General features: G+C 45.2%; 1 protein-coding gene across 1 annotated transcript; it reads left to right on the top strand.

Annotated features, from left to right (window-relative positions):
• Positions 1-34,673: 34,673 nt before the first annotated feature.
• On the top strand, positions 34,674-122,309 carry rerea (arginine-glutamic acid dipeptide (RE) repeats a). The gene is made up of 22 exons (XM_069659684.1): positions 34,674-35,166; positions 51,622-52,120; positions 60,204-60,274; positions 84,293-84,398; positions 85,962-86,058; positions 88,675-88,779; positions 93,330-93,378; positions 94,259-94,383; positions 95,602-95,701; positions 96,412-96,510; positions 104,247-104,327; positions 113,631-113,793; positions 113,907-113,999; positions 114,499-114,698; positions 114,956-115,117; positions 115,211-115,324; positions 115,416-116,794; positions 117,462-117,684; positions 117,780-118,500; positions 119,627-119,767; positions 119,880-120,060; positions 120,174-122,309. The coding sequence occupies exons 2-22, from the start codon at positions 51,766-51,768 to the stop codon at positions 120,205-120,207; spliced, it is 4,599 nt and encodes a 1,532-aa protein (XP_069515785.1). The 5' UTR covers positions 34,674-35,166; positions 51,622-51,765; the 3' UTR covers positions 120,208-122,309.
• The last annotated feature ends 445 nt before the right edge of the window (positions 122,310-122,754 follow it).

The raw sequence follows: 122,754 nt of genomic DNA, 5'->3' as shown, positions 1-122,754 counted from the left end.
TCAGTGCTCTGGGACGCCATTTCTGTCCCCCCTGGGTAAAAGAATCCAGGGTCTCTTTGCAGACTCTTTTTGTACGGAGCCTTGCCAAGATAAATGAGGGTCTATTCACCAGTGGTATGGTACCGAGGGGGGATTGCCAGCTGGGTCTGTGCCACACCAATTCACTTTGTGTGAGGCCTGTCTGAACCTGCCTCCATTGTTCAAGCGTCACCAAGGAGATGTATTACAAATCACCAGGACAAAGAAACATGCAAGCGTATATTTCAGAATCTATAAACATCCGGTGGCTATCAGCTGCTGCAGGTTTCATTCAGCAGCACATGTTCCTCACATGTAACAGCACTAACAATAATGTTTTTACGGGACGTTCGAAACAGGAAGAGATATCACAGCATGGATTATAGCCTTAAATACAGGCTGTGTGTGTCTGGGATATTACATACTTATTTTCTTTACCTATATAAGGGCGCCATCTAGTTGTCAAAATTATGCAGTACACTTTCATGACATGATCCAGAGGCCAAAACCAACAACAGGGAGTGTGAACGTTTATTTTACTGGGTTTGTTAAAAATGTATCCACTTATTTTCATTGATTCTATGAAGATATTATAATGAGTGGCACCAGTTTAAACTACTGAATTGGCCATACTTGGTTCCTGCGCTGAAATGAGGCCTTAACTTGTCAGACACATTAAAAGTAAAAAATATCAAATTTAATAATTACACAACACAGATTGTATATATTATATTGTCGAAATATGTAATTGAAGAACTTAATCCTGAAAAATAACAAAAGGAAGACATAGACTGTCTGTTTAATTTAGAATAGGAGGGCTGCTAGCTTTAACTGCACCTTAGATTTCCAGATGAACTAGCATAATTAATCATTTAACAGACGTTGTCAGATCCCTATGATTTTGTCAGATGTAAACAAATAAACAGGTGGAAACGATTAATAAATTCAAAACATCCCAACAAGTGTTTATACTTCATCTGTAAATTCCTACCCAGTCAACAGTGCTAAAAAGATGGTGAGGACCAACCGCTGATCTTTGTTACCCCAAATACATGCCAGAACAGCACCCACATGGCAGTAAAGGAGATTACTGTTTCTACAGCTATAAAACACTTGTTTTGAAGGCCAGTGATGAGCGTAGGTTGCTGCTGCTCTATCATATATCTTTTTTTCTTTTCAAATACATCTTTTTACTATTCTGTGATTTCATTTACATGTAAAACTACTTTACAAAATTTCTGGACCCCTGTGCATATTCAATAGAATTAACTTTCATCCTATCGTCATATTTTTCCCTTTCTTATAATTGTATTCTTAGTAGGTATGCTTTGTTGTAGGCCTATACCTTTTTCCATTTTGCTGTGTTCTGTTGCGTCAGGTGTTAAAATCTTTTATTCTACTTTATCAGGTGTGGAGGTGTATGTCATTTGCAATTAATAAATTCTTTTCACTTCTGTGATCAAATATTGTTGGATTTTGTGTTATTTTCCTTTCTAATTATGGTATTAACTAACACTATACCTTATAATTTGGATTACATTTATGCTTTTTGTATATTACGGCAATTTCTAATGTTTAATTTCTAATAATATTCTTGTGCAGTAACCTAACCTTTTTTAATACTCTGCTGTATTGTAGTCAATTCAATTCAATTCCAAACTATCCTATTCTTTTCATATTTATTGTATATTGAAAGATTTTGTCACATTGTTCTTCCTGTTCTGTTATTCGTTAACACTATGACTCACAATATATATATATATATATATATTATATGTATTTACTCCAAACAGTAGTTCAGTCAAACCTCTGAGTGTAATTCTCTTGTGTTTAATTCCATCCTATTTCTCTGGGCTCACTGACAGCCTAAATATAGTCTGGCAGTATCACAGGTTTATAAGAATGAAGATAGACCCAGTGTTTCTACTCAACAGACACCCCGAGGACTGTATCACTGCCACTTTCTGTGTGGATGTTCCCACTTTCGGCCAGTGGGTGACGATATTTTACCGGTTGAACTTTGAGAACCCCCCAACTGTTCTCACCCCAAGATGAAGAAGGATGCTGTCATGCTGAGTGCCCCTCACACACACTAGTCTGAGCATTCCGGCAACGATTACTCCCTCTTTATTCTCAAGTCCATCATTTATGACAGCATTATATCAAACGTGCTTCGTACCGTTATAGCTACCTAAGAGAAGACATACAGGTGGCACTGCAGCTGTTGTGCTGCTCTGTGTAGTGGCGACACTTGGCTAACTAACGTTGGCTAATTGCCCCTCTGCTGCTGCTGCTGCTATTGTTTGTTGTTGCAGTCTCTCATCAAACAAATCACTGATGTTGTAGATCAAGCCCTTTAAGGTAAGTGCATTGAGCTTCAACCCTTCTTTGCCTTTGACTTTTGTCAGTAAACTAGAAAGAAATGACAAACACGAAGGAGTAGTTTGTAAACGTTGGGCTGTTAACGGTCATCCTTGCTTGCTAGCTATTTGGCTAATTTGCCTATTAGCATCAGCTAGCTAGTTAGCTGATAGACTTGTTTGCTGGTAACCATGGACGAACGTTAGCGGCTAGCGCAAGTGACTAGCACTGATTGGGAGAGCCAGCTAGGAGGGGGTGTAATGTCTGGATACAAACAGCTCGTTGACACCGGTTTACCCGAGCACCTGCAACACACACAACATGGCTCCATGTTATAAAACGCTTTATGATTTTGACGTGCTCCTAACCTTGCAATACGTCTTAGCAAGCGTTTTCTCATTTTGAATTAGCCTGTGTAGTGTCTCTGTTCCAGGGAGTAGCCTTAGCCCATTCGGCTATTGTCATTAGCTCATGGAGACGTTAGCTGGCGAAGCTAACTTGCTGTCTTTGTCTTGCTTGACTTTTACTCAATTATTGTTATATTGCTTTCAGTTTATGAGTATTTATGAGTTTGCTCTGAGCTGGTTTTGAATAAATATGATGGTGGATAACCGCACACACACATTGGCTTTTGCACACAAAGCTGTTAGGCTTGTAAAATCTTCATTCAAGAAATCTGTCAACAAATAGAATTGGCATTAACTCTTGTCACCTCTGGCAGGCTGAGTAGTTCAAATCATCTGAGCAGTAGTGGCAATGTAATGGACAAGGACAACATATGCTGGGTTTATTCTTTTATCTGTGTTGTGACATTTATGCACTAGTTTAGTCAAAGATGTTATAAATTGAAAGTTGTAAAATAGCAAACAAAAGTAGATTCACTAACTTTCTGCGGCTGTAGAAATCATACATAACCTGTCCTTTAATCGAGACTTCAATGAAGGTTGCTGTTCAGTTTAATATCTTAATCTTACAAAGCTAGGGCATTTTAAAGCTAGTAATGTCTTTTATTGAGTGCCTATGACTCACTCCTGACTCCTTCACTTTCTTGTGCCTCACAGGCTACACAGCCCTGAACAGTCACGGACATCATAACTAATGAAAACGATCAAAGCCGTGTGAAACATTTGTTTTGCTCCATAAATGCCAAGTTATTCTTAGCACACTGGGAGAATGTAATTTAATGTCAAAAACAAAGCGTTTACTTAGTTGTCAAACTGCCACAGCATTATGCCGTGTATAATGACATCTTTAATAAATAATCTGATATTTTGCCAGTGTGGGATTTGTAGTACATACACTCACAAACTACAGTATGTTTAATGATTGTAAACAAGCCAACATGGGCAGTCACCACCACTCTCTAACAACCTGTTCAGTCATTGCCTCCTGCTCAGACATGACTCTGTAGGGAGAGGTCACTGAGCAGAAAAACAAAGTTCATATACACATCATCACTTGTGTCTGTAATGTGTGACACACACTATGGTTTGTGACAAAGAGGTAGGCAAGAAAACACACCCAAAACGGTGAGAAACGCAGTACTCTTTTTTTACACTGCGACTTTAAAAACAATTTGAAGATCAACAAAAGTCTTTCCGTGAAAAAAAGATATACATGAAACCAAAACACATTAAATCAGCTTTAAATTTAACTGCGCATGATATTCTGTATCATGTGTTTAAAGCTCCGGCATCTTGATGGTACTTTTTTACATCTTTTTAGCTTCATACATTTGCATATAGCACATGATATGCTTTAGCTGCTTTTCCTTTCGCCAGTAGCTCAGGGTTGTGACTTTAAACTACCACTTAGACTGTAAACATGCCAGTCTGGGTTGTCGAAGTCTGCCATTACAGGCTATACGTTAATCACTACTTAAGCACAGCCCTGACAGAAAATCCCCTTAATGTTTGCTTTATGGTTTTTGTAGAAAGAGAATTCTTTAAGTTCAGAATTGTTTAACATTTGAGGTATTTTCTCCCCCTGATGTTCTTCTCTGTAAATGCACTACATCCTTTTAAATCCACATTATCTGCTTAGTTCAGGGGTCAGAGGAGGTCAGGTTGTTTTATAGTGTTTCAATTTGAATGAGATCTAGGGAGCAGCAGTGGGTAAAATTACTTTGAGTAACATATCCAATGACACACCCCGTCCATCGAGTGTTAACCTAGCTGGGTGGCTGCAGCGGCGGCGTCAGCAGAGTAATGATAAGAGAAGTGTAATAACCCTGCTATTTTCCTTTTAACGACTTATGCGTGTTTGAGTAATGGCAGCTCCCTGTGAGTAATGTGGAGCAAATGGAAGGCCAGACACTGTTCAGAAAAATCCTTTTTTCTCTCTCTGCCACCCTGACAACTCTTTGTTGGAAGATTTGTCAATACACATGCTCAGGAATTTAGTGTTTGCACGCTGCGCTCGAATGGCATCTTGCTGTTTTTCACCTCGCTGCCGTCACTACATCTTTCCTTCACCATGAATTGTCTTGAAAGATGATTCCCCATTATAATGCCTGACTCTTGTCTCACAGCCTCTTACTATTGTGGCATTGTGTTGCAGAATGAGATGGTGCTGTAACCTGTCATCGCTGTGGCTATAGCCAGTATTTTGAAAGAGGCATTTCACTTTCAGCGAGGCTATTGTGTTTCAGATAAGGGGGGTTTATTGCTTCGGTTGCGACTATTTTTTTCAGGGATTTCATACAGTATGAAATAAGGTAAGCAGTGACATTTTCTGCATTACATCTTAAGACATCAGGCTTGTAATTAAGAGTGTTCGTATTCTAATAACATAACATAGTAGCTGCAGAGACGAGCCAGAGGACAGAGAAGCAAATGGATAAACTGATTTCTTTCACAGTGCATGATAGTAACTTCACTGCAAGATATCTGGCTGTTACATAGAAAATTAATGCTCTGAACAAAGGAGCAATGTTCGCTCAAAGACCTCTTGATGGGCCATTCAAGTGCTGTATATTCATTAAAAATAACAATCTGTCAGCACTTACTGACAGCACGCACAACAAGCCAAGCTCTCTTTATTGTTCTCCGAAGATGTTTTTCAGTTCCTGTGCCAAGAGCCGGGTAATTGGCTGTAGCAAAGCCTTGCATGTGTTGTTTTAAGATATTGGACTGACACGCACAGGGCACACACTGGCAGAAATGAGGCAAGCACACTACCCCCCCTTCCTCCTCCTCCTCCTCTTCCTCCTCCTCCTGGCTTATCCCAGCAAGTCAGAGGAGGAGGCACGATGCTGGATGTGTTTTGTGTTCTTTGACAGCTTCCCTTCACCTCTCATAAGAGGAGATCCAAGCATGCTGCATCATATCTCATCTTTGTTTGATTCGGGCCTGGCTGTGCTGCTCCGCAATTGTGCCAAGGAGATAGCATCGGCAAACGCTATCCGTGTTAACAATTGTGAGCTGTCGTGCTGCATACTGCTGGTGGTATTTGATGTACTGGAAGTGATTGAATCTGCTTTTTTTTCCTGTGAGCATGAAGTCGGTCTAACTTCATTCTGCAAATGCCGCCTGTGTCTTATTGGGCTGGCTTGGCATGGATTAGCATCTAATCAGAAGCATTGTGTTTAGTGCTGTTGCCAGGTCCTATGTACAGGGAACAACTCTCAATATTTGCCTTGTTTAATTTGGATTGTGGCTATGAGAATGCAAAGTGTTGCAACTCGCCACATTTTAGTATCTTCTGTGATTTATGCACACGAGCGGTTGAACAATGGAGTGTGTGGAAACTGGAAATAGAGGCTTGGCTTGTTAAGAGTAGTACATGGAAGACATGAAGTACTTTTGTCTGCCATTTTTCTTCTTGTATCTCTTACACTTTATTAATTTCCCCATGCGGCTCACATATTACCAGATAAAACACACTACAGCATGCAGATGACACTGCCTTATTTCTCAGTATTCCGGATCGATCAGCTAATAATAGCACTTAGTCAATTAAACGGTGACAAAAGGCGTGAATTGAGCGTGTTCAAAAATAACAGTCAGCCATTTGCCATCACAGTAAAAGAGGAAAATGAAATGGTGTAGGATCAGCTGGCTGGCCCCTGAGGAGAGGGAGAGAAAGGGGGGCGAGCGATGATGAGGAGGAGGAGTGCATTGCCGTTGTGTGTGTGTGTCAGTGCTGATTAGGTAAGAGATTGCCTCATGTAATGACACGGCATGGCGCTAGTGGTGCAGAAACACAAACAATGCATACCAGTGTTTTACTGCGCACACCCCCTGCAGCTGCCTGCCTCAAGATGTTTATATAGACGTATATGCGCTCCCTAGAATATTTCAACATCTCTAGATAGTGCGGCACACATTTACTCCATCCGGAAGCCAATGGCACTTTTCTCTGTGCGCTCTTTTTCTCTTCTGTAGCACAAACAAAAAGATGGAGGTGATTAAAGGAAAAGAGCACAATAGAGTCAGTGCCGTTTTCTTATTGTTGCTATTGACAGCGGTGATTTTTCAGCACAGATGTATGTTGGGAAATACGCTACATAACCTGCCAAACTGCCTGCTGTGCTTCCTGAACCTTAGGCATTAAGGAGAATGTCATTTTGTTATCGCACTGTTAAGGTTTCCATTGATGTAATGGACCCATTATACACAGCTACGTCCGCTCTGTTTTCCTGCATCCGATAGGCTAATAATAGACCAGTTTCACTCTCACTTCTGCATGTTTTATGTTAGAAAAAATGTGTGTAAACTGAAGATCTACCGTTTGTATATGATAGAGCCACCTTGATTAGCAAGTCTAAAGATCAGTCGATTTAATTGACTGTTTTATAGAAAGATGTGTCAATAGCAACTGTGTTTTCGTGAGCAAACATAAGTCTTTGTCATCTATCCAAGTGGCTATAAATGCTGGTTGTGTTTCTGAGTGCAGTCTTTGGTATGCAGGACATTGATTTCCAACACTGTAGATGAGACAAATCATACATACATCTTCTAACAGTGCTCCGCCTGTGCTCTGTGGCCTCTGTGTCTGATCCGGTTATTGCTCTGATGTTGTGACCGTGCAGTTTGTTTGCAGAGCCGCACAGCCCAGACCTGTGACTGATGTTTTAATGGAGCCGGCTCACAAGCCAGTGGCGAGCTCAGGGTTCATGCAGCCGTAAGGAAATGACCCCCGTGACATTGTGGCGCTCTGCGCTCTCCTGTCCGCGAGGTGCCTCCGGTAAACTGCGTCCTTGCTCGCCCTTGCAGGTGAGGCGCACCTACTGAGCCTGCTGAGCCTCCAGTTTAGGTGCTGGGACTTAGGGCCGGATCGACTATAGGTTTAAGGATGGACATCTTGTCTCTGTAACGCAGTTCCAGCAGGCGGCACAGAGAAAATGAGTTCTGAGGATTGGGTTTAGATTTGCCACTGTAGCACTTCAACTCTGATACACTCTGGCTACCATCAGGGGAAGGCTGTCAGAGAGAGAGAGAGAGAGAGAGACAGAGGGAGGGAGAGAAAACGGCGAAGCACAGCAGAGCTATCTAATAGATCAATTTGTAATAAATCTGTTGCCTCAAGCTGTTGTTGTTCGCTTCTACTCAGTAAAAGGTGTCTGCGTTTCTCAGGCAAGAAAATGCTTGTCAGGCAGGGCATACAGAGCTATCAGTGAATGAGACGCGCCTAAAGCGCAGTAAATCATTTTCTCTGTGCTCAGTTTACATAGGTCGAACACGTTGCTCTCTTATCAGCGCATTCCATTGGTTGAAAAAAAGGAGGGCTATGACCAATCGATAGGGCTGAGCGCAGAAATGAGGAAGTAACGCTCCCCTCACATTAAATTCCCCCCATTATCCCATATGAGCCATTAATCACGATGAAGGAGCTATTGATTAGGCTATCAGCCAAGGTTGGCCAATTTATTTGCCAGGAGTCATTCCACAATGTGAGGATCTGTTGAAGAAGCGCCGCTTTATAAAACCCGAGCAGCAGAATTAAAATGGCCCCATTATTATGACAACAGTTTGATCTTTAAGGTAACAAAAGAGCGCGCCTCCATAAGGACCACAGGGGAGCTCTCCTGCTCCTCCTCCACTAGCAGCCATATGGACCGTACTAATTGTGTTTTACGCCAACCATTTTCACCGATCCATCGGGGACTTGTGGAAGTGCTGTAGCTATAATGTCACCAGCAGTGGGCCGGCTCATGAAAGAAACATTAGCGAGCGAGATGAGAAGACAGGAAGGCAATACACTGCGAGTCAACACAATTATTGATTTTATTCAAATGGAATCTGTGCTCCTCCGCTCCGAATCTGACGCTGGTTGCTTTCAAAGTATGATTTCTATTATTTCTTTTTCCCCAATTGGAGCTGTTCTGTGAGAGCAGTCGCTGCAGTCTCACACATGCACTTTGTCAATTGGTAATGTAATTCCAGGCATGAAGCCAGTTTGTAAAGACATAGCTTAAAAAGGGCCTTTTTTCTTTTAATCCCATATATCTCTTTAGATGTTTGAACCTATTAACTCACTCCTCATTCTGACCAGCAGCGCATTCAGCCGGCTGTAAATGCTCCTCCGCAGAGAAATCGTCTTTCATTCACTTTGTTTAGTGACAACACAAACGCTGAGGTCTGAATGTTGAATGTAAATGTGACATTCACAGTATTTGCTTTGCCCTTCAGGCCAGGGACTGCTTGTAAAGCGTTTGAAGTGCTAAGTGTGACTGAGGCAAATCAGTGTGTGTTTTAACGTGTTTGTAATATGCAATCATGAAAAGGGCACATCTATGGAAATGAGATCCTGTGAAGGAGAGGAGGGGCGATGGAGGGAGGACGGCGTAGAAGAGGGGAAAGACGGTGTATGTGTGTGTGTGTTTCACTGTGTCCCCGCTAACAGTTTTCTTGTAATTATTGAAATTGATGTTTGCTGCAGAGCTGTAAATCTGCGAGATCTCTTGTTAATAAAGCGGCAGAGGCAGGCGAGCCGTTAGGATGGGAAATAAAAGGCAATCAAGCCTCCAACATCCTGCACCTCGCCCCAAAACGAAGCAGCAGAAATCCTAATTAACTGAGAGGACGAGCATCTCTTACTACAGCCGCTCGCTTCTAGAGCTAGCTGCTAATGAAGACGCTCTGCTAGCCGCCTGCATCCTCTCTCTCTCTCTCTGTTCCTTCCTTCCAGCTTTCTCTTTCTGGCTCTGGCTTGCCTGAGGTATTTTCTCCACCCCCTCCTCCTCCTCCTCCTCCTCCTCCTCCTCCATTGTGATGTGACTGTTGCCCTGATGGAGTGAGAGGAGCTTTGTTGCCTGAAGGTGTCCGGGAGTCCAGCACAGGAAAATCGGTGAGCTAGATGATGGCCTCTGTGATGGTTATTGCTGCTTATGTAAAGTGCTGTGACAGACAGAGAGAGAGAGAGACGGCCATTGATCTCCTCCCATTGATTTCATAGATCCTCTTTAAGATGACAATAAAGTTGTCTTTGTGTGTCATCCTCAAGTGCTCCTTTTTAAATCAGCGATGTGGCAAATTGCTCCTGTCATCAGCCGCCCATATTCAAACAGCATTGTGTGATCATGTGCGCAGCTGAAAGTCAGGTTAAATCTCGCTTTGCACACTTGATATTTGTTTGTGCATGTGTCTGTGCAGCAACACCGCCCGGCTTTGAACATGACATTCAGTAATTTGTTGGTTATGTATCACTGCCAAAGCTCTTTGAATTTATATGCCTTCAAAATAGCTTTAATACAAAATAAGATGTAGTCAAGTGGAAGCAGAGCTATAAGCCGCATCTTTGTTGTTGTGTAGGAGTGAGTGATGATTGATTGTTTGAAACCTGAGCTCGCCTCAGCTCTCAGCCAGCTGCTTCTCACTATTTACCTGTAAACTTGTCCTCTCTGCTTTCTGCTTTGTCTGCGGATGGCCGCAGAGCTCCTTCTCTGTCACCCCCCCCCACACACCCCCCTCCCCGCCTCCTTTGTTGTACCAAGCAGCCCCCTCAAAGCCTCCGGGGATGAACGGACAAATAGAAAAGACAGCGAGAGGTGAGGCTCTGTCCCCCTCCTTCATTCTCCCATCTATCTCTCTCCCTGGCGAGCACTCTGCCAGACAAGTTTCCAGGCACTCAAAAGCAGCAAATCGACTCACTGTTGGATTCGCTGTCACTTAGCCGAGCTGGGGCACAGCCGCGCACTAGGAGGCCGAATCCTCCTCCTCCTCCTCCTCCTCCTCTCCCCATTTCACCGCCTTCTCAAATGAAGAAAATGCTATTTGGCATGGCATTCCCGAGGCCTGGTACTCTGTATGGATTGGCTTATCCCAGTGTAGCCCCCAAGAACTCAGTTTTTTTTTGCCTCTTCAGATACATTTAGGTGCTACTGATGATGCCTTGATTAAGCACTTGTCACATTTAGAATAACTCACACTGGAAGGATCTAAACGCTCCACTTTCATTTGTTCTGGTTAATTTTAAACATTAGATTGGCAGGCGAGATGGTGCGCCACCAAATCATAAATCTCCCTTTGAGCTTGTTTTGTTTTTCAGATTCCATGATTGTGATCGAGCGCTGTCACAGTTTCACTCTCGTCCTTTAATTCCTGGCACAAAGCGAGCGATCCGCTCGGCACGCAGCCAACGCTCGCTGCAAACAACCGGCGTAGTAACTACACGAAGGTGTAGTCTGGCGCTCGAACGCATGCACAAGTGCGTGGTAGACGCATGCACTCGGTGTAATAAAAGCCCTAAAATTCTCCTGACGGCGGGAGTTTAAATTTCACTCCTCAGTGTGACAGCTTTGTCACAGGCAGGAGATTCACCAGCACCTCTGGCAGCCCTCAGAGACCCTTCCTCTGAGACGCAGCAGTCCTCCCTTTCTTCTCCCTGTTTCCCTCTGTATTTAGCACTCAGCCTTTTCCTCTAATCAGCGACAGCCTTGTGAAAATCTCTACATGAAACAATACACAATGCTGCTTTATGTCTTCTTCCTCTTCCCCTCCGCCTGACTCTTCCCTAGAGTTTTTTTTTTGTGTCTTGCCGGTGCAGCTGCTGCTGTGAAGAGGATGACAACAGGCATAGAAAACTAAAAGGACACGTCGTCTTTACCCCCTCCTTCTCTTCTATCCTTTTCACTTCTTTCTATCTCTTCTTGCTTCTCTGTAAGCAGCTACCTTGCTAATGTAGCCGCTTACATTACACAGGGCTCGTCCACCTTGTATTTGCTGCTGCAGAGAGATAAAGACGATGAAAGTGGGAAATACGTGTGATGTTCTCGGGGAATTTAGCTTAGGAATTTGGTAGTGCATATAGGTGTAAAGGGGGGGGAGGGGGTTGGTTATTATTATTCCAGTGTATTTTGCACATTGGTGTGTGTGTATGCGAGCAAATGGAGGATGAGGGAGCTCATTGGGCGCAGGAATCGACAGGCGCGTTTTAATTGTTTGTGACACGTAAAATGAGAAACAATAATGTGTGACTAGTGGGCTCAGGAGATTACAATCTGCACGGCCGCTTAGAGGAGTGTCGGAGAGATGCATTACCACGTCTTTGTCTCCCTCTCTGCCCCTCTGAGCCGTGAACCACTCACAAGCATTTAGCCAGCAGTGATTTCTCCTCTGTTCACCTCCGCGCCCTGTTTGTGATCCTGTGGAGCTGCTGGTGGAAAACCTCCCAGGCTTCTTCAATGAATCTGTGTGTGTGTGTGTGTGTGTGTGTGTGTGTCCTCTTGCAGCCCTGCTTCTCGACAAATCTCTGCAGCACCACCTGATTTGACTTGGTAATGGGGCGTTGATGAGCCTTCGGGGAAATCGGGAAAAGGAGCACAAAACCGTACAGCAAAAACCCACTGCTGTGAGGCGACGGTAAAGACACCGTCAGGTTCCTCTATTTCAATTGACAAAAGACGCAGAGTGTGAGGTAAAAAAATTGAGGAGTGTGGAGATATAGCTGTCATCTGTTGATGCCCATGGCCGCCTGTTATTCCTGCAGGGAGAGAAAGAAGCTCAGAGGTGGCGATTGGCTTCAACACCCAGGTTTCAATTCGATTTGTATTTTTACTCCTCTGTGCTGAAAAAAGCTGCTTCTCTCCCCGGGACAGCAGATTATTTACATCTTTAGCAGAGCTCATTGCTCACAGAATATCGAGTTCAGTGTGGAGGACATAAAAGGTAGCCGAGCCAGGAGTAGTAGGGGAGATAAAAGCAGCATCGCTTAAGCACTCTGTGTTATTTGAAGCACATTTCTACTGCTGTTGATGTAGCCACTAGCCTAATAATTCATCTTGCCTAGTTTTTATCACTCGGCGCACGCCCACGCTCATGCACGCACACACACGCCCACACACATCTCGCAAACACAAATTCCCCCTCGCCGGCGAGGACAGGCCCCCTCTAATATAAAACAAGTGATTCAAAGATGAAATGCTCATCATTCTGCCGTCTCACCACGGCCATCCAACAGACGAGTAGTGCTGCTACAAAAAGCAGGGGCTGCCTGCGCCCGGCTCTCTCACAGGGGCATCTTGTCTGTGTTATCACTCCAGCTAGTGCTGCAATTAATATTAATGTGCTTTAAAGCACGCTCCAGCAGCCCCGCTTCCCTCTCTCTCTCTCTCTCTCTAGCTTTGTGTGTATGTGTGCGTGTGTGTGTGTGTGTGTGTGTGTGTGTGACTCAGGAGGAAGAGAGCAATAAAGCCAGCGGGGGATAAGAATCTAGGCAGGATATGACAGTCCTCATGTCAGCTGTCTTAGAGCTGGAGGGATATGTGGATAAAGACAAGGGATGAAACTGAATCCGAGCCAGACAGGCAGGTAGCGGCGCGGCGCGCAGGTAGAGACTCCCAGCATCCTCAGCGGTCGGGGCTGGGGGCGGGGGGTGGCTGTGCGCAGGCTGTTTATTTAGTCATGTTGTAATAATGCTTGACCTTTTCTTTCAAGTCCGCGGCCTGACCTTTAGCACCTTACTCCCCTACAAATCAGTGAGTGTGTGTGTGTGTGTGTCACACAAACGCACACATGCAGAGAGGGAAACGAGCACCTCCTTTGCAGGGAGCTTCATGGTCTGCCAACTCCAGGAGTGGATTGTTCCAAATTAGTATGCATTAGGTGGTTAGTGCAAAGCATTTAATTATGCGAGATGGCACTAAACTGTCTATGTTATGATTAGCCCAACACGTTACAACCTTAATTTCTTCATTTTTTCCCTCTCTTTTCCGTGGCTGAGGAGCAGAAAGAGGGGGAGTGTGATAGGCTGGTGAAATAGGATGATGGGTGGGGGGGGTTTATATAGAAATGTTCCCATATTTCCATTAGATGTTACAAGTATCCCCCAGTATCTCTGCAGCCAGTGTTTCTCCCTCGAAGGATATTTTCTCCCCCCTCTGCCAGTCCCCAGATACTTTGTCCGCCGATATTGAATCAAGTCGCTTCCTTTTATGTGTGTATGTGCACGTTTCCCGCCCCCCCCGCTCTCTGTTTTCACTGAGCCGCTTTTCATGGCAGGCGAGGCTTTTTAATCTTGGGCAGCAGGCAGCGGTGGCAGAAGCAGCCGGGGCAGAGACGGAGCGAGCCAGTCAGTCAGTCAGTCGCTGCAGTGGAGCCCCAGCAGCTCCCCGGAGGAGCCCATTATACAGGAGAGATATCAAACCATGAATCATTTACGCCGGTCCCCCCCCCCCTTCCTCTACCTTCTCCTACCTTTCCATGCAGCCTTGATGCCTGGCCGGCCGCCCTCTTGCATCTGTCTGCATCTTTAATGAATGATTATTGCAGTTTATAAACATGCGATACAGTAATTAAAGTATTGATCCTTTCAAGGTGGACACGAACGTTCTTCCGCCCTCCTCTTTAGCGCTCTTTGAGTACGCCCTCTAAGAACAGCAGTTATTCAGCCTGACGGTGTGATTTTGGTCCCCTTCTGTTTAGGCATTTAAGAATAACCTCCATCCAGGGAGGAAGGGGATAAGACTACAACAGGGGTGGGGTTTCGGGGTCGTTCCCATTGTGCACTGTGTCGTGAGCATCGTGCAGGAGTGTTTCCTTATGCTGGTGTTTTGTGTTTTGTGTAAAAGGTGCAGGGACACAGAGGTTAATATGCTGGAAAAGAGTGATTTAGGTCAGTGGTCGCGTCTGCATCTGTCACCGTGACAAGCTGCTGCTTTAGGAGGCCGAGCGGCGTTGAATAAAAGAGATGGGAGCGAGCGAGACAAGTGAGGACAGAGCCGGCTCTTTCAAATGGAAAAAACCTGACTCGACTGTGATTTGTTCTCTCAGCGACAGGCTCCGTGTTACAAGCAGCACCGTCTGATATGAACCTAATCAGTTTCACCTCTTTATTGAGGATCAAGACAGTTAAAGCCTCTGCAAATAAGTGCACGTCTCCCCGCCCTCCCTCTATCTGTTTTTTTTCTCCCCTCCTTCTCTCCTACCCTCCGCTGCCCTCCCTGCTGTCATTTCTCCTGGTCATCTCTTCTCACTTTCACTTTGTCTTTCTCTCAACATCTCTCCTGTGTTTCCCCCCCAGCAGCCCTCTCCCCCTTGTTTCAATCACGAGTGCTCTCTGGTTTCTGTGTAAATATCACAATCAGTGATGAGGAAAAAGTGCTGGCATCTCCACAAGGGGATTACAGGAGCCATTTTGTGTATCACTTATTAATGGGTCTATCTTTTTCTTTGCTGTATCTCTGTATGAGCTGTATGGATTGCTTTCCTGTCACACAGACACACCTATAAATAAATTCTCAGTAAGTTTTTACCTCCATAAATTTCTTCACTGCGATGATTTATGTCTTTCCTGTCAGGATTTTTCAGAAGGTTCGGTTTTGATCGGATACCTGTAACACCTCATTATCTTTATTCCCAGCTGTTATTTCCCCCCCTCAATAACATCATCATAAAACAATGTTGCTAAACAGAATAAAAACCTGACCCTCAGATTGAGCCTGCTCTAAAGGTAGCCGTTTCTCCCTGCCCTCTGCCTCATCCCTTTTGTTAGCGAGCCACATGGCTCTCTACAGGGCTTAGTCTAATCAGTGCTAAATATTCAGCCGTATCCCGTAGCCTAATCAGCCAGAGCATAATCATTGTCAACCAATTGCATTCCTCTTGACCTCCCAGATGGAGGTATACTGCACAGCCTCTCCATAGCGCCGCCTCAATTACTGCAGCAGTAATGGTGATAAAGAAGAGCACGGGCTCAAATGAAAATGGCTGATTGATGTGGACACACATGGCTTATAATTGGATTATAAGGAAGGACGTTAATGGTGTTAGGGGCGCCGTGGAGCGGCAGGATTCTAAACACTGACCAGGTATTTAGAGATTTCCCCGGCCCGCCTCCTCTTCTAACGCAGTTGTGCATCATAACAGTATCCTCAGGGGGGGCTTAGTACCTACCCTCTTGTCAGAGCCCTGCTGCACTGTTAAGTGTGTGTGTATAAGTAACATGCTTATGTGAGCCACCAGTGACTGGCTCTCTTATGCGAGGGTGACAGCTGTGGGGTCAGAACAAAAAGCTGTCTATGTCCAAAGCAGCAGCCCTCCTCGTCCCCCTGTCCAACACACACGCACGCACGCACAGAATGACTCAGAGGCAGAATTTAGGGAGATAAGATGCGCCTGTCCTGCAGGAGTTGCAGCACCAAACAAGTTTAAGATTAAATGAAATAGAGAAAAGCAGCAAATCGTCACATTTGAGAAGCTGTTGTTGGAAAATGTTCCGTTTTTTCATTGAATCAGGATCTTTAATGAGCTAATTTCTGCAGATTAACCAATTGTTTTATGAGCAGATACTGGACAGTCCTGCTGCTGCAGGAGGAGGTTCTGCGCTCCCCTTGTTCTCAGCCTGCTCCTCATTTATTTCTGTTTATCCTAATGGCGAGCGTTAAGAGAGGGATGTAATTAATTGACCCTGGCAGCTCAGAGGGGCTGTGGTCGTGGTCGAGTCTCGGAAGCAGCTGCAGCCGACTGCGCTGCCCACCGTCTCCAACACCAGCAGCCCTCCTCTCTCTCAGTGTGCATATCTCTGCCGAGCGCCCGAGACTCCCCGCTGACCGATTGGCTCTGGGTAAGTGCAATGATGCCGGATGCCTGAGCCTGCGTGAGCGGCATAATACCAACTAATGCCTGAAGGAGTGCTCTCCCCGTTTCTATCTCGCTGCCGCTTAGCCGAGCCCGGCCGGCTGCAGAGCAGAGCCGAGTGCCTCCTCTTTTTATTTTTTCCTCCTCTGACTCTGCTCTGCCTGGCAGTTTATTAAAGGGAATACTAGCCTTTTCCTCGCGCCCGGGCGTTTGATTTCGACAGTAGCAGAAGCTGTCATGGCAGATAAAAGGGAAGCGGGCCCCTCAGAATTACGGTGCACGCAGCATCTGTATTTACTGCGTCATTCTCCCTGCCTCTGACAAGGGAGGAGGAGGAGGAGGAGAGGAGGAGAAAATGGAGGACAGGCTGCTGCATTCATGTGTCTTTACATTGACATGTCTCATCAGGGAGAGAGGTGGACAGACAGTCTGCAGTGGAGCCATCAATCAGCCCTTTTCAATACGCCTGTCCAGCACACTGTAATACTCGCACATAAAGACTGACAAAGGAAGGCATTATTGCTGCTGTTGACATGTTTTTATAAACCTCTTCTTCAGCTGCCTTTTGTCAGACGGAGTAAAACTGTGAGGTTATTGTGGTGTGGAGGCTAAAAGTGTCAAGGAAGACACTTTATTTTCTGACTGAGACGTTATGATTGTTGGTGTCGATTCAATTTTTCTATATCATTTGAATATTCCTTAAAAAAGCAGGCGGTGCTTTGTTCTCTCCGCGGCTGTAATTGATTCCTCTGATGTTTGCCACTTTAAGTTAATCAGATAATTTGTTAAAATTACTTATTTTTATTTCTGTTTTCTCTCCTCGCCTTAAAAAGCGGCTTCACAGAGAGTTTAATTTCCCTGGCAGTCTCCCTCTCCGAGGCTGTGGGTCATGCTAATTTTTCATCGGGATCATTTCATTGAGCTTTAATTAACACAACAAGGATTCAGTGTCCTCCAGTGTCATCCACTCAAGACGGCTAATACAAACTCATTAGCTCAGCTCCCGCTAACTCCGAAACAAAATGTTATTACGCTGTTTGCTGTTTTGGTTTATATTAGGATTGATTATGTTGATGTATTCATCGGCATAAATGAGGTTTTCAGTTCATATCCTGAAGGCCGTGTCTAATACAATCCTTTATTTAACACAATACAACACAATCTTTTCTGCTTTACCTGCTCCAGCAGCTTTTGAAGAAAGCAGCTGTCTGTCTTTGTCGTGCGTCTCCGTGCTCCGGCCCGTGGTGACAGCAAGACTAATGTATTCATGGCGCCGCCACGGTGAGAGGCATTACTTTACCTTTGCTTAATTGAGGGGAAACTCCCCTGACACCCGCTTAGCACGGCGCTATGCTAGCAGAGCGGCCAAACTCAACCCTAGGAGCCGAGGCCGCTGAACCCTGACTGAGAAATAACACAACCCGAGACCACCCAGGGACCGCCGAGGGGAGGAATGATTTAATAATGTTGATGAGATATTACACCAACCCTTCCTCCGCTCCCTCTCTCTCACTCACTCATTACTTCTTACCTGGGGAGGGAGACAGCTCTGACTTGGTGCCTGAAGGTGTATTTAGATGGGGCTGCTAAATATTTCACACCCTAAAGACGAGCTGAAGAAGGAGAAGCAAAAAGGGGAGCAAGAGGGGCGGAAAAGTCAGTGCAGAGGGTTTTGACATGGACTGTGGAGGGAGGGTTTGGGAGTGTAGTCAAGGGCAGGCAGGGCAGGCTTGTAATTGGCTGACACCAGAATGTAGCAGTGGATGTGTGTGTGTGTGTGTGTGTGTGTGTGTGTGTGTGTGTGTGTGTGTGCAGCCAGACTATATCTGAATACTGTAAAGCCAAATATATCGCCCCAGCCAGACTGCATAGCTCTCAGGGTGTTGATACGCTGCCATCACCTCGCTCTACACCGAGTGTTGATCTCAAGTACAACAGACATAGTTTATTATTTTCTTTGGGCTCCAACACCAAACCCCCCCCCCCCCCCCCCCCCTCTGCAGAGATCCCGTCCCAGACTCTGCAGCATGACAGCTCCACTGAGCCCCTGCCTCGTTTTTTAATTGAACCATGCCCCAGGGGCTGCTGGGAGCTAGCTGGGGCGGGGTTGAACACTTTCTCCAAGGGTGTGTGTGTGTGGAGAAGTGGGTGACAGAACACTCGCCGTGTCAGGTGCAGGTGCGGAGAAGAGAGATGGATGGGTGGAGGGTGCTGACAAGCCAAGCGTGGGGAGCGTTCACTCAGACGGGAGAGGAGAGAGGTTTTATATGAGAGGGGAGAGCGCACGGGAGGCAGAGACGTTGTGGATAGTGTTAGATGTTTTTTTTCCAGTGTAAGATTTTGCTGAATCCTTTCAAAATAAAATGCATTAAAATCATCATATTGATGATGGAATAATAGTAGAAGTCGCAGCCGTAGATTCGATTGTGTTGCCTTTAATGGACTGCAGCAGTTTCACACACGACCTTATTCCGCATATGTATTTTTATTAGCTGTTTATGTGGGCTGCTAATTCCCCTTTATATGCTTCCTATCATAGCCTCATTAATATCTTTCGTCGCCTCCTCCACATTACAACAGTTCCCTCTCGGTGTTCACCCTCACTCTGTACCCCTCTGTCACCTCGCTGCCGTGTTACAGCCTTTGCACAGATTCTGCAGTAATACTTTGCTTTGTACTATTCGTCTTGCAGCTACATGAAAGCTGAGTCAGATGGTCGAGCCTGTTTGCCGAAGCGTCTGGATCGCTGCGAAACACTGTGGAAGCTGTGATTGTGATTCATCATTGCTTTGAGGTGAACAACCGCTGTTGAATAAGGAAATTGTGTGGAATGTGTTTCTTAATGTTATTATGTTTTCCCTGACGATGACTGCATTCAGGGTAGAGTAATTGGAAAAAAAAAGTATGTTTATACGGCAATTCATCATTGTCTCAATGGGGTAAATAATTGAAAAATTGCCGCGGCTGTAAACATTCGGCCTTTGAGTCTTTTTAAAGAGAAAAATCAGAACAATAGGCGAGCTGTTGAGCGCTGCTGGAATGAGATGTTGTGCAGCCGAGAGGAAGCGGCGGCGTGGTTTTTGGGTCTTGCTCTTCCTGTGTTGCTCGCTCAGAGACGTCATCCAGCCAGTCACGCCGGGGTCAGAGGCTCTGAAAATAGCCCCGAAGGGAATTCGGGCTGCGCTGATAGCATACCTGCTGCTGTTACACTGTTATCCGACTGCTGCGCTCGGCTCCGGATTGTTCTGCAATACCTCACACAAAGATGGAGTGTGGCCATTACACCTCTGGCTCTGTAACGCTCCCCGCAGACACACTTACACCTGCTAAAGCTTGCACCTACCTGCAGCGATGCACGTATTTCCTGCATCTCGGGCTGAACGTGTTTGCGTTCACAGATCATCACACACACATCAGTCAACAGTGTTACCCCAAAAGCCTCACAGTAGCAGCACATTAAGGCTGGCTTTTTGCAAGGGGTCAGAGTTTAGCGCAAATTACAGCTGGTGGCCGGTGACGGATCTCAATGCACTCTGTGTTTACCCACAAACCTGCCCCCTCCCCTCCCCTGCCTCCCTCCTCTCACGGATGAGAGCGACGGCAGCACAGCTGAGAGCACACAGCCATTTTGTAACACCTCAAGGAACCTTCCCTCCTCTCCTCTGTATGAGGAATAGATGAGGTGGTGCCATTAAGTGAATTTGCTGTTATTTCCCCGGGCTCTTAGCTGAAGATGTCAAACCTCAGCCGCTGAGGCAGCCAAGGATGACTGCCGACTCAGGCAGAGGCAAACACACACAGACAGACACACACAGCCGCTCTCTCTCTCTCTCTCTCTGCCACGCACATGATCAGCTTTCATGCTTCTGTGTAATTTATCAAATTGCTTGGGCGTGTGATGAATGGGCGCAGATCTCAGAGGGAAAAAAGGCGTTTATTTTGCATTAGGTCGCTGTTCTGTCCGTGTAACCGCTTATGATTTAATCGCTGTATAAAAAGGTAAACATTCATACTCGCATCTCCTGAAACAATAATCCAGTAGGCCTAATTGCTTTGTAGTTTTACAGACTACACTTGAGCGCTTTCACAAGTAGAATCAGCTTGTTAAACAAAAACTGTTCAATCCCATTACTTAAACTACACACTACTATATTCTGTGTGTGTGTGTGAAATGAGCAAGTAGGCTTAATGCTCTCGACATTTTCTCACAAATGCCCGCACTCACACGTCCGTACTGTAGAAGAGGCTGCTTCTCTCCTGGTGATTTGTCACAGTTCCCCATTATATTACACACCAACCTCTCCTTCACACTCCAACCCCCCCTCCTTTTCTGTCTCTCCCTCCTTCTCCCTCGCTCCCTAAATCATTTCTTTACATGTGTGTGGGTGCCCCCTCTCGCTGTGATTCTGATACTTCATAACAGCAGGAGGAAATTGAGCTGACCTTGAGGCGGCCAGGCTCCTTTATAATGCTGATGTATGGGTCTGTGGGCGCAGGCAGCCAGTAAGTGAGAGGCATGTTTTTATTTGCCGGGGAGCAGGGCCCGGTGTCAGGACGCATAACAAGGTTCATTTCTCGCCCACTCGAGCTAGCTAGTGCGCCGGGAAGCTTAGTGTCAAGTATTCAAGTCCACTAGGTGTGATTTACCTGCATTAGCCTTTGTGTTACTCCAATGAGTTGCATCACGCTGCCTAAAGGGTGTCGAAAGCCTCGCGTAGAGTTAACCCTGAGATAGATTTGCCTCGCTGGAGTGTTGCTGTCGGCCTTATCTCAAGGTTGAACTGAAGACGAGCTCATACAGGATTGTCCCGTTAGCATTTGGTCAAGCAGTTGACAGGCTAATCATTTTAAAAACAATACAGTGCCTTTGACAGGCTGCCACTGATGTCTTTATTTGTTCAGAGTACATGTCCCACTTTCTCCCGCTCAGCAAGACCATCAGTTTCCTCCCGACACAATCACGCTGCTCTCAAATTACAGCCATGATTGGGACCAAGGTGGAGGCAGGAAATGACAAGAGGGCTTATGATTCAAGAATAAAAGCTGTATTCAGGAGGTGCATATAATATATATTAATATCTGTTAAATATAATGCAATCCAGTGCAATGTCCCCGCATTGAAGAGCAAGCTTTGAGATGCTTGGATAATGAATTTTATGAGTATGATGATCAAATCTGAGTTTCTTGATTGATTAATTAATTTTAATATCTACAGATTATCACTTAATCATAAAACCCTTTTTACACTGCCAGTTCAAGATGGGATTATTACGCCCCTCGTGCACATTTTGCTTCCGTAACGCCGTAACGCTGTGTGAAAACACACTGGGATGGGTTTACGTTGCTTGGTCCAATGTAAAATGACAAAGGCTGCATGACGGCGGAGCTTCGTTACAGCGCGAGGCACAACCGCAGTGTAAAATGAGCCAGAGTCAGCAGCTATTAACAGATTCCCAGAGCCTAATAGGACATCTGTTATTGTCCATTTTTGTCCAACATACCATCAAATATCTTAAAATGTTCACTTAACTAGCAGAGCTAGGAACACTCCTCGTGAAGAGGCCAGTGATTTAATCTGTTTTTACTCTAATAAGCTGTAACTGATAATAAAGATTGTTGTAGATGAACATTCTCTTTAAAAACTAATGATATAATTTGCTGATTGTAGGTCTGAATTAAGCAAACTGATTAACATTAAGCCTCACAAAGTTCACGCCTTACTTATCAGATTGAAGTTGCTCATAGGGATGTTCAAAAAGTGTCAACGTTTTTATAATGATAATGATGATAATATTCCTGATCAAGGCTTTTTTTTAAAAAGTATTCAAACCTTTATACGTATATAAATGCCAACATTGATTTTTCACTGATTGCATTATTCAGAACATAATTATTCAGAATCAAATTCCCCCTCGTTATGCCGAAGACAGAAGGATTGTTTGAAATTGTTACTATGCAAATCCCCACTGATGCAAACACTGTCACTTTGTTCCTTTAGATATCACTGTAGGTGTGTAGCAGCAATTCTCAAGTCCACAACCTCACTCATATGCTTCAAGACTGTTTTAGATGTTAGGATGTAAAAAACATTTACTAAAAAAATAGATCCCATTATATTCTCCAGTCTTAATGCAGCACCAAGAGTCTCAAACTCTGCTGTTTTCTCTTGAGGTGTTTAAGCATGCAGCAAAGCGAATCCATCGTTGCACAGTGTTAGTTAGAACACGTTTCCCCTTTTTGTAGAGGCATTGCTGATTTCATGCTTTTCAAAATAAAACCTCCTTGACACATTACTGGTGTACGTTTTCACAGCGACAAAGGCACAATAGAAATAATATAAGCATTCATTGCTTTTGACTTTGTCTGGGCTCTTGAACAGTGATTTTAGCCTTCATTTTGAGCTTTGTGAGTAATAGTAGTGGCTGCGGTTGACATTAAGATGAGCGGAGGAAGCTCATCAGCCCTGCCAATTCGGCTCACTTCTCATATGGCAGCGATCCACTCGCCTAACCCCGCGTCTGGATGCTGCTCTCTGAAAACAGGCAGGGACCCAATTCATTCACCGCCCATCCGACAACACATCGACTGTGCTCGAAATATGTTTTAGCAGCTTAACAGCGGCAGACTAATCAATTGATCCAGATTTTGCCGTCCATTGATCTTGGCACACCCTGGGTCCAGAGATAATTATAGAGCATGTATGATAATGATATCATTAGCAGCCCACGGCTAATCTATTAGGGCTAGTAGGGAAAAGGCTAGTTAAGACCACACGAACCATGCATAGAAACATTTGCTCTGCCAAATGAGGAGGATAGTGGTCCAAATCTGCTTTGCAAATGCCTCCCCGTCACCCTCCCCCACCTCACATCACCTCTCCACAGTAACAGTATTGGGTGGAGAGGCGGGCGAGCCCTGCTGGTGCTGCTGACTGGCATTCTGTGTGTTGATGAATGTTGCGGCCTGACGGCTCAATGTGCTTACCTAATAGGAGCTGCTCTACTGTCACGCCGACTTTCTCTCCGTCTCTCTCTCCTCGCTTGTGTCGGAGGTAGTAAGGAGGAGAGCGTTCCACTCGGCTACACACTGCAGCCTCCACACTCTCAAAGGTTAATGGAGCTGCCTCTCGGCGCTCACTAATCAACAGGTAATTGCTTTAGTTTGGTTTGATAGGTGGCTAAGGTCAGCCATGAAGACCAGTGCGGCCATTTTGGACAAGGAAGTCCAGTCGCTGCTGTTAGCCAAATATGGTTGCCATGCTGACTTCAGAAGAAATCGGCTTCGTGTTCCATCATCTTAAAAGCTTTACCCAGTTCTAGCTACAGCTACAGGTATAATGTAGGCCTACTTGATGTGAGAAAAATCTTTGTTTGCTTACTAGCTATCTAGCTAGCTACATACTAGCCCCTTTTTGAATCTTCTATTTACCCACGTGCCACCCTCCTCCTAAGAGTTTGGGAATGCTAAAGATGCAGCACATGCAGTCTTCATGTTGTCTTGTGGAGGTGTTCGAAGCCGTTAGCCTGCTGTTAAAACAGTGGCTTTCCATACTAACATGTGGCAGACAAAGACAGACACACTGACAGCCGGAGAGGTGGACTAAAGTCATGAAAGCCCAGCGCTTGTCTTTGATGTCCACCAGCTTCCAAAGGGTCACGGTGGTCAGAGGGGATCAGGGTTTTAGCGCTGGATTTTAGGATCATCAAGTCACACTGAGACCTCAGCGTATATTAGCATGTGTGTGTTTGTGTGACCAGGCAGGCAAAGAAGGAAAGGCCAGTTTGTCTTTGTCATCATCCACATCACCCCACCGTGCTCACATACAATAACACTCAACTGGCAGAGCATGGAAGTGATCTTTCACATGAGCACACAGGCTGGAAGATAGGAATGGACGTTTCTAGGCCTGTTGAGCTTGTTTTAGTTGCTCTGTTGTGACTAGTGGGAGAGGCTAGATGGGATGGACAGTTTGTTAAGGGATGATGTTGCATGCTTTGTGCTATTTGGAAACCGCCTGTAGGCCAGCATATGAGCAGATATATTGAAAAAAAACTGAGATACATTAGTCACAGTCTGATTTCAAAAGCTACATTGTCTGCCATGGTGGGAATCCCAGAGTTACCGAAGGGATCAGAAAATCAATGTGAGCTATTCATACGTGGATCTAATCCTCAGATTTACTGCCATTTAATCTGTGGTTATGGCACCGCTCTGATGGCTCTAATGCCATCAAGCAGATGTCTCTGCTCAGCCACCCAGGTTAGACTGCACCTGGTCACACTATTGAGCCCTGGCACTGGTTCACCAACCGCACATTTCATCTCCTGCTCAGGTGGCAGCTTGTGTATGACAACATGATGTCACGGTGCATCTTATAGGAAAATCAAGCCAAATGTTTACATCAAACATCCGTGATCCCAAAATCTCCTTTGGTGATTTTGATCACGGCATGACTATAAACACTATCTGCTTATCTGGATGGTTGTGTGTTTGTGTTCTTTATGCCAACACTTATGCTGAGATTGCAATGATGGAAATGCTTGGATTTCATTCACGGCACACCCGGTGTGATTTTTAGATTCAAAGAGGGAATATTTCTCTTTAAAATGCAGGCTGAGTACAAGAGGCGTGTTGCATCAGAAACAGGGAATGAATAATAACAAACAGGACCTTCTTTTTTTCTTTAAACCTAGTAAATATGTTTTGTACAAGCTTTGCTGTCAATAACTAATTGGTTCCAGACACGCCCTCCTTTGAGGAAAAATAGCTCAGACAAAACCCTACTCATATTCACTCAGCAGTGACCTACATATTCACTAGTTGCTTGTCATTTTCTCTTGCTTGTAAGGAGTCAGACTAAACAGATAATGACACACAGCGAGCACAAAAGCATTAGTCTGTTTCAGTTTAAACCCTGTAGAGACGCTCTTAAATTATTCTCATCATTTGTTTGGTTTAAAGTGGCAAACCATCCAGTCACATGAATTAAATGAAGTCATTTATTGATAATAATTGAGTGCAATTAACAGATTTAATTAAAAGTGATGCAATTGTGAAAGAATCACTATCTTTTTAATTAGTGAGTTGTTGTAAAAAGGGGTGTTTGTTAAAATCAAGATGTGTACCCGGCAATTAATTTGGGTTGTTACACCCCCTGCACATGACTGCAGGCACACATGCAGGATAGTCAGAAATGCACACATGCACACATCCCCAATATGCGCACTATTATAATGCCTTGAATTGAAGCCTAGCAGATTGAGAGTATCTGTGCGTGTGTGTGTGTGTGTGTGCTGTGTTTCCCCGTGTTAAAGAGAGTAAATGCAGGGAATCTCTGTGTGCAGATGCTGAATGTGAAATGTCAATGTTATTGAACAGGTGCTGCGAGGCAGAGCTGTGATGTTTTTATTTCCAAGCTCTTGTCAAGCAAGGCAGAGAAGAGAGGGCTCATGGGATAATGGAGGAGGTTCAGGGGTGGGGGACTGTGTGTGTGTGTATTTTATAGTGTGTGTGTGTAGCAGGAATGAGTGCCGAGATCTGCGTGCATCCAGAAAGGTTTATTGAGAGGAGGGAAATGAATACCGGCTTAGAATAAATGCTCACAATCTCCTCATAGAAAATGTTAACTGCTCTGTGTATAGTGTTATTTTTCTGTGTGCGTGCACCTGAATGTTTCTCAGTGCCTATATTCACCGTGTGTTCAACATGATGCCAAATATTGCAGCCGTCTTCACCCATGCATACACCTCTACTGTCAAGCTGTTATCACCTCGTTTGTTCCATTTACACGCCATTCATGTTTTTTTCCCCTGTCTTCTGTGTGTGTCTGTTTTTTCCCCTCAGTTTCTCTCTTGCAGACTGTCGTTGTGTCAATACTTGTTGAGAGGAAATGTGGCAGTGAGCTAGGAGGTGAATGCAGTCAAGGTTAGTCAACAATGTTTCGTGACACTGGAGCGCTGACTAACAGCGTTTTTTTGTGTTTTTTTATCTCTGCACTAACCCCCCTCTCCTTTCCCCAAAATGTTTCTATTCTTGCCCCCCCCCCCACCCCCAGTGGACCTTGATCATGCTCTCTACCTGCCCTTGGTGCTCTCTCAGCCACCATCCTCATCCCTTCATTGTGCTTTATCCTCCTTGAAGACATATTTCCTGCTACTTTCTGTCCCAGTGGAGAGACCAGCTCAAGCCTGTTAATTCTCATTTATTCCCCACCTGCTTGCTCATGCTGACCCACTTCTGCGTCTGATTCGAGAAGACCCCTAGCAGACTCGCAGTTGAATCTCTGCACTTGAATTTTTTAGCTGCTTCATTGTACGCAGAGCACTACAGGAGCACGGCAGGCTGCAAACTCCACCGTCTCAAAATGATCTTGTAAGGTTTGTTCCAAAACCGAATCATCCACAGAGGTCTCTTCCTCTTCAAAACAAACAGACAGGTACAAACACAGATTGAAACAGTTTCATGCTAAAAATCTTTGTTTTTCTATTGCATCTGGTTGGGCACAGAGAATAAAGAGGGGCTGCAGGCTGAGCTGCTAGTAGCTTGTTTGCATTCCTTCATTGTTCATCATTAAAGTAATAATCTCGAGATAAAGATTTTCATGTAATTAAATGTCTGTTAAGTCATTTCTAAATGAGCCTATCATGAAAGCCTTTGCATTTGCAGTGTATAGTATTATTATGGACTGGGTGTCCGTGGTGACATTCGTGGAAATAAATCACAAGCGGCGTCCAGTTAGTGACGCGTTTTCCATCACCCAGCAGTGGTTGGTCTGCCAGAGAGGGTAGGCGGAGCTAAGTAGATGCATTTCAGGTTTCAGTAAATGTTGCGAGTAAACAGTAATCCACTATGGCTGAACAAACAAAGAAAAAATCGATGACTACAGATACAACTTACAAAAATAAGTGAAAACCTAAAGAAAATTCGACGCTCAGATGAAGGCAAACAGTCTAAAAAGGAAAGCAACCGTCAGCGGGAAAATCAAGAGTTACAACCGTGACAAAGGGAGCCAGCCGTAGACGTTAAATTGGGAAGTGTCCTCCTGCAATCACCGTATATAGCCATTAGGGGGCGCCTAAAAGAACGAAACGGAAATCTTCGAGATTGTCAGTTTAACAAGGTTTTTAGCAGGCTGAATTATCTGCAGAGCTCTCCTGCTTTCTACACCAAACACATCTGGATATTAACATTAATAAAAACACTAAATGAAAATAAAAACATAACGCAGGTGTACATTAATTGATGCTGCTGGTTCAGCTGCCATTGACTCTCTAGCTGACTAAAGTAGGTTAAATGAGCTTGAGAAAAACGACGTGACTTGAAACGTTTAGAAAGGGGAAACGTTTTAATGTCAGTCTAGCATGCGTCTTTAATGTTTGTGACTTATGCTGGGCTTATGCAGGATTTTGTTGTGGCGCTGACAGATAGTCATGGCCTCGTACTTAATAGCCAAATCCGTTTAAACTAACAAAATTCTATTACAGCCCTAATTATTTCCTATTTTTTAGCATTACCAATACATGGGCCTTTCTGTTTACATTGCAGCCAGTGTAATGCTGTCTTTGGCGACTTCACGCCTCTAAGTCGCTGAGCTGACAATTTTTTCCATCGACGTTTCACTTGTGATTATGCGCTGCACTTTTAATTCCAATGAAAGTGTGTGAAAATGTGATTACCGTCCTGCCATTTCCACTCCCCTCTTCAGCCATTTTTTTAAAAAGAGGTGCGAGAGTAAGCGTAGCGCCTATCTGACCGTCCACAACAGTCACGATATGGAGGGGGCTGCAGTTCAAAGCCGACTAGCAGGTTACTTAATGAGTTTGGTAATTGGCTTGCTGTGGCCTCCGCGCATCCCTGCCCTCCTGCTGCTGATGTGTGCAGGAACAGAGAGAGCTACGGCTTGCACTCTCTCTCCTGCTCCGTCTTCCCTTCCCCTCACACCACCCATCCATCTTTCCCTCCATCCCTCTTCCAAGAGCTGACTTAAAGAGCTAACACTGCACCGAGCTTCCTCTGTCTTTTCCCTGCTAGCAGTTAGCATGCCGCATGTTAGCTGATATATCGAATATCAACAGTGTTACTCTATCTCCCATTCCTCCGGTCTCTCCTATCTTTTACACGCACACTCTTTTACCATCACACACATGCACTGTATCACATGCATTTCTATTATATGTTAGCTGCTCCATGCATTATGCAGAATATGTGCATCCAAACAAGCAATTTGCAGAATTTCCAGCTCACCACTTCTGAGCGGTAATTCTCTGTGTGTCCACAGCAGCATAATGAGAAACACACTGCCATGCTCAGTTAATTCATAAGTCCAAACAATAAAGACAAAGCGTAGCAGGCGTGCTATGTAATCATAAATGACACCTAACATATTATTCTCAGATTTCAGCACATTATCTCCTTGCCATCGACATCAAAGGGACAGCTATTCTTCTCATCTCACTGCTATAATAATGTGTTATGTGGAAAAAAGCATCACATCTGGTTTACATTTCATTACACACTACTCATTACTTACACATATTAAATTATAGAGACAAAAGTTGGGTGAGAAATCTACATGACCTTCACGGTTTAAGTGTAATAGGGAGAGGTCTGTTTTGTGTTTTGGGTTGTTTATTGCTTTGTTTGTTTACAACACTGCCTTTTGGGATCTGCTCCAGTGAGGCTAAGCTAATATATATTCTAGCTAATGAGCGAGCTTCCCACCTTCCTACCTTTTCCCATTAATTCCCATTTTGTACCTTTAAAAAGCCATAAATAAAGCCTGCATGCATTAGTAAATGTAGCCGTCTCGGGTTGCAAGACTGCTGCCAAGCTTTTTATCTACTCCCACAGTGGAACGGTGGATTCAGAGCGCTGCAGGGGTTGGAAGGCCAAAGCACAGCTAAGTGGCTCCTCTTGACCTCGGCACTGATCTCCAAACTGTCTCCTCTGACTGCACACAGACACATTTTACCCATTCCTTCCCACAAAAACACTCTAAATCTCCTAACACAGCCTCGACACCCTGTGTGTGTGCTGCCTCTTTGAATAACACATCCTTTTCTCACTGCTGACACGCTGACCGAACATTCGCCTGTGAGATTTCTCCTCTTTGCTATTATGCGTGCCAAATTGGAGGGAAAAAAAGGGAACGTGAGGAGAGTGAATTGGAAAAATTCAAGATGTGAGAATGACTAGAGAATCTTGTTCCTCTGACCTATAATGGATGTGCTTATTCTAGTTATCACTATGTATCTGTAAACTAGATAGCTGAATCATTAGCTTACACACTGAGAGCAGCCGAGTGTGACCGGAGGAGAATAATTGATTTCTGAATAAGCATTGGAGGGAAAAAAAGACGCAGCTTTGTGGGCCATTGCGCCATATTGAGCGTCTTAATACCCGTGCAATGAATTATAGTGTAGCGAGTTATTTTTTTTGTTTTACACATCATGAGCTTCTGTTCCCCCTCCTCCTCTTTTAGCACAGCAACAGCGTGAAGCTGCACCTCCCCTCTCTGTCCATAGGGTGGCAGTGCATGGAGGTGAGACAGCCATGTGCTCTGAGTGAAATGGAGCAGTCACTGGCTATTTGTGCAGATTAGCTGTGAGACAGTAACCACACAGGAATCACACACTCCAACCGCCACTCTCTCTCTCTTGCTCTCACGAACGTAGACTCCATTTGATTGTGCAGACGTTTAAACCCAGTCTCACCCTGCCGGATTTCCCTAACTGCATCCTGAGCTAAGCATTAAACACATGTTTGTTTATCTCGCCGTGTCTTTGTTCACTGAAGGATTTGCCTGAAATGTAAACTTCCTCTTTTCACCACGGCACTGTGCGTGCATTCTGTCTCTCTGAGGCCCTCGTGGAAATACAGTCTCATTCCTCAGAGTCTGTTGTCGGTGAAGCCGCGGTGACTGAACTGCTCTTTTATTCAGATGAATGAGGCCCTGTTTGGCTTGAAGAATCAGACCGACACAGACAGTCCATGTGAGAGCTTGAAGAATGTGGAAAATCAGGGACTTGGTGAAATAGCGTTGCAGGTACTACACGTGTGTGTTTGTTTGTGCCTGTTTTCACTTCCTCTATATACGGGTTTATGGCCAGCAAGAGTGTTTTTATCATTTTACATTTCACACTCTTATTTTCTTTTTACCTTAGCTTCTTTCTTTATTTCAACAAGCTGTGATCTCATAGAAACTGTCGACCTCTCTGAGAGAACACAGACGCAGTGAGAGCTTCTGTTCAAAGCTGTTTGTTTCCTCCTCTCTATATATCAATGAGCAATCAGGTTCTGCTTTGTTTTCTAAAGAGAAAAATGCTGCTCTTCCCTCTCCCTAACACTTGATCACATTGTGTGCCAGGTGGCAGCTACCTCCATCTGGAATAAGGTTTACTTACTTTCTTTTAAAAAAAAATATGCAATAGTTTTACCAAATGGCTGCTGCGAGCAAGTTCCACTCTCCTGAGTAGCTTGTGTAGCTTGGCAGAGAGATTAGACATATGTAGCCTACAAGTGTCTTGGTTTTCAGAGTGTTGCAAGGCTGCCAAATGTGACTGTGAATAGCTATGTAAACAAGATAGCTATGTGAGGCTAGACCTTGCACTGATCGCCTAAAGTGAAATACCATTCCTCGGCTTCTCTCACATTTTTACAACTGTGTTAATGACGGCAAATAAAGGGCTTGCTAGGTAGCAGCTTAATTACTTGTTGTCTGTTTGGATTGTCTCCAAAGGACATCTTAGCCGGGCTGTTTGCCTGTGTAGAGAAAAGTGCATCCGCTATTCTTCTAAGTCTGTGCAGTAGTCCTCGAAATCCATGAATCTTATCCACAAGCGTGTAGTTAACTGTATTTAGTTGAGTAATTTCCTTGAGTAACTTTGTTGGGAGATTTGAGAGGATTGTTTTATTGCTTCCCCTTCTCTCAGCCCCCCTCCGGGCAAACTCTGCGTTTTAATTAGTCGTGTTAGACCCTATTTTCCCTTTGGATTCCCCCAACTTGTAAAGTGCTCTCTTAAGAACCCATGAAGGCTAAAAGGGGCAATGAATGATTTGAAGTTTTTTTTTTTTTGCTTGCCTGCCAGCAGAGAAGGGTGGGGTAGAGAGGGGGGGGCTATCAGCACTTGCCGTCAGCATGAGGAGCAGTAACTTGAAGCAGCAGTCACACAGAGTCTTTGTTCTTTATGGATTTAGTACGTGTCGCTGCTTTAAAGCCCCATCTGGAAAAGCGCTGATCAAGTTTCTAATATGAGAAGAAGGGATCCTGCAGATAAAACCTGCCTGAGAATGGTATAAAGATGGTCTCAAAGTTCAATCCAGCACATCCGTTTTTCCTCCTTATATTATGTTTTGGCAGCAGGAAAGTTAGCTTGTTACACAGCAGAGATTTAGTCATGTGTTAAAGTCGAGCTTCTGAAGTACACCCCCGCCGCTGCCGCCACAACCTAACCCTCCTCATGGTTTACAAGTCTGTTTTCTTCTCTCAATCCCTTTTTTTTCTTCCTTCAACTTGTCTGCTCATCCCTGGTGAATGTATTAAATGAAGTTACTAGATATGAGTGCTTAAGAGGCCAGGGCCTCTGAGGCTTGCCAAGTCTCTCACAGGCTTGGCTCAGTCATCCATGTCACTTTTTTTCTGTTGTTTCAGCTACTGGCTGACTTTACTCGTATTGCCAAGCACTTTCTCTCTGTGTGGCTCTCGCGCTCGCTTTCTCTCTCTCTCTCCGTGTTTGCTGCCTCTGAGTGGCTTGTTTTTCTCCAGTGTGGAGAAATCAGGCTAAAGCAAACAGTGTGTGTCAGCCACAGCTTTTGTTAAGTATTCATTTTTAATGAGCGTAAGTGGCTACAGAATCCTATAAACCATAAATGGAGTAGTCAGACAGGGAGGGAGAAAGAAGGGGTGGGGTGGGGTGGGGTGGGGGGGGCATGTTGGCCTTGGATTCAGAGGCAGTCTTTCAGGCTTTTTGTTTGGTAACACTTGTACTAATTATGTTTGATGTGGATGAAGAAAACATATTTCAGAATGGTAGTTTGTGTTGCTTCCCCCCCCCTCACACTCCCCCTGTGGCTTTGTTATCTCTTACAAGGAATTCTTCTGCTTTAACATCTTAAGGAAAAAGAGAGTCACTGAAAAAAGTGTCATTTTTCTCTTTCGAGCAGCGCGCAGCTCTGTTAGATTTAATTTCCTCTGAATTGAGCAAAAGACGCACCAAGTATCCAGTTTTTGTTCTGCCGGGATCGAAGGCATGTGTAGCTGTAGAAAGGGGGGGGAGGTGAGGGGGGTGCTCGGGGAAAAGGTATTGTGATGGGCCGTTTGAATACCGAACTCAATTGAATAGACACAGTCAGCTTCCCAGATACATGCTTAGGCCTGTAGAATGTGGAGTGCTTTGCTTGTAACTGCACCGGTTGTCTCCTTTCATTATCGGTTAATGGTGCCCAACTTGACAGAGCCATGTGATAAACAGTGGAGCTGTGAAATCCTGGAGGTGGAGTTCTCGTCTGCCTGATAATGGGATCTCATCTGCCGGGGAGGGGAGCCTGCCCCGCCAGCCAATCCAGCTTTGCTCTGCACTGCCTTCACAGAGGATTCACTGCACTCACCCTTCAGTGCTGTCTCGGCCTCGACTTAAGCCTCACAAACGTACAGAATATGTTGGCATTTGACTGGTTTCTCCTCGCAACGCAAGCTAGAATAATTTTCGGAGCTTGAAATGTCATTGTATACCTTTTACAGTGCACACCAAACCTAGAGACTCACATTTCCGCCTGCTTATCAATCTTAAGATCATTTGTAATGTTTGTGTAACTCAGGAATGGAGGCAGACTGTCTGTGTGTGTGTCTGAGTGTGTGTGTAAATATCATAAACATTGACCTTGTGAAATGTATACATACTGTGATAAGGGAGGAGCGGTGGTGTTAGGTTCCCTTGTGGTGGGGAGGGAGTACGACTTCTTAGGACGGCCACATCAGGAGCTGGGAAAAGGATTTTACCAGCACTTTGTTGCGCAGCAGAGACCCTTCCTCCCCCTTCCTCCTCCATCCCCTCCCTCCTGCTATTGAAACGAAGACGACCAACATGGTTTGCAGCACAATGAAGGACCCCCTGCACACCACCCTCAACTCAATTGCTATTGATCCTCACCGCCTGTCTCTCCTGCTGCCCGTGTTGGGCTTCAGTGCAAAAAAAAAAGAGCCCAACGTGCAAACTATTTGCTAAGTTAATTGGATTTTGACAGTGATCCAATATCATGTTTAAGACAATGAAAATGTGTCAAGCCGGCTCAGTGGAATGGAAATTATCCTATTAATTTAAAACTTAATGCAGTCCATCTTTGTTTTCCTGCTCCTCTAATGTGTGTGGGGCAGTGGGAGCATTAAGATAAAGAGAAATCAGACTGTAATGTATATTTTTCAATCATTTAATGACACAGAATTAGCTCTGAGAACATGGAAAATAACCAGGATCACATTGGATGTGATGTGCAGGCTAGCCCCCTCCCTCCCAAATATTGCTAATGGACTATTCACATTATCATCCCTGCTTGTTTCTGCCTTTTTAATGGGTGGGGTGACTAATTAATTCATTATCCAAAAATGCAAATGAGATCCACCAGCCTGAGCAGCAGTCAGTCGCTTCCCCCTGTCTATTTTCCAGCAGATGCATACGCTGCTAATGTTTTCAGAGCGGTATTTATGACCTTCTTTATCCATTAAGACGTGTCATGGTTGTGTTGCATTGTGCACAGAAAAAATGTAGCATATCCAGCCATTATTTACAAGGCAATGCTACTACTACTACTACAAGCTTTCATTGCTTTCATTGTCTCGCTTTTGTGTTTCACTCACATTCCCATAAGCGTTACCATTGATCGGTTGCTGCTGATGGTCGGTCGGGCCACTTTGGCTGCTGTCGTGCATTTCCCTTCCTGATGCAGTTCCAAGCACACACACACATACACACACACTATGCACGCAGCGTTGTCCCTACGGGGCTGCCATCAATCAACAGCCCCAATGGCGTCCCCCACCACCACCTCCACCCTTTTGTCCCTGACGATTATTTGAATCCAGTCCATGTTTTTGTGTCGCTCGTTTTTTTTCCTTTTTTTTTTTGGAGTGTGGTCGGGGTAATTCTCCTTCACTAGTGTCTGGATAAAGAAAGACTAGGTCAGCCATGTGGATGCGTCTGTTGAACAGCTGAAGAGGAGGAGGAGGAGGGAGAGGGGGGTTTACAGAGACGGAGGGAGCGATAGGGGGAGCGTGGAGAGTGTGTGTGCATAGGAAAAGAGAGAGAGAGAGAGAGGGAGGAGGGGGAGAGAGAGCGCGCGTGTGTGTGTGTGTGGAAAAAGGAAGCGGAGCCTGTAAACGGCGAACTCGCTGGTTTCCTACCCCTCGAAACAACTACCAGCGCTGTGTTACTTTTCATGTGGACACTTATCATCGACGGTAACAACAACACGGCCAAAAGGGGACTAAAGGAGCCGTTTCGAGGGGACGTTATAGTGGCTTTTTTTCCTCGACGTGAACAGTCCATCAGTAAAGTGAAACCGTCTTTTGTTGAAGCAAGTGCTCGCCTGAGCCCCTCCGTGCGGGCAGCGGGTTTAAAAAAAACGGGGGGTGTAGTGGAAAAAAAAGTGTTCGTGTTCGCGTCGTTTTGTCCCGGTTCTTGGATTTGGCCCAGCTGGAGGGTCAACTCGGGCAAGAATCGCGTTTTCAACTTGTTCGCAGCGGTCTCTGGGACTCCAAGAATCACCAGACTGGCGGGTGAGTTGTTGAATACAAAAAAAAAAGATTGCAGGACGGTTGTGGTTGGAGGGGAGGAGGAGGGGGGAGCAGACAGGGGGAGCAATGTGTTAAACACTGAATTTTGGCAATATTGTTGCATTAAGCCGGCTGGCACGTAGACTTTGACCTAAAAGTGTCCACATTTTGTTTATACCAGAAGTAGGGAGCGTGCGTGACCTCGAGTCAAATGTTTGTGAGTGCTCCCGCGAGCTCAAAGTTGGCTGCATTGTTAAAAAACTTGGCTCTGTGTGGACGGTGCAGCAGACCCTCAAGCAACCTCCATGACCTGGCCACCCTGGGACAGGGTTTCAGCTAGCTAATGGTTTTAAGGTGGCAATAATAGAGTAACCTCAAGGAGGGCTTAAAAGGCAACTTGCTGTCCAGGAAAAAAAACACTTGTGTGTAAATGTGTGTTTTTAAGCATTTAAAAGCAAGAACAGTTGCATATTGACAGTAAAACATGCCCAAATGGATCAATAGCACGGAAATCTGATGCGTGGGATTTCCCCTAAGTTTAACAAAGTATTTGCTGTTGGATTTACAGCTCTGCTCTTGTCATAAATTAATTAATGGACTGTTATAACGAAAAGCACTTTAAAACAGAGGCTTTTTTTCTGGAGACCAGGCTGAACTAGTTGCAAACTGTTGAAGGGCCACCAAATTAACTTGACTTCCCCCTTCAGCACCCCAGAGGCTATGAACTCTGGCCCATGCACATGCAGCTCTCACTGTGGGGGGGTGAGGAGGGGGAGATCTGTGCCTGTTGTTGAAAAGAGCAAGGGGGGCTGGCTGGTGGGATATGTGTGTGTTTAGGAGGGAGGGGGGCAGATTAGGATTTGAAAGCAGACTACAGTTATTTGTCTGAAGGGCAGCTTATCTAATGTTTTCAGTTATAGTAGAAGGGGGGAGGAGGTCTTGTTTACTTAAATGACTGTAAAATTGCTCCTAGTAAGTAAGTCTTCATGTGACTCCAGTCAGAAGCTGAGTCCGCAGGGGATGTGGTCACATCAGCACAAAGAAGCTTCAGCCCTCAGACAAGATTCAAATCAAGGGAAGGGGGGGAAACACTGATTGCCTTCAAATCTGTGCCACATAAAAACAATCCCCTTCCTGAAATCCTCCCTCTGCTGCTGCTTTCCTCACTCAGCTATTACATGGAGTCAGATGTTGCATTGCTAATTGTTAGACGCTAATCTCCACCATTCCCAGCTTCCTGTAGCATTTTCTTTTCATCCCCCTGCTAGCTGAGAAGTGACCTCTAGCTTAATGATTCAGATGTGATTAATCCACTCGCTGCATGGGCTAATGTATAGCACCAGCGCTGTAAGATAATGGATGATTGTCAGAACGTGAAGGACATTTACGCCATGTAAATAAAGCCTGAACACTTGAGACTCGTTGTGTTTTAAAAGGCATGTAAATGGGGATATGGTACTCTGTAGCAGTCATGACAGTTATGTTTACAAAGGTTGTTTTATAGTGTTCCTTTAATTCAACTCTGAACTGCCAGTGTTCTCTAATAATAAAAGGGAGCGTTGTTTGATGTAGATATCATAAACAGATGTAGTGTGACAATTACACAACAAGCCTTGCTTCCTTTTTATTAATGGTTATCATGGGATGTTACAGTCATTAGGGATGTGAGGAAAATATTGATACGCACAAGCATGTTTGTTACACTGTAATGATTCCCTACACTATTGATTTTTAATTAATAGTTTACATGCCAAGTGTTTTAGTGTAATACAGGCAACTGTTTATATCTTAGCACTGCAAAAAGTAGTGCATTGATATTACATGTTAACAGAACAGGGATGAATACAAACACTGATGCCACTGTTCTGACTGCATAAAAAGATGGATTTCATGCATGTGGTGCAACAATGCTTTCTTACAGTATCACAGTATAATGCGATACATTGAATTGTAACCCATATTACCGCCAGATCCTTGCCAAACACAGCCGTGGAAAGTGTCACATGAGTGTACACCGTACTGTTCTTTGGTGGTCCATGAGTCAGGGCAGGATTAGTCCTTTTATTTATGTAATAGGTCTGTCTCTTATATGGTAATCAGTAATGTGACAGAAACACTTTGGTCTTCTGTCTAACATGCAGTCTCAGCCTTTGCTGTCATGTGGGGAAAAAAATAGCCTCGCTCTTCTTTCTGAACACATTTTGAACTGGCCTCTTCCTCACCTCCCCAGAGGTTAGAATATCCATTTAGTTTCACTACTTGTGGATTGAATGGAAGAGGAAGTGGTCAGCCCTCCTAATGGAGTTGTACACAAGAGCATGAGTTGCTCTGCAGTGTGGGATTTGTATGGGAAGAGAGCACCGAGCATCCAAATCTTAATTATGTACATACTGCTGCCTGTATCACTTCACATCATCTCTATTTGCAGTGCTTCATACCAGTGTTTGCAGGAAATTCAATCTGATATGCAATTTGATCCAGGCCCGAGTCCGCAGTCGGTGTTGTTGATTCATGTAAACCAAAAGAAGCATAGTATCTGTGTGAGTCACAAACACAAGTCTCACCGCTGACAAGGTAGAGAGGTCTAGTAAACATTCAGCTCACATACGGGCGCGTGTATGAGTGTCACCTCTGAGGAATCTGAGGGGCGATATCCGGATCAAAGAGGCTGTTTCCGACCATACAGAGGGAGCGATGCTTCATAGAGTGAGCCTGTAACGGCTGTCTTGCTGCTCAGAGGCGGCTCAATGTTTGACAGGGCATTGGAAAAACGTTATTTAATCTGCTCGCATGATGGTCCTCAGTGGGATTGCACCACGCTGTGTCTCTGCCCCCTCTTTCCCCCTCCCTGTGTCAGGATGATGGCAGGACTGTCTGCTAGGAAAACAGTCAGAGGTAGCCTGTAGGGTCGTTTCTTTAACGGCATGATGTAATGCAGAAAGAATCATAGAAACTGTAATTCATGTAATGTTGGCAGCGCCTCTAATTTTCAGTCTAATGAGCAAGTCTGCTGGGGTCTTGATATCTTTTCCGTTTGTGTAACAGGCTGACTCAACTGTATTCCATTGTAATTACACAGAAATGACCTGCTTGTACTTAAAATAAGCCACAAAGAAGAAAACAGATGGTACATTTGACCCATTTAAAAACAAACTGTTTATAAGAAGCAGAATGGATAAACGTTGGTAATTTACACCTCTAGCTTCTTGGCTTTGTGACTGTGTCTTAACTGCCAAATAAAATGTATCGCTCTCACTTTTCCTCCCACATCTGACCCCAGCTACACAAAAATGCTGGAGCCGTCTGGTCATAAAGCCGGGCGGAAAATCAATGAGAAGTCATGGCTGTCCATACCATTGTTGGTGTCGTTTCCATCCCCCTGCACAGAAACAGACTCTCTGCGTTGAGGAGTGATGATAAATCTCTGTTGATTCTTTAGACGGGTTTCATTTCTAAATGGAGCGCCACTTCCTGACCTATTGTCCTCACAGATAGTGGTTTACCAGTGACACATTTAGAATACATTAACCCCCTGATTGACATAAACATGAAACCGGTAGCACTGCTAAGGAGGCAGTACCCTCTGGTGGGTGACTGCTGAAATAGAGAGTGATGAAGAAGTGTTCACAGAAAATTCCATCTAATTTGTTATGTGCGCAGAGGAAGGGCCGATATCTTTAATTAACATAAACCTCAGGAGCCACCGATGAGTGAGAAATTGGGATAATTGAAAATAGGCCCTGTGTTCTTTTCCCCCTCTATGTCTGAACATCCTTAAAGCAGCTGAGCCCATCGGAGGGCACTTTCACACATGTTAAGTGGGGGGACATCTGGCCTTGTTAATTCAGTGCATGGTCATAAAGTGGAATGGCGGTCCCCACAGGCCCGCCCCGCTCTGAACACAGTCAGATGGAGCCTGTGCATCCACGCTGCACCCTCGTCCTCCCTGTTGACTGTCCCTTTGACACCAGCTCTGACACTTCAGGAGGAACGTCCTCGCAGTCCTGCTCTGACGCTTTAACACAGATGCTAATGTCCGAGGGAGATAAAGTGACAGGTTTTACTGTGCGCTTTGGTTGACTTACTTAATATAACAAAGAAACAAGACGCTCTTTGGACCACCTTAAATTTGATTTTAGTAGCTTTAGTTCATTAGCTGTATGTATAATGATGAGTGGGCTGTCAGAGTCATATCCTTATATTTACGTCAACCCTGCATCCTCAGCAATGGCGGCAGATAATCAAGTGACAGTTCCCCGGCAAAGCGATCATGCGACGCCTTCACTTCCCATTTTAGCAAGTAAACATTTAATGCGTTTAAATGTATCACAGCTTTATTTATGCATAGAATCTGCTGTTAAGTCTGAATTATACATTACCTAATGAATAATGCATCAGTGCCATTCCTTAATGATTACTTGCCAGGCAGCGAATGGTAATATTTGCTGATAAATTTACCCATTGATCTTGCGTGTGTTTAACCAGGCTTGTAGAGATGATGTTCGCTCCATTTTGTGTTTAGGGAGGGTTATTTTGTAAAGGAGGAAATCAAAAGCAAGATAATTGGCGCTTTTTTTTAGGAGGATGTCCTTTTAAATAATGACAACTAAGCCCAGAGGAACCAGAGCACATACTACATGGACCTCGTAGTTCTCCATTCTGCCATATTGTCTAACATCACAATAAGGTTTGTGTGTTTACATACTGCTCCCCTTTAGGATGAGTTATTCATCCTCAGAGCTCGACAGATCAATGTCCAATTACAGTTTTGTCTTTGTTGGCTTGTCGCCATCACACGACAGAGTATGTTTGTTTGAAGAGTCTAGACGCTGTCTGCTGCGTCGGTAATTCAGCCCATTCTTGCTAAAGGTTGCCTTTTGATACCGTGTCTTTATTGGCACAGCTTTTAACAGCCGCACCGAGCCAGATTATTGGCACATTATCCGTATAATGCTGCGAGTGTAGCATCAGCTAAGCCCTTGAAGCACAGCCCGTTACTGTGTAGATGTATTGCTTGTCCACACAATGAGAAAATATTGACTTGTTGTCACTCACTCATTTGATTAGTTGTGCGGCCGATTCTGCTTTTCATTTGTCACCCTGGCAACGTAGATGGGAAAACACAGCAGCAGCCCCTTTTCTCTCCAGTAATGAAGCAGCGGAGCGTTGCAGACTATCACATCTGGAAAACCTCTCTCTAAGCAGGAATGAATGTCTTTATCACTCATGGTGTATCATTGGCACTTGTCAGCTCAGCTAGTATCCGTAAAAAGCCAACATTTGACAGCTTTTTTTTTCCCACCGCAGAATGTGCAGCTGCGTGGGAGTTATGTTCTCCAACAATCCCACTTTGATTTTACGGCTTAGCAGAAAGAGATTTAGCCCTATATTTACAGTGTTGGCGAGTTACTGCCTTTTCTTTTCTCTGTAATAAGAGCGGCTTAAAGCAGTCTGCCGCTGCTGTGCGTAAGCCAGGTCATAACGAGAGCACCTTACATTTAACCCAACAGGATTCATCAGCCGCCTTGTTCTTCCAAAAATAATGAGGTAGACAGTAAGGGCTGCCCCGGGCTGCATGTAGGGAGATGATCTCTCTGAACCGGCAAATCAGTCCTGTTTTTTATGCTAAAAAGACAGGCTAATGACTATTCTTGATGTGTGTCAGCGCTTTAAGTTAACTAGCTTTAATTCACAGAAAGATCTAATGGGCCTGATTGTCAAGCTGAGTCGAGGCAGTCGGAGGGAGGCTCGCGCTCGGTCGGGAGGGGGGTGTAATTGTTTTTGCTGGCGGTGATTCTCTCTGGAAGGGATGACTGCACAATCCAGATATGTAAACTAGAAGAACTAAAGGGCAATATTCTGATACCTCTGTCTGCTTCCTCTTGATCAACGGGGCTTTTAAAAATTTAATTTCAAGGCTCTTTGGATTAAAGTCTCTTTGCAAACCTGCGTCTGCTCAGCTAAGCATTCGAAACATGTAAATCTTACGTGGGAAATGGTGATCCTGAGGAAATCATCAGCTGTGACGGCGCACCAAACAAAGAGAGCGAGAGTTAAAGACAACAGATGCTCCAAGGGTTTGATTCTGCTTATTGGAGCATGACACTTATTTAGTGCAGCGGTAGACAATGATGCTGTGTCTTGGCAGTGCCCAGCCAGTCATCTGTTCTCCAGAGGCATCCGCAGCATTCAGTTAATGCTTTCTTCCTTCATCCAAACCTCACATTTCTTTGTTTGCTCCAGCCTGGTGTCACTTTTTTTTTTTTGCTCACTCAGAACGCTTGTTTGCCTGCACGAGACAACTCGTAATGTTTATCAGGCTGCAGCAGAGTCGACTTCCACCTCTTATGTTACATAAATAACAAATCTGCTCAGCCCTGCGCCAGCGAAAGAGGAACGCTGCCATGATAAAGTGAGCTGACTCGATTGCTCTGATAAAGATCAACTTAAGACCCACCAGGAAGCCGTCCAGTTTGCAAACACGAGCTTTTCGGGGTTAGCATTTGAGTCAGCGTCAGGGCAAGACCGGACATCTGTCTCCTAGTGATCCATAACGCCCACAATCCCTCCCACAGACTGTCAGCTTTGGCACTCGAGCTGTACACCGGTTGCTGTAGTGCAACCCAGCCACCCACAACAGTGGCTTATCTTGCTAGCATAACAAACAGCGAGGCTAACAAAGAGGATAAGAAGCAATAGGACACACAACAACAGAGGACCTTAAGAGCAACGTGCCTTCATAACTCCACTTCAAAATGGAGGCCTTTGTTCTGAGATTGTTGGAGAGCACATCATAGCAAGGTAGCAGCACAGCTTTTCATCCTCAAACACGCTCACTCCCACTCATTCAGTCTGCTGTCGGAGAAGGAGATCCTCTGCCTGATAGGGCTTCAGAGAAAGGTATTCCTCTGGGACCGTTGTTGAGGGATTTCTGCAGTTCTGCCACGCGCTGATTAAAGGAACACTTGTAGATAATCCTTTTAAAAATAGGCCTTTGTTGTGGCAGCGGTGGATGGAGGTGGGCAGGGAAAAAAAAGGCCCTAAGATTTGGATTTTTAAACGGTTATCACCTTGGTACGATCGGCAACTCTGCTAAGATAAATATTTAATGACAGGGCGTCTGAAATAGAGCTGTTACTGACTGCTGGTGAGAAATGGAGCTTCTATTTAGAGCCCATACAGTTCCATAAAGCCGTGGCATTGGTAGACAGCCCAAGGTTATTAGTGTGGTATGAGAGGAGTGTGTGTGTGTTTGCGGTGTGTCTGTGGGCTGCTGAAGAGTTCTCACTCTTTTCTCACTGCACTGATATGAAGGAGAGAAATGCACTCAGTCTTGTTATTGAGCATTCACTCATGAATCCTTGATGGATTACGTGTGTGTGTGTATGTGTGCGCCGCTGTTGTGGCAGCACTACGCTTAATGCACGACAGCGATACCGTTCAGGCGCACTTCACCGGAACTATTTCCACGAGGGGAACAGCTGTGTGTTTTTGCCCTTTACTACCTTAGTTTTGCTCTGTTTCATTTCACATGCTCCCTGCCCTCTGGGTTCTTGTTTGATGTCATTCATGTCATGCAAAATTGATCAGGAAGCCTTGCATCGACGCTTCGCTGCGATGAAGTTATCACAGTGTAAAGGCAGATTTCCCCGACATTGATTCTCTTAACCTTACACGTTCACACTCAAGTGAATAAAACCTTTAAATTGATATCAGCTTTGCTTTTAGCTTCTTGGCTCCGATAATGAAGCGAAGCATGTATTAGGACTTGAGTGTTAGCACACAGCTCATTTAAACACTGATCTAGGCTCTGCTTGATTCATCTTGTTTACTCATTACATGATAGATATGGCCAAAGCAATTACTTCCAGCTTCCAAGTACCGTGCTTTGGGTCACACTGCGGCTCTTATTCATTTCATCCCAAGGCCCCGTGGCTTCCAATCAGTCCGGTGAGTGCTGTGCGCTAACATCTTGCCTCTTTGTGTAGGAAATAGGTGGGCAAACACAGCAGCAGAGTCCTTGAAGCACTTCCCATCTCTGCTATTGGATTACCAGCTGCCTTTCCTGGTCTCATCTGCACAGATGAGTGCCAAGATCAATGGAGCTCTTAGTGCAAAGCTAATTCGATCAGGACTGGCTTTGCTACTGCTGATCAGAGATTATTTCTTTTTTCTTATGTGAAACAAAAAACTTAATCAAGTCAAGCCCGTGTCCAATAGCCTCGTATTTTCAGCCGCTCCAACTCCCAAAGACATCAATTAGGAGGCATTTCATATTCATTATTGAATTGTTGGGTTGGCCTGCTGAGAAGAGGTGTAGAGATGGAAGCGGCGAACTGCTGCGCAAAGTGATCCGGCCAGTTTTTGCTGAGTGTAGCAGGAATGCGGCGTTTTTCTCCAGCAGAGCAACTGGCATCATAAATAAGCTAAGAGCGTGTTTTTAGAGGAATGAGGTGTCTCCCGCTTTGACGGCGAGCAGAGAGAAAAGGGGTTGAAGGGCATATTGACCCTCTTGTTCTGGAAAGCGAAAAGCAGACTCCTCAGTGCCCCTTGTTCCCCATTAATTATTGTTTGATGCTAATAAAGGAGGGGGGGGATGGGGCGTGTTATGAAACATAATTATTCATCGCAGCATTTCCCCCTCGACGAGCCTTGTTGCCCCCCCCCCTCCTCTTGTGCTCGGTGAGGAAGCTGCCAGCGCTGTCAGTTGAGTACAGCAGGCAAAGATGTCCCCTCAGCCTTTTAAGGAGGGGACAGGAGGGAGCAGGGTGAAGGACGCCATTTGCTCGAGTGATATATGAGGAGAGACAGCAATATATGTAAGGAGCTGCTGAAAGAAAGATAGAAGGTCAAGGCACATTACACTCCAGCCATTTATTGGCTGAGCGCACAGTCTGACCTGGACTGCAAATACAGTTGCTCAGCAGCAGAAGATTTTTTTTTTGTTTATGTATGTGTGTCCTTGTAAGTGTGTGTGTGTCAATGGCCTACACATTTTAGATTGACACGTGTATACACAAAGATGAATGCTGCAGTGTAGTGAATAAGCTCTCAGTGGCTTTTTATAAGCTTGCAGATGCAGTGGGAAGCTATTTTAACAGGACTGTGGCTCCACAAGCCTGTCCTCCTAGACTCCCACTAAGGGACTGCAATGCAAGGAGGCTGATTTCCTATGCATGAGGACAACATATGGCGTGCTTAAACACAATGCAAGCATGGGATGAGTTAACAATTGTGTCTCATTACGCTTTCACTGTGTTTATGTTTCCTCCTGCTCGGCTTGTGATTTGATATCGCATGCATCGACAACTGAAGGGATGATTGACAGCTCCTACACTGATACAAGACGATTTTAACTAGCTTAGCATCAGAATTAGATGTTGCATAAATAATCTCCAGAATCTGTGCCCTACTGTGCACTTAAAGATGTTTCCGGAAAGTCTTCCCGCTGAGCCTTGTTAATCAGCACGAGTGATGAGGAAATCCTTAATTACAAATCAGTTTGCCGCCTCTTTTTCCGATGATCTGACACCATGCAACTCCACTTTCCATAAGAGTCATTTACATTATTGATATGATTCATTCCTCCTCACTTGTAAAAGGCTTAAAGGCTTTATTATTTTAAGGCTCCGTCAGACGCTTAAAAGAAAATCCATTCCATACCGGCATTTCCCTGCCTCGCTGTGACGCAATCCCACCCCGTTACCCAACCTTGACTGTTACTCTACTAAACATTAAGAAAGAAAACGATTGAGCTGCTTTTCCTCGACACTTTAAAAGACTGAGTTATTGGCACAGGCAGGGCCGAGTAGTATTTTCATTGTCATTAATGGCCCCGGCGACGAGAGGGAGAAGTCTGTGAGGCTGCCACGGTCAAAAGCCTAACATTAACATTCCAAGAATATCTGAGGCTTATTCGCAGCAACTCAGCCGCACAGCCGGCTGCGTTCACCTTTTGCTTTTAAAAAAAGACACCAGGCCCCGTAGACAGACTGAGCTATGTCGTGTCAGGCTGTATTTTTAATGTGCTAATGTTGCCGCACAGTGAAGGGTGCTGTATGTAACGCAATATATGGCTGTTGTTAGGTGTTCGGGAAAGATGAGAAATATGCAGCTTGTGTTTGCTGGAGGCATAGCACACTATCAGTCAGGGATCAAGTCTCCATTTCACACATGAACAGGCAGAGTTAATCTGTGGATCACTACTGTACACTGAGTAATATCCACACTCTGCTCCATATTTTCCTGAGAGCCCATTGTTCTAGCCCCCTGCTGTGTGTGTTTCTGCAAAAATGGTTACCTTATGTCGCTGATGTGTATTTTTAGTGTAACATTCTGCTTGTTGTAACCCGTGCAGGTCTCGCTCTTTAAAATGAATTGTGTATATTTGTAGCCTACCTGTGTGTGTGTGTGGCCTGTGTGTTTGTAACAGGGTCCACTGAAATGCCACTGCTGTAAGAGGCCCAGTCTCAGCCCCTGCATGTTTTATGAGCTGTCCTCAGAGGATATGGGAGCTCTGCGCTCAGATCCTGCTTGTTCCAGCGGAGCTATCAACACTCCTGGACACAAACCCCTTTCTTTCTTTCTTTTTTTTTTACGGTGTAAAGAAAGCCCATGCAGAATCAGGGAATATCTCCAGCAAAGCCCCTGTCTGTGGCTGTAGTTTAAAAAAAGCATGTCTGGCTGCACGGAGCACTGATTCATATTATTCTGCAGGGCGCTCTACCCTTCTGCCTAGGATCACCGGCCTGCACAGCTGAGATGGTGGATGACAAGGCTGAACGCTACATTGAATATTCCACTCCCCCATAGTCACCTCCTCCCGCCCCCCCCTGCTGCTTCCTAAAGCCGTCCTTTTCCTTAAGCAAACACATCTCCAACTGGAGAACGCTCACTGATGCCGTGTATTTGCAGAGCTCGCACGCTGGCTTGTGAGGAGTTGCAGCTTTGGTTTTTGGGAGTTCTGAAATTAGCATGGAGGCTAGTAAACAAAAGGGGGATGTTGTGCATAGAAGGCGGGTCCTTTGTATAATTTATTTTGTAACGCAGTCAGACGTGATGGTTGGTTGGTTTTGTGGTGGTTAGAGGGGAAGCGTTTGCATATGAAATAATAGCCCCTCCTAATTAGCGGTAATACCATCCTGTGGTATCTAGAGGTGGAGGTGTTTTTTGGCTCGGATCATTATAAGACATTGAATGGAGGGATTGCCCCCCCCTTCCCTCCCCCTTCCTCCTCGACCATCTGTTCCAGGATAGGGCAGAGTTTGCCACCACATAGCTAAATAATTAAGGCGGAAAAATGGTCTTGTGTACTGACCTAATGGCTTTGTTTTTTGGAGCTGTTCTTGAAGACATCCTTCAGTGCCCCCGCCGGCCCGAGCTGTCAGTCTGAAACCTCCGAGCTGTCTTATCTGTCACTCTAATCTATTTATGTTAGTTTTTCCCTCTGTGTTGGCACGTCGCTCTGTGTGACACAGTGATTAGAGTAGCTGGAGGATGTAGGGCAGCTGTATGAATACATTTCCTCCTCTCCCACACTCGTTTAGACTACCAGTCGGAGTTGAACTGACGGATGGGATCGTTAAGCTGATAGGCAGATCTGTGAGGAGGAGGAGTGGGGATATTTGATTGCAGAATATCAGTTGAAGTGAGTGCTCGAATATTAAAATCTCAAGAGGCCTTTCAGTCTAACAGAACACGAAATCACTGTTTTTCTGCTCCCAGTAAATCTTCTCACTATATACATCTGATTGAGAAAATGTCATGTAACTCATTTCCTCCTCCCTCAGCTGCAGCTCTGTTCAATTTTATAGAGATAGATGTTTGAAGATTCACACGATAGTTATTTTTTTTAGTACAATTCGGGCTTGAACGTGTCCCCAGTGTGTATTCATATCCCATCTGACCCCTGCTTTACCTCTGGGTGCATTTCCATTACAACAGCATAATTCACCAAAAAATTGAATTGGCATTGCCTCTCCAGAGGTGAAACACACTAGAAACCCTTTCAAATCAGACACTTTATCCACACTGGGAGGAAAAAAACACAGGCCACAGCTATCCAGGGAAACTCAATTAGGAGCCATATACATGATAGCGCTGCGTTCCTCACATTCTCCTGCTTCTCTTATCAATGACACATTGGGAGAGGTCCTTTACTGGGCCGGCCTGCGATTACATTGCTCAAGAGTGCCTCATTTAGAGGAAAAGGGGAAGGGTGACGACGGACAGCCCTGACATTTCCCTCAGGAGCCGTGTCTAAACATGATGCCTCGTGGAGCAGTCGGAGCTGCTGAAATGGCCTTCAGCTTTTGCTCCAGCCACACAAACGTGGCCGGCTGACAGGCACTGTGTCTTGAAGTAGCTGGTATTAGGCTGCGAAATGAAGTCCTGCCCACAGACCCCTGTAGATAATGGACATCTCGGGTTGTGGAGCGGCCCCCTCAGGGCCGTGTGGAGCTCTCGCAGAGAGCACACAAACAGGGACTAGAGGAGGATTTAGCTTTCTTTTAGAGATGGAGTAGAGGCTTAGACCCCGTGGAGCACACAGTCTGATCCTTCTGTCTGAAAGTACCTGAGAACTGTTGGACAGGAAATATGTTTGACTTAGTGGGAGTCGGTTTATATTGCGAAAAGAGAGGAACGGATGCTAAAGTTAGCCCGGGGAGATTTAGTAAATTGTCTTAATCTTTTTAGGCAGTGATAGTTTATTGTTGCACACAGTGTCACTGTGCATGAGAATCTGTTCCTGCAGCACTGCGTTGCCTTATATCATGGGAGTCTCTAGGCAGGTTTAAATGTTGATGTTGGAAAGCCCCAAGCTATCTTTTCTCGAGCAACGGCTTTTACCTTGTAAACTAACCCCGGATGCCGGCTAAAAATAGAGCCTTTGCAAGCACAGCTTTAGCAGAGGGAGAAAAAAAAAGATGTGGTTACTCATCAGTGAATTGAAAAACAAGTGGAGCAGACAAGTGTCTTTGCCCCACCGATGTGAACTAAAACAGAGAGGGCCTCGGAGAATAAAGCGAGCTATGATTGCACCAGGTAAGACAAAGCAGGCGGGGTGCAGAGACCACAGAGAATCCCTTATGAAGTGGCCTACCCCTCGCCTCCAGCTGAGCCCCTTCATTGTGCTGTTGTTTCCAGGGGGCTTGGATGGCAGCTTAGATTAGATGGCACTGAGTAATGGATTGGAGCTGACGAAAACCTGCTGCAGCCCGACATCACCACAGCAAGGATCCGTGCACTGCTGAGGATCTGGCTGGTTTATTCGGATCAATTTGAGTTGCCCTCATTGTTAATAACCCTGTGTATATTCATGCTAACATTGTTCTCCTCTAATCTGTATTCATGCGAGTATTTCATTCAATCCCTCGGCAAAGCCGGCCCTAAATCCTTGCCAATCACATTTTTGCTACTTCATAATTCTCCAATTGAATATGCCATGAATGACTTTACAGGCGCTCTCCCAAAACTGAGTGGATCACTGCGCTGGTTATATTGTTGATAGATTTTATTTAGCATTTATATGCGGACTTTTCTAGTTTCATTATTATTCCTTCTGCAATTTACTGTGTGAATAAACGTCTTGAATTTGCAACTTTATATTCCAAAATAATCAATTACTTAAATATGGTGGCTTTAAAAGGAGAAACCCTACAGCGGTTTAGGCGTGATAATTTGGATGTTTATCCATAGACAGGTTTTAATTAAAACTACAGAGATGATCATGGATTTGGGTAAATGTGGGAGTGATTGTAATGAATAAAACATGGCTTTTAAAAAAAGGCTGTTCAGGAGAGAGAGAGTGAGTGAGAGAGAGAGAGCAAAAAAGGCTGTTTAGTAAGAGAAACCTGCTGTGTGGCCATTGTGGGGGATGATGTGTTAATCGAGCCACAAACTGTGTGGTTTTTCGGGCCAAAGGTCTCATTTAAACAGGCTTGGAAAAGAGAAATGTATTTGAGCGAGGCCCCGCTGGCTGCTAGCCCTTGACTCCGCTGCAGTAATGTAAATGGTGGATTAGGTGACGTTGGCTGGGACCCCCTTAAACCCCTCTCCAGCCAACTGCCCCCCTCCCTCTCTTTTCCATTAAGACAGCTGGTATCTTTCAAAGGGTCCTGGCCCAGTGATTGATGTGTAATAGCTGCAAGCCTCACCTGCCCCCTCACAGCGTTATTCATCGGCCAGGCAGCGAGCGCTGCTTTCCACTAAGCACTTTGTTTTCCCGGGTAGTGGGTGGAGAGCTTTCTCCCTCACTTTCTCTCTCGGCCTCTGCCTCATTCTCTTCCCTGTCAGCCGTCAATACATTATGACTCTTCATTGCCTCAGCGTTACTACCTCACTTCTCTGTGGCTTACTCCTCTTTACTCACTCAGTTGCTCTTTTGTGTGCGTCTGACGACAGCTGCTGATGTGCAACAAATTAACAACACGTGAACGTTTTGTTAATTGTTAAACATTTTACACATTTAAACATGCATTAAGGTAGTTTTTAAGCTAACATCAGCAAGGTAATTGTGGGTACAGATCTTGGAATGAGGCAGTTGTGTAAAGTGTATCCAGATGCTAACTAATAGCACCTCCATTGCAGCGATACTTATAGCCGCTTATAGCCGCCCACGACATCAAAGAGGAACGGACCAGCCCTCCATTTACAACAGTTCAGGGTCCTCGCTGGTTTCAGTGGAAGAGGCTTATGTTACTGATTAGAGGAGAGGAGAGGTGCTTAGCTCATACAGATTCTGGCGGCTCCCAGGATTAGAGCAGTGCTATCAAATGGTACCTTCATCAGTGTTTTCATGTTCCTCACACCTCCCAGACATGCTGCGGCACACGGACGCAGGAGGGGGGCGCAGTATGTAATTTAACACACCAAAGGAGGTGCGTGTGTGTCCTCGACTGCTCGCGCATGCGCGTTAAATCCCTCCTTTACGTCCTCCGTGTGCACTAATGTGTTCATGTGTGTATACGCCGGCAGCCCAGTGGTCGCCGTGGTAACTCATCATTAGGTGATTAATGGGGCTGTGACGAGGCTGCGGTTTAATCAGGCCTGGTGTTTGTGTTGAAGCCGACGACAAGAGCAGCTGCCCTGTCAGTTGGTGTCTGCTCACGAGATGACAGCACCCGCTGCTGAGGAGCGCTGTTGTCAAAAGTGCTCCATTGTATACGTGTGTGTGTGTGTGCACTCCACCTCCCTCTTTCCTTTTATCCTTCACCTTACATTCCTTTTAGCTCTCTCAATAAAGCCTTGTCCACTTCCCAGACAAGCCGTATGATTTTCACTCAGCTGGGTCTTCTTTACCTGCTTCAATCTCTACCCTGCCTCCTCTCTCCCACTCCCACCCTGCTATCACAGCCATGGTAACGCCGGTGCTGATTGCCTGGTCTGATCCCTCTGGGGGCTGTAATAACTATTTCTAGTTAATTTGTTGCGGTAGGTTGGAGGGGGCAAACACTGGCAGTAAATGAGAAGCCTCCTTTGCAGGCGCAGTGTGTAAGCCAGTATAGTGCAGACGGCGTGCTGTTACAGCTTTTGCCCACTTTACTGTTTATGGAGGATTTCATTATGGCATGAGAAAGTGGTAGCCGGGTTCTCTTTGAGTGTACGATGGTAGCTGAAAATGGCAGTGGACTGGGCACTGCAAAATGACTGGCTCAGCCTCTCTCTTTCCTTACCCAGTGGATTGCTGTGCTCTTCCCTCCAGAGCTGTCACTTCACATTAACACAGCGGCGACTGTCAGCCAGAGAGAGAGAGAGAGAGAGAGAGAGAGAGGGCTGGGGTGGGGTGGGTTGCAGTCCAGTAAGCCAGAGTACACACACACTTGTACACACATAACCTCACACAGATGAGTAAAATTGAGCCTGGTGTCATCACAGATTGTCTGAGGAGAAGCTAGCCAGTTAACTCCGTCATTGAGCTCAGCGCTGCGTCTCTCCCGTGGCAGTGCAACAGACAAGCAGCGTCTTGTGCCGAAAAAGCCTCTCGACACTTTATCTCTGAGGAATTCTATTGGCTGTATGCCTCATCCTAAATGCAGCAACTACCTTTTTGTGCCTATTCAGTTACCACTTCCCTTCAGCTTATTGTGTTACAAATACTACACATGCAGCGCTTGTCTTTGTAGTTTTCTCACTTGCCTTTTGTCCGTTCTTTTACCCTTTAATAACTCTGTTTTACTGCCTCTCTGATAGAAAGGAAATATGTTTGAGCTGGAAGGTTCTGTTCTTTGATAAAGCTGCTTAGTTTTCTCCAGAGTATACATTGTGGGAGTGCCAACAATTACTGTGAGGTTGAGAAGAGTCAGCTCAGCTGCCTGATCTCTAGAACTAATCTTGTATTTCTCACCCACAAAAGAGGTTCTTCTGCACAAAACGACTGTTTTAAAATGTATCTTTTGCACTGCTGGTAAAATAGTTATCGACAAAGAATTATGCTAATTGTTCTTCTCTCGTCCACAGCTTTTCTGAAACACTGGGGTTGTTGGTGTGGCCAAATTTTCCCTGGATTTGACTGGTAAATTCAGAAGACTGAAGCCCAGGCTCACAGTCTACCTTTCACGGAGGCCCAGCCGTGAGAGGACTGAGGAAGGCACGTGGCGGATCATGACGGCCGACAAAGAGAAGGAGAGGGAGAAAGAGCGGGACAGGGACAGAGACAGGGACCGAGACAAGAGAGAGGCGGGTAAGTCCCGACGACAGGACGGGGACCAGAGCGAGAGCTCCAGGCCCAGGCGCAGCTGTACGCTGGAGGGCGGGGCCAAGAACTATGCAGAGAGCGAGCACAGCGAAGACGAGGACAACGACAATGGCAGCACGGGCGGAGGCAGCGGCACGGCCGAGGACGCCGGCAAAAAGGGCAAGAAGAAGACGCCCAAGAAGAAGTCGCGCTATGAGCGCACAGAGAACGGAGAAATCACGTCCTTCATCACGGAAGACGATGTTGTTTACAGACCCGGAGGTAAGTCAACGTCATGTCTAAGCTTACTGTGTTCATCTCATTTATTAGTCTTTCCCAGTTCAGTGAAAACATCAGCTACAAAATGAGGTAAAACCTTACTTGCATAAAAAGTCATCTCTGTTTTCACATTCTCCAAAGAAGCAACTCTTTGAGAGCAGAAGTACTCCCTCAGGCCAAAGGCCGATGCATCATGCAATCAATTCCAAGTCGACCCACTCTGTGCTTTGTCTTTGGCATTGTCAATAAAGCAAAGTGGTGCTTCAGTAGATGATGTGATAGTGACGACAGCTGTGATAATGATTTCATCCCAACACCGTCCGACTCACTGAAAGTATGCTATCTGCCCGTGAGCCAAAAAGACGCTCTTCTTTCCTGGAGTGATGTTTGAGCTGCGTTACAATGTCTTAATACATCGGATGAATGGTTCTAAAAAGGGAGCCAACCTTTTCCACTGCTGTAAACATGGCCTCTCTTTCACCTACTGTTTATAAAGTGGTTGTGTTAGAGGAAGAATGTCAGCTCTCTGTGTCGGAAGGAAGCCAGGCTAGCTAGCCGTGTGTGTGTCTGCTCCCACTCAGTGCTATCCGCTGTGCAACTAAATCACTGCCGCCATGTCTTTGCGTTTATCTAGCTGCTAGCAAAAGGTCAAGTAGGTGGGGGGGGGGGGGGGCACATTGCTTGGGTGCTTAATAGAAAGAGGTGGGAAATTACAGCCAGTGCGTTAGGTTATCTTCTTCTTCAACTTCCTACCAAAACACACAAACACTCAACACTCCTTTTTCTTTTCCACTACTGCTAAGAGACACTTTCAAGTATCCGCAGTGAAGCAGCCTGACCTCCCCATCCTACACTCTCCGTCTAGCTGTGTAATCTTGTCGGCTAAATTATCTCTGCACTGGTATCAGTGGAGGTCCTCAAGAAAGCAGTCACACTGAACCCAATCCTTGCTGTTGTTCATTCTCTATTTCTGTCTCTGAAATGGACTCCATTCAAGCCCTTTTTGCTCCGCATTTCATGTTTAATAGAGAGAGCACCGGCGCTTTGTCTCTTAGTTAACTATGCAGAGAGGGGGGGGGGCAGAGAAGAGGAGAGGGGTCTGAAAAAAGGAAGCAGTCAGTCACATCAATGAAACATTCAAAAGGCATATAAACAAAGTCGACGGTCTCTGTGGATTAGCCCTGCCGCATATTTATATTTCCACATCTGAGCGAACAGCTCAGCCAGTGTCTCGTTGATGGGGAATATTTATGTTTCCTGTCTTCTCCCTCAATTAGTGTGACAGGTCTACAGCAGCCCGGGTGTCACAACCTGCTCCCACCACACAGACTGGAGCTGTTTAGATTAGGGATGAGCCTGGATTGGGTTAGAGGTGGCCCCACACTGGTACGCTAGTTTGTAATTTACCTCCTATTGTCAACATGGAAGATCCTCCACCTTAGCAACTGACCTCCTGCTGTCTCCTCTGCTTATTGTTCAAATGATAAGCCCTGTGTGTGCGCGCAGTGCGTGTTCTCCTCCTGCTTGGTCATTGGTAGCAGCCTTCTTGCAATCAGATTTGATGTGTGCAGCTTAGGCAGGCACAAAGCCTGCGATGGATTATGCTTTACTAAATGTTAAATCCCTTTATAGCCGTCTAGTGACACACAATATGTAAAACTGACCACCCTGGGAGAGGGATTTGCTCCGCCCCAGACATGACGAGAGGGAAGAGATCGGTGATTGGAAGCTGTGTGGACCAAATGACATAGTCAACCACAATTCTGTTGTAATTGCTTTTGTCACAGGGAGCTTTAGAAACATACAAACCCGTGCCATCATGTAAGAAATAACAGGTAATCTAGTATTAAAACATTCAACTCACTCCCGATCAACACCCTCCAATCTCTCTGCTTAGCCTTTCTATCCCTTGAAGATGGGTTCAGGCGGCTTAGCGCGCATCGATTGGCTGGAGAGGGGTGGAAGGAGCGGAGCAGCAGGCCAATAGGCGAGCCTGCAGCTAAATCTAGCTGTGCTGCTGTTTAAAAAGGATGGAGGAGTGTGTCTGTGGTGTCTAGGGAACTGTGTCCCGGGTCATTTGTATGGTCGGCTGCCGGGGTGAACAGCCCGATGGAGTGCGAGCAGACGTGCAGAATCGATCCCTGCCCTATGGCTGAGCTCTCGCCACCTCCCCAGGCCTGGCCAGACACCTCCAAAGCCTGTTCTCTACACCCCCACACCCACCCCAGATTATAGATCCTCTCACTGGAGATTATACACACTGCCATGGGGGGATCAATAGGAGACACCCTAGAAGCGCAGACACACAAAAACATGTCAGTGCACACACATGCATAGTACGCTGATAACTAATATTTTTGCACACTCACAAGTGTTCTGTAACACATATACATGCACACACTAACACTCATACAAGGTGTGCTTTTAACAGTCAGAGGCATGCCTCCTATCTCTGACAAGCACACTCCTGCAACACACACAAGCTCCGCCAAATACACACACACAGAGCTCTGTCCACGTTCTCTCCTCTGCAGCAGGACTCTGCTCGGCGCTGCAGCCCACTGGTTGCCATAGCATGTCTCCTTCCTTTCTGACTGACTGGCTGGCTAGTCTGTTTAAAATGGAGAGAGCTAATGGAAACCACCTCTCCCCCCCCCCCTCAGCACAGCCCGGTTTATGTCACACAACATGGCTGCCACAGCCACCCCAGGGTGTTTCAGGGCGATAAAGACAGGACTTGATTAAATGCAGTCATTTCTTCTTAAAGAGGCTTTGTATAGTGGGTGCAGTTTATAAGACACAGAAAAAAACACCTTGTGTGGTTGAGTGTTTGGGGAGTTGTTGATGTGGACAGCTGATGCTTCTTGCCGCAGCCACCACAGAACCCTGGGGAGTGTGTGTCACTGTATGTGTCATATGCAGTGTAAGCTGTGCAGCAGGAGTTGGTATGACACACAAAGAAAAACACACAAATAGATAGATAACCAGCCCCCTCGTCTTTTTCTTCAAACTCAGGATCATGTTCTTTGTGTTTGAGCTTTAGTTTCTGTTTTTGATATGAATCATGTGTAATTCTCCTCATGTTTTACATCATGTATGTCGTCATTATTGTTAATAATACGTAATATCTGTTAGGGATGCAGGATATTATCAACACGTTAGCGCTATCTGCAGATAATGGCTTTAAAATGACGATAAAATAGCGCTTTAATTATGCCTAAATGTTCAATGATTCCCTAAAAATCTTAATGCTACGACATTAACTCGGCACTGAAACTCTAGCCAATCAATAGAAGTTATTTCATAACTAGCTAACAGTTAGCTCACATTTTACCGGACTAAAAAACATCAAACAGGCCGAAAACACACCCGCGGCCAAAGCCGACGCTAACATAGTGTAACATAACAATAGTGCAAAACTAACTTAAATGTTTATGCACACACACTCGATAAAAAGAGTCCATCGGCGATCACTGACGGCTCCGTAGCAGGTGCCGTAAACAAGTCCGGGCAAGTCTCTCTCACTGCCATGTTTTTGGGGGATGCTGCATTCAGGTGCGCTCAGAAATGTGAGTGATCAGACACGTGAACGCCTCTTCTGTCAAGGGTGAAGAAGGGTGCAAGATGCCTGCTGTGCGGCAGTTTTTGGCCACGACAATAAGAGTAGGCATGATATCAATTCCACTTCTCGACTCGATGTTCTCTGCTTAGGTGGAAAAAAACGTGCCTAATATATCGGCATCAAAACCGGCAATCAGCAAAAACGGTTGGAAAATATCGGCATATCAGATACTGGCAAAAATGCAACGGATTCACACAATTTCTAAGTCATTTTCAATTTTATAAACTGAAAAATACAAGTGAACGTAACCCAAGTGCCCTTTTCTAAGTGCATTTTTTATTCAGAGTAAAGAGTAACATACTAACTGAATTATGTTTTCAGTATGGTTCCTCTTGAGAAACCAGTATGATGTGCTTCAGCAAGTGTTAAGATTGATTTTTCTAGAGCCAAGACACCGCAGGCTAGAGCTCTATTAGCATAGCATATCTCCCCTGCTATAAAGCCTAGCTGTCGATCAGGTTGCCGTCTCCAGTCAAGCTAACATGAGGGACAAGCCCTCGGAGTCATCTTATATTGAAACATAGCATGTGAATCTGTAGCCTGTCGCTAACTGAACAGATCTATTTTTAAAAAGCCCTCTCTTGCACTCCCATCCCTCCCAACGCTAGAGACTCTGGGAAAAGAGCTTTTTAGTGAAATCCAACCACCTGCCGACTGCTAAATGAGAAAGCGTGGGTTAGCCGAGAGGGAAAGGAGAGGAGGAGAGGAGAGGGAGGGAGGGGAGGGGTGTTGTCAAAGAGCCTCTGTTCTCCCCTAGGAGCTCAGTCAGCTGTAGGCCTGCCCTATTGTAGAGAGCTGATGGTATCGCTTGCCAGGTATTTCCCACTGCTTCCCCAGCTAGAAGAAGGGAGAGTTGTCGGGCTGGCGGTTGAGGAGAGAGGAAGGAAAGTTGGAAGAATCAAGTGTCCCGTGTGCCTCCGGACCTTCACTGCCTGTTACTCCGCCCCACTTGGACTGGCTCAGCAGGAAGTGGCACAAGGCAGCCGTGGTCATCGGCAGGTCCCTCTTGCAGTGGCAACCGCACTCGGTTGTGGATCAGTAATAACAGCGGTCTCCCCTGCTCGCTTTCTTTCTTGGCCCTCCAGTCCCCTCACACCCCTGTGGTTCCATTATTGCATTCCTTGTGCTATTTAATTTTAGGATCAGTACACTCAAGGGGGGTAGCTTTGCTAAAGCAACGCACTACTGCTCAGCTGTGTGTGCGCGTGTGTGCTCTGCCAGTTTGAGCCGAGCACGACTTTTAACAATGCAGGTGCGTCCTGCCTTAAGGCTAACGCTCAGCACCTGCGAGCGTGGCTTAAATAAACCTCCTCTTGATTTAATAAGCCTGCCTTGTCTCCTAAATTATGCTCATATTCTTGCTTTTCTTTGTTGATATCATTCCAACCGCCCTCACCTCATCACTGTTTACAAAACATTGGCGTATATGACTGTGTTTACAATGTGACTTCTCCATTGTTGGCGGCTTGTAAAAGAAAAGCCGAGCCGATAGAACTCCCCCTCCCCTCCGCTGAAACGCTGCAGCAAATTAAACAGCATCTTATTTGCTTGATACAAAGCGAGTAGGACACGGCTCTTTTGCTGAGGCTAGGTGTGTTTTAGATTAGACATGCTTGGCAGCCGTAAGAGAATGGATGGCTGAGCAATGAGCTACAGCTGAGAAAATTACTCTTTGTGTGTGTGTGTGTGTGTATGTGTGTGTGTGTGTGTGTGTGTGTGTGTGTGTGTGTGTGTGTGTGTCGGGAGGTTACAACAATGAATACGCCGTTGCTTGAACTCAGCAGTGACAAAGCTAAGGATCAGGTTTCAGTGAAGTGCTCGGGTGTGAGGAACTGTGCTCGGTAGCTTCATGATTATCTCCCCGCGTGTCGAAGTATTGAACTTTCTCTCTCTCCGTCTGGGTGGCGTGGCCGGCAGCAGGGCGGAGGCGAGCAGAAGAAGCTAAACTCGCGGGGCCGCTGAGAGACTGAGAGCACTCCTCTACAAAGGCCCTGCTGTGGCTCTCCCTCCTACGGCGAAAGGCTACATCCATCCGACGAGTACACACACACTTCAACCCCTTAAAAAACACCGCCCATCCCCCCACATGGACCCCCACCACCACCACCACCACAGCTAAACCTCTTGTCCCGCCCCTTTTCCACTTCTCCACTTGAGCGAGGAGACCCACTTCCAAATGCACAAAATGGCAGGAATGTTTAACAAGCCCGGCGGACCCTAGAGGAACCGTTTGACGAGCCCCTTCTACCCCCCCACCCAACCTCCCTGAGCTCCGTTGCCTCCTTTTCCCTCAAAAAGGCAGAGTCTGAAGCCTTAACTCAGTTTTAACTTCACATTCATTGGGATTCGTGTTAGAGTGGCTTTCAGAGGAATGCCCTTGAGGTAGTAGACTTTTAGTGCCCAGGATGAATTCAAAATGTGCTTTTGACGTTCGAAGAATAGACTCGCTTGCTGCCTGTGAATGATTAAACTAGATCCCTGTCTCTTTTTCTCCCCCTCCACCACCTATCTTTTCCACTCTCGCCGTCTGTTCTTTATGCCTGTTGATGTGCTCTGGGGTGTCGACACGGAGATCTGGCCCCTCTAAATGAATGTGCCGACGAGGTGAAGGGACACTAAACCCTAATTCCCCCGATTTGACTCCTCCGAAACATGTCATCTCATTCAGATTAGTCTCTTTTGTTCTCAGCCCTCCCCCCACTCCCTCCCTCATGCTCCCTCCTCCTCCTCTTCCCGCTCCTCTCGGTCTCTCTCAACACACACACACTGTGTTGCCCACGGATCACACAATAGCTCTGATGGATATTTTCATTCATGTTATCTTGTAAATGACTTCCAGGGATGGTGTAGAGGAGGGAGAGGGGACGAGCGAGAAGAGGGCAGTAGTGAGAGAGATATAATGCGTCACTCAGAGCCAGCGAGGGCGATAAACCCCCCCCCCTCTCCTGTTAGAACAGCTCATTCAGCCCACAGCAGATAACAAGCCCACCCTGGGGTTACACACACGCACATACACACACATAGAGCCTCTCAAAAAACAAAGACAATGATGTCACAGGCGCACTCGTACACACCAGCCCCTCTACAAATGGTATCTTGGGTGTCAGAGCCATTTAATATCTCCGCCGCCCCTCTTTTCCTCTGCAAGCGGTAAGATAAACCACAGCCGGATCGATAACTCTGTTGACACAAACAAATAAATAACAGATGATGGCACTGTCACTCAGTGGGAAAAAAAAAAAAGCAAACCACACATCTTTTGTTTGGGAAAATGTGGCTTTCTACGAGAAACAGATCAGCGTTTGTTTTGGTCAAATGAGCTCCAGCAGTTCGTGTTGTCAGTGTAAATCTTTCTTATGGTGCCTTTATTTTTTATTTTTTTAAATGAAAGCATGCAGCGCTGCAAAATATTGTCTGTCTGCATGGCCTTGTGCATGTGTTAATGTTAGCGTAAGTATGCTACGCTCCATTGCACCAAACAGTTGGCACAACCAGCCGTGGGAGCAGTCAGAAGGTCAATTTTCAGTGTGTGCGATCTGTTTCTCAGTCGATTAAATGTCAGCGGCTTTACATCGCTTTGCCTGTTGAGCAACTGTACTTTACAGGTTGTTATTTAAACCAAAGTACATTTAATTTTGCTTAGTTTAATCACGCTGAGGGTTCTGTGCTTCAGCCATATATACATCGATTTTTCTTTCATGAATTCAAATCTCCTTTCCTGTAATAATTCAAACCCATTGCTGCTTCTGGAAAGAACCGTGTCAGGCCGAGCAGTAACCATTACCCACGTCCCCCCTGCCGCCGCCTCCTCCTCCTTTCTCTCTCCACAGAAGTGCCTGTGTGTTTTTGTCCTCTGCAGCGTGAATGTTTTTGTTAAGGAGATGAGAGTTCACGACCTGGCCATACCACCAGTCACATTCAATTTAACAGCACAGGCGGCCAGGGCCACCTCCTCACTCACAATGTGAGAGGGCTGCCTCTAACACTTGTAAGGGTTATGTAATTTAGCAGCTTTTTAACACAAATAAGAGGACAGAGGGCGGTTGTATTGTTTTTTGTTTCACCGCTAAGCTAATAATAAGTTAGCTGGACATATATAGGTGCAATGATAGAAGATGTCATTTTGTAGGAGCGAGTTACAGTGATGACTGCGGGGGGGTTGGAATGGGGTTAAAGCCAGTATTGCTCACTGGTGTATAAATGGAGTGGAACAATAACATAATTCCCCTTGGGCGTAATGTTTGCTTTGGAAAGGCAACCTTGTAGCGCTCCAAAAGTCCTTAATCCTATTACTCGCATTCCAATTGAATTTGACTCAAGGAGAAAAATGTCTTTTCAGCAGAGGTAACAGAACGCAAAATAATATATCACCGAGTCTGACTGCATAAAAACATGAAAGCTTCCTGAAGTGTGAACATCTTTCAAACTCACTTTTCCCTTCCTTTTCCCTCCCCCCTCTCGCAGATTGTGTGTACATTGAAAGTCGGCGGCCCAACACTCCCTACTTCATTTGTAGCATTCAGGATTTCAAACTGGTGAGTACATTTTCACTTCCTGTCTGGGCTGTTTTTTATGTTCCTGTGTCCTCACGCTGACCTGACATACACCAGCGCACTCACCTGACCCGTTTGCCTAGCTGGAAACAAACCACTGTTGTTCTTGTGCGCAAAAATGTAAGCAGCAATCAGGGCTACATCAGCGTGTACAGCGTAATTAGGCGATAAAGTTGCACGTTCTTGTCATACAGTGGAAGTCTGATGAGAAGTAAATACAAATCACAGTGGAAACTAATTCAGTTAATATCCTCTTTTTTAAGTGTCATGTAGAAAATAGAAATCTGTCTGAGAATCATGGTTGAATATTAAACACCTCTGCGATCCACTGGCAGTGTAATAATGCTTGTAATGGAAATAAAGATGTTTGTCGATGCACTTAATTGATTTAATGAAGGAGACCTTCACCGGTTTCAATTGATTTTTTTTTTACAACCTAATGTGGCCAAATTGCCTCTTTTGCTGAATAACAGAAGAAATTAGCTTTTAATTTGCTCCTGAGAAAGGCTGATTCATCAGACTCTGTCAGTTTAGTGAAGTGGAGCTTGTTTCTTTCGCAATAGGACACATAAATGTATTACGTACGCACATACGGAATTGATTTTCCCACACTGCATTCTCTATGTTTGCTAAAAGGGAAGTTGCTTTTGAGTTCGCCCGGCAGATTTGGTCATGGATGTTTGAAGGAGAAGGATATGGTTTGGACAGCATGGGAGGTTTTGCAGGAATGCGACTGCTATTTAATGTGTAAAGACTACTAGAACATCTAATCAGTTGGTCTGTGCTGCCAAATGAAGCAGCTTCTGCAGCGAGCCTTGCTTGTCTTTTAACAGATCGGTTGTCTGAGCAGAGCGCAGAGGGCTCTGTGAGGGGCGGCCGGGCCCCAGGGGGCCAAAGTAATGGCTGCCGACAGCCAGGGTGATGATGGGGGGTCAGCTTAGAGGCCACACACACACACACCAATTTTGTAAAAGGTGGAATAGCACGTGTATAAATGTATGTGTGTTAGCATTTGAGAGAAGTGTGTCGGCACTTTTTGTTTCGTGTGTGAATAATTGTGAGTGTGTGAAGGGTATGTAGACGGGGTTTTAAGGTGAGCTGTGGTTCCTGCGGAGGGGAGGACAGCCGGGCCCCACAGCAGCAGGGCTTTAATCGGATTGTTGCTAGAGAGTGCTGAGGATGGCAGGAACCCCTCCTCACGCACACACACACACACACACAGACACACAAACCCACGCACCTGCACCTTGATTAAGAGCGCCAGAAGAGGTCTGGGGCAGACAGAGGTAATTGTCCAGGGAGAGAGAGCGAACACTGGCTCCATTAGCTGACCTCTCTCGCTCTTTTTCTCTCCCTCTCCCTCTTTCTCTCTCTGTGTCTCTCACCCTCTGTTACTCCCCCCCCATCCATCTGTAATTAATGAACAGCCATCTGCATGCTTGTATGTGTTTGAGCAGACTGTACCCTTGTCCTCCTATGTTAAAACAACAAGCCCCGCTGGCTCTCTAAACAACTACAGGCTTTTTTTTTTTTTTTCAATCATCCCACTTTATTGCCAGGCTACAAATCACAAAAGATGGCACTATGTGGCAACACTAAAAACTAGTAATCTCTATTTACTGGACCGGCACGAAATCCTCTTTTAGGATGATGGCTGATTTAGGTTGTAATTGCACACGATGGAATAAAAACTACCATCTAGCTCGCCGACCTCGCATCTCAAAACTGGGGCGCAGATTTGCGCCTTTGGGAGAAAAAAATGTTCATGCACTCATTCTGCTCTTTTCTGCAGCATAATATTTTTTTCTCTTCCAACAATATATTGTTAAGGAGAGACGACTTGCACCGAGCTTTAGACATCAACTCCTTCTCCTCCCCCCCTCCCCCACTTCTTCTTACCGCGCACATTATCGATCAGCCCCCCCTCTGTGTGGGGGGGGAACAGGGCTTTGGAGGCGCAGCAGAGGGGGAGGAAATTTCATTGGTCCTGAACCAAACAACCTCATCAATATCGCCCCTCTCGCGCCCATCTCCCTTTTCCCGTCTCTCTCTCTCCTCTCTGTCTTTAGGCTGTAACTGTCTCACTCGTGTACTTTATCTAATGACCTGTGAATCCAATTAGTGGTGTGTAGAAATCCTGCATGCGGCCATCAATCTCTGCTGCGTGTTGAAGAACAAGGATTGAAGCCCGCCTCTCTGTGTCTTTATTGTGTGTGTTCTCTGCGTTGGGATGGCTACTCTTATTGCATGTACGTGTGCTTTTATGAAGCATCAGCACAGCTCAGCCATTACACATAAAAAAAAAAAATCCATTGTGCAGCATTATTGGGGTCATTTTGGACGATCATTTTTCCCTAGTTTGTTTAGTCAACAGTGGCAGCTGTGGCGCGCACTGTAGCCCCATATTGATCCAAACGTATAGATTTCAGAGTCCTGCACTCCTCCTAAAAAGTCTGCCCGGATACAGAGGTGACCAGTAGGAGGCCGTTTTAACAGTTGGAGGCATTAAACTAAATTAAGAGGGGAAGCAAGACAGTGAAATCCAACTACTCTATTAATAACTCCCTTTCATGTCCATATCTAGATTTTTATTTAAGAGTGAAACAATCTTCAAATTCATTCTCCCTGAAGGGTTAGTTTCAGTTTACACCCGCTGCTATAACCCTTGCTATGTGTTCTATAATTAATGAGTAATGCAGTGATCGTACAGTAGGTAGAAGTGTCTGTTGCATCATGCACTTTGCGTACACATGTCTACACACAGACCTTTGTGAGACGTGTGTTGTTATAAGAGGAGAGCCTGAGACAATGAGCCATCTGACGCCGACCGAGCACTGAATCCGCAGCGCATTGACCCCGGCCTCACCGATCCGTCCTGCTTTCTTACCTCCATCGTCTCATTTCTCTCATCTGTCTGTTTCTACACCCCCACCCCCCCTCCATCCCCTCTCCTCTTTATCTGCTGTCACTCACCGCCCTCCCTCCCTCCCTCCTCCTCCCGTCCCATGTTGTAGTCATTGTGTCCATGTCCTCGACGCTCATTGACCCCCTCTACCTCCCTCTCTGCTTGTATCTAACCTCATTTGCTGTTATTGGCCAAGTCAGCTGTGCTCCATCCTCCCTCCTTTCCTTCACTACATCCCTCTCTCTCTCTGTCTCTCACTCCCTTGTCCCCCCTCCCTCTTTCACTAATGGAGTGATTGCAGCGTTTTTCCCTCCGGGGAACGAGGGATCGAGGAGCACAGTACGCCAACACACGCAGTATCTCTCTCCCGGTTATACACACACGCACACACATCATTTTTTTTTTCCTGGGTCCCCCTGCTTATGGACATTTAATTAGATGCCATGTACAATGCAATTATCTTGCCAGGAGTCCGACTCATATGTTGCAGGCCTGATCAGCTTAAAGGATGAGGGGTATTCTCTGTCATGTAACCTGTGTGTGTGTGTGTTCTGTATCCATTGGTTTATAATGTGCCCCTCATGTTGGCATCCGTTTCTTGTAAGGTTATACCCATCTCAGGGTTGAGCGTGCTGTGTTTGCACTGCGAGATGTGTACAAGCAAACCTGTGATACATTCAGCATTCACACGTGTGTCCACTGAAAACTCCCTATGAAGGAGCGTGTTTGTTCAGGCTTCCAGCGCTGTCAAATAACACGTCCACATAAGGACATTGTACACGTGTGCGGGTTATTGAATGTAATTGATTTGTCACTATAATTGAGGAGATGTGTTTAAACAAAAGGTGTGCCTGGACAGGAAAACAAACTACCCATAAACCGCACATCCTATTGATTATTATTTGGCCTTGTTTCTTACACGCAAGTGGATTTACATGACGGTAGATTGTTTTATCTGATGCTACAAAATAAAAGCATCAGGGGTGTGCTGACTAATATCGCTCTTGTATCGCAGTCTGTCTTTTCCCCATATTGACTCCCTCAACAGGAAGCTGTAAAATATAGCAGAAATGTTATTAAATTATCGTTGAAGATTTTAGCTGCCATCAAAATTGTAACATGTTTTCATCACTGCATTTACAGCAGTTTTTGCTTTCCAGATGCTTGCCATGCACACTTACCTTATTGAAACTATTTGACACATTCACACCTTATGATGGGTGAATTTTTTTAAATATTATATTATTGGGACATTTTCGCCTGTATTTATAGGACAGCTAAAGAGAGACAGGAAATATTGAGAGCAGAGAGTTGGGGATGACATGCAGCCCCTGGGTGGAGGACTGTAGCCTCTCTGTACATAGAGCGCCTGCTCTACCCACTGAGCTAAACCAGCGCTCCTGATGGGCGATTGTTTGTGGTGATTGTAAGACATCATTTATGTTAAGAAACTGGTTAAATGTAATTGACTGAAAAGTCAAAACATAGGTTAATAGATGGAAAATGATGTGCTATTGTTGTTCTATATTTAGTAGTATTCTTTGTTTTCCCCCGACATTGCACTACGGCACAATTATTTCCAGAAATTAGATTAAAAAAAATACAAAAGGAATTTATAGTCAGTATCGTGGCGAATCAAACCGGCCTCTGTGGCACAGGGGGAGGGGATCGTACGCAGGAACACACAACTTGCTTCTTCTGGTGTATCCTGGTTAAAGAAAAACAAACATTCACCTTCCCGGTGCCCGCCCATCCTAGCTTACCTGCCCATTTAAACACGTCACCCAGTGCAAAACCTACTGATTATATCAAAATAAAAGCATAAATACTCAAATATATTCATACACCAAATGGTAACTTAGTCCTGTATCTTTCTTGAGCAAAATAACACATAAATGCATAAATAAATAAATGACTTAATGTTAATTAATACAATTATACAAACAATGTGAATGGCTCCAACTGTTAGAGTTTAATTATGCACAGAATAAACTCCAGATTGATGCCATGTGAGAGTTTTCCCTGCAGTTATTCTTGACATGTTTAAATTTGTATCAACATCCATGGCTCTCAGTGCGTCTTCTCTCTGTCCATGTGTGGTCACATGTGTACTCATCGCATGTTTGTGTTGGATGGATATCACGGCATAGCTTTCCCAGTTGTCATGTAAACAACATTTATACACCTCCGCTGCACACACAAACTCGCACGTACACACACACAAACACAATGTGAATTTTATCTCTGTGCAACTGTTTCCTGATGGTTTGAGCTGGTGCTTATCGTACAGCCTCGGATAATGCAACTATTCAGAGCCCGTAATTAAAAATGTTTGATAAAGATGCAAATATATGTGCATAAATATGCACGCTTAACATGAGCACTTATTAGGTTTTTCTGCGGACCCTGAGCTCAGTCCTAATGGAATCCAAAATGCCGAGAATTAGCCGAACAATGAGATCCGCTCACTAATTAGCTTAAGGCTAGCTTGTCTGCGCATATTCAGATCCATGCAAAAAAAAATTCCCTTAATGTACAACATGGCACGGATAAGTGGCGTTCCCTGTCATCCCTCTGATCCGTCCTCATATTTCTGCCTTTATGTAAAGCTGCAGTGTCAGAGCGCCCTGTGATGCATGCAGCAGTGAGTCAATGAAAGGAGGAACGTCAGATTGTGATGCAGAACCTGTGCGCTTCTTTGACCAAAAAACTCTCCCATTGGTGCTGAGCCATCAAGATGATAGGAGGAGGTTGACTAGACAGGCATCACTTGTCTCTTGTCACTGCCTAGAAGGCTGAGTTCCCTCTTTTTATCTCCCCTTTTCTCCAATCGCGACCACCCTCCCCCCCTCCCCACCCCCCCCGTTGAACATTTTGAAATGCAATTATGGATCAGTGAGCACCGCCATCAGTCGCACTTCTTGTTAATATTTATCGAGTGGAGCAGCAGCCGCTGCCATCTCTTGAGAGAGGGGCGCTACCCTCATTAGGGGCAATTTTGTATGTATGTGTGTGTGCGCGTCTATGTGTGTGTGTGATGCTCAGCTCTCGCTTTCATTCCACGGTCCACTCAGCTGCTGTGAGGGAGCTGGTACATTTCACAGACACGAGCGTGTGGAGGTGCAGCCTTTCACAGTTGTGTGTGTGTGTGTGTGTGTGTGTGTGGCCTCCTTAAGTGTGTGCTCGTCTCCGTGCTCTGTGTGAGGAAGCAGCTCTGACAAGGGCATCAAGCCGTCTACAGACACGACCGGTCGGCCGAGCTGCTGCAAGCTGTTTGATTGAAGCATTCTGCCTGTAATGGTCCCCATTGAGTCGCAGCCTTAAAGCAATATGACCACAGCACAACATCTACTAAACACTGAGCGCTCAATCATTGTCACTTATTTACAAAAGGAAACAAACCAGAAATTGTTGCTGACATTTTACTCCTGAAGTTGAATATTTTTTTCTTGTTGAACAAACTAATTCTTCTGGGATTAGCTGCCTTTATTTGACAAACAGCCCCCCTCTCTCCTCCCTCACAGTTGGCTGTGACTACACCCTGTGAGCAAAGGATTTTTTACTGCTGCTTTGGCAGTATCAGGTGACTTTCCCCATTATGGCTGTTTTGATTAATGCCTCCTCTATGAGGTGGAATGCACCCCACCATTCCTGCCTTCCTCTCCCCTCCCTCCTTCTCGCTCTCTCTGCACACTTGAAATTTCATTGAGCTGAAGCCATTACCGCTGTTCTTTGGAGTAACATTAGGTCATTTAGCGGAGGTGTTGAGGTCACTAGCTGCTGCAGCTGCTGTTTCTATGCGAGCACGTTCTTAAGCAGAAGCAATATGACCGAGACTGACAAGTGCTAGTCCTTCTCCGGTGTCAGTTTGCAAGCTCTGTGCGTTTTTTAAATCAGATGGAGACAGGCACGCAGCGCTCAGACAGCTACACAGCTCTGTCTCTCTTCGGGGAGGCAGGTTAGATTGATTGTCCACACGAGTGCAGCGATGAATAAATACAGCAGCACAAATGGCGAGGTTGAGATAACAGCACAGCTCACACTCGGCGAGTGCAGGAGGCTGTTTTCAGCTCTGCTCGTGGGGATAAAACCAAACCCCCTAAAGCTTCCTCCTCGGCTCCTCGCTGCTACTATCCCCAATCTTTTCATCTTTTTGGGCAGACAACACTTCTTTCTCTCACCCTCTCTGCCCTCCCTGTGCATTAGCTAAATGCTGCTATGGAAACTAGTTGATCAGCCAATAGGATGATCTCTTTCTCTAGGATGGAGGAGAGGAGCAGAGGGAAGGGGAGTGGAGGCAGATTGAAATCGAAATGAGCTTTTGTGTGCGTTTCATGAGTGGTGATTAGCCTCCCAGTTGGAGAGGGTGCCACCTCTGGACAGCGGGGGTTGGTCGGGCTGAAGGGCCAGGCCAGCGGCCATAGTATTTTCATAAGACTCTTTAAAAGCTCAATCAATAGCCACCTCTTTGACCCAACACTGCTAAATAATTCAGCACTGAGGCCTTTTGCCTTCTTTTCTCCCTCAGAGTTTCTTTCGTTGAGTTTACTTTCTAACGCTTGGCTGCCTCTCTCACACAAACAGATGCATGCAAATTTGTCATTTTTCAGTTGACAGATGACATTTGGGCCTTGCATATATATCCAAGTGCTAATTCCACTTCTTGTTGCTGAGTTGTTGAAATATTCAGCGGTGCCTCTGACACTTTTCCTCTTCTTTTTCCTGGAACATCACAAGTGAAATGTCTCCTCTGATGTCTTCACTAACATCTGAGGCGAATGCGCTGCGCTCCGGCGCCGAAGCACCGCGCTTTATCTTTAAAGCAGAGGAGCAAACAGACACTGCTATCGTCTTTGGCACCAGCTTTGATGAGAGGGTGGAAAAAACAAATGTAGCAAAGATGCCGAGAGAGGCAGGTAGATCGGGGCGTTCTCGAAGCCGTCAGGACTCCCAACCTGGTCGTTGTGTATGAAAATAATGACAGGGCCTGTTTAATTACCTGACCAGGTCTTCCTGCTGAAATGAAAACAGTCGTCTCCACTATGACTCTAAATTAGAGGGTGGCGGGGCCTTTTGAAGTAGGGCATCATGTCTCACAATCTCTGCGGCTTGATGGTTTGAAAATTGACTCACTTCATGCTTTCTTTTTTTCAGCACCTCTCGTCTGTTTCCGGCCACCCAGCGCTGAATGCTGTAACCAGACACTAAACACATTTGCGTGGATTGGTCAAGCTTTAATTGGATTGGCCTTTGCTCTGAAAATGGGCGTCTAATTTTAACCCACCTCCTCGTCCGCTCCACACTTTACATTTCCGCTTCCTCTCCTGTCGCCTATTTCTCTCCTTTCCACTCTCCACTTTTCGCCGCGCTCTCAGCTTAAGTGGGTATCTGGCGTGCTTCACCAGTGGTTCTCGGCTCAGCTCGGTGTAATTTCCAGCTTGTCCAATGTGTGACATGCCAATAAAAAAGAATGAGAGAGAACAGGAGAAGAGGAGGCGGAGGCGGGGCGAGAGGGTTACGCTGTGGAAGTGGAGATTTACAGTGGTATCAGGTTCACACGCTTCCACCAGGGCCCTATTTTTTTCCCTCCTCTTTCTCCGTTAAAGAACACATGGTGCAAATTAACTCCCGCCAGCAGAGAGAGCAAAGGAAGGAAGGGAAAGAGGAAAGAAGGGAAAAGGGCATAAGTCAGGGAGAGGAGCAGACACGAGAGGAGGAAATTTCAGGGATTGCTGTTAGGTCTGAGGAATGTCTACACTTTGTACCTTGGAGCCCGCTGCCTCACACAGCCCTTAAAACAACAGCAGCACCGCAGGGCTGCCATCTCCAGCGGCTCCCCTGCAGCAGCACTGCAATCTAATACAGACCCTCTGACATTTTGTACACGCTGCTTCACTCGCTGCTAGCTTTATCTATTCTCCATCTCCTCGATGCTTGTTGATCTAATGCAACGCAAATGGCTCACATATGCCGCTTTGATCATGAAAGAGAAACATCACTCTCTCTAAGAAGTCTCGTATGCTATTTCTCTCGCAAAACGCAGTCCACTGAGTGTCAGGAAAAACCCTCTCTTTAACCTAGAAACCAAGAGTGTTATCATCGTGTCATCAAGATTTAGACACGGGAGCTGCTCCATAACAAACAAATTATGGACCTAAGAGTAAGAAAACCGGTTTTTACACTCAAAAAAGTCGATTTTATTAAATCCTCTGAACCATTAAATGCACTGATATCCCCAGAGACTCCCAGCGCACAGTTTCTGTAACACAAAAAGAGGAGTATCTCCTGCAGTGTGTACAGTACAAGATATATACTTAGCAGAAAAGCAGCACAAACAGCTTCTCAGATTATAGTCACTGACATATTTAGACCGGTCTTTCCAGGGACACAGAAGGACGACTGTGTGTTTTCCGTCCAGTGCGTCACATTTCCTCCCACAGTGTTTGTGGCGGGTGTTGCATGTGTTTTGATGGGCGAGTCTAAATTGTGTTTGCCCGTCTGTCACCGCCGCTGGATCACGTGGTCTGAGGGAACCACAGCTGCACAGGCCGCTTGGAGATGCTTCGCCACATCTTAGGTGTGTGTGTGCATTTGTGTGACACAAAACACTCGCGCGCGTCATTATCCCCGCGTTGTGTAATCCTCAATTTGTGCTTGATAAAAAGCAGCCAGTCCAAACCGCTACATTCTCTGACATTTCCTCCACCTCCACCCCGCGTCTCCCTCCCCTTCCCTTCCCGTTCAGCCCCATTCCTCCTCTCAACATCTCTACTGAGATTTCACGCTGCTACCAGTTGATTTTTATTGTTGCCTCTATCTTTAACAGTACACTATGAAGCGGGCGTAAACACTATCCGCGATGGTAAAGACATTTCCTGGCATCAAAGGGCTGAGCCTGTGCTATCCCCTCAGTAGCTGTATTCATTTCTGCTCCCGCCACGCTCAAACGCTCTTTGTTCTTCTCTTTATAGGAATGTACTTAACAGTTTGGCTGTGTTGTGTTTGTGAACAGAGCTGCCTTTGTTCCAGCCGGCAGTTAACACTTGTATACAGAGCAGAGGGAGGAAAGTCTGCGTTATTAAGCCTACTGTTAAATTAGCCTAAGCATTCTCTTAATGAAATGATTAAGAAAATACAGACCTCCCCTAAGCCCCCTTTTTTGTGCAGTTGTCAAATCCTTATTCCTTTTATCCAGTGGCGTCTCCTTTACCCTTGTATAGCTGTTAAAGCGAGCGGCATGGCGCTCTGTGTTCTGAGCGTGCTGCTTAATTCCTCTTGCTTCCTCTGGAGCTAATTGAAAAAAAAGAGCATTTTGAATGCCTATTTTTAATCCAGATGGTTCTGGCTGAGTGTATATGCTACTGCTACTACAGTTTGCTGTATAGACGTTCACTGACAAGCTAACCTTGGGCTATTGAACTTAACAGCCCATTTATAGATCTCCATAATGCCCTCCACATTTGAGGGTGAATAACTCTTTATAGGCTCTCATCGTTTGCTTTTTCCCATGTCTTACGGCACATTATTTTTCCGCCACTTCTCCTTTCTTTTTCTCCTCTACTGTCTGGTCCTTGTGATGAATCTTGTGGGATAGGAGGGGGGTGGACTGATTCGGGCACATTACTGATAGCGGACCAACACGTGGGCATCATGTCCGAGCGGTTCACACATCGGCAGGAAAGGACAGAGTAAAAAAAAACTGTCTCCTACCTTCACCCTCCTCTTCCAGGTGAAATGGAATGATTTAATGTGCGGCCCCGCCGGAGTGGGTAATGGAGTTGGCGGATGAGTGCGAGAGGCTCCCTCCATCAGCAGGCGGAGGGTGTGGAGAGGGGTGTTGGAGGTGATTGAGCCCCCCGTCTGTCTAGGCGTGCTCCTTGCGAAGACGGCGACCTCTCGTCCTCTCCTCCCCGCAGAGCGGAAGATACACACATTTACACAAAACACACACCTCATTTCTTCGGCGTGTGCATCGCTGTGGAACTTACACTCCTCTGGCTGTAGACGTGTGATGGGACCTGTAGGGGAGTGATGGGGCTCGCTGTTAGCAGATGGCTGACTGACAGCATCATTGGATATTTACAGCCTTTTATTCTGCTGACTCTGAGTGACAATGAGACATAATGTTACTTATTAGCAAAAGCGCTTCTTTAACTATTTTAAGCTGCTGATTGACTGTTCTATGTAGGTAATGTCTATCAGATCCCACAGCTGATATAAAGTCACTTTGAGGCTGTCTGAGAGGTTCTATTGCAGCACAACACAAGTACTAATTCAAACAGTGAAAGGAACAGAGGGAGAATATCGATCACTACTATTGATCACCCTCTCACTGTCCTTGCTCCCCCCTTTTGTCTTTGTCTTTTTGTTTGGACCGTTAACATTGTACACGCTATAGAGCCCCTTTATTAACACTCCCACCCAGTCCACCTCAGCATTAAGCCCAAAGGCAGAGGCACCGGTTATCCCTCAGAGTAGATATAACAGCCCGCCTCTTGTGTGGAGATTCCCTCGAAAAATCAGGACACGGCAGCATCCGGTCATAATTAGGTGCAAACTGTTTGCTGCCACGCTAAAATGCCATTTAAATGCCAAATGGCAGCGAGCGTGTGTATAATATGTGGGATCTCTGGCCTGTTGCTGCTGACTCTCCGCTGGATTGTTACTAGAGAGAGGTTACGCTGAGATAAGTGGTCGTTCCTGCGGCATCAGCCTACTCTGACCTTGTTAGCTCATCAGCTCCAAAACCTTTCACTCTCCACCAGCTATTGTCAGCAGAGATGCTATCTTGTAAAGGAGAGGGGAGGCATTTAACTAATTAATGGGCTAGTTTGTCCTGCTTTGTGCACAATTTAGGCTAGCTCAGCTTTTGATGTTGGAATTCACTGAAGCATGTATTTTTCTGCTCACCCAGGAAGGCTGTTTTTATCCTCAGTACTGTACACAGCTGCTTTTGGCTCTCTGATAGAGTCTTTTGTCTATGTAGACACCCACTCTGTGCTGTTTCATTTAACTGCTGTGACTTTAGTAAGCTAGCTGCTACTCTGTTGCCGTGTGAGCGCACCACTGCAGGCCCATATAAGGCGTGTGTATCAGCTCTGTGTGGTTCTGCACAGAATCACAAGGTGTCTGGAGCCCACCTGTCAAGCCCCGCCACAGCCATCTTTAGCACCAGTCTGACAAAAACCGCCAGAGCACAGCCGGCTTCATGCCAGCCGGCTCTTTGCTTTGCTTACACGCTTTAACAACAATATTTATTATGGTAATATGTCATGCTAAGCTCGCAGTCATTGGTTGCGTTGAATGAAAAGAAGCAGTGTTTTCACAGGGCTGGTGCAGCAGCCGCTCAGCTTTATAGCCTCTAAAGTAAAGCAAGGCTACACGTCCCCACATCCCCACCAAAGATTCTAATGTGTGTGTGTGTGTGTGTGCTTGCATCACTGTGTGTGAGCAGCGTGTGTAATCACTCCTTGCTGGCGGGCTCACAGGGAGAGGTGGAATCAATGCAGTGGGCTATGAAGAAAGGAGAGAGAAAGGAGGGGAGGGAGGGAGGGAGGAGGCTGATCAATATCATAGCAGCAGGGTGGGGTAATATCCACTTCATGCAGCGCTGCCACAAACAGCGAGGATTGTGGGATTGAAGAGGGGGTACGCAGAGGAAAAGAACAGGAATGAGAGAGGGAGGGGCAACGGTAAAAAGATGCAAATCTCCGTGGCGCCGGTAAACAAGCAGCTTTGTGTCAATCACCCGATGAAGTGGCACATTTAGCATTCTCCTCTCTCCCTCCGCCATTCCAACACTGCTGGGGATTGTTTGCTCGGCAGCTGCCTGCCCATTGGTCCGGCCCCGTGACGGGGGCGTGGCTACGCTGCGATAATGTATGGGCTGCCATGGCAATGATACCCACTGTTTAAGAGAGTCATCAATAACCCCGCCCTGTTGTACTCCACAGACTGTTAGTCAATGTCTGCTGGATCATTCCATCATCAGCCTATCATATCACCCTCCACACACAATCTATTACAAGCATCCACTCTGTTACAAAGAGCCAGCTGTAAGAACACCTAATCACCCTCCACCCAAGGACAGGTGGATGTCAATCACACCGGCACAAAAGGAGAGAAGAAGGCGAGAAACTGCCAACGAAACAGGCTGGATTCTCACCGAGCTCCAGTACATGAAGCTCTCTCTTCCTGCAGCCACTGCTTTGTTGTTTGAGGTTGCGTGCGCCCAAACAGATCCCATGCTGATGCTGATTGCATGGTATGGTGAACTGTGTCTCCTTTCTGCTTGATTTAACATCAAAGCTGCGACCGGGCTGAGCCGAGCAGGCTTCGCATTGAGCCGGGAGACAGGATGTGATGGTGGACAACTGAACTGTGCACTGTAAACGGACACTTCCTCTGTGGCCGGGAGGAAGTCCCCTCTAAACCATATGGTCACACTGGGATGCATGTATCATCTGTGTGTATGCGTGTGTGTGTTTGGGTGCATTCCTCACTGTGGGTTGTGCTTTTATTCCTCCTTTGTCCCCGTGTGGAGTATCTTACCCCGAACATGCTGTTTCAACTAATTAAACTGACAATCCTCTTATCCAACACCTTCCAGCCACTTTTAAAGACAGAGGTAGACGTGTGTATGTGTGTGTGTCACCTTACAATGACGGTGGCCGGGGCAAGTGAGGGGTGAAAGTAAAGCAAAAGGTGACTCGCGGAGAAGAAAGCGGCGTCTCAGCCTCGGCTCTGACCTCTCTGTCTTTTCTCTCTCTCACTGCGGGTAAACAGTCGTCCCCCTCTCCTCCCTGACAGAGTGAGCTGAGGCAAGTAATTCCTCCGTCTACAGCAAAATCCTTTACCTCCTCTACCCAGCCCTGGATGCTGCTGCACAAAACTAATGCAGTCTGAGCCTGTGCGTGTGTGTGTATGTGCGTGCGCGTTCAAAGTATGCCTTTTGATTTACAGGCACACACACAGATAAATGGGCGGGGAAGGCTTTGATGTGCCTCGGTTGCAGAGAGTGGAGATGTTGGTGTGTTGTTCAACCTCTTTGTCTCGCGCTCTCTCTCTCTCTCTCTCGGTGGGCGCTCTGTTAGCGCGTGTGTGAACGATAACCAATGTGTTTGACACACTAAGCTCATCATGACTCCAATGTTTTTTTTTGTGCTGCATTAGTGAGCAATTGTTTGCTTAACCATGTGTGTTTTATTGTGTTATACAGAGACTGTACAAAGAGCTGCTGCTTAATTCACACGGCCTACAATGTTTCATTTTTAAATCAAGACATGACATTTCTGGTTATTCTTGCGAAGTACTCACTCAGCGATCCGGCATTTGTCAGCAGAATGTTCTCTTTGTTCAAAGCCATTATTGTTTTGAAATTTAACAAAACAAAGGAAAAATTATTCATTGATCTATTTTATATTCCCGGCGTCACTCTGCCACCTTCCCCTGTACGGGGAATTAATGGTGTGCAAAAATACAACTCATCACTTAATGTCTTTACAGAATGTACACAATGTACTGGGCAATGGCAGCTCACAGCATGTCTGCTCAGCTGATGCAGAGTGTGCTCGTTTTTCAGTAGCTGGGTACATGCAGCCTAATATTCTGATTATAATTGGTTTAAAAGCACACGCCGAATAAAAATGCTCAATTTAAACACCTCAATCAGAATAAAAAGGCCCGAACTGATTGAAACCTTTTCATAAACTCATTAAATGAAAAATTGTTCCATGTAAACGATTTAACTAGACTAGTCCTGATAGAGTTCTTCTGCGCATGCCCTCCGTCTTGACGTAAATGCGTGGTGATGAATGTTTTAAACTGGACAACCTCGGAGAGAATATCTTAAATTCAAACATTATAGACTTTAAAGCCCCCCTCCAGTGAGAATCAAGTGTTTAACCTTGTAAACATCTCCATGTGGTGTTTGTCATGTGCTGCAAGACATATCAGGGACAACATAAGCAGCTGCTTTTAAACTGCAGTGTACCATGGACAGGCTGAACAACACGTTTGAGACGTCACAAACCTAATTAGCCAATCCCGTTAATGGACGGGGCGACGCTATGCATATCATTATGTGCAACCTATGGCAACTACTTCCATGATGCATGAGCCAGCTGTAACTGTCATCGTAATTTTTGCAAACTCACTACTGACTACTAACGTTAATGTTACGACTACTACGTTTCAAGCTAGCTTAAGTTTCAACAAGTTGCCACTAAACGACGGCAGAGACGTGTTTTGTTTTCGCGATGAAGATGGTGGTTGTAGATTTGCGTAGTGGGCGGGGACTATGCAGATTCAGGAAGAAGGAGGAGATGTCTTGAGAGGATTTTTACAAGGTAATTAAACGTATTTTGCAGAAAAAACATATCAGACTTACATGACTGGAGCTGGTCTTTAAGATTATTGGACGGCTAGAGAAGGGGCAGGGGCAGTAATGAGCTGATGCTTTGCAGAGTAGACCTTCTCCTCTCTATTGCCTCCAGTAGCAGTAAGCATATGTTGGGGGTCATGCTGTTGCTTGCTTAGCAGCAACACAACAATGGCAACTAATGCACTGGACAGACGATAGATCTCCATCTTGAGCTGATATAAAACGTGCCGAACGGAATGCATACTGTGTCACAAAGTTGCTCCGATGAAATGCGCCGGCGCATGTAAACACCAGATCGTAATGGATAACACCCCATGTTAATGGTTGACCCGAAATCTGTGTGTGCTTGTACACCTCTACCTCAACACCAATTTCAGAGCATTAATCAGATAATTTGGAACACTTTAGTTTGCTGGCTTTGTTGCTTTTTTCAATTCTGATCATTTCCTTGATTTAGCTCATTTTTAACTAAGATGGTTACATATATAGAAAAGACAGAACTGTTGTGTTGAGCTAACTGCGTAGGTGGAATACTAATTGCAATCAGTATCTCCATAACAAACTCGTGAACAATTTCCCTTTAATTTAAAAAGCCTTTGGACTTCCTTGCTGCTGGTTTGTTATCACTGAATTAGGGAGGCAACGTGTTCGGAAAATGCTCTTTCACTGCGGCTTAAAATTAATTTTCTGGTTGAATGAAACATGTTTCAGATGGACTGAAATGTTTCCTCCTGACTCTCTCAGAAACTCCACAATCATGTTACAATATGTCGGCTGTTATTGCCGGTCTAGACTGAGAGTCCTGCAGCACAGCTCCTTCTAGCACTGGGCCAGCCTTGTTATTGCAGCTGTGTTGTCTACAATACATCTCTTGTTGCAGCACAGCAGGAGGCTGCTCAAAGCTTCTGGCCTGTGTGTCTCCTTGTATGTGTGTGTGTGTGTATCTCTGTGTGTGTGCACATGTGTTATAATCACATTCTTCCCCAGCACTCAGGCTGCAGTTACACAGAGTCGTTATTTCTTTCAGCTGTATTTTGTGCAAGGCCTGTAACTTCTCTAAATCTTTTGTCCACACACATTTGATAGTCTGCTACATTGCCACACTGATATATCGTCACACAGACTGGTCGGTAATTTGCATGTGATTATTTGCATATTGTACAAAGCAAGCGTGCCTGACAGACCACCCACTGCTCGGCTAGTGCGGCATCTGGCCGATACACCGCTTACATGATGTATTACTGATAGGGCCGGTGTCATCGCTACAGACTGACAGACAGGCAAGGTCACCTTCAGACGCAGAGAGAGCGAGAGCGACAGGGAGATGGATATCTTCAGAAGCAGTGGCCAGATAAAACAATACAATCACAACTCGGGGAGATACGAGCTCTTGAAGGCCGTCTGCGATGCAGTCTGTCCGGTTAAACAAGCAGCGTTAAGATCAGTTTCTGCATGCTCGCCCTCTTATTCTCTGCTTATTTGCCTCCATCTCCGGCTGTGTATCGCCACTCCTCTCTCTCTCATGGGGGTACATGTGCTGGAAATGAGCTCTGGCGTGCGTTAGATGGGTCATAAATATTCCTATTAGCTGCGTCGGGATGTGTGGTGACCATACAGAGCAAAACGCACACATGCGGCCTCTCAACTTCTCTGTAATAATAATGTCACCCTCACACACGCAGGCTGCAGACACTCTTCTGACAGTTGCTCTTACTAATAAAAACCACAGACACACATTAACACACCTTTTTCACAAACACTCCATTTTCATTCGCATCAGTCTTTGAAGTTGCACACGTTGACACACCTTTTTGACTCCCCAGTTGGTTGTTGACAGATTAAACTACACACACAACCTGTCCACCTTTCTCACACACACACACAATTTCATAACTACAGCATTAACCTACATTTTAGCCTGAAAGTAGCTTGTGTATGTGTGTGTCTGTGTGTGTGAATAATACCAAGAGGGAGATCGATTAGCATTGGCTTAAGCAAACCTTCTCATTTCCTGTCTTCCATTACAGCGCTCAATCAGCCCACAGCTCCTTCTCTGCCACTGGTACTCATATACACACATATAGCCACACACACACACACGCACACGCACGCAGGGTCCGGATTAGCTTGCTGGGCAGACATCCAATATGTCGTCCCAACACACACACAGAGCCTGATATTCATATCCTTTCTGCACTCCCTCCTCCTCAGCGAGAATCCCCCCTCCTTCCTCCGCAGCGGTAGTCCAGTCAGTATTAGTAAGACGTCTCATTAGCTCACCAGGCTATGCTAACAAGGCCGAGCTAACACAATGGATCACAGGCAAACGGCCTTCCAAACTAAACACTGCACCACTTAAACACTCTCATTACAAAGAAAGCCTGCGTCGTCCAAAAACACCAGCATCCCTTCTCCCGTCTGCGTTCAATTGCGAGTCCTGACTCATGGGTATTACCTTGAGACCAGACAAGTCTTTACTCTCAAGAGAACATCCCAGGCTGTACGCACACACACATATGGGAAAACACACTAACACAGACAGGAAGCCAGGTATCAAAGCGAGCTGGCTTTGAGGCGGCTAAATGAAAGGCTGAAGGCAGAAATGACAATGTTTTCTGGCAGGCTGTAAGTGTGTGTCTGGCTGAGAGGGAGAGCTCGGGAAATAAAGTCAGTATTATGATCTGAACACCCAGATATGAGCTCCTCTAACCGCCTCCATCTGTCCTCGCACAGCCTACGTTTGAAGTCTCACTTGGATCTGCATCTATTTTTTTTTATACCCTGCTAGCGCTGCAAGGATTTCTGACTGTGTTCTCAAGAAGTGTCTATTTGTGTATTTGTGTGTAGCCTAAATCACTAAACACAAGTTGTCAGGCCCCCGGTGCTCCGTGTCTGTGGTCTGCAGATAATGATCGTCATTAGCAAGTGTATTCCTCATATCCTCTCTCCTTTTGCCTTTCACGCTGCCGCTCTTTGTGCTACCACTTAGCTCGTCTTAAATTTCTTGGCCAAAGTGCCGTGCAGCAGAAGAAGTGTGTCGGAGGCAAAGACAAATATTGAAGTTGGACGCGGCCTGGATGTTTTATGGAGCGGCGGAGGCTGGTGCTCTGCTTTCTCTCCGTCTAGAAGGAGGGCAATGTGGCTAAAATGCTGCGTTTTTCTTATTATGTCTGCCATGCGTTTACTTTCTCCCACTGGGGCACGTTTTAAATATAAGAGAGGGAAGCTGGTGCACTAATTAGCCCTGTTTGTCGTCGGCATGCAGCGACACAAAGTGGTTTGTATGAACTTGCCCTCATGTGTGCTGCGTGTGACTCTCCAGTGTGTACACTGTGCCTGTGGTTGGCAGTATGATCCACCAGTAGTGGCCCTCAGCACTCGACACTTAATTAGTATCGTCTGCGAGTTCCATGTGACTCAACCTCCCTCCTCATTTCCTTTTCTCCCTCCATCTTTGACACCATCCCTCCTTTTTATTCCTGGATGACAGGAGGACCTACTAACACGCTCAGATGTGTTTCTGTGTGTCGTCAATTTGCACGATGACGCGACTATTAGGGAGTCTGTCAGAGAGTGATTTATGCGCGTCTCCTTGATTTCTTGAAAGGAGGTTTTAAATTTGAGGCAGGCGTGGGCGCTGGTGTTCAAAGGCGCGCACACACACACTCGCACACAAAGAGCAACGAGAGCAAATCTGCCCACTTTGAAACGGCTAAAGCTCATCCAATCCAATATGGAGCCGGGCTGACAGATGGGCCCAGTGTGTTCAAAGCAGAGGGCGCCGATTTAATATCCAAACAGGTCAAGCCAGGGAGAGGCAGAGAGAGAGACACCCCTGTGTAGGCACGACGCTAAGGTCCTGCCAGCACCACCGCCGCCACAGCTGGGACTCACCTCACCTCCCCCCCCTACCCCTTTCCTTTGCCTCCCACACTCGCTCCATTTGTTCCTGTTGCCAGGCGGGGAAGCAGGCTGCGCACAGCTCCTCCTCACAAACATTATAATCAGCATTTGTTTAGTGTTATTACACTGTACGTGCCCAAGAGAAGGGAAGGAGGCTTGAGGGGGCAGGTTATCCTTCCTCCCTCCGAGTAGCCAAGTGCTCACAGTGAAGCCCGTGAGGGGAGGAGGATTGCAGAGTGGAATCCTGCTGCTGCCGGCTCTGACAGCCTGATTTAGAGGTGCTTTTTCTTACCTCTGACACAGAGTCCCAGGCTGCCCCGCTCTACTGCAGGGCTGGGAGAAGAATAGTGGTGCTTATCCTGAAAGCCTGTTATTTGTGTATGTGTGTGTGTGTGTAAGAGAGAGTGCGTTTGCTTGTGTATGTGTGTTTGCTCACACAGCACGCTGGCATTTCTTTGTAACAACCTCCTTTGTCAGTCACTGAGATGTCGTAGATTGCGTGAGCACAGCAGATCCCTTGTACCTCACCAGTGTATGTTCGCACACATACAGTTTTTGAATGTGTGTGTGTGTGTTCTGTCGTCCAGATGGAACTGCTTATTGAGTGCTGGTGTGCTGGCAGATATCTCTGTCTCTGAGAAAGCGGGAGAAAATAAGAGAGAAAGAAGGAAAATGAGGAAGAGAGAAAGCCAAGTGGAAAACCCTTCCAATCAGATCCATCATCTTTGTGTGTGTGTGTGTGTGTTTACGCGAGTGAATGTGTGATCTTCCCAGCCAGCTCTTCCTGCCTCCCCTTCTCTAATCTTATCATGTTGGAGCAGCAGATTAGTCTTCCCAGATCCCATCTCTGCCTCCAAATGCCACAATCAGCCTTTTGTTCTTCGGTCGTGCTTACTCTCCCCTTGCGGCGGGCGAGGCGAACACACTCCCACAATCCGCCCTCCGTGCCATTTTGAGCCTCTCTGCCTGTCAATGTCACACCGCTACTTCCCGCCCTGATCCGCCATACCCGAGCCTCCCATGCCCCTGGGGCGTTAGCTAACTAAGCTGTTAGCTCAGCAGCCCGCTAGCCTGGCTGAACTGCTTGACATTCCTTGCTAACGCTGAGCTGCTGCTGCTCTTGCCTGTTTGACCTCCCTCCCTTCTCCTCCCCCTCCTCCCTCCCTTCCTTTCTCTCTCTCCTCTGTCTCCTTTATCTGCGTGTTTGGGGATCTGTCTTTCCTTCCTCACTCCTGGCAGCCACCTCCTGAAGGAAGTCATAGATCCTGGCTGCTGATGTCACCAGTGAGGGGAGGGAGGGGTGGTCGCTAACAGGGTTAGCAGAGGAAGAAGAGAGTGTTTGAAAAGCAGAGAAAATAAACAGAGGTTTCCTGTTAACGAGGTGCACTGGGGGCCTGTCGTGTGGGAGCGGGAGGGTCTGGTTTTGTTTAACGCAAAGCTCTTGTGTTACAGTGTGGGGGGGGGGGGGAGGGGGGCATTAGGTTTGAGGGTTACAGGTTGTTACAACGCTCCCTTAGTTTTGTCACAGCTCAGCTTGGCTGCGAGGCAATGACCATATTGTAAAGGCCACAGTGAACAGATGTGGGAGAGAGCCTGGACTCGCTGCTGCTCTGCACTCTCACATACAGAGGCATTAGTGTTGTCGTTGGTTTTACATTGAAAAGCACTATATTGATTTCACACTCATTTACGTGTAAACATGGATTTCATTCCTTACTCTTGTCCTTCATGTACATGTGTGTCTACCAGTTTCAAATGGAAAGCCTCTCCTTGTTAAAAGGGAAGTCTGCCCTCTGTGTTTCCCCTCTTCCCCCCCCCCCCTCCGTCTTTGTAGTGGTTTAGTCGTACACAGGGGCCCCAGCTCCAGAGTTGACTGCACACACATGCAGCCTCACAAAGAAAAGCGCACAGCCATTATGGATCCAAGGGGCCAGCCACCTTTAGCCAGTCAGAGGGAGAATTAAGGGACTCGCACAAAGCCTGGTTTGTCTTGGCTGCTTTAAGAATAGTGATGGATGCATTCATTTTGGTTGTCTGAATGAATTTGAGTACACAGAAACATACACTTAAATTATCTAATATTTCCCACCTTTAAAGACGCGACCCTCCTATAATCCAACCTCTGTCTGATGAGTGTGCCCAAGAATGCCACAGGCCGGCCTGAGCCACTGGAATAAGAGGGGAGAGGAGGGGGGGGTACCTTTGTGTTCAGCCCCAGAGCATGACTCTCAGATTTATATCTCCTCAATGAATAAAGGGGCAGCCTTGTACCCTGGGGGCTCCAGTTAAGCAGGAGGAGGATAGTTGTAATTTTAAGTCTGAGGAAATGAGAAGGTCTTGCTCCTCCCACCTTAATCCATCCCCTCTCTCTCTCCTCATTTCCCCCCTCTGTATCTCCGCTGCTCTGCCTGCTTTGCACTCGTTCCCCTCTTGCTTCATGTCTGTCTCTCAGTAGTGGGTTAGTGAGTCTTTTGGCCCTCTCCGCAGCGAGCGGCATTCCCAGGGTTTAGGGCCCAGGAGGAGGGAGGGCAGGGCCATGTTTAGCCTCTGGCAGGACAGACAAAGATGGCCGACATTGTGCGAGGCTCAGCTCTCTACAGGCAGCATGGAATGTCTCTAATCACTTCAGCATTGTGGTTCCTTCTTATATGTCCTCTATGTTATTTTCTACGGCAGCCTTCGCACAACCCAGACAATACAAGTAGTGGTTCGTTTGGCGAGTCTCAGCTGTCGATCATCCCCCTCCATTTTCTCCCTGCGTTATCTGCTCATTTTTCCACCCCGCGTGTTTATAGAATTGTGATAATTGAAAGCCATGCTTCACTCCCACTACGTGCTCCATATGTTGCGCTCGCAGTCTTCCTCTCCGTCTCCCTCCCTCTTTTGCCTGAGAGGGCTTAACGCCGCTGTGAGCTTCTAAACAGCAATCTGCTCGAGAGAGCGGCAGCTACTCTGTAGTGACGAGGATACTGATGATAGCTGAAGCAACATTCGCTCTCTGCTTTGGTTCGTTTGGTTGGTTTACAATAATGCCAGCTCATGAAAAAAAAGTGTGTGTTCTTGTGTGTGCGTCTTTCCGCCTGCTTGTGCCTTTCTGTTTGCATCAGGCTCCGTGTTCCAGCTCTCTGAAATCCCTTTGATTTAGTGGTTTTACAGACAGAAAATGAAATGTTCAGGTAGCACACGGGCAGCACTTACAGTCTCCTTAAAGTATTAATTATGTATAAGCACAGGATAACTACTCGCGCTGTGTTGGCAGGCTGCCTGATCGTTAGAAGGCAGCAGTGTCAGTACACTGTGAAGACAAGAGGTGGGGAAGGGTGGGCTAACTGCTGGGAGGGACATGACGTCATTGCACACATTTCCTCTCACAGTATGTCTATGTGCTCAAGGGGGTCTGTGTCACAGTCCATCAGTGTGGCTCTCTGTTGAATAACAATCCAAAAAGTGTGTGTGGTTGTGTGATGTTGCGTGCACGCTCGCACAATCAATCGGAGCAGTAAATGCAGCTGACTGACTGCGTGCCAGCTGCTGTTTAACACGTCCGGGCTCACTTACTCTTTCGTTCCTCCTCCCTGCTCAAGGTTGGAGGAAGGGAAGAACAAGGGGAAGAAAATGGAGAGGTGGTGGTGGTGGAGTTGGAGGGTTGGAACGAGAAAGATCGGAAAGGGAGGGAGGGATGGAGAGAATGGGAAAACCAGAGGTGGGCTTGTGGGTTTAGGGAGGTGATGATTTGCTTGGCTGCGTGTGCTCAATCTCCTCCCCAGTGACATAACAGAACAATGTACTCTAAAGGCTTTAAATATCTTCACCCTGACCTCATGTTTCTGCACAAACACACACACACACACACACACAGCTATGAGCCTGGAAAGAGAGGAAGTTAAACTGTCTGTCTTCCATTATTAGAGACTTTTTCCCTTCTTCCATTTTTCCATCTGCTCTGTTCTTCTTTCCTCCCTGGGTGGTGTCAGGGCCGGTGCAGGTGCCTCAGCCTGTTTGTGCAGTGCAGTGTAGCCGTGTCTCTAATAAAGATGGCTGAGGCCAATAGGATTGTGTCGCAGTCCAGCACCCCAGCCCGGCAGTCTCCTTAATGTTCTTTCAAAGCACCGTGCCGGTCAGTTGGGCCCGTGTGAAGGCACAATAAATATTTTACTACATGAAATGAAAACAGTATTTTGCCCTTTTCATCCCTCACCTCAGCGCTGGCCTCACTTTCTGCCATTTTCTCCCACCCCTCCCCCCTCCTCTTTTTCCCCTTCCCTCTGTGCTTTTTCATTGACTGGGTCTGGAGAAGCTCTCTTCTCACCTCAGTGCTGCCACTTGCTGGTCATGTGAGGGATTACAAGCCTTTGTTCACATGCACTTCATATAAAGACCAGTGTGTGGCAGCACTTACAGAGTATATCATTGTAAAGTGATACAATACCTGTGCATGAGCCTGATACTTTATTAAAATCATTAAGGTATTGTCATTAAGTGAAGAGAACCCAGAAGGCAGAGATTTAAGACTCATCCCTCCCCCTCATGGCTCTTCTCTCCCCTCACTGCCTCCAGCAAACGGCCGTCCCACTGTTTACTTTATTAAGGCTCTAAATGCTCTGCAATCCCTTTTTAATTGACTCGGTCTCTCTGCGTGCGTTTTGGCATCAGCCTGTGTGAGTCATAAACAGCGCTTCTTCACAGCATCGCTGTTTACCAAGAGGCCGGTTTGTGACGTTGTGATCAAACAAAATGATGTCTGTTAATCATTGTGTGGGGTTGTTTTTTTTGCTCTCCTGCTCACACTGTGTGTCTCTCTGTGTTGCAGAGTAAACGGGACCATCTGCTGATGAATGTGAAATGGTACTACCGCCAGTCAGAGGTGCCCGACTCCGTGTACCAGCACCTGGTGCAGGATCGCAACAATGAGAACGGTGAGATTGCCTCCCTGAAAAGCATATATACAGCACACACACACACACACACAAAAAGTAAGTACACTTACTTTCTCTGTGACACAACACTCAATTTCTCCCCTTCACACACACACACACACACCTGCCTCAGCTCCTCAAGCTGCTGGGAGATGTAAGAGCTAGCTGTGAATTGCATTTCAAACAGAAGCCAGAAGATGGTGTCCCGGGCAGCGGAGCCAATCCCGTGGCTCCGTGCTGTTCCCCCGGTAACACTCTTTCAGGCCAGACAGCAGCACTGTCAAGTGTTAATAACCCGCGGTGTCATGTGGCCCTTGAGCGCAAACTCTCAACACCATCAGTGCCAGTGGACTCATCACACTCTGACACATCCACATCCACAGGAACATAAGCGCGGCCGCTGCTTCTCAGACGCTGAATATCAAATCCTGATGACTGAAAGGTCAAGGAGGAAACCAGATATTACTTTGTAATAGTTGGAATATTCTGTGAATGGATTTTACAAATAGCCTTTTCGGATACTAATAAGTTGTATTGTCTAATTCATATTCAATTAAGAAATATGAATAATTAAATGAATAATTGATTTTATATTTTGATTTGCTCTTATACATCCTCAACGTGTTCTCAGTCCCTCTTTGACTCTCACATGAATTATTGTTCCAATAATGTGAACGTGAAAGTGTTTGATGTACTCGGCTGCAGGCAAGCAAGCATTCAGTGTTCTTGCTAAGAACAGTGTCGTCTTATAACACATACTTTCAGCTTTTTTCAACTATAACTTCTTAATCTTGTTGCTTATAAGAATCTTTCTATTCAAAGTTGCACGAAGCAGTCTCACAACACTCACACTGACCTAATCACACATCCTGTTATCAGTTCTTGTTAGCTCCAAGCTTTTCTCGGCTCAACATATTGTATATACTGTGTAAAAGCAGCCTTTTAACCAGAGAATACATACAGTACACTATCACAGTTCTAGCTGAACCAGGTGATATGCTGTTTTTCTGCACTGCTATAATATAAGTATCTGTTGTTTCAGAGGGAGGGCTTTAGTTTCGGTGTCACTGAGGTTATCAGCCAAACCCTCTGTATGCTGATCCCTCCTGAAGCAGCCTCAGCGTTGCAGCGTTCGCTATCTGCAGTCCGTCCTTGCAGCAGGGACTCAGGATTATTAGAATTGATGTCACAAGGCTGGAGCGCAGCGGGCACAGCTCGCAACAACTCGGGTCGTTTGTCAGCGACGAGTGCTGGCTCGACTTGGTGCTGCTGATGTGTCTTAACCCCCGCAAGGGTCATTTCACTTGAGAACTGAACATTATGTCCTCCCCTTGGGGGACCACACGTTATTGGTTTTATTGAATTATGTGGCATAATATTGACCTCCACAGAGCTACTTGTTACTGTGTACGCAGAACTGTGCTCATGATTTTATTAGTGAGTTGATACCACCTTACTTTATCTCTGTTCCCTTTTTGTCATAGATGAATGAGTTTGTTTGGCTTCTGCACTATATTTAATATTGTTGCATATTCAGTAAACTGTGTGTCTGTTCCTGCACAGACTCTGGCCGGGAGCTGGTTATCACAGACCCTGTGGTCAGGAGTCGAGAACTCTTCATCTCTGACTACGTGGATACTTATCATGCTGCTGCTCTCAGGTAAACAAACACACATGTACAAGCACACACACACACACACACACATGCTAGGCGCTCTATTATAGATTGAATCTGCTTTAAGTAACAGTGTACATTTATTTCAGGCTCCTTTTATACTCAGTGTCCACCCCTGAGGGTCCAGAATAACGTGGCTACTGCAGTTTTTGCATTTATAGCACAGAACCCCTGTTAATAATAACCTCTTAGCATAAACATTTAGCAGTAATTTAGCTCAGAAAACTAACTGTCATGTCGGACACCAGTCCCTGTAATCAGTCTGAACAATTGGCATCTAGGCCTTATATCTTTAAACAGTGAGACAACGCTATAAACTTGATGTTAATAAAGTAGTATCTCTCTGTCATTGGTTTAGTGCCATTTTACCACCAATTAAACCTTCAATCAAATCAGTTTTTATATACTTAAACAGGCATATGAATGTGATTTAATGGAAACACAACTGTTGTAAAATACTTGCTGCTGTGATCCAGAAAGACTCTTTACTTCAGTGTACTCGATCAGGAAATGAAATTGGCACTAGCTTCCTGCCAAATACAGGTCAAACGTTGGCTGTGATAGCTAAATAGTTTCAGGTCCCCTGCATCTTTGAAGAAAGGTTTTTGAATATAAATAGATATATTATACTATATTTAAATGTTTTTCCTTTCCTTAGGAATAGTCTTGGATTAAGTCCTGTGATGTATTCCATAGTTTTAATGTCAGATACTATTGACTCTTTTCATTTCTAAAGCGTTCTCCATAGATTTCAGAAATGGAAGATAAAAAACTGAGTGGTTAGTGGAAACATTTAGTGACCTGAGAAAAAAAACTTCAGACCCCACACTATATTTATCCTGATGTAACTGTATTTTCTGCCCAATTTCATCATTGTTGTAGTTCTCCTGTGTTTCTATCAGCTTTCCAATGCTAAAGAAAACATGTTTGTTCTATTTCTATGAAATTCACAAATTGAAATGTAGTCCCTGTGTTTCTGATGTGAGCAGCTGCTGTAGAAACAGACCGGCTGTTTAAAGATGGGCGGTCTTCCATTAAAACATGAGGGGTGGGAACAGCAGGGTAACTCACGATACGATACGATACGATACGAGAAACGTGGGCCACAATGACGATAATATCACAATACAGTGATTCTGAGATAATTGATATAAAGACAACCATATAATCATACAACACGATATCTGATTAACTGAAGAATACGAAATACCCCTAAAAAGGTAAAAGTGCAGGATTAATGTATTTATACACAATTATACAGTTATGCAATTTGGTGTCAGTTTCACAGAGTTTGACACAAACTGAGATAAAACAATGAACGTGTTTTCAGTCTGTAAAATCAATTTACAGAACTATAGAACAAATTAGGGCTTTGGATTTGAAAGTGTCTGGGGCATCTCTTAACTTCTTTTCACCGCTGTCTGACATTATCCCGCTGTCTTCTTCTTCTTTTATCCTGCTGTCAACTTCTTCTTCGGCCAATTAATTTCCGTTCACGTTACCATCATTCATGTAATAAGCGCCACCGTGAGGAGTCATGACGTATTGACATGATGAGTCAAAATCGCAGGGAAATCTGTTGTCTAGAGCACAGTATATTAGTAAATAAAATATCGATATTTGGCACCAGCCTTTCGATAAAAAGTCAGGATGAAGATATATTGCCGATCTTTTGTCCCACCCCGATAAAACACATTATTAAATGTCTGCATCGACTCCCCCAAACACACACCTGTCACAACATGAGCCTCCACAGTGAAACTGAACTCTCTCTCTCTGTGCTTCATGTCAGGAGAAAGTGATACAGGCTTAATCATTTTCTTGGTCTGACATCAGATATTATGAGTTCATTCTGTGTTTCCTTCGTCTGTCTCTTCATCCATTCCTGTCTGACCACCCCTCCCACCTCTCCCACTTCCCTTTTCCTCTAACCAAAACCATCTGTGAGAAGCTCAGCGGAGGGCAGCCAAAGCCACGTCTCTCACAAACCACTGATTTCAGGGCAAATTAGCCGCACAGAGCACCCTTTGATTTGACTTATTCTCCAGGCTTTAGATAAACGGGAGGGAATTCCAGTGGGATGCTGTAATGCCGCAGCTCGCTGAAGACAGCCCTCCTCAGCGCCCTTTAATCTTTTCAGCGGGAGGAAGATACTGTTTCTCTGCGAGGCAGCCCAGCTCCGTGTGCCTGTGATGTCTGTTATTTTGATAGAGCCAGACACCAGGGTGCTGGAAACAGGAAATGGTATCAAGATGTGGTCAGAGATGCGGCCCTCTCAGCTCAGTGGGGGGTAATCGTGCCGGTAGGGGGACACACAGGTTGAATTCCCGTCCAGATCTCTGTGGTGTCTGTCTCCCACACCTCACGATGAGGCAGGGCTGACATGTTCTGCTGGTGTTTACGGGTTCAGTAGCCAGAGCCTGATGTCTCACCGTAAAGTCAGCAGGCTCTGACAGGCACAAGATACCTGCTGCTGTATTTGTCACCTCCAATGGATGAACACCCCGAGAGCGTCTAATTAGGCCTGTGTCTGCTCCTGCTAGGGCATCACTTTGTCATGTAGTTGTTGTTGTCTAATAAAGCCTGTCTTCTCTCTCACAGGGGGAAATGCAACATTTCCCATTTCTCCGACATTTTTGCTGCCAGGGAGTTCAAAGCCCGCATCGACTCCTTTTTCTATATCCTCGGATATAACCCCGAGACCAGGTGAGGAGCTATCTGTCCATTCACTTCTTTCACTTCAGTTGATACTGTACCTTTAATAATTCTCACACAGGCAGAAATACTGGGTCAGCTGCCTGCAAAACTGACACAATTTAACAAAGATAGATAATAAAGAAGGCTGCAAATAATGACTGTTTCCCAAATGTATCTTTTCAAGAAAATATCAGAAAAATTGTGAAAATTTTCATCATGAATTCTTCCACCCCCAGAAGCAATCAGTCCTCGCAATTGAAGGGCTAGAACTAAGCTATGTTCAGCATTATTATATTATCACTTGAATGAGTCAAACAATAAAGAAATATGAATATATTATGATATATTTACATTTTCTGTAGTTCTGACAGTAAATAAGTTAAAATTTAATGGGCAAGTATTGTAGCCATTAGTTACACCTGAGAGGTATACTGATTTAATAGAATTAAATGTATATAAGACAATAGGAACATGGTGGAGTAATAAGTAATATACCAATAATTACCAAAAATAGCTCCCAAGTAGGATTTAATATTGTTTGACTGAACCATTTGGCAAAATCAAAGTTTCATCAAGTTAAATACTGTTATGGTTTATGGATTTTAAAGTATTGGTGATTAACAAGTACTTTTTCTTGGTTTCATTTTTACATGCGCTGTCTGCTTTCCATGCTTTGCTTTCAGTGTTATGTCTAATGATGCTTTCTGCTCATTACTGCTGTCAGTGTTATCTCTGCACAAAGAATGATCCTAATGTGGTGTAATTAAGGAGAATGAGCCTGCGAAGACCCCCATGGTTTGATAATTGTTTGGGTGTCTGTTGATATTTGTCAAATTACAAGTTTGAATTAGTGATCTTTAACATTAGAATTTAAGGAGAATGGAAAATCTACATAAAGCTGATTAATGGTGTTTAAAGCGACAAGTAAGAACATGACAGAGAGAATGAAATCCATTTAGCTGCTTCACGTGAAGCTTCTCCCTGCTGTTTTGAATTTGGTGTTGATGTTTACAAAAATGTAATTTTTATTTATTTATTTATTTATTTTATTTTATTTTAAAATAGAAATGCATCAGTTGCATTGTGAAATTGTTAAACAGCTTTTATAATAAGTGTCATGAGTCCTGAAGACATGCACAAAACCACCATGGTCGACTGGTATTATTTTTTAATGCAAAAGAGCAGTAGATCATAGCTTGTTTGCAGTTATACTACAATTGAAATATCTAGGAATATTTCTATCCAGCTTTAATGTAATATTAAAACTATTCAGCTTCTCGTTATACCATACTAATTACCTTTGTATAGTTTTTGTTTTTCTAGTTGAGACTTGATTCTAACCTAAATATTCCTAAAATTTATGGGACATGTTTGGTTATTGCATACTGTATTATTGTTATTACCCACTGCTGGTGTTTAATGGTCTCACGTGTTGCAGTGACGGCTGTCACTGTTATTGGCACCTAGTGTTGAAAGTAGGGAACCCCCTCCTACAGAGCCCTATTCAGTCTCAGTCCCCCTCCCTCCTCCCTCCTCTGCTCCGCTCGTTTGGTATTCTGAGCGGGGTGTCTGCAGCCTTGCAATTTCACTGCTGTTTATTATGGCGCAGACATACGAGGAGAGATGAATTCCGTATCCTGCATGCGTGTCTGTCTGCCTCTGTGTGTGTCTGCGCGTGTGTGCGCTCGTGTGAGGTCGCAGCACATGCTCAGTAGTGTCTACAGAGCAGCGAGCCGAGCTCGCGACGCTGTTACGTGCAGGCTGAGGTCACAGCACAAGCTCAGTGAACACCTCTCCGGAGCGAATGCGTGCTTCTCCATTTTGAGCACCTAGAAATAGGTGGGAGAGGGGAGTTCATTCCTACGAGCATTATACACACAGTGTCAGCACCCAAACCTTAGGGCTCGATGTCAGAAATGGACGATTTGTTCAGTCCCCGGAGGTAGGTTTTGGGATCATATATTCTCGTGCTTTCTCGTGCCGTTATTGCTTGCTGCGCGAGCGGCTGGCTCGTCTTATTTTCACGAGTCTCGTTCCAGCTGTCTGATAAAACTGTGATGTTTGCAAGCTGTCCGCGTCGCTGTCATTATGTTAACGGGCTGTGTTTGTGTCGACGAGCACGAGAGCGACTGTGCACATTGTGTCGGTAGCAGCATAAGTGACATGCATGCTGTCATTGCAGATCACATACCGTTACGTGTTTGCGCCACCTTTGTGGAAAAGCCGTTGTATCGCACATTAATTAACCTGTTACGACTAAAGTCCCGACGAATGCATTACGTCTGCGATGCATCCCCGAGTATAAAGCTGTTAAATTTGCTCCCAGCATGCTTATAAGACCCGGAGAGACTGCTCTGTCTCCATTTTGCAGCTCCTGTTTACAATCGGGATGACATGGCGTATGGAGCGATGCAGGTCTGCACACAAAAGCTCAACCGGCTCTGCAACCAGCTCTGTGGGGTACACGCTGCTCGTCATGGCACCTAAATACCACGAAGTTGAGTTTGTTTTTGCTGCGCTGCAATTATGTCAGTGTGCCACCGACTCGCGCTGTGGTTGGCTGAAATTGATGGAGGGGGCGGGGTTATCCTTGATTGCCCACACAAAAGTAAACCAGCCTGTCACGTTGTTGTTTGGGTTTAATGAGTAAGCCTGTAATTATTTGACAAGATTGTGTGCTAATGCTGAGTTAGATCAGAACTTGTTGTGTGAAACAACTGGGCATGTTTTACATTGTTTATTGTTCTCAGCTACAGGCTTTGTGCAGCTTATTATTACAAGAAGTCAGAATTATTACTAATAACTTTGATGCATGATGTATGCTTTTATTATCCACATTAAGAGACTAGCTTAGGAGTCTTTTTTGTTTACAACAATTATAAATGAGCTACGAACTGTTAAATTTGCTCTATATATTAGTAAGACTTCCAATTGTATCACATGCTTGTCAGTATTGTGCTTCTTCAGTATGGTTTGTCTGCACAAGAATACCTGCAGTCTTTATGGAGGCTTTCTATAAGCTTCCTGCTGCAATACATCTGTATTCTGCCTCCTCTCTCAGGACCTGAGCAGAGTTCCATCTAAATGTCTGCTCTCAGGATTTGCCTGCGTAAAACATGGCTGTCTTTAGACACCGCTCTTATTCTGGCGCACCGGTGCTCATTTGTCATCCTTACAGCCTCCTGCCAAACGTACAGCAGACCTGGCCGGCTGCACATCGTCAGGAACACATTCGTGGAACTTTTCTCAGCAGGAGCACAGATCAGATTCACACTCACTTAGTATCACAAACATTGTTCTGCATGCTGACATAAAATGGTAAAAAACATTAAGCATAGCAGATATAAAGTATAAGCTACTCATATTTCAAAACTTTCCAGCAATTAATAATGCAAGACACGGCTTCAAATAAAGCTTCAAGTGTTATGAAATCATTATAAAACCTTTAAAAACTGATCTGAAGTGCTGAATGATGCTGGACCCTACCATATTTTATCTTTATCAGCCGTAGTCATCACTTTGGGATGTCATTGTCTGCCAAATATTTGTAGTTTTGTTTTGTCTCATCTGCAGAGAATGTTTGTGACTAAATGAAACAAAGTGTTTCTTCATGTTTTGGAGCAGCAGACAGTCCTGGCAGGCCTCGGGTCATTTACTGCATCTGAAATTCAGTTTTTGGCCTGTGCTCACATCTGTGTGTGCCAGTGCTGCTGTCAGCCATAGTTCAGAGCAGCATGGGAGTCTGAGAGGACGTGGAAGAGGAGGTTTGTTGAGAAGGGGGGAAAGAGGAGTTGGGTCTGAATCTGCAGCCGTCATAGGGGTTTTTGTGGTTGGAGGGGCTGTGAAGAGACCAGAGGGCTGTGGCCTCTCAGGTTTCCTCCAGGTCTCCGTGATGGAGTGCGAGCTTCTCTGGGCGCAAATCACGCTGACAGATTCTGGGCCGGCCCCGCGCTCGGCTGTATGAAAATCGGCGCTGTTACCTTGGCAACAGAGGGAATGGCTTTTCAAAAGGAACATCTTGTCATTTTCTTTAATCCGCTGCAGCTGCAGATTCACAACACTATTATTAAATTGCAGTTGCTATGGCTACCAACATTTGTACCAGCAGCCGTTTCAGAGGCTCTCGTCCTGCGTATCCAGAGCCAGCTCCCCCACCTTAACCCCCTCCTCCTTCTTTTAGGGGATTCTGTTTTATTGCTGCAACCACAATATCAGGCCTGCAAATGTGCTCCGCTCAGCTCACTGTGCAGGAGAACAAAGAATATTTTCCTCAGGACATTATTGCTTCAGATTAAAATACTACATACTTTTCTTACATGTGACTTTCCTGTAATCTTTGGAAATTGAAAGCACCTTCTTTGTCCCCTCGCCTGTATTTGATCTTGGTCAGCTCTCACACTGTCCGATTTCTGACCTTCTCTGAGTGATGTTGTAACTTTGTAGTTTTTGCGATTGTTTAGCAGTGTCAACAGGCGCTGGCATCAGATTTCTCACAGCTAGCTTTGAAATGTTGCCAAATCAATATTTAGTTTCAATCTTCTGTCTTTGTCTCTTCTCAGGCGACTAAACAGCACACAAGGGGAAATCCGAGTGGGACCTAGTCACCAAGTAAGTCATTGTACCACACACATCATGCAGCAGTCGATGTTGGGGACCGTTTGAAATGTCGTGCAGCATCTTTGTTACCAAGTTTGAACAGATATGTGGTTTTCATTATCAAAGAGTAAGATAAAACTGGAAGATTCTTGTCTAACCTCACAGATGCTGCTTCCTCTCATTCATGGTATCACTTGATATTAAAATGAAACAGGTTTTGTAGCAGCATTTTGATATCCTGCCTTTTAGCTTTACTTCAAATGTCCCACAAAACAGCTGATAATAACATGCTAGTTTTTTCTTTGCTGTCATGCTGTTCTCTAAAAGCAAATAAATATTTTAAATGCAGGACATCTGAAACTTTCTCTTACAATGTAAAATAAAAAAACAGAAAAGCAACAATTTTATTAGGTATTAATACCAGAGTGAACTATGACAGCTTCTTTGTAAGTTCTGCTGGAATAAAGATCCTTTAAATTGTTTATGTAGTGATTTACTTAGAGGTTTGCATTAACTTTGCATGCTAACATTCTGTTGTGTTTACATCTGCCAGCCTTAGCTGTCATTAAACTGTGCCTCAACTTTGTCTAATAACTGTGTAAACTGCAGCTTAAATATATCAATAGTTAAATCTTTAAAAATCTCTGACTTCTCACGAGATAATCTTGTTCATCTGAAGTGTTGCACAGACAGAAAGTCATCTGAGTCCTGCAGTTCCATGTTGTGTTAAGATATCGAATCTTTGTGAGTGTAACTTGTCCCCATTCCCCCCTGCCAACACCCGCGGGAAAAGTTGATGACAGGGGTCTGATAGCTGATATTTTCTTAAAGCTTGTATGCTATTTGTAGTGTGACACCATCTGTCCCTCTCCTTCTCTCTGGACCTAATTAGGCCAAGCTCCCGGAGCTGCAGCCTTTCCCCTCTCCTGGTGGCCAGGCCGTTACCGAGAATGAGGAGCTGGTCTGGATGCCAGGGGTCAATGACTGTGATCTTCTCATGTACCTCAGAGCCGCAAGGTGAGCCCAGAGAAATGCAGCAGTTTAGACCCTCGCAGGGCTGCAAGGTGTACCCGACAAGTTCAAGGAAAAACGATCGCCAACATCAAATGTCTTAATGTGTTTCTGTAAACAACATCAGTCACACTAAATATCTTTTCTATATCCCCAAAGTGGTGTTTTAATGCTGCTTATTAAAGTTACACTTCATCAGATGTATTATGGGATTATATCAATCATCAGTGTTCCCAGAGATGTTGTTGCAGTGAAAGCGATATGTGTTAACAGGTTTCTGTGTTATGTTGTAGTTGGGGGGCCTCAGTGTAATTAATCACAATCTGTCACAGTGACAGACAGTGTTGTAGAAATACCATCAAAGGCTATAATAAGCCTTCAGAAATTCTTTCATGCTTACCGGTATTACAAACGCCCATACTGTGTTGCAGTTGTGTAAATACTAAGCATTATTACACGCTTAATGTTAATAGCAGCTCAGTGAACATGTTCAAGCAAGTACAGAGAACATTATATGTGCTTTTTTTTAATGAATACACCACAGTGTAGTTATCTTGCTTTATAAGTCTACAAAAAAAAAAGATTTACTGCAGTGTGTTGGATGGCAAGGAGAGAAAAGAAATAAACTCATCAGCTACATCTACCTCCATATAAACATCTGACAACTGACTGGGAAAGAAGCCAATCGTAATATCCTGGAGGTTGTCGTCACATGTTTGTGTCTGACCTATAATCTAAAACCACAAATTATTAAGTCAATTATAATATGGAAAGGTCTGCATGTTCTTACATAGGAGAATCTTCAAGCATCACCATTTTACTTGAATTAAATGACTCCAACTAATACCTAATTTTCTCAATATTTGCCAATTACTCTTTTGAGTGATCAAGTAAAAGACTAATCCTGCACATCAAGTCCATTTATCACCAAGGTAGCTAGTTTGGTTTTAAAAGGAACTATTTCTTTGCTTGCTTTCCCCAAATGTGTGCTGTAAGGTCACTGTGTATTAGATGGCCTTAATGCCAGTAACCATGATGCAGTTGCCAGTAATAGTTTACACCTGTTTATGTGTGAATTAAGACACTTTGATTACTAAATTAAAATGTTTAAAGTTTTGTAAAGAAAATAAATATACATGGAAATTATAATCAGTTACCTGATGTTGTAACAGATCTGTTAGCAGGTCCCTTTTTTTGTACTGATTTTATTTGTTGTGTCCACAGGAGCATGGCTGCCTTCGCAGGGATGTGTGACGGAGGCTCAACAGAAGACGGGTGTCTCGCAGCGTCTCGAGATGACACTACATTAAACGCACTTAACACTGTAAGTATGCAGCATGTCTATAATACTAAAAAACAAGCGTATGTGACGGTAAACACGTTTTGTTTGAATTGCCGGGGTTTAACTGTTGTTTCAGCTACGAGCCACCTCTACCATGATGGGCACTGATAAAGCCCCCCTGAGCCAGTAGAGTAGCCCCCTGTAGTAAACCCAGCCTCAGAGGCTTACAACACATTAGGCGTAATGAGAGATTTGTCAGTCACATTGGTAATGAATACCGAGGAATCAAGCACAAGAAAGAGATTAGAATCATCATAAACAGGGCATTTATATTCTGACTCTATAAAGTGGAAAATGAACATAGCGGGCAGGTCATTGTCTCTCGACCTTCCTCTCCATTTGCAATTCCAATGAGTAATGCTTGTTTATTCTCTGAGGAAGAGCTCCAGAGCTGCCTGTTTCACCAATTTGAATGTGACACGGAGCTTTAAGCTGCACAGCAATTGCCTTGTCAAAGTGTTGTTTATTTCCATGTGGGTGCTTGGATCTTTAGCACAGCATTTCCTCTGATGCTCCAACATCTCTGGTCTAAACGTTCAGTCACTCCTGGATGTAAACTATGATTGTAATAAAAATCGGGTCCATAAAATGTGTCAATATGTCCCTCTCGATTCACTTCTTTTTTAACATATATATACACATTGTTTTATAAACAGAATTATAAGGTGATATTCTGTTTTGATTGTCCTCAGCTTCACGAGAGCAGCTATGATGCAGGAAAAGCTCTCCAGCGTCTGGTGAAGAAGCCTGTTCCTAAACTGATAGAGAAGTGCTGGTCTGAAGATGAAGTGGTAAGCCAACCATACCTTTAATATGGAAACCTATATATATAGTTATTGTGCTGAAAAGAATAGTAGTTTGCGCAACAAGAATGTCTATTTATTTTGCTATGTGACATTATACTTTAGTTTTCTTGACGTGTCTGTCTGGTGTGGAAAGCTGCTGCCTGTCAGAGCCTGATTTGTGTCTTTAGAGGGAGCTATTGAGAGAGTTAAAACAAGCCTCTTGGCCCCGTCTCACAAGACATCAGTTAAAAAAAAACTTGCCAGTTTCCAGCTCCTCCAAGGCCCAAGAGCAGCTGCATCCTGTTTATCAGCCACAGAATAAATCTTTAGCATGGAAGTCTGGAAAGGGAAAAAGATTGAGGGCTGGTAATGTTAGCCTCCATTTGAATTTAGATGTGAGTTTCAGTGCAGCTGTTGAAGGGCTGGAAGCAGAAAATGGCAGCCCTTCTCCCCCGATCAAACAACCCATCACGAGTGAGGAGGAGGGAAATGAAAGTGCTGGATAACACCATGTCAAAACGACTGAGCGCTGCAGCCTCTGCCTTGATGCTTGATGACACGCTGCAGTAGATGTTTGTACGCCGACTCCTTTTTATAACTGTACAAAAACACAAGCCTCTGCTGCTTAAATTCTTCTGTGTTAGTTTTTCCTCCTCCTGGGTGAACTATTCTTATTTTTTCCACTTTGATATTGTTTGCTAATGCTGAAGCTTGTAGCAGTCTGTTGTTGAGCTTTGAATCCAGCAGCTCCGATCCGGCGGAATTGAACGTCTTGATTTGTGTTGTAATTGAACATGATGGGCAGGGCGCATTTGAATAAAACCAGACCCCGCGGCAGGACCACAGCGAATCACAACAAATTAAGTCAGCCATCCTTTTGTGGAGCAGTTATGAGTTTGCCTTTATTTATGCATGCTTGCTGGGACCGAGCTAAACTGCTGTGCAAAGATGATCAGAGTCAGAGGGAGGGAGCAGGCATGTGGACGGGAGGCTTTTATGCCACTGTGCCGGTTTACCACATACCACTTGTCAAAGGAGCACTGTAGGGGCTCGACAGTAGAAGCTATAACACAATTAAGACTGTGGTTGATCAATTCTGAGAAAAATGTACTAATCCCCTCTGGGATACCCCCAAAAACAAAACTTAAATTCAAACACCCCTTATATTCCAGATTGTCGTGTGATGTGGCTGAAACCTGCATATGGTACCAATCAATAATGGATTTTTTAACCCGTTACAGATGTTGATAAAATGTATAATTTATATAAAAGAATCCCTGTTACTAATTTACCTCAAACTCTATTTCTGTGCAGCAATTTGTTGCCACTTATTCTCAGAGATACACACAAATACAAACTATCTTCATAAGCTAATATTAGCCCCTTTTTTAGCCTTTATGATTCATGAGACAAGCTGTCTAAATTATTTAGCAAATTTATGCACAAACTCAAATAATTCATGACAATGATGCCAAATGCAATGACTTGCGTTAGATTGCATCAGATTAAAACCTTTAGGACTTATGTTGTTTTTTAGAAGCAGTGCGTTCACTTTGAAGACAACATGCTATAATAGTGTTATTACAGTGATAACATTGAATTATGAGCCTGAAATCCTCCGCCCCTGTAATTTATGCTTTCACATGAATCAAAGTAGCTCCATCCCCTCCTTAACGGAGCAGTCTCATCATGTTCAGACAGCATTATGTAAGTGAGGTGGAGGAGCTGTCGGGGAGTCCAGTACACAATGTTATGTTCAGTGCTGGATGTGTTTTGTGTCTGCGGGTGGAGGTGTTCAGGAGAAAGAAACTGTCACTGCTAGTGTCTGCTAGTCTCCAGCCGGCCAAGGACACATCTCCCAGTGATCTGATCACCAGTTGTGCCTTCTCAGCCTTGCAGCCTTGAGGGACAGGTGTAAATGTAACTCCAACCTTGACGCAGTCACAGAAATCAGCCCCTGCTGCTCTTTATTTATTTATCAGCCTCTTCCTCCTCCTCTTCCTCTCCCTTCTCCATCTCATCCCCTCCAGTCGCAGCTTCATTATTCCTTCCTGCTCTTTTTTTTTTTACCCCAGCCCTGCATTCTTTCAGAGACGTGAATAAAAGTGACAGTGGGGGCCGCTGGAGTGACAGAATCAGCCTGTCTGCAGGGTCACTTGTCACCTTCCCCTCCCCCCTTTGACTTCTTTTGGCCCCCCCGACCCAAGTCAGCTCTCTTCTCTGTGCCTGCAGCTGCTGCCACATGGTGCATAATCCCATCTCAACTCTTTAACTCCACAAAAATATTTATAATTTCTCCCCACACACATCCCACTGAAGGATAACACCACTGCCGTCACCATTTATAAGCTGTTTCATTACTGCGGTGAAGGGAATGACAACATCGCACAGCAGAGTGTTTTATTTTTCATTTTATTATCTTGTTGTTGGAACATAAAATAGTTTTACTTTAGCAAGATTTGTAAGAGTCAAAGCGTAAACAGTCTCTGAGATTTTTAGAAACCTTTCATAAATATAAGATATGAACTGAATTAAATATACAACCATACATATTTCAACACAAACATGTAACCGCTTTGTAGCTGTTGTGTACTCAAGCGGGCTGTTGGGTGAATACTTCTGAAATGACTGTTATTATGGGCGGCTGAAACTTTTCAGACAGTCAGACGTGTAATAGCCCTCTGCTTTTTCTAACTGAAAGAGGCAAACCCACTACAGCACCGCTTTATGTGTTTTATTACAAGCCAGATCAATGCTCCCTGCCCACACGCAACTCTCTTCACATCCTTTCGATTGTGCAATAGTCTCGTTGGAAAAAACAAACTCTTTTAAACCAGAGACAAAAAGTACTTTAATAGAAAGCATGCAGGTTATTTCTCTCTGTTGGCATTAAAAATTCTCTACTGATATCATAATAATAAATAGTGTTATTACACGGCAGTGTTAAATTCTTGATTCTGATTGGTTAATCACAACATTCCGAGGTCTGCTATTTCTCGATAGCAGACCGTTGTTATGAAGAACAGACCGTTACTAGGGATGCAGCTCTAATCACACAATCCGGGGGACTAACTGTTATCATATCAATCCGCTGAAAGAGGTCCGGTAAATTTGACCCTGTGGGGCTTCCATTCTGCGATAACAACCTGCTCACTACACATTATCATTTACATAATGTCGAATCCCCAACCTTTATTTAAACTTTTATTAAAAACTCTGGATATTCATGACTTCAGAACTGCAGTTTTTTATATACAGTTATTATACAACAAGCCTCATCATTGGTTTCTTTTTTCAAAATAAAGATTGTTCTAAAACATGTATTAACTATCACAGAATTAATAAAAATAAAGAGGATATGACCACAAAATGCAACATTTCTACGGAGCTACTTCTTTTTATTCATACCCATTTATTTACAACAAAGAGGTTATATGTCCTCAGATGCAGGACTGTTTGCCTCCATTAATCTCAGGACTGATTTAATTCCTAGAGTTATTGATTGAGATACTCTGTGTCAAAATAAAATCCAAAGCTAACTCTGAGCTACATCATCTGGATTCCTTTCCACCTTCTACCTGCAGACATGCTGAAGGTCATCAAAAGACTCTTCCACTCAAACTTGACATATTAAAATTGTCTCCTCACATGCAGCTCCTGTCACTCCTCATTGTAAGTGAGTGTTGCTAATAATGCCTCGGCCAACAGGAGGTGCCACATAAACAATCAGAAGCAGCAGCCGCCGTGCTGCGTGTCACCGTGTCAGAGACAGGGAGGCTGATCTATGACTGCTGTGGGGCGGCAGGTCTATTCCTCCGCCAGCTGCACTGTGCCGCTTCTTATCTCCGGCTGTGTCTTCAGCTGATGGATGACTAGAGCGGGCCGCCGACAGCACTGAGGAGGGAGAGGGGAGGGAGGGTAGGATAAAAGAGAGGAGAGAGTAGCGGCCCCCCAGTGGTTGAACACAAACCTACAGACCTGAGACACGCTGCCCAAAAACACAACACGCCTCCTGCTTCTCCTGCTGCAGGCGGAAGATTATTTTAGAGTCAGACGAGCTGCTTTACATCGTCTGCAGAGGGAGCTCTGTCTGCTCCACCGCAGATTTAGTGTCAACAGTTCGTTTTATCACCATCATGGTACAGTGCCAGCAATGCTTTTTAGGGTTGTTTAGTAACTAAATAGCAGGCAGGATGGGCGTGTGCTGGAATTTCCTGTCACCTTTTGTGTCAGAACAAGCCAAAGGAAGCAGAGGACGTTACTTTGCCTGCTAAAAGTTGGCAGAATATCTCGGTTTGTTGTTGGTTAACAACAAAAACAGTACTTTTGGTTCTTAAGAAAAGGTTTTAAGCTACAGAAAAGTGTTTTAAGGGTTCTTTTGAATTGATGTTGAATAAACATCTTCATAAGTTTCAGCAAATCTAAAAACAGACGTTTGGTGTCAGTGCAGAGAGGATGTGGTTAGTCTAGTGTCTGTCATTGCGGTCTGCCCCTCTCTTCTTCAAGCGTGTTGTGATTTCCTCTCTGCACACCATGGCCAGTCTTTTTACAGTCTGATGTTTCATGACAGACAGTTGTGTTGTTAGCCTTTGGTTTTCGGCTAGCCGGCTGACTGTCCTCGGCCCTCTGGGTTTGTACACAGCAGGCTTTGAAAGGTCAGCTTTTAACAACGAGTCAACTATAATGACTCCATATTGAGTGAGGGAGGCTTTGTTTGCTGTTGGCCGGTCTTGCGTCAGTGTTTTCATGGAATGACATTTAGCGGGAATTATGTTTGAATGTGCGAGCCAGCGCTCTGTTTGTCATCATGATACCATCTTTGTGCATATGTCTGCATTATCTTAACCAGTTTTACAACTCCCAACAATCATCTCTCAAGCAGGAAGTGCGCACGCACAACAATGGCCTATTGAATCATTTTTCTCCTTCTCCTCCTCCTTTTATATGTCTCATTGCAGCCTCACAATAGCGCTCTGTTTGCCTCTGAGGGGAAACTCTGGGCGGGTTTAAAAAGCGCCAGCTCTCTGGAACACACTCAGAGAGAGAAGCCTGTTGTTTCTGCACAGCGGATGGCCATTTGGTAGCGCTTCCACCCAGCTAGTTTCCCCCCTCCTCCTCCTTTTGCTCGCTCGCTCGCTCGTTGGGCTCTCTCCGCCCCTCCTCTGCCGCTGTGTCGCCTAGCAACGCAGGGCTGGAGCAATAGGAGCAGGGGCAGAGCGATTCAGGGAGCAGATTGGCGGATGATTTATTAGCTGGGCTGGAGAGCAGTGAGCCCAGGCAGCTGAAATGGAGCCTTAAACTGGAGCCGACGTGTAGAGAGGGAGGAGGAGGAGGGAGCCAGCGAGAGAAAGAAAACGGAAGGGAGGAGGGAGCGTGCAGCACACAGCTCCTCTATGGAGACGGACAGACAGGCTGTGTAAATAGTACAGTTGGGGAACATAATTAAGGTGACATAATTAGGACAGACGCACAGGCTGCACAGGCAGGTTGAATTGTCGAGTTGTCCTACAATCACTGCGAGGCTGGAAATCTCAATCCTCGCTCTTCTCCTGTACGGTGTCGAACTTAATTCATCCAGCAGAATCCCTCGCAGTCTTGTTCATCATCATTGATATTTATCCTGACTAATCCTGCTTTGGGTCAGTAATAAATTAATTGTGCATCATTTTTCCCTACTAACATTTTGTAACTCAGTATCCTCAATGAATATTTCCCATAGTTTTGTCATCGCGTGTCAAACACGCCATGTAACGCTGATCCTCTGAATCTGTGGTGTTCCTCTGGTTTTGTGTCGCTCTGTGAAAGTTTGACTGACAGTCCAAATGGTAATCTGCTCTTAACCCCTCGAGTGGTTGGAGATGGGTGTCGGATGTGGGGGAGCGCTTGTGTTGGAGACGGCTCCATCTACTGGCTAATCAGCCGCTACACCTTCAGTGTGATTAATGCAAATTAACTGCTGTCTCATGCCACTGATGGGACGGGATATTCTGTTCAGCTGTCGGCTCGTTCACGGTTAGCTTTTGATCTGTGTTGATTATTTAGACTGGTGTAACTAAGACTTATACTTCAGACATTTTGTTCCCCACAGTTAAACTCTTAAACTTTTGAGTTTGTCTCCATAATACAGCTAAACACAGTCATTCATCTCTTCTGTTGAGATCGCTCTGTCTTTCCCGTCTGTAATTCCCCCTCTTAAAGGCCTGTTGTGTTTTGCAGCTGGCTGCTTTACTTCAGTAAGTTTGGCCTTTGTTCCCCACCAAAGCTGGGTATGTAAACAAACTGTGGTTACATAATGTTCTGTACATGGCCTGGAAAATGAACCCATTACACTTAGGGGAGACTCCATGTCTGGTTTTCCTTTTCACTTGTCTCCTTCCACCATGTCCAAGACCTTTCTCCACACAAATTGTATCAGCCTTCCTCCCCTCGCAAGGCTGGCAGCTAGTAGAGTTTGTGCCTCTGACTGTGCACTCACCCAAAGCTCTGAGTACATTTAAAGGACTGCTGTAGTTTCTTATTCAATGAAATCTCAGCTTGTATTGAAAAACAGTGGCCTGGTTTTCCCTGTGTGGGGGAGAAACATGCATCCTGCTCATGCAGCGTTAGAGGATCGAGATCAGGCTGAGCCGAGCGCCGTGCCAGACACCAACATGAAGCTCAGGACTCCACTCCGGGTTTTCCAGCCTGCTGCGAACCAGAGGCTCTCTTGCAGAAAGATCACATGTAAAGCCTTCCCCTTTGTAGTGGAAGAGCAGAGAGTGACAAGCTATTTCTTGCTTGTAAAAAAACAGGGGGGAAAAGCAGTGTACCGTCTGTGTCGTTGTGGATTTGCCCCTTAATTTTCCCCGTACCTGTGGCTGGATGTAGAGATTTGTGCCGTGCTCCCTGAGGACTTTTCCCCGCTTTTTGCTGGAGTTACTTTGGGGGAAACGGTTGGCTGAGATCACTGAGGAACGGGGCTCGCCTCTGGAACAAGAAAGTAAATCTGTTGGTTGTCTGCTCCGCTGGTTATGAATGTTTTCTGCCTCCGCTTTTTATGGCTCGCGGTCGGTGGCTCTTAAAGGAGAAGAAATACGATTAGGTTGTTCAGATTTTTGCTGTTTGTTTGTTTCTGATGTTTTTGTGCTCAGGCAGGGGAGGTCGCATGTGCACATATAGTTTTCATGTCAGATTAAATCGATTGTTATGAAGTAGTAATTTCTGTCATGATGCTGTTAAACTCCTTTCACTCGTGTAAGGTTATATTTAATGATTTTACATTCTGACATGTTTTCTGTGCTTTTAAAACAACCTAAATGTCCAGACAGAAATAGTAACTGTCCACCATGCACAGTGAGGCAATTTTGAAGTTCAGGTTATTACAGAACTTTTTACTTGTATTCTTAACAATAACACTCAAACTATTGTGTATATTATGAAGAAATTACATTCTTCTAACTGTGTTTATGAGGACATAAAAAGAGGAGCTTAATCTCAGCGTCGCTCCCTGCCTCACTTGTCATTTCCTCTCTCGTTTTGCCCTGAAATGGCTGTGTTTTCTCCCGAGTTTAAACGGCTACAGAGGTTTCTAGATACACACGAAACCTCTCCGACCACAGACAGGCGAAATGAAAACAATGTTTTTTGTCGTGGTGCTTGCCTGTTACTTTATGCGGTCGCAGTTTAGCTGACTTCACAGATAGTAACTGCGTTTCTTTTTTCTCTCTCTCTCTCTCTTTCTTTTCCTCTGTGAAAAATTGCAGAAGCGCTTCATTAAAGGGTTGAGACAGTTTGGCAAAAACTTCTTCAGGATCCGGAAAGAGCTGCTGCCCAACAAAGAAACGGTAAGATGATTTATTGAGAACTTTTTCTACGTGTTGTTTGTTTTACTGCACTGTAACATATAAAAGGAGGTACATGTGGTTTGCTTGTAATTAATGGAAAGCTTGAGCAGTAAACCTTTTAGTGTGATATTTTAAGCAGGGCTCCTTTTAAACAGAGGCCTTATTGATTAAAAGTTATTGCTGCTGCAGTATTGTCAGACTTAACCTCATGCTGTAAACACATGTTAAAGCTGGGAAAAGAAAGGGATAAACAAACTTTATAGGCAGCCATTGAGACCTTACAAGTGACACGCTAAACAATAATTAGCACCCTCTGTTAGCAACCAGTAAACATGTTGTGCAAATGTGACGTGAGCCACTGTGTTTATAGCACATCTCCCATCTGAAGCCTGTCTGTGGCCGCACTGGACTTTATTTTAAACATATTTTCACAAACTTTCACTATAAAGTGCAGCATTATGGGCTCCACTTGGATTAGCAAGCAAGTTAAGATGGAAGCTTTAAGCGTGTTAATAGTTGTTCTGTTTAAGGACACAAATTATATTATACTGCAGAGCTTTGTGCTTTATTTCAATGGGCCAATCATTTATATTTTATCACATACATTACAGATATTTTCACACTTTTAAAGAACACAAATCTTTTTGTGTGTTTCTTTCTAAACTGAAAAATGTAGCTGCCTTTGTTTGCTAAAATCACTGGTGCCATAAAAACCTTGAAAATATTGATAACTTAGATTTAGTTGCTGTCGAGTTTCCATCAGTCCTTGTTCTCCATTTTAAAGTGAAAGTCGGATCCAAATTAGTACTTTGAATTTGGCTGAACTGTGCTCACTTCTTTTTATATTCACTCTTTGGATTATTGTGCCTTTTAATATTTTAAGGATTATATTAAACTGTCTGCTCTTCTTGAATAACTTTAGTTTTATGGTTTTTCAATCACATGCAAAACCTTCGGTTGAAGGAGACAAAGTGATTTAATATCCATCAGGCTTCAAGGAGCTCTGGTAGTTTATGTTCAGGTTCCTCTTGTCAGTTTCCCTCCTGTGTGTGGGTGTTATTGTGCGCACGCCCCAGCACTAATGTGACTTGTATTGTTGGACGAACCCAGGCCTAACAATCATTAACTTTATTAAGATATGATCATTAATCATAGCGAGCACATACACTTTGTGTTTGTCCTCTTAGGGCTGACTCACATCATTTAACAGAAGTTTATCATTCATCTGCACGAGGAAAACTCTTTCAAAAGTACTTCAATTTTCTTTCAACTATAATCAGCACTAAAGGGGAGCATGCTCGACGTGTACACATTGACTCAAAGTCCTTCACACCTTTGACTTACCGTCAGAAAATCCTCAGATATGCATTTAGCTTCATGAAGCAGAGCAGACTTTCTGTGAGGCTGCTCCTGCTGGAAGTTTGCCCGCACAGCGCTGACACAGACATCAAAGGGAAATCAGAGGTGTTTGTCATACTCCTCAACACTTAATTTGCTTGTCTGCTCTGAGCTAAGGATATGTCAGCTCGCCTTCTTAAGCACCAAACCCCCCCCAACACACACACACACACATCATGTAATATTTTTACTCAAGAACTCCTTAGTGTCACCTCCTTTGTGCTACATTTTTTATGCCTTAAAACCAATTTGAACCTCTTGAATAAGAGATTAAAGTGTATGAATGCAGTTTCCGCACAGAGGTTCCTTCAATTATTTTTACTGGTTTTGAAATATACGAGTAGTCCAGTTGATTGGCTATAAAGGAGGTATTAATGTAATTCAACCTGGAGGGGGAGTCTACTTGGCAGGAGAGGTAATAGACCTCCTCCAGGATCCAGGCCTGCCACCACCACAGAGCAGAGACGGATTAATTTTTCCCCTGCAAATGGAAAATAAACTGCCCTTTAAACATATGAAAAGAGGAGAAAATGACTCGGAGAGCAAGGGGAGGGTAGCAGCGAGCAGAGAATGTTAGTGTTAGCTTGATAAAGACACTGAAAGCTGGGGTTGTCGCACAGGACAAAAAAAAACCTCTGTGCTTATTATTGAACTTGCTTTTGTGCTGTAGGAATGGTCTGAGTGAGTGCTTGTCAATATCGGAGGAACGCTCGGTTTATTTTTTACCTGCTTATTCATAAATCCTCTCTCTGCAACATGAGCACAACAATGTCTGGAGATATTTTAGGAGTTTAAGGACGGTCACAGGCGCATGTTTCAGTTATTCCCCTAATAAACAAGCAAGCTGCAAACATGAGGGTGTTTGTACCCTAAGACTTGGCCGGACTCCCGTCGTTCAGCGCGGAGTGTATAATGTAAAGGCTCTGATATCAAGAGGCCCAATACATTGTGTCTGCCCCTCACTCTTCCTCCCGCTAGCCCCCATTAGCCGCGCTGCCCCTGAAGCGCCAGCGAGGCTCGAATAGCCAGTGCCAAGGGTAAGCACCCAGCGCTGTGTAAACACAACCAGGCCTGACTAGCACTCAGGAATGTTTTATATAATGTCACATAAAGGCCCAGAGGGGGGAGTGGGTGTGTCATCTGACCGTCTGCAACTGCCTTTGCTGCCACCATTTCCTTCACTCCAGAGAGGACGTCATGGAATCTCAGCTTCCAGTGTTTAAACAAGTAAATCTGCTGAAATGGCAGATCACAGATAACTCTGCCCCTGATATTTTCTGTGGAGGAGTTTTTCACAAAAATAAATGTGCTTTGAGGGGAAACAACAGGCGGTGTTTGCTGAGCAGATTCGCATCGGCCACAGCTCTCTTTGCCGATCAGCCAAACAGAAATTTAGAGTCGAAAATGAGATCAAATTAGAAAGTTTGACCTAAATCCGCGCATGACTGAGCCCCAACCGTTTCACTGGTGGAGGAGAGCACAGCAGTGAGCATGCAAATTAAATGTTGTTCAGTTATTAATGTGCAAATAAGGACATCTTAACACAACTGGCCTGCAGCTATTTCAGGGACGAGTTTTTTTAGTGTTCAGGCGCTCGTTTCCTTTTCACGTTTAAATAAGAAAACTCCAAAATTAATTCATAAAAAGATATAAGACTTATTTCTTAATATCCTATTGAAGTGATTATAAATTGAATAAAAACTGATTTATTTGCCAGATAGTCACATATAAGTGTATTATGTGTTTATACATTGTAAAAATGTGTCACAAGAACACAGGCAAACCATCTATTAAGTCGATGAAGCACCGTGAAGCAATTAACAAGCATAGAACAAAAGCTGCGAGTATGTGTGTTTATTAGTTCACTTTTTCCTCAAGGCTCCGATCCTGCTTCCTGTTTTTATTCTCTTATGACTGCTCGCCTTTATCAAGTGTTTAAATATTCAAGTTCATACAGTATAACACTCAGAGTTAGAATAAGCAGACACGGTGAACTAATTGTATTTTTGTTGTTTGTAAAAACCATGTGAAGAATTAAGATGTTACGCATTTTAAAAAGAAGTGCTTGGACATAAATTCTGCTGTCACAGTCTTCTAGTTCTCCAGCCGCACACCCTGTAAACACACAGGGCTGAAGAAAGAGAATAAAACTGATTCATGCAGACATTTTCTGCTGCTGGTTCCTGTGTTGTTTTGGCACGGAGGTGGAAATGACAGAAAGGTGCAGTGGCAGTGTGGTAGCAAAGCTAACACAGGTGAAGCCACAGTGTGTACTTGGCTCGTGTTAACGTCACAAGTCAAACAAATGACCTCAGATGATTCCAGCAGCTGAGCAAGTAGCAGCAATCATTTTAACAGAACTATAACTCACACTGTTACTTGTGTCTTATTAGCTCGTACTGTCAGTTGATGGAGCAGTTCAGGGCGCAAAGTCAGCGTGACCTCAGAGTTTGTTCTGGCTTTCAGGGCATATGGCAGACCTGAGCGGCACGTCCCATTTTTTAAAATGTGCCGTGTTTCTGTCAGATCATCCAGGAGGAGATGTGTCGAGCGGTTTCCGCAGCATCTTGTTCTCTCGGAGAAAAGAGAGCACTCAGCCCCCCCAGGCCCTGTCATTTACAGGATGGCCGACAGGAGAACCGTGTTCTCGACACAACCTCACAGCAGATGTTTGCCCTGCTACAATCTGTACGAACGTCAAATTGAATTCATTGCCATGTCCTTAGCTCAGCAGCCAGAACCTTGGGGATGACTGTGATTATAAATACGTTGGTTCAAACACTAATTAAACCAGCTACAAACTACAGGGGCCTGGTCCAGTTGGCAGCAGCTGTCAGTAGTGACAGAACAGCTTCCTTGTTTGGTAAATGATATAACTTGTTTAGGCAGTGAAATCGCTGTCGGCTGACGGAAGCTCGAACGCCATATATATTGATGTTCATCCGGCAGACTGCAGGCGATTTATACCGGCTGGCCTAATAGACGGCGCACTGAGAGCCCGAGCTCCCTGTGTAATTGAGTTCTTTGGTGGGCTTCATGTTGTGGTTTTTGGGGGACTAGCTTATCAGCAGAACACGCAGGATCGACCCTCCAGCAGAAAAACAGGCTCTGTTGCCATCCAATCTGCTTTCATTGGGAAAAGCGCTTACAGCAGGAAAAACACGAGTGCTGATTCTTCAGCATGTGCATCCCTGACCTGTGAAAGCAGAGCTTATTCAGTCATTCTCCCGCAGAAAGGCTCAGCGCAGCAGGGAACGGCTGTCTATTTAACCGCCTTTCACTTACTCTCTGCTCCACCAGCCAAGGTCCTTTTACTATTCAGTGGCTTCTGTCTGCTGATGGCATCACTGAGCCGGAGGTCTCTCTTTGCATCTAGTACATGTAGATTATACCTTATATTATATTTGACCCTTGGATGTTTTTTATTCACTTACTCCAAGGTGAATGGTGCAGCTTGTACAATAAGAATAAAATATAAGTCAAAGAGCAACATTGGATTTTTCACATAATTATTTATTTAGGAGAAAAATACCACCATCACTGAAATCTATTTTATACACAAAGGTTAAAGACGACACCACAAATAACATCTGCTACTTTATCACGAAACTGGAAGGTTTCTTTTTATTTAATGTTCCTTAATGTTAATCTATTTATTTTTTATACTTTAATTGGAATGCTTTTATAATACTTCTAATAAATAAACTCTTTTCACCACAGAATATTTTCAGTGACCCTGAAGGCATCACAAAAGTGATCCTGACCTGCTTATCCACACAAACGTTAAAAAGTCCCCCCCCCCCCACAGTTCCAGTCAGCATGAGGATGATAGAGAAGTCAAGCGCCGCTCACTGAAACGTTACCCTGTACAACCTGTCACTGGTGATGAAGAACCCCAAGTCCAAGGGTCGAGCACATACATAATTAAACCTGGTTTGATTTAGCTCGGAGAAATGCATCCCCCCCCTCACCTCGCTGAAATGAATCAGGAAGCAATCCTCCCTCCTCGGGCAGCAGACTGTGTAGGAAGCGAGGAGGAGCGCAGGTTCATGCTGCACTAATGGATGTTTACACAACTCACTATCAGCCACCAGAACCCAGAAATCACATGCTCCCTGCGCGGTCTGCTCTCACGGCTGCGGCTAAACGGCTCAAGTTTTTCAGCAGAGGTTTTTATTTGCAGAGAGATTTTTTAGGGAGGGTTGTGGCCGGATTCAACATTGATTGTCCATTGTTATCCTCTGCTGGCTCTTTATTCCTCCCTCTCTCGGCTCTCCTCCACGCTCGGCCCTCCCCCTCCTCAGCTCTCCCCTGTTCTCTCCTCCTTCCCCTGCTCTTGCCAGTAACGGCCTTAACCGTTTGGCTTCATGTCAAAGCAGGGGCCTTTTGTGGCTCTGTCACAAATCTGCCAGGAAAAACAGAAACCATCTGTTCAGGCCCGGGCCTGAGAGGGGATGAGGGTGTAAATACAAGAGTTTAGCCCTCGCCCTCAGCCCTGCCCGCGCACACGGGACCACCGAGCCCAGCGGAGGAGCCTGCACTCCCCCTCAGCCTCCACATGAACTCCCACCCACAATTATACTGTGGTCCACAGCGGCCTCATGGTTAACCTTATTCAGAATAAATCTTCCAAGCCTAATCATAAGATGTAGTAGAAAAAAATGTATAGTTTAGTATAAGAGCACTACATTTTCTACTATCTAAGAGACTGGTACATTTACCTCTGACTTTTCTTATAGATATAGGTGCACTGGCCCTTTAAGAAATCCTGTTTTATTTGTTGAGGTTTAAATACTGTTGATAAAGAAAAAACGTGTATTCATGTTTTTCAACTATAACTCTATCGAGCACAAGTGATTTATGCAAATTACACTAAATTGAGGAAGAGGGAAAATCTCTGCACGATGGATGAAGATCTGTCCATGTTTCAAAATAGAAATTGCCTCATACTCGTATGTAGACGACCATTTTAAGTGGCAATAACTGGAATGGACGCCCTGAGTGTCGTGATAGGAGCATAAGCCTTTCCTTGTCGGATAATCCACCGGCCAGAAAGCTCCTGCAGATGGAAGCAGTCTAAAAGGCCTTATAATACCGAGCTTATGTTGTCACTATCTCATGTTCTGCGGAGCTGCAGCACACTCCGTACCGCTCTGCAGTGATTTAGTGTACTGAGGGAAAATTATGGTGCACAGGCCAAGGCCAATCTAGATTTCTATTTCAAGTATTTCCATGAACCATTTGAGAGAGAGGCTTGTGGAATTGTTTCTGTTCTTCTCTTCATTTAATGAAGTAAAAGCAACTTTACGAGGACGCCTCGATAAGCACACACAAACCTGCAGCTAAACACAAGTAAATTAATGTTTGAGTGTTGTTTTAGGCAACATGACAAAGTGACTTGGACAGAGTTAAGTAGTCAGGGTAAAGTATTGTATGAATGTGCCTTAAGGCTAACCAAATATAATGTTCAGGCAGACTAAGAGAGGTTATCTGTCAGTCTCCCTTTGACCATAATTTATGGCACAAAGGCTGTCACATACACAGGAAGCCATGTTCATCTTTACCCACAATTCACTCTGTTTTTTGCAGTCAGAATTTTTACTGAAAGCCCAGGTTCAACTCAAAATGTACGCGTACTTTGTTAAGCTGCTTCTTTTGTTTCCCCCTTTCCACTTACATCCGCCGGTCGCGGCTCATCAGTGCACCTGTTAATTCCCATTCAAAAGCACAATGTAATGTTTTCATTAGCCCCTGCCTAATATAATGGTACTTGACACGGTGCAAGTGATGGAGAGGCAGGGTGACCTTTCCTCGTGTCTGCCAAGCTGTTGTTGAGGCCGTGCGGTTGTCAGCCTGCAGCGAGGAGGCAGAGAGGCACTGCTGAGAACAGTCATTAAGCACAGAGCAAAGCCAGCGCTCGGCACCACTCGACACTTTTGATCTGCACATTTCAATTAGATTTCACATCAGGACGCCTGCCTTCCCTCAGTTAGCACCTGCGCCCTTCCTCCCCAACTGGCCGGCTTTTCGCTGAAGAGGGAGGGGCAAAGGAAACGACTCGAAAGTTCTGTTAGCATCCTGAAATAGACGCACACGGAGCACATAAAGCTTTTTTGGTGGTATAATGACCTGCTTTTTCCTCCACTTTACCACGGACAAAAAAATCTTAGAGTTATTTCAAGGACTGTAAATGCTTCAAGCTTTATCTGCCTTTCTTTGTCCAACTGGGTTTTGTGTTTTAAAGGAACCCTACTGGTTTGTCTCTGCTGAGCTTCCACATGTGGAAATGTTCCCAGTCCACCAGATGTGCTCATCTGCTACAGTTTTAGAAGTCTAAAAAACCAAAACAACAAGCTGTGGGTCCTGGGAAAGTTTAACGCTGGAGCGATGCCTTTACCATAACACAGCGCAGCACCTTAATTTACCCTGAAATGTGAGAAGGTTTCATTGAGCTCGAGACACCCTCAGTGAATGTTCCCAGCACTGCTGTGCCTGATAAGAAGGAGTCCTACAGCCACTGGTAGATATGATTTTCCCCTTAGAGCCACATGAAGGGAGATCTTATTAAACGGGCCTAAGCCCACTGAGTTGAGCATTTTCTGCCAATCAGAGCAGCGATTGAGACAGACTTTACTTGTTCTTAATGTCAGATACTCACAAGACTTGTTGGAGCAATAAAGTAGCACACACCGGCCAAATCCTGACCTTTGCTTTCTCACGGCGAAGAACAAGAAACCAACCAGCCTCGAGTAGTTTTCCATCTTATGAGATAAGAAATAAGAATTTAAAGCTGCAGTTACCTTTATGTTTTCATTAAAACCAGACTATTGGCTTTTTTACAAGGTTATTTATTCAGATTGTTTGAGAGAAAAGCTTTTATGGGCCTTTTAAAATCATTTCTTTAAACCCTTTCTTGCCATTGTTTGTTTTGGTTTATTTTTCAGAGCATGTTAAGCCGCTGCTGAAAAGCTGTTAATGCATTTAGAGAGCAATGCTCTGACTAATTTATGTCAAGTTTCTCAGCTGAAGCGGAGAAGGAAAAACAATCGATAGCCATTAAAGTCTGGGAGCTTTGTTGAACAGCAGTTTAACAGACCTCAAACAGTATATGTGTGCCCTCTGGGCTTTAAAGATTACAGGTGACTTACGGCTCGCCCAACAATCACACCACACCTTCGTGAATTTGTTATAAGGCCAGCAGAGGACCAATAACAAGTGAGAGTTCACGGCGAGGAGAAAAAGGCCAAAGCCCCAAAGAAAACTACATAATTGTCCCTGACTCCAGCCGCCAATTTCCAAGGCTTGTGTGTTATGAGTGCGTGGCCGGAAAGCAGCAGTTAATATGCACAGGCTGCCTCAGCAAAGTGCTTTCTGATCCATGATTGCATGTGTTAATGTTTCAGTTGGGTATTGATTTCCTGGCGGCCTTTTGTACAGTGGATTTATCCGCCTCGCTCGCTGGCAAGAGCGCCCCTCCGAATGTTTGATTAAAGTTCAATTGACTCTTCCAGTGAAGGGGCGAGGAGCCATTTCACTCCCTATTTGTAGCGCCAAAGCTCTGCCTGACATGTTCTTTTGTTCCCATTCACGCTCCTGCCACCCAGGCAGCCACCAATGCACTGATCCTAATATCCCTGCATTCAGTCAGCCTCCTCGCCTAATCCTGGGACAGACAGGACCGCAGCACAAACATGCCCGGCCAGCTAGAAATCCTGGCATGGACTCGCCCACTCCATAGCCTTTCACTGTGTGCTGACTGCTAATGTGTGTTTGTCACATATTTAATTCAACTGAACTGCAAATATTTCACACGGACAACAACTGTCACCTCACCTGCCTTCTTCTCGTTACAGATGCATCTCATGTGTTCTTGTGATTGAGCATTGCTTTTGTCCTTCATTTCAGGGAGAGCTCATTACTTTCTACTACTATTGGAAGAAGACCCCCGAGGCAGCCAGTTGTCGAGCCCACCGCAGACACCGCCGCCAGCCCGTCTTCCGCCGCATCAAAACACGAACCGCCTCAACTCCTGTCAACACTCCCTCTCGCCCCCCCTCCAGCGAGTTCTGTACGTATATTCGACTCCTTCAGTGGCTGCCAGGGAGGAAACGGGGACGTGACCTTATATATTCTGGTGCGAGACTGATATATGATAAGTGTTTTTCCTGCCTCCTCCTCCAGTGGACCTCAGCTCAGCCAGCGAAGATGACTTTGACAGCGAGGACAGCGAACAGGAGCTGAAGGGCTACGCCTGCCGCCACTGTTTCACAACCAGTAAGACACCACCTTCCAATTACACACAGTCACACGTGGCTTATAGACTTCTTGGCTATTCCTGTCCTGATGAGGATCAGTGTGGGTCTGCTCAACACACCGCTGTGTGACAGATGGGCATCATAAGATGTCAGGACTAATTTGATCAAATCAGACATGAGCCCACAGCTTGTTCACTCTCTCCACCTCATTATCATTCCCCTCTTTCCACACAGCTGGCTCCCAGTGCCAGGCTGATCACACTGATCACAAGTAGGGTGGCTGATACGTTAGGCTTCATAGTGGTAACACTTGTAGACATTAATACATGTCTGAAAATGTGGAGAAAAAATAATCATTTTCCTTGCATTAAAATGATTTCTCTCATTAGATGTTCAACTAAAAAGTTGCTTTAGAATATTCTCTATTTTCGACAGATGTGAGATCATTTCTCTGTGTTTGTTCTTCTTAACGCCCTGCGAGCGTATGTTATTTCACAACTGTAAATGGCTTTTTTCAGCCTCCAAGGACTGGCACCACGGGGGCCGGGAGAACATCTTGCTGTGCACAGACTGCCGCATACACTTCAAGAAGTACGGTGAGCTGCCCCCCATCGAGAAGCCTGTGGACCCGCCGCCATTTATGTTCAAACCTGTCAAAGAGGAAGAGGATGGACTCAGCGGGAAGCATAGCATGAGGACCCGACGGAACCGAGGCTCGGTGCGTACACACTCCTGCTCTCCTTCTATCTCTCTATTTTCACCTTCAGGACCCACAGCCTCAGAGTTATCTCCAGAGTAATGCAGAGCCAGAGTACAAAGCAATACGCTTTATCCTCTCTAAACAAGAAGCACAGGGCCAGCTTTGATAGGGATTGTTTCATGAATTCAGTTTGATGTCTGTCCATGTCAGTTTCTTCTTTCCAAATTATCCTGATATTCGTCATATTTCATGTTGGCTCTGTTTGTTGTTGACAGATGTCGACGCTACGTAGTGGTCGTAAGAAGCAGACAGCCAGTCCTGATGGCAGAGCCTCGCCGACCAACGAGGACTTGCGCTCTAGTGGACGTACCTCACCCAGCGCGGCTAGTACTGACAGCACAGACAGCAAGACAGACTCCATGAAGAAGCCCAGCAAGGTAAACGCAGCAGAGACTGTATGAAACATTGTCTTTCTATGCATGTATCTCTGTGAAATGGACCCTAATGATTCTGCTGCTTTGGCTCCACAGAAGATTAAGGAGGAGGCTCCTTCACCTATGAAGAGTGCCAAGCGGCAGCGAGAGAAGGGAGCCTCAGACACAGAGGAGCCAGAGAGGGCCAGTGCCAAAAAGTCCAAGACACAAGTGAGTCTTTGGTCTTTGATTGGCTATTCTATATATTTCAATGCATACTTTGTGTTATGATACTCATACTTCTCTCTCCTCTTTCTTTCAGGAGCTGAGTCGACCAGACTCGCCGTCAGAATGCGAGGGGGAAGGGGAAGGCGAGGGCGAGAGCTCTGATGGGCGTAGCATCAACGAGGAGCTCAGTAGCGATCCTAAAGACATTGACCAGGACAACCGAAGCTCCTCCCCGAGCATCCCCAGCCCCCGCGACAACGAGAGCGACTCCGACTCCTCCGCCCAGCAGCAGCAGCTCCTGCAAAGCCAGCACCCTCCAGTCATCCAATGTCAGCCAGGCACCTCAGCCGCCTCCTCGGCGCCCCCTCCGCCTACAACCTCAGCCCCCTCACTGCCCCCACAGGTCTCCCCCACAGCGGCCTCCACCTCTCTACCTCCCCAGCCTCTGCCCCCGGCAGGCCCAATGTCTCTTATCCAATCAGGAGCGTCCCTCCACCCTCAAAGGCTTCCCTCTCCGCATTCACCCATGACTCAGGCTCCTCCTCCCGGTCCCCCAGTCCCTCCTCCGTCATTACCCAGCTCGCATCATGGGCCCATGCCTCCCATGCCACATCCACTGCAGCCCGGCCCCTCACACATGCCTCACCCTCACTCCATGCCCCCTCAGGGCTTCCCTGTGGGTCAGTCTCAGGTCCCGCCCCTTCCTATCTCTGGCCAATCGCAGCAGAGGCCTCACACACCTCCTTCCCAGTCACAGTCATCCGCTCAGAGTGGAGGCCAGCCTCCCAGAGAGCAGCCTCTTCCCCCTGCCCCAATGTCCATGCCTCACATCAAGCCTCCACCAACCACACCTATTCCTCAGATACCCAACCCACAGTCTCACAAACACACACCTCACGTGTCGGCGCCTCCGTTCCCTCAGATGCCTTCAAACTTGCCTCCTCCCCCTGCCCTCAAGCCCCTCAGCTCTTTGTCCACCCACCATCCTCCATCTGCACACCCACCTCCCTTGCAGCTCATGCCTCAGGGGCAGCAGCTTCAGCCTCCACCTGCCCAGCCTCCAGTCCTCACCCAGTCCCAGAGCCTCCCTCCATCAGCCAGCCACCAACCTCCACCAGCTCCTCCTCTGCCGCCCTCCGCAGCAGCTCCACACCCCAACGGGCCACCGCAGCCGCCATTTTCGTCTCATCCTTTCAACACAGTTCTACCTCCAAATGGACCTCCCCCATCCTCATCAAACTCTCTGCCCGGCATACAGCCGCCATCTTCCTCTGCTCCATCCTCCTCAATCTCTATGCCACTTCCTGCCTCGGTCACTTGTGCTGGACCAGGCCCAGCACTCCCTCCCGTACACATCAAGGAGGAGCCTCTGGACGAGACAGAAGAGCCAGAGAGCCCGCCGCCGCCACAGAGAAGCCCCTCCCCAGAGCCTACTGTCGTCAATACGCCCAGCCATGCCAGCCAGTCAGCACGGTACGTCTACCAGCTCTGATTTCTACCCAAAAACTATCTGTAAGAGATGAAAAGCTACACCTGCACAAGCTGTTATTTATCAGCTTTCTGTTGAGCTGCTTACTGTCTTGTCTGGGGATGCTGATTAGCTCTCAAACACATCCAACAACAAAGCGCCTCTGCCTTCAGATTTGAAGGCTTTGATGTAAGCAACAAATCGAATGTCCTCAGCAAAAACAGACATCCAAGGCCGCAATTAGCCCTGAGCTCTGAGTGGCTGATGGCTAGGAATTATCGGGGATGGAGAGCAGGGAGATTAATTACAGTGAGATGCGAGTGAACTGAGGCATCTGAATATAACTATCTGTAGTTGCCTTGTGCTTAAGTGGCTCTCAGACTGCCAATGAATAGCAATGAGGATTTTAATACACACTCAACATAGCCACAAAAGTGAATGCAGAGGGAGTTTGTTTCCTTCTGAATAATGGACCAGTGTGAGCTAATGCGAGCTGTCTTTTCATCTAATGGGACATTACCCTTCCATTCAACATGCAAAATTAAACATGGATATCATGCCTCTAGTCTATTATGTCTGTTTGTAACACGCACAGATTTAACTGGAACATCATTCTTTTTTTATGAGCGACTGTTAAATGTTTTAAATGTCTCTCGTCTACCACCATCACAGGTTCTACAAGCACCTGGACCGAGGATACAACTCGTGCGCTAGGACAGATTACTACTTCACTCCCCTGGCTTCGTCCAAACTGGCCAAGAAGCGAGAGGAAGCTCTGGAGAAGGCCAAGAGGGAAGCAGAACAGAAAGCAAGGGAAGAGAAGGAGAGAGAAAGGGAGAGGGAAAAAGAGCGAGAAAGAGAGCGGGAACGAGAAAAGGAAGCGGAGCGAGCTGCGGTGAGTGGTTGTGTGTGTCTGCCCTTTGGTTGGCACTTATTAATATCATATTTCCCCTCACAATCTTACTTAACTTGTTATTTCTCCTCTCACAGAAAGCCTGCAGTTCCTCTCATGAGAGCAGAATGGTTGAAGCTCAGATGGCTGGCCCCGCCCACATGCGTCCACCCTTCGACGGCCCCCCCACTACGATTGCAGCTGTGCCACCGTACATCGGGCCCGACACGCCTGCCCTGCGCACCCTCAGCGAGTACGCTCGCCCCCACGTCATGTCCCCCACCAATCGAAACCACCCCTTCTTCGTGTCCCTCAACCCTGCAGACCCATTGCTGGCGTATCACATGCCCAGCTTATACAACGCTGACCCCGCCATGCGGGAGCGGGAACTACGAGAGCGGGAGATGCGAGAGAGGGAGATTCGTGAGAGGGAGCTGAGAGAAAGGATGAAACCTGGTTTTGAGGTTAAGCCTCCAGAGATGGACACACTCCACCCCTCTACAAATCCCATGGAGCACTTTGCCCGCCATGGGGCCATCACGTTGCCCCCCATGGCAGGCCCTCACCCCTTCGCCTCCTTCCATCCAGGCTTGAACCCATTAGAGCGCGAGCGGCTAGCCCTTGCTGGGCCCCAGCTGCGGCCAGAAATGAGCTACCCAGAGAGGTTGGCTGCAGAGAGACTTCATGCTGAGAGGATGGCCACAGTGGCCAACGACCCCATCGCCCGTCTACAGATGTTCAATGTCACGCCACACCACCACCAGCACTCGCATATTCACTCCCATCTACACCTCCACCAGCAAGATCCTCTACACCAAGGTAAAAGAAAGCCCTGTTCATACACACACATGTTAATGTCACTTTACTGTTGTTAAATGTCACACTGTACGTCAAATTAAATGATTACAATTATATAGTATATATTTTTGTATTCATGTAATAGATATCTTTGAGTCTTTCATAGTCTGATCTCTACATAGAACATGTTGCTATAGTTACATTTATAAAAGGGAAAAAACATAAATCAATCTTTAACTTGTTTATATTTCATTGTTTTCCATGCACTTTTGAAGACATATTCAATATATCAATATATATATATATTATTATTTTGTATACTTTATACTGTATACTATACATTTATATCATGAAATTGTTTTGTGAATGTTTAGTTTAACTTTGAATGTTAATATTTTGATGTTAGTGTTACTGAGAAATGTTTTGTGATTATATATTTTGACATGAAAATAGAGATCTGATATAAAAAAGATATTTGTATAAACCACAAGTAAATTTGAATATATTTTAAAAATTGTGGAGGACCGAGAATAGAGCCTTGTGGAACCCCACAAATTTAAAGTTATGAACTGAAGATGGAGCAATTTTAAGATGCACAGTTATCGAAGATTCGGGTCCCCTTATAATAATGGCAATAATCCACTTATAATCAAGGCTAGCTCACTAATGTACAATAAGGATCTGTCAGACAGATGAAAACGCCTTTGAGTAGGTTGATATTAGTTTAGAGTGTCTCTCCTAATATACAGTGAGGACATGAGTCAATGTGCTACAATGTGAATCAAGTTGTTTGTTAATGAATATATGGTACTTCTCTCATCACAGTCAAAGAGTGAAAAAAGGGACTTTGAATTAATATTTCCACTTCCATCTTTTCAAGTATCAAATGTTCATGTGAACTGAAACCTCCATATAATAATAGATTCGCTCTATAGTATTGTACAGAGTAAGAAGATGCTTTACAGTGGACTAATATAGTAAAGTTGTCCCTTCACTCTTTTGTTCAACCTTGAGAGTATCATTACATAAAGCTGTGTATCACTAAAGCCTGTAGCATGAACTGTCTGTGATGCTTGTAATGAGTGTACCTTGAACCCCAGACTCTGACACCCAGAAGGTGGTGGTGAATGTCTTGTGTGTCCTCCAGGTTCGGGGGGCCACCCGCTGGCAGTGGATCCACTGGCAGCAGGACCCCACCTGGCCCGCTTCCCTTACCCTCCCGGCGCCATCCCCAACCCTCTCCTCGGTCAGCCACACGAACACGAGATGCTGCGCCACCCAGTCTTCGGTAAGCTCCCCCGCCAATATCATCTCTCATTAACTGCTATATCACATCCAATCAAATCAACCCGAGCTCGGCCAAATTGCCTGATCAAATCTTTTTGTTGTGCCTCTTCCAGGTACTCCATACCCACGGGATCTACCAGGAGGTCTGCCACCGCAAATGTCCGCAGCCCACCAGCTGCAGGCCATGCATGCCCAGTCAGCTGAGCTCCAGAGGCTGGCCATGGAGCAGCAGTGGCTCCACGGGCACCATCACATGCATGGAGGACCACTGCCTGGCCAAGAGGACTACTACAGGTCAGATAAGCATCATAAAAGTCAGTCTAAAAATACTATCAAATCTACTTTTTTGTGTGTCTATGTGTGTTTGATTCGCACAATATTAATACTTGTTGTTGTTTGTGTTTCAGCCGGCTGAAGAAGGAGAGCGACAAGCAGCTGTAACCAGTCAGGGGAGGCAGCGGCTGACAGGTGCAGGACCCGGGAAGCTGTTACAGAGTTGTTACATTCAGTTTTGAAGAACGGAAAAGGCCAAGTGGATCGTCTGAGAATTCGTCTGCTATTCGGTTTTCGTTCCTGTCAAGGACCTTCTTTTTTTTATTATGATTTTTCAAGACATTGACTTTCTTTGGTATATAGCCAGTAGTGACAACGTCCTCAAGACTCCTGCATGACAAGCTTCCCTGACGTTTTTTTGTAGGTGCTAGAACAAGACACTGTGCTTATCAACAAAAAAAAAAGACAAGACCGGTCAGGCCGTTTATGGAAAAATAACAAGTGCTATCTTAAATTCAACATTTATTTTAATACATTGTTGGAGGTTTTTCATAATTTTAAGAAAAGCTACAGCATGGCGTTTTTGAGTCTGTAAATAGTATATATAAACATATAATTATTATTATAATTATTATTATTACTAGGTGTGGACTCCAAACCAAGTCGTTTCAACCTCCGATATAATTGTTTTGAAGCATTATCCCTTGTTTCAGAGGGGAGCACCATGGCATTATATGAGCAGTTTCTGAGAGAGTTGTGGTTCAGTTGTGACGTTCCTCTGACATCACTGTGTTAGATTTAGTCCTTCATACACGATGTAAACCATCAACGTGGCACACCCACATCCATTCATCACGCAGCAGCAGGTCGTCAGAATGTTGTAAACTCAACGTGTTGAGTTAATGATTTGAAACACTTGAAGAGGTGACTCAGTCGTCACTGCGGCCTCTGTGGAGTGCACGCGAGGCCGTGGATTAAAAAGAAAGAAAAACAGTTTGCACTGAGAGCGCTCCACTCAACTGGTTTTATCCTTAAGCTTAAAATCAGTATTTAAGTCAAATAAAATGGAGTCACTCTTCATTTTTACTTTGTGTTTTTACAGAGATTTTAATGATGATTTTAAAAATGTGGACACCAGAAATATATTTGGCTGAACTGAAGAAATTTAAAATGACTTCTAGTTCTTTTAAATTCTCGGGACCTGAATTTGTTAGCGATAAAAGGAGCCTAACAGGACTTTGGGATTGTTTTAAACGTGTGAATGGTTGTGAGTCACGTCAAGGAGTGTTGTGGCGTCCCTCTTTCCTCACCTGGTCCAGTCATCAGTGTTTGTTCGCAGGGCTCACGTCTGACTGAGTCGTCCTCCAACTAGACTGTAATAATGTTCACTGTGACACTAGAGGGGGCCTGCCGACACGCGGCGACCAGGAGGGAGAGGGGCCGTGATTGTGTGAGTGTGTGTTTGTTTCCTCACAATGTTTTCGTATGCCTTGGTTCCTTAAGGATACACACACACACCTGGGCCTCAGGAGTGTGTGTTTGTGTGTGCCACTGACTGTTACAAGTCGTGTTGACCTGTCGTACCGGTGCACATGAGCCTAAGTTTGTCTTTTTTTTATCGTTTTTATCTGTAGCCATGACATGAGTTCTGCATTTGTTCCATGAACTGAGACTGTTTTACCGTCATGGACATTTAGGAAAACTGTGGCTATTTTTTTTTTTTTTGTTCTTTTAACCAAATGAAGAAACTGTACTTGCATTTAAAAGTGACCATATCTACCCTTGGAGCACTATAATTTACATTGAAACACTTGCAAGCATCATCAAAGTCATGCCCCCTTTTTTAAAAACCCCAAACAGTCTTTGAATCCCCCCGACTCACTCTGTGTCGCCATCTCCCACCGGTTCCTGTCTCTCTTCCGACGACGGCGCCTCATCATCACCTTCGCCTCGTTTCCTGACGATTCCCTTGCCTTTTATTCCCTCTTTTTGTGTCTCCAAAACCTTTGATGTTAAGTGTTGTCAATGGTTTAGCTTCTTGTTTGAAAGCGGCAATAGCAGAATGTAAATTCTGACTGCTAAGATTTATATATATACTGGTATCTTGAAGCTTATTGTATATATGAGTAGTCGCCATGGGATGACACAATGTAAACAAAAAGTAGAAATAATAAGAAAAATTGTGAGTCCTGTGTTCTCTCCATTTGAGTATTTTGTAATTTTTTTGAAAAATTTGTGGAATTAAAATAAACGACTAAGTTACACCACAAGATACGACTTCTTTCTTTTTCTTTTTCTTTTCTGATACCTGAATGAATCTAATTTATTTCTCTGTAAACACACTTGTCTTTATGCTCAGGTAAAGAAGAATGCTTTATCCCGGCAGCTGTGTGCATCAATAATCCTGCTAATAATAAGCTATCATTATTTCTCACTCTCGTTTGCTGAATGACAAAGAAACACTCTTAATTCCCTCTTTTTTCTTACACGTGTAAAATGTGATTCTCCAGCCGAGCAGAGCGACTGATGCTGCGTCTGTTTTGATATCACTCCTGTCCTACATTTGCTCTTGAATAATACAATTTCTGCTAGACAGGAGAAATATGTAACAGAGCAGACCTGTTTTTCATTTTTCCAGCCTTCCATTTTCTCAGCTCCACAAACACCGAGCTTTAAGAGATCACCTCAGCAGCAGGTAGTGAATCTCCGAGCTGA

The sequence above is a fragment of the Semicossyphus pulcher genome, unplaced genomic scaffold, assembly GCF_022749685.1.
Source record: "Semicossyphus pulcher isolate SPU_LCO1_2020_fin unplaced genomic scaffold, fSemPul1.0.p SCAF_13, whole genome shotgun sequence".
NCBI classification, from domain to species: Eukaryota; Metazoa; Chordata; class Actinopteri; order Labriformes; family Labridae; genus Semicossyphus; species Semicossyphus pulcher.
The sequence above is the reverse complement of the archived record's forward strand: the minus strand, read 5'-3'. Positions and strand labels throughout refer to the sequence as shown.

Coding starts and splice junctions, on each gene's coding strand:
- rerea (XM_069659684.1), top strand. CDS start 51,766: ATGACGGCCGACAAAGAGAAGGAGAGGGAGAAAGAGCGGGACAGGGAC. Junction 94,384..95,601: donor ATGTACCTCAGAGCCGCAAG/GTGAGCCCAGAG, acceptor TTGTGTCCACAG/GAGCATGGCTGCCTTCGCAG. Junction 95,702..96,411: donor CATTAAACGCACTTAACACT/GTAAGTATGCAG, acceptor GATTGTCCTCAG/CTTCACGAGAGCAGCTATGA.